The following is a 144,179-nucleotide window of genomic DNA, read 5'->3' as shown; positions in this document are numbered from 1 at the left end:
GTAAGTGCCATTGCTTATGTAGCCAAAATGGCACTGCCGAAGCAACCTAAAGGGTAGGAGGAGGATCCAAAAGCAGCCCAATGGAGACTGAGCATGCTCAGTGGTCATGGAATGTTGACTGACTGTTGGGGGAAGATGGAATGGAGTGACTGTAATCCTGTAAGCATTTTGTTACAGGTACCAATTGTCATGGGAAAAGGTGATAATACAGAAACAGTAACTGGATCAAGCAGTGCAAGGATGCTGCTCAGAGTCAATGGTGTTTGCAAATGCTCCAGAAATAATGAAAAAGTGAAATGTACAGGAAAATTATACTAGAAACAGTAGGTCCAGCTGCACTTGCAGAGGAATTCTCCTAACAGTGCAATCAAGACAGGGCATTTGATTTACATACGTCAATGATTATATTCATTTTCAACATTGGCTTAAAAAGAAGAAAAAGTTATCTGGGGAAAAAAATGAAATAATCCCCAAGCACATGCATTGCCTCTAAAGGTATTGAAGGGCTTGGAATAAAAATCCCAAACAGGTGTTCGATTTTCTTTATAATGTTTCCAGCTCTGCAAATGCTTCTGCCTCCTTGGAACCAACCTAGAATAAAGCGCCGTTGAATGTAAATAAACTGGATGAATGAGGTACCATGTTTTGGAATGTTAAGATCAACTAAAAGAGTCAAGAATGATTACCAGCTCATCTCTGGTTTGACCTCCAAGACCAAATCTTCTTGAAAGCTGGTGCCGCTTAAAGAGGGCCACATGTAAAAAGCTCATATTTTCTTTCTGCATGACCTGATTTTGGCCTCCCAGGCTTTGATCTGCTAACATATTTAATACTAGCTAAGGTGCTTTTATAAAGGTGCTGGCAAGGTTGCTTGTGGCTATCAAGGGAAAAATAGAAAAACATATCTGTCAAACAGTAGAAATAGTGGGATGCATTACCATTTTTTAAAGAACAGAATAGTAACTTCACTGGTGGAAAAACAGGGTGACAACAAACTCAAGCATCATTTAATTTGTGTTTCAAAGGCAATCTTTTTTTTTCCAAGAGGAGGATGAGAGCAAAGCTTGAAAGACATTCCTTAACTCAAAGGAGAGCCACAGTACATTTTAATATGTGGCTATGCACATAATGCATTTAACTGAGATATGGACTTGCATTTACATATGAATACCAGCCATAGTATCATTGGGTATTATTTTGGCTCAGCCTCAGTTTCTCACATGTAGGATTCAAATCATGGTGACCTACCCCAGAGGGTCATTGTTAGGATGATGCAAAATCATCTTCACATGAAAAGGTCTAGGATGACTTTATGCATACAAATAATATGAGTGGTTGTCTTTCTGGAGTTTGTATTTTCTCTGTGGATTAAAAAGTGTGGGTGCTAACTTTCTTGACCACCCCTACACCTTTGTTAGAGTAATCTGTTACTAGATGGCACTACAGTAATGATGATGAAATGCTAGGGGCAAAGTATAAGGGAAGCCATAAATTTCAAATTTTGCCTATGATTTCCCCATGGGTTTCTGGTTTATGAGTTTCTAGCAGCATCTAACTGGTCAATGTTGAGCTATGAGCTTAAATTGCCCCACACGAATGAGAGCAGTATATCTCAATACCAGTTATTGGGAGAGAGCGCAGTTGCACTTAGGTCCTGCTTGGGGTCTTCCTATAGGCGTCTGCTTGATCACTGTAGACTAGATGGGACACTGGCCTGATCCAGCAGGCTCTTTGTATGAGTGAGGTCAATGATATGTGTCCTTCCCACCCAATCATTCCCTCCCTTGCAATCAAAACTGATATGAGAAAGACTCATCTGGTTTATGTGTTTATCCACTGACCACAGTTGTTAGTTTATGACATTTCTATCCCACCTTTCCTTTAATGAGCTCGATAGGAAATGCATGTCCCCCAAATTGTTCCCACAATAACCCCATGAGGTAGGTTTAGCTGATTGTACAGTGATGGGCCAAAAATCACTGAGTGAGCTTAATAGTTGAGTGGATATTTGAGCCTGGGTCTTCCTGGTCTTAGTCCAGCACTCAAACCACTTCACCACACTGATGCATGATGTGATTGTGCAACTGGCATAATAAGATGTCTATTTTTCTTGGCACACTCTTGTCCTTGGTTGCAACAGTTGAAAAACTAGTGGCTTCCACATCACATTCCAATAATTACTGAACTGTTGCAGGCTAGGAAAACAATGGGCCCAGAAAAGTAGAAGTCTTATTTTGCCAGTCATAATCATCATGACTATGATGCAGGATTAAAATGCAACACAGCTACAAATAAGGACCCCAAAAGTTATAACATTCCCTGTCTTGCATTTGCAAAGTATGGCAGACTGAACTTTACCATGTTAGACAGCCAGATTGCAGCAAGAGCTTTTTCCCCACAAAAATGTCAGAGTTCTGTCTTAGCTATAATCAATTACCAAGTAAGCTGCTGAAGCATTCATGGCGGTCCCTCAAAGCACCTCCATGGGCAAGCAGCTTCACTTAATGTTTGGTATAGTGCATTAGGCACTCTCATGATTCATCCGACTAACGTGACTTTAATCATCTTTGTCCTTAAAAGACTAGCGAGTGCTTTCTAATGCACTAGACTATGACTTACCATGACACCTGTGTTTGTGTAAATTACATTTATTGGTAGCTTAAAAGCCAACACAACTGACTTAAGACAATAAACGTGTTCAGCCAGCCTGCTCTTTTTAAGGTTTAATATGGCAATCTCCCTATTCATTTTGACTGTAATTCTTGGAAGGCAGAGGGAGAAGAGCTAGCTGGTAGAGCGACATATGTGTGTCAAGGTGACATATATACTTGGACGGACAAAATGATGCCAGACTAGTTCCAATGGAGGCTGATACATTAGGGCAAACATGGTATGGCCCCACCATCCTCGGTCTGCCTTCAGTCAGCCCCCACCTGCCTGCCTTCTTATTTTTTACAACCAGTCGGGGGGGCTCGGTGTGTCATTGGTTCTGACTCCACCTCCTATTGGTTTGCATGCCTTCTGCCCTACTAGCCCCGATGGGCTCCAGCCCCCACTGACTAGTTTGGTTTTGTAGCAGTAGATGCTCCCAATAAAAGATGGTATCATGGAGTCCTGTGAGATTATAGAAAGGGTTTACCCCATAGTTCAATGGCAGAGCACATGGTTTGTGTGCAGAAAGTCCCAGTCCTTGGCATCTCTTGTGAAAAGGGACAATGCAAATTCTGCTGCTGCTGAATTGAATAAGCAACCCCAATCCACACACACACTTTTATGTTTTTGATAGGTGACAAACTGAATCTCTTGTGATTCAGACATCCATTCAGAAGCTGCAGGTGAGTTCACTCTCAGGGACGGTGTTTTCACACACCTTCTGAATGAGCTGAAATTGTTCTTTGGTGGTAACAAAGTCTTGAAGCTGTCAATTTTTCCATGTTTCCTTTGTTCGCCATACAAACACCAATGCTTGATACCACCAATTCAGTTCAAGGAGAATGCCAACTCTATGTTTACTTACTTCCAAAATGAGAACCACTAGATCATATGAACGAACATGGAAATAGACTTGGCCCTGACACCCTCCCTTTTGTGGGTGTACTTTTATAACTCACCCTGACTTAAAGATCCAAACACAAAATTGAAAACAAGTTGGGTGCTCTCCAAGAGTCACGCCGCAGAGGAAATCACAATATCTAATCTAATGGTAAAGGAACCTCATTAAAACTAGAGGAGAAAGCTAGGAAAGGAGCCATGCCAAATGATTAATGCTCAGCTTATTCTATCACCATGGTCTATAGAACTGAGAAGCAGTAACAGAGAAATGATGCTTGCACATTTTGTGTGTGTGTGTGTGTGTGTGTGCAACTAGCAAAAGGAAAAAATGACAGGTCATGAAATGTTAGCACTGACTTCACTGGGTGGGGGAGAATCTATTTACTAAAGATTCTTATAGTGTGATGTCAGCCAGAATTGGTTGTTCCGGTACTTAACTGGAAGCCTTTCGGTTAGGGTGAGGATGAGTGAAGTAGGCTTCTGTGTAAAAATGGACACCTTTGATTTTAGCCTGTCAGTGGTGTGGTGTAGCATTTAGCTTTTTGGAGTCTGACTGATGAGGGATTCCTGGGTTCAGATCCCTATTTGGCCAGGAAGTTTGCTTGGTGATCTTGGGCTAATCCCTGCCACTTAGCTTACCTACCTCACAGGGTTATTGAGGGGATAAATATAGGGATACCGCCATAAATGTTTTTCCCAAAAAGGGGGAGGGAAGATAAACATGCCATTTGTTTATAATTAAACACCACAGAAGTGCGGTGTAGAGGTGAAAACTGTCAGACTAGGATCTGGGAGACCAGGGTTGATATCCCCACTCAGCCATGAAACTCACTAGGTGACCTTGGGCCAGTCACCAGCTTTCAGCTTAACCCAGTTTACATGGTTCTTGTTGGGATAATATGGAGAGCAGGAGAACCACATGCACCATCTTGAGCTCCTTGTGGGGCACACCTATGAACTGATGCTATTCCATAGTGAGCCTTCCATGCCCACTGGACACATTGTTCCTGGTTGTTTCTGCAGCCTTTTTATCCAAGAGAAGAGACAGATGCAGGAAGACACCTAGGCTATGTTTCTGCTGCGACACAGCAACTTGCTCACAAATGACAGCAAATAGATCAAGGTATTCTCAAAACCTCCAGCTTCCAAATAATATCACTTCCATTTTGCTTGGATTCAGCTTCAGCTTATTAACTGTCCTCTATCTGATCAGTGGAGGCTGGTCCATTTGGGCAAATAGGGGACTGCCCCACCAATCTCAGTCTTTCCTCAGCCAATCCCTACCTGCCTGCCTTTTAATTAAAACCAGTCAGGGGGTAGTTCTGCTTGTTATTGGTTCTAGCTCCACATACTGTTGGTCTACCTGCCTGCCGCCTACCAGTCCCATTGGGTGCCAACTGCCACTGCATCTGATTATGGGCTGAGGGCCAGGACAGCAGCTCCTAGCTGTTCAGTGAGAAAAATATAGAACTCAGTCTCAGCAGCACAATGATGACACCCAACCCCATAGCTGCAGATGATCATTCTCAGCGGTTCCATGCAAATATTAAACTGCATAGATAGCAATATTGACCCTTGTGGAACACTGTAGTCCCCATGGGGGAAAGAAGACATCCTTGATGACATGTGAAATTGCATTATACTGAGTCAATCACTGGCGCACAAGGCCTAGTATATATTGACTTTACTGCATAGCAGAACTTCTCCAGCTTCCCAGGCAGAGGTGTTTCTCAGCCCTGCTCGTTGGAATCCTTTTAAGTGGAGATGTTAGGTCAAGGATGGGGAATCTGTGGCCCTCCAGGTGTTGTTGGACTACAACTCCTATCATCCCTGAAAAATGGCCATGCTAACTGGGGTTGATGGGAGCTGGAATCCAACAACATCTGGAAGGCCCCAAGTTTTGTTTTGTTTGTTACATTAAGATTCCACCTTTCCTTCAAGGTGCTCAAGGTGGAATGATGGCTCTTCCCCTCCCTGTGTGATCCTCACACCAACCCTGAGAAGTAGATTAGGCTAAGAGACAGTGATTGGCCCAAGGTCACCCAATGAGTTTCATGGCTGAGTAGGAATTTGAACCCTGGTCTCCCAGGTCCCAGTCCAAGACTCTTAATGACTATGCCATACTGTTCCCCCATCCCTGTGCTAAGAATTGAACCTCAAACCTTGTGTATGCAAACCCATATGCTCCACTGGAGCTATAGCCCCCCAACCACCTTCTGAAATCACTCCACCAGTCCAATGCCTACTCCTTCACCTCCAACAGATGGTAAAATGCAATGTCTTGTCTTGTGGCATAAAGTGCATCTGAGTGGTCAGAGAGAATCAACAGAGAAGCATTTCCGTTTGTAGATTTTCAGATGGAGAGTGTGCATCAGGGCAGCTAAGGTCATCTTGGACTAATGTAAAGGTTCAGAGCCAAAATAAAATGGGTCAAGAATTATATGTCATCCAGGAAATCCTGGAGTAGCTCTGAATGTGCATGCTCAACCAATTTTTCCCAAAAGGAAAAGGTTAAAACAATAATCTCGAGGCTATGATTTAAAAAAAAAAAAAAAAAAAAAACCCAGGTCACAGAGATGCTCAAAAGATTTTATTCAGTCCAGATTTTTAAATGAACAGACTTGACTCACTTCCTGGACTAATATGCAGGTTATAACACAATAATTGTTGGTGTTTTGTCACAAAAACTGTACCAAAATGCATATTTTAGGTGAAAATGTGTACAAAAATGCAAATTTTCATGTGTGCTTTTTAAAAAATGCATCATCATGCAGAAACAGAATGGAATGGATCAATGAATGAACACTGATATAAACCAGAAAAAAACTGATCCGTTCATTCCTAATCACTAGGCCCTCTCCACCGGTGAACCACTGATTTTCTGTACCAGCAGATGATTCACCTCAGTCCACCCCATTTCCTCTAGAGTCTAGTCATAGGGGGCACAGATCCAGATCACATACAGTTGCTTTGACAACCCCTGGCAGCAACCTGGTGACACTCTCATGAGTAATCATGCTGAAGCAATCCATGCAAACATGACAAGCGGCAGTTTCTGATGCTGTCAGCGTGGACTGTCTCTAATAGCATATCCAGGTCAGAGGGAAGTGGAGCAATTTTGTCAGCCAAGAACCTTACAAAATTATCACAGCTGGCTGTAGATATTCCACTTCTGGGGTTTCCTCCTCAGGACATAATCAGCCTGAAGACATCCAGAACAGCTCTGTGGGAAGTGATTCTACTGATGCAACAGCTAAGGAAAAAATAAATTTTTTGACGCTACTGTCACCAAATAATAGGCTTAAAATGGACTCTGTTGTTCTACATCTTGAATTTTCTGTCATTTACACGCCAGCTGCCCCCCAGTCTTTTTCCATAGTGTTCAAATTGACAGTGAACCAAGGTGTTGGGGACCTCTTCTACCTTGGAGGAACACTCAGACACGTTACCCTTCATTCAACAGCAATATTGTTCAGCAGCGGTGATAGGTGCCCATGGAGACAGGTAGGACAGACGTTAGGCAGGCCAACAGTAGGTGGAGACAGATCCAATGGCAAACAAAGCCACTCCCTGATTGGTTGTAAGAAGGTTGGAAGTAAGAAGTCAGGCAGGTGAGGGGGAGGATGCCTAAGGGAAGGCAAAGATTGGTGGGGCAGTTCCCCAGTTGCCCTAATGAGCCAGCCTTCTGTGTTGTTCATGAAGGATTATACCATTGCCTTTTTGTCTGCACATCTAGGAAGTAGCATCAGGCTATTTGACCACTGAGTCTAGTTCTGTGTACTCTGACTGGCAACAGCTCTGCGGGGTCTCAGTAGCAGTGAGCATCAGCTGCTACCTGACCCTTATAACTGTAGATGTTGGGGATTGAACCTGTGACCTCCTACATGCAAAGGTGTGCTTCATCACTGAGTACTTGGCATCTCCCAGAAGGAGTGAATTGGTTCACCAGACATGTCCTTCACACAGTTCTGGTTTGGCACTCTAGCATAAAGCTATACCACGCAGCGCTACAACAGGGCTGCAGTTCTGGAGAAGAAGGTGGACTCTCTGGACTAGCCTTTCTCAATCTGGTGCCCTCTAGATATTGTTGGGCTACAACTCCCATTGGACCCAGCCAGCATGGACAGTGGTCAGGGTGGATAATGATGCCAGATTATTACTCTTGGATTTTGAGAAGTGTAACCCCTTCAAGTCAAATTAGTTACAGTGCTTCACTTTTAATTTTCTTGATCTTTAGCCACTATACAATGAGAGATTGAAGAAGTCCTGGACAGAGCACTGTCTGACAAGGAATCTATTAACAGGCTAGCTCTGTGAGCAATATTTAACAGGAAAAGGATGAAGCTGCTATACTCTTATTCATTAACACTTGACTTTTATCTCTAGAGGAAGGAACCCTTGTGCCCATCTGCATAGAAATATTGTGATTAGGAACTTGCAAGGATCCTTATAGTTGGGTGGAGAAAATGAGAAATTTGCGCTCTCTCTTTCTCTCTCATTTCATCCCCAACTCCTATCACTTTCTTTCAGTTACTTACCAGCTCTGAACCAGATTTTTGTAATTTGACTTTCGATGCAGACATTGCGCCTTCCAGGAGGCTTTTGCAATTCCCTCCTGAAAGACATTAGAGTGGTCCCATCCTGGGTGACTTTTAGGCAGTCAGTAAAAATGTCTTTATTTTGCCTGTCTTTCATGGTGCTTAATTAGAATAGTGAAGTTTTTATTTCTCCACTTTCTTGGGGTTAAATCCTTGCCCTTAATCTTGGTTTAAATGTTGCTTATAATGCCTCTTTTTTCAGCCCTTTTCTCAGTCATTCTCTCCCTAGGCAATAGTTGCTGATGCACTGCCTTTAGGAAGCTGCCTTATACTGAGCATTGCTCCATCAAGCTCAGTATTGTCTACTCTGGCAGTCGCTCTCCAGAATTTCAGGTAGGGGTCTCTCTCAGCCCTACTGGAGATGCCATGGACTGAACTTGAGACCTTCTGCATGCAAAGCAGACACTCTACCACTGAGCTGTGGCCCTTCGCCTCTTCTCTCTCCTTGGAGAGATCAAAGTCAATCAGGAATCACTTAGTGGGTATGACGATGTCACTGGGAGCAAATGAAGCCATGTTAGAGTGAAGTCAGTGCTTCCTGGACAGGGCGTGTGGATGATCCTAAGCAATCAGAAGAGCATTGCTTCTCTAAGCAGGCAGAGTGCTTGCGAACTGACGAGAGAGGGGGAGAGATTGTGCTGCAGATTGCACTGTGGATTGTGCCTTTCAAGATGACAAAGTATTTTCAAATTGACTAGAGAGACGGGTGGATTACACTGTACATCAGGCTCTTGATCACCTTCTTTAAATTGGTGATTTGCAGAGAAGGCTTCTCTCTAGGCAAATCATTCATTAACTTGAGGGTGAAGGGAGAATGAACAAAATCTGCAGCGAAATCAGACATGCAATCAAAAAACCCTTTTGTGTCAGGCCAGGGGGTGGTAGTTGGGTGGAAGTATCCCTCTGCCCATCACTCTGGCCTCCACCTGTGGAATGACACCAGCATCACTCCATCAGCATGGAGGTCCCAGTTCTACCTGTTGAATATGCAGGTGGGTGGAAGTGCCAGCAGTTGGATCCCTGCCAGTGGCACCCTGCAGAATCCCGAAAACAGGGGTGTTCTAAGGGTGTTTCAGGGACTGGACTGAGCTGCACCAGGATCTTGTGGATACTGAGCTGGTCCTAGTACCACGGCTTCATCATTATGTCTGCATCGAGACCAAAGAATCACAAGGGCTACAGGAACGCACCAGAGCTCTGGAAGATCATGTCTATTTATGGCTGCTTTCAGTACTTTGTAAGGTAGGACTTAGGTTATAGCAATGCTTAGTTAAGCAAAGAGCTCTTTCAGATGACCATGTTGCTGAAGCAAGGCTCGGAAGAAGCAGCCCTTTATACTCTGCCCTGTAAGGATCCATGGCCAGCCTAGGTGGACTGATTCAGTCCAGGATCTGAAGGTACTTCACTGAGCAGGCTCTACCACTTGCAGTTCAGTCTCTCACCACATGGGGCAGCCACCCAGTATTTGCCAGCAGCTCCTGACAATTCCCTAGTACTCAGCTGGGAAGGGAAGTGAACCTGCCCCTACCTACATAGCTCACTCCTTCATCTGCTAAGTACACACCTGGGTTTGGTTAATTGGTTATGCCAAAGTGTGACAAAGAGACCGAAAGCAGCAACTGGCATTTATGTTTATGGTTGCCAAGGGGAAGTGCTTTTCACACTTTGCAAAGTGGAACTTGTGGCGGTGCTTAAGTAAGTGAACAGCTCTGAGCTATTGGATTAATAAGGATGGGGTGACATGCACACCATGCTAATTTGCTTCACTTGAACTTTCATGGGCTTTTTAAACATGCAGATGCAGTACACTTTGGCGACAGCCGAATAACTCACATATTTATCAGTCCTACATATTTAACTCTGCTTTTCTTTAAAACAACGTTGTTGTCTTCCTCCAGTCTGCTGGAATCATATTGTCCCTGCAAGCAGGATAAAAATTGATCTCATTTGTTTGTGTGCAACCAGCTGAATCAAAGTCCATTTGTGTATCTGTTCTAATAAAGGCTAGATATTCAATTCCATTACAGATAAGCACAGTGGCAATCTTCTTCATTTCATTACCAGGGATGTGGATAGAGAGAGACTTGGCAAAGCTGTTGTTTCATCAAACCAACGGAAGGTTTGCTAAAACATGCTGCATCCTCTGAAGGGCTTCTAAAACCAGTCCAGGGAAATCATGGAGATTTCTAGAAAATATGTTTCTTTCTCTACACTGATGTAATTAATTACCACATAAACAAAAAAGAGAAGAGTCAAATTTATAATCCCCAGACTGATAAAATCTCATACACTCAAAGGAACTGTTTCCCTGAACTGAATTCTTTAGTAATGTCTGTGGTTCAGGCGGTTCACATATGCATTTCCTTCACTGGATATACATGGAATGAGTTTGCACTTAGGATCATAGCTGAGTGGTTAGAACACTTTTTTTGCATGTAGAAGGTCCCAGGTTCAGTCCATGGCATCTCCAGTTAAAAAAGGATTAGGTAGTACAGCCGTGGGGAACCTATGGCCCTTCAGATGTTGCTGAACTACAACTCCCATCATTTCTGGCCATTGGCCATGCTGGCTGGGGCTGATGGGACTTACCATTCAGTAACATCTGGAGAACCAAATGCTTCCCACACCTGAGGTAGTAGGTCAGGACTGGGGGACATGTGGCCCTCCAGATGCTGCCTGGCTAGGACATGTTCCTGGCTTGAGAGAGTTTAGTTACAATAGTCCAGGCATTTGTAACCTCTAGATTGGACTACTGCAATCTGCTCTATGTGATACTTCCGTTAAGATTAGTCATGGAGCTGCAGCTAATGTAGAATGCCATAGCAAGGCTATTGAAGAGGATGCTCTATCAACAGTACATAACACCTGTGCTGAAACAGCTGCACCAGCTGCTAATATGCTACTGGGCCACATTTTAGGTCTTTATATTGGCATATAAAGCCCTGAACAATTTAGTAATAATAATAATAATAATAATAATAATAATAATAATAAAATTTTATTTATGAGTCACTTATCTCGCCGAATTAATGGCCACTCTAGGCGACGTACATTAATACAATAAAATACAATATACAATCAATAAGACCATCATTCATCTAACACCACTCTACCAATTAATAACAACATTAATAACTAACCCGCCCCAGAGATCCCATAGGCCTGCCTGAATAGCCAGGTTTTCAAGGCCTGGCGGAAACCTATTAGGGAGGGGGCATGGCGAAGATTGAGAGGAAGGGAATTCCAGAGGGTGGGGGCCACAATCGAAAATGCCCTCTCTCTGGTCCGTACCAGTCTCGCTGGTACTGTATTAAGTCTGGGAGTGCCTGACTTTGTATACCCCTGCTCATCACTTTAATCCTTGGGAGATACATTCTTAGTAGTGCCCTGACTAGTGTCATAATGCTTCTCAAGTTCATATTATGTCCACTGTAATTACAGCCTTTTGTGTGGTGGTACCTGCCCTTTACAATGCACTCCCAATGAACATCAGGCAGGCACCTTCAATACTGGCGTTTGAGCACCTCCTTAAAACTCATCCGTTTTACCCAGGCATTCCAGCTTTGTTGATGTATTAAGCTAATAAAATATTTTGCTATGTATTTTATACTTGCCTGGTGAATGTAATATTATTGTTGATTTTGCATAGTTCACTGCATGATATTTCCCCCTAATTTTGGTGATATGGAAACGTTTGCCAAATACATACAAACAAACATACATACATACATACATATCCATCATCCCTAACTCTTTGTCATACTGATTGCTGCTTGATGGGAATTAGAGTCCCACAACATCTGGAGGGCCAGAGGTTCCCCATCCCAGTAATTGGTGAAGAGAAAGGCTTCCACCTGAAACTTTGGAAAGCTGCTGTCTTTTAATGCCTTCTTAGCTGCCCTGGAGACATTTGGTCAACAGGAGAGGTTTTTCTCCCCCTTTCTATTCATTAAAAATAATAAAATTATGAAAGCTTGGTTGGGTAGAAATGTTTCCCATGTGTTAGTTATCACAGACTCCTTTCCCCATTTCTGTCATTGGCAAGCTATCTTTTTAACTACCATGTTGAGTGGTACCTAAGATTAGGGCAATAATGTGCAGGACTTGTGCTATCTCAACAAGGTTGGCATGGAAGGGAGTTGTATATGGAGATCAGGGGAATCGGCATGTTCACTTTGAATGAGAGTCACCATGTGATGGTGAATGTGTGGTTGACCTATCACCTCTTCATTCTTGATTAGCAATAATGGAGATGTACCTGCAAAGTCAACACCAGGGCTGACTCTAGATTCAAAGGGCCTCAAGGCAAGGTGATCCTTAAAACCATAGAATCATAAAATAGTAGAGTTGGAAGGGCCACAGGGTCTGACCCCATTGAGTCCAACTCCCTATTGAGCGCAGGAATCCAAGTTAAAGCATACCTGACAGATGGCTTTCCAGCTGCCTCTTGAATGCCTCTAGTGTTGGAGAGCCCACCATCTCCCTAGGTAATTGGTGGGCTCTTTCTCTGTTGATGCCCCTCTGACTTACCTGATTCCAGCAGGTGGCAATTGTGCTATAACCAGCACAAGATAGCTGTCTACCTGTATTTTAATTCCCCACGATACCCCAAAGTGATGCTGTCAGGGACATTGTAGAAAATGAATATAGCAGTTAGAGATTCAACTACCCAATGCTGATCAGAGCACTTGGACAGATTTGTTATTTAATAGGGGCGCAGGTCAGGCATCAGCAATGGGCCCTGCTGAGGTCCTGGCAGCTGCCAAAAATGTCAGGTGCTGGCACCAGCTCTGCCCAGCACGCTTTGAAAAGAGAAACCTCATGTATTCAAGGAAGACTTTGAGAAAAAGTTGCATGCTAAAAGACATTATACAATTCAGCTGTTCAGGTTAGATGAGGAAAAGGGCCAGCTGGTTAGGTCTACCCTTTGGGTGCATGGAATGTCTGCCATCTCCACTGCCAAGGACTTTGCTTACAACCCATGCTGTGTAAAGGGTGGATTGTTTTAAGAGGAAAGAGAATGGACAACCTTTCACAACAATGTTTAATGTATTTACCAAAAACTTCCAATAATTTTTTTGGGTGTCTGTTTTCAAGAGGCATTGATCTCATTCTGATGATAGAAATCTATGTTCCCTGGGCCTGGTGTTATGATCCAACAGATGAGACTTGGATTCATTATTGCTTAATCCACTTGGGTCTGAACTTTGACTTTCAGGAAATCCTTTCCCCATTGCCTTGTCTGCTAAAGACCCTCAATATATCTGTTATAGACCCCCATGCACTACAGAAGACAAGTTAAGACTCTCAACAAAGTGGTGGGGGTTCTCTATGCATGTATGCCTCCTTTACATTGACTCTGAATGCACAGCCATTGGGGGGGGATGACTGGTGCACATACCACCTTGCAGGGGGCATGGCTAGTGGGTGTGATCCTGTCAGCCCTTCCCACATTTTGTGTGTACTGCCTTCAAGTCGATTCCGACTTATGGTGACCCTATGAGTAGGGTTTTTATGAGCGTGAGAGGCACTGACTGGCCCAAGGTCACCCAGTGAGCTTCATGGCTATGTGGGGATTCGAACCCTGGTCTCCCAGGTCATAGTCCAACACCTTAACCACTACACCACATGTATACCCATGTGTACTAAAAGCACAGCTTCTGTGGCTGACTTCTAGATTCCTGAGACCCAATCTCAAAGAAGATGACCCAGATCTTAAGACAACTCATTTGCCATCAACATTCTGTACAATCACTGGTGCTTGTCAGGCACTTTTAGATATTTTTTAAAATTCAATTTTCTTTCAGTTCAAACATATGGACATCTGCATACCAAGGGTATTCTCAGAGTATGTAGAAGAAGCCACTGTTTGAGTGGCCTTGTTTCATTTCCTAGCTGTCAGACACTCAACCATCTAAGTTCACTATTAGAAGGAATGATTCTGGAGTGTGTTCTAGTGTGCTGACCACTGCCAAGGCCTATTGGACCTCATCATTGCCCTGTGGTACAACTCAAATGCACTCAGCATGCTATCTTTTTATTGCACTTTATGCGGCCAGATTGGCAGTGATTGGCAAACTATATCTCAGAGAACTTTGTTTGCCAGCTGTGATAAGCTTCCAAGGAACCACAGGCTTCCCTGGAACACAATCTGAAAACTACTGGCTTATAATTTCTGGTGCCTCATGATGTAATACGCAACTTCTGCTCAATTTTCTTTGAGCCATAAAACACTGACGGTTCTCTGGCTATAATGTGGAGTCCACACAATTAGCAGTTTATTGACTGTTAAAGCTTAGACCTTTGCCCTGGAAGCTGTTTCATTACTGGCTGACTAGGTTTTCCTCATTCTCATAATAAATTGTGTACCTGCAAAAGAGAGAGAGAGAGAGAGAGAGAGAGAGAGAGAGAGAGAGATGAAAATTCTACACAGCACTATGAAATGTGAGACTACAGGGCTAGCTGAAGACCAAATGAAGCTTAACAGTGCCGGCTGCCCTGGATGGCGAACCACCGTTTCAATTTCCGATAGTGCTTCTCCCACATAACATTGCTCTGAGGCATTGTAGGGAACTGAAATGATGGTTCCCTGTGGGAGTGTGAGAGCCACCATTTTAATTTCCCACAATGCCTCCTGAGCCAGTGTCACTTTGGGGTATTGTGGGAAATTAAAATGGTGGCTCCTTACCCAGTGTTGATTGTCACTGCTATAAGCAGACAGTGGAGGCTGGTCCATTGGGGAGAATGGGGTGCTACCACACCAACACTCAGTCTGCCCTCAGCCAGCCCTCACCTGCCTGCCTTCTTACTTAAAACTAGTCCAGAGGGTGGCCCTGTCTGTCATCTTCTTCCTCCTTAGTCTCAGTGTTGCCCTTGTAGAACTTGGCAGAGAGGAGGATGAAGATAAAACTATAATGAGTTAGCTCTGCCTCTCATTGGCTTTAACTTCACCTGGTGTTGGACTCTCTGCCTTCTGCCCTTTCACTTCATGATGGGCACCAGCCACCACTGCAATCAGGTAAGTCTTTTGTAGGCCCATTAAAGGGCACTCTGCTGAGAGCTCCATCAAACCTAGAATTTGGTGCTTGTGGAGCTGAGCTGAAATTTCTGAGAAGACATCTTTTGGTAAGAAAATTTCTGAGATGTTTCTTTTTTCTCAAACCCCCTCCCCCCAAAAAGAAGGGTATTTTGTAAATGTCCTACTAATATTCTCCATTATTATTATTTTTAGTGGTGGCCATTATACTCCCTCTCTCCCAACAATACAGTGGTTCAAATTGAATTTATCCTTCATCTCTAGTCCATATGCCATGGAGGGGGTCCTTTAATATGAACAAATGAACAAAAGTCATAGGCCACATCTTCACCTTGCATTTAAAGCGCTATGATACCACTTTCAACAGCCATGTCTTCCCCCAAACAACCCTGGGATATTTATTTACTTATTTATTTAAGCGCTCTCTAAGCAGTGTACAGAAGATAAAAAACAGCAAATATTATACAAATATACAGTAAAGCCACAATCCAAATGCATACATAATACCAATTAACAAATAAATATTAAAACAATTGCCTTGCACTTCTCCACTCAACATCTCTCAACCTCCTGGTTCTCACTCTGGACTCCACCCATCCACCCTGGCTCTCACCCAGGGTCCAACACATACAAATTGCCCCCAAAGTCTCACAAGCTTCCCAGGGGATCCCAAAAATGGTGAACACAAGGATGCGGGGGCAGCTGGAGGCCCAGTCCACCCCTGCCCTGGAAGGCGCCATTGACAAGGACACCATTCTTGCTGAGGCAGCGTAGGTAGACGTGCGGGGCGCGGAAGGCGAGCTGCAGGTGGCGGTACGAGCTGAAGCTGGAGTGGCCCATGTTGAAGTCCACCGAGTCCTGTGAGGAGCTGCGGCGCATCGTCACAGATGCCCGCCGCATCACAAACTCAGGTTGTGGCCCCAAAGATGCGCCAGCACCGGAGGCAGTGCCGACAACGGGCTCGAGGAGGAGCAGGAGTTTGTTTCATTTGTTAGGGATGCTGAGGGTTGGTAAAAATGGAAATGGACTGCCTTCAAGTCGATCCCGACTTACAGCGGCCCTATGTATAGGGTTGTCATGGTAAGTGGTATTCAGAGAGGGTTTACCATTGCTTTCTTCTGAGGCTGAGAGGTCACCCAGTGAGCTCCATGGCTGTGTGGGGATTCGAACCCTGGTCTCCCAGGTTGTAGTCCCCTACACCACACTGTAGGAGACCTCTACTCCCCTTAGAGAGGTAGAATTTCCAGATTGGTTTAACAATCACTTCATCTTCCCGGGGAACTGTTGGAATTGTAGCTTGGGGGGGCAAGGGTCTCCTAACAACACTCAGCACCCTTAACAAGCTACAGTTCCCAGAATTCTTGGGGAATGGTGTGACTGTTAAATTGGTGTAATAGTGCTTTGGATGTTAAGGTGTGTGTGCAACCATACAGTGAGTCAATTTAGTTTGAACAGAAAATCCATAATGGGCTTCATGGCAGAGCATCCATGAACAAGATACCAAGTCTTCCCTGCTCCTAGGCACAAACATTTTACCCAGAAAAAAACATGTCAGTGTTTGGCTCCCATTTATGTCATAGCCCCCTGCAAGGGAAAGTTATGGTTATTTGTTGCCCTTACACAAGCCAAGAATGGAGACCTTTTCTGTGGTAACGCTTATCTCCATGGGAGGGCCTTTGAAATGCTCGTTTTTCTTTTATTTATTTATTTATTTGTTTTTTTAAAAAGCAATCATGTACTTTTGACTTGCCAGGTGTTTCAGAGGCTGCTGTTCAATTCAGTGTGAAAAATACAAGACTTATAATTTGCTATTTGATAAGGAGTAAGAATGGAATCGAAGTACCACTTAATAGAAATGCAAACAAAAATGGCAGAGAATTACCAAGCAGTGCGTGGGAGGGAATGAACGGCATGGAAAGTGAATTAAGGTTCACTGCTGTAAGGGACAAACAGCCGCATTGTGTATATTTATCTGTATCTAGGCACCTGCCAAAATGTATTTTCATTTATGCTTACCAATAGCATGGCATTATGAATGCAGGCTGTATAAATCTGCTCAACTATGAAAATATCACAAATCACAGTGGTTGGCTGTCAAGTAGAGAATCTTGGTGATCTCCAATTTCTTTTCAGCAAACAAACAAACCACCATTGCTATTCAAAGCTCCACACTATAACACCATACTGGCTCTTACAGCCAAGAAAAGGAAAGGACCATAGCTTGATGACAGAGCATCTGCTTTTCATGCAAAATTCAATTCAATTCAATTCAATTCAATCCCTGGCATCTCCAGGTAGGGCTAGAAATGTCCCCTGTTTGGAAACCTGGAGAGCTGCTGCCTGCCAGAGCAGACAATACTGAGCTAGATGGACCAATGGTCAGTATAAGGCAGCTTCTTATGTTCCTAACAGATCAGATTTTTTCGTATATATGAAATTGTGCATGGAGACTAGTCATCTGAATGGGCTCAGCACAGTTCAATGGAGAACTTTTCTAGTGTTGGCTTTGATACCCAAAGTGGCCAGATTTGGGCTTTGTGAGGAATTACCCAGTCTTACTCTACATCTTGATTTCATCTTCTGGCTCAGTTGCTGTTTCCTCCTTAACCCATCATCCTGCAGTGTCCTTGACAGCATCCTGGCAACCTGCCTTAAACCACATGATCCACAGGTGTGTCCCCGACCCAGCTTTGGAAAACATTCGCTGAATCGGCTTGACTGCCAATCAAGGGGTTCCCTAGCAGGTGGAGACTCCCTGTTGCGCAGTGGTATATTGTATTTGTATGCATACATGTATACTTCCATGGCAATTTCACCAGGACAAAAGTCTGAATGACGAGCAACCTCCCTTTCAGTTTCCATGTCCCTTTGCAGTCTTTCTGCTGTATAGCCGCAGATGCAAGTAACAAAGATTTGCTGTGCCTTGGGTTTCATGTCTTTGTTCACCCTCGAACACTGAATTTCAAACTGTATTCTGAGAAGCTATGCTTTTCTGACTCTAATTGTATCCCAGCTCCCAGTCCAAGGCAAGGAACTGGAAAGAATGTGGAATGCTCAGTCATTGGAACAGTTGTGGTGCCCATCTGTACAGTCTGTGCATCACATTTGTGGCACCATAATGCTACTCTTCAGACTTCCGAGAGCTGCTTTCCTCTTCGCTTAAATGTTTCATGGCATCAGCAGGAGAGAACTGAGAAATCCAGGTCAGGGCAGCAGATTTGTTGTTCTGCAGACCAAAGACACAGCAGAGAGAATAGCCGTCATGTCTACCTAGTAAGCTTCCTATCTATTTATTGTTATTTATTATTTATTACATTTGTATACCACCCCATAGCCAAAGCTCTCTGGGTGGTTTACAACAACTAAAAACATTGAAAACAAATATAAAAATTTAAAAACACTTAAAAAAAATTAAAAACACATGCTAAAATGCCTGGGAGAAGAGGAAAGTCTTGACCTGGCGCCAAAAAGATAACAGTGTTGGCACTAGGTGCACCTCATCAGGGAGATCATTCCATAATTTGGGGGCCACCACTGAGAAAGCCCTCTCCCTTGTTGCCATCCTTTGAGCTTCCCTCAGAGTAGGCACCCAGAGGAGGGCCTTTGATGTTGAGTGTAGTGTACGGGTGGGTTTGTGTCGTATCTGTCTGGAAACTACACAAACTGTTAGGAAGTAGCATTACATCAGGGACGAGAAACAGGCCCAGGGGCTGAATGTGAACCTCTAGGTATGTCTATATGGCGTCTGTGTCTCTCCCCAAGCCACACCCACTCTCCAGCCACACCCACTCCCCTCAGGCCATGCCCCTCCATGGCCCTCCTTTGCACCCTCCTTGAGTGTTGTTGTCTGGCTAGAACTTATTTTTGAACTCTGATAATGCTTCATGCTTGCCTTGGTGGAGGTTAGGGAGAAGTGTGTGAATGCATAGAAACAAGCCCACTGTACAAAGGTAAAATTAACATTCATTATTTGACCCATGTTTGCTTTTGGATCCACCCACCACAATCATGTGGTCCCCTGAAGGTTTTTTAGAAGGGAATGTGGCCCTTGGGCTGAAAAAGGTTCCCCAACCCTGCTGGTGATGAATCTAGAAGATGTGGAGAAGATGGAAGCAGTGGTGGTTGGTCCATAAAGGCTAATGGGGGGCCACCCCACCGTCTGACTTCAGCCATTCCCCACCTGCTTGTCTTCTTACTTACATCCAATCCAGGGCATGGCACAGACTGTCATGTTCTCTTTAGCCTCAGTGTTGCCCTTGCAGAACTCAGGATGAAGAAGGATGGGGACAAAACTAGAATTAGTTGGACCTGCCTGTTATTGGCTCTGGTTCCACCTCCTGTTGGCCTCCTTGTTTTGCCCCACCAGTCTCAACAGGCACCAGCCACCACTGGGTGGAAACAGGAGCTGCAAGCAGCAGGATGTTGGGGCCTAAAATGTAATATGCAAAAGGTACTGTTCTGTTGACCAGCCAGGGTCAATATGATTGCTACCAGGCCTGACCAATTCAAAATCTTCAGCCTGCCTTCCTACTTCCCAACTGCACTCATCAATTTTCTTTGGATATCGTATTGTACACATCTGTTTTCTCTGGGCCTGAAAAGGGTTCCAAGGTTTAAGTTTGCACAGACCCATGTAACTCCATAAGCAAGGTCCAAGCGCTGTGACTTGAGGTTCCTCATTCAAGTCCAGCGGTTCCTGATGCATAGAAAGCTGCTGTATACCAGATTATACTGTCCGTCCATGGACCCCACTATTGCCTATTTTGACTAGAAGTGGCTCAGACAGAGGGTTCCCCTCCCCTCATCACTTGCTCTCTGATCCTATGAATCGGAAATTGAACCTAGGACTTTCTGCATTTCAAACACGTGACTGCCACTCAGCTAAGGTCCCTTGTCACATTGTGAGCACTACAGCATTATGGGCTGGGAAAGGAAAAATCCCAACCTATGAAGGCTGTGAAAAGCTCTGCTAGATCAAGGTCCATCTAATTCTCTTCTAAAGCTTTTCAAATTGGTGGTCGCTGCTACATCTTATGGGAGTTAATTCCCTAGTTTAACTATGTGCTGTGTCTGTCCAACATTTAGCTTCATTGAACAGCCCCTGGTTCTATAATCATGAGAGAGGAAGAAATCTTCTCCCTATTCACTTTCTTCACATCATGCATAGTTTTATAGGCCTCTATCATATCCCCCTTTACTCACGTTTTTTCCTAAACTAAAAAGCCCCAAAAGTTGTAATCTTTCTTCACAGAGTTGCTTCAGGCCCTCGATCATTTTGGTTCCTCTTTTCTGAATTTTCCACAGCTCTTTTTGTTCTATTTTATTTCATTCCTGCTCACCCAAGTCTCTCATTTACGTGCCCAAGAGTCAATATGACAATTAATTGTTGAAAGATAAAGTCACTTCTGTGGTGCTCATTTTATTTGTCTAATCTAGATGACCAATGACAATGTTGTTGTCTAAAATAGGACACCATTTGCTGTGGACATCTATAATCAATAAGCATCAAAGCATCTATGTTTACTCTGGTTTCATGCTTTCAACCTGACATCAGATTTCAAGTTTGTTTATTACCCATCACTAAGACTTGCTGAAAAATTATGATAGCACTCATAGAAACTGTGGCTTTCATTCTGGCTTGCAAACATTTCAAAATGTTATTTTGGAGTGCCTTTCCTAACTCGTTAAAAATAAAATAACATGATAGGTCAAGAGCCTTAAGGCGTAACTGATGTCAATACATAAAGGAGCAGAGCTTGGAAAAGTTACTTTTTTGAACTACAACTCCCATCAGCCCCAGCCAGCATGGCCACTGGATTGGGCTGATGGGAGTTGTAGTTCAAAAAAAGTAACTTTTCCAAGCTCTGTAAAGGAGATATTCTTTTATTAAATGGGATGAGTTTCCCACATCATTTTTGCATGAGGGTAATTGTTGAGGCTGAGAGAGAGGCCAACAGCATTCATACCAGGCAGGAACCCAACCTCAGGTGCCTGCTCTTTAACCTAGGATCCATACACTTCGAAGTTGAAACTGAGGGATCTAGCAAGAGCTGGAAATTGAACAGAAGCTGGAGATGGAGGCCAGAATATATAAAAGACAATACAGGCTAAGTTGTGTTGCACTGCAAGTTCTCCTAGAATTTGTACTAGGCCTAGCCAATCCAGACAGTTAATTCCACTTGCCAATTGCAGGGGCAATGTTGCCACTGTTCTCTTATGCAATGAGAGAGAACACAGGGATCTGATTACCCACAGTCTTGAGTAGATTTCTAGACTGAGTCCAAGCCTTCATGGTTTAAGCAATGGATACTCTGACAGGTACATTTTCAATGCACCCTATTTGATTAAAGCTGATATCTTCTATCTCATTAAGATTAGCCATGCTGGCTGGTGACTCTGTGTCAGTGAAATCCACTCCAGGATTTAGACTGAACTTGGGCAGCTCCTTGAAAGTTCAGACTAAACCCCAAAGTGGATTCCACTGTCCCACTGACATGGAGCCACCAGTTGCCACTGAAGACTGGACATCTATCTATCTATCTATCTATCTATCTATCTATCTATCTATCTATCTATCTATCTATCTATCTATCTATCTATCTATCTATCTATCTATCTATCTATCTATCTATCTATCTATCTATCTATCTATCTATCTATCTATCTATCTATCTATCTATCTATCTATCTATCTATCTATCTATCTATCCGTCTGTCTGTCTGTCTGTCTGTCTGTCTAATCCAGTGTTCTTCAGCCTTGGATCCCCAGATGTTGGACTATAACCCCATCATCCACTGCCAGGGTCAAGGATGATGGGAGTTGTAGTTTGACAACATCTGGGGACCAAAGGTTGAAGAACACTGTGCTAAATCTATCTCACACTACATGAGGATTCTATCAGAAGCCTGGATCCTTGTTTACACTGGGGACACTGAGAAGATGGGCTGGTTCAAGCAGTTCCAAAAGCATGTGGGATAAGAAGCAAATGATGTAGTCGTATCAGGCTAGCAGATGAGGTCTGGAGCAAGCAGATCCAAAGGGCCAGAAGCAGAAGCAGAAGATGAGGTCAAGGATGGGAGGCTGGCCAGTTCCAGACTGGGAAGATAGAGATCCATGGATCAGAGGCAGAGGAGGCTAATCCATTGGGGTGAGTTGGGCACTGACCCACCAGCATCAGTCTGCCATCTGTCAGTCTCCACTTACCCATCTATTTTCATACAAAAAATAGTACTAAAGGAAGTGGAACATCAGTGTAGTGACACCTACCCTTTGGAATTCCCTTCCCTTAAATATTTGTCATATTTATTTATTTATTTATTTTATTATTTCAATTTATATACCACCCTTAGCAGAATAGCTCTCAGGGCGGTGAACAAACAAGGTAAAATACAATATATCATGGTAAAAAATCACAAAAACATGTACAAACAAACAACAGAAAGCACAACAAAAACAAATACAACACAAATTAAGAAGGATACATATTAAAAATAGAAAGATTAAGAAAATTAAAAGATTAAAATGCCTGGGAGCATATACCACCTCTGTTATCTTTTTGGCACCCACTGAAGATCTGCCTCTTTCAACAAGCCTTTTAAGAAGAGATCTCATCCCAGTCTGCATCTGTGTTAGAATTGCTTTTTAAGAAGTTTTTAAAGCTTGCTTTAAATAATAAAAAAGATGCTTTGTTCTAATATAGTTTAAAGTATGTTTTTAAGATGTTTTAGAGTGTTTTTTAGTGTTTTCTTTGCCACCCTGGGCTCCTACCAGGAGGAAGGCTGGGATATACATACATATATACATACATACAAGCAGTCCATGGCCCTGGCTTTCAGCTTCTTCCTCCTTAGTCTTAGTGTCGCCTTTAAGAATTCAACAGGGAGGAGGATGGGGGCAAAAGCAGCACCAGCTCTGCCTGTTATTGGCTCTGGCTCCACCTGCTATTGGCCTGTTTTCCACCCTACCAGTCCCAAAGGGCACCAATGGTCAGAATATAAAGTGGGCTGATGCTCAAGTTCTGGAGCAGGAAGACAAGAGGGCGAGGAGCAGTTGTGTTTGCATGTTTCCCCCCGTACAAGTTGCTGCAACTTAAGAACCCTTCCTGGAGTTATGATTAAATATGCTCATTCCTCCGTCCCTTTGGTTCTTCAGGTCAGCTGGCCTGGGTTGGCTGACAAAGCCATAGTACAAAACAGAGCTGGTGACTAAATACAGTCAGCATGTGTCTTTATATTTTAAAGCTTTTCAATTACCAACTTTGGAACACCTCGTGACATCTCAACCAGCTGTGATGAAGTGAGACATTTGCAAAATGTACATTTTTAGAGTGTGTGTGTGTGTGTGGGGGGGGCGTATTTGTTGTTGTTAATTCTCATTCATTAATAATAAAACAAAATTAAATTATGTTTCAAGTGCATCTGAGATGCAACATGACAGGCGTGTGTGTGTGTCACATATAAAATAAATGCATTCTACAGCATCTTTTCATCTATACTTAAGATAGATCTTTAAAAGTAACAGTTTGTATTGTGAAGTGAAGTTTGCCCAAACTGTATAATTATTTAATACCATTCTTCATACATCTTCCAAGTTTCAAAAGAGAAATGTAAAAGGAGGCTATTATAAATCATTTATTATGGTCAACCATACCGTAACAGAGAGAAGGAGGAGGAGGAAGAGGACTCCTTAATGAGGAATTTCATCTAAATATCTTTCCATTTGTCTTGGTAGCGGTGGTGCCTGCCTGACCAGAATACCTAAGAAGCTAATTGCTGCAGAAACTCTGCATTATAACAACTTTAATATTTCTGAGGACTCCAGTAAGGGCAAGTGTCAGACATTTTTTTTATCATCCAAAGTGGCTGAAGTCACTGCAGCGTGTCTTTCTTATATGTTTTTGGATGACCTTTGACTCTTCTGCACCATTACCAGGTACTTTGTATTTCCTTGTTGGCATGAATTTGGTGCGAGTGTGTGTGTGTGCGTGTGTTGAAAGAGCTTAAAGCCCATCATTTCCAGACACTGACTTTAGTTGCTAAGATTCAAAGTAATGAACATTCAAACACAATTTGAACTTTAACTTGTAAAGATTGGGAGTTCATTAATATCATTTCCTTCCCAAAGGCCATGGGCTTTGGCAGGTGCTCTAGTGAAATAAATGCCTTTTTGTAAAAGTTAACAGGGTTCCCCATCATAATCATGCCTGGACACCTCCAGTAATATATGTGTCAAAATTATTTCTAACATTGCTAGATCATTACAAGCTTTGGACCATGAGATCCTTCACTGCCCAGGAGTGGATAACAAATTCCTTCATTTTTAATGCAAACCTCCCTAATTTGCACTTTGCTTTTAATGCCAATGTCCCTAATTCACACTTCAAAACCAAAGCATGAACCAAAATGAAGCTATCCTTTGAAATTTGCACTTCAGGGATTTTTGTAATGCAGTTCTCCAACTAAAACATATCTACTAAAAAGTGTATGTTTGTGGTTCCTTTCAAATGACATTCTTTCCAATGTTTTTAGAGAGAACATCAAACCTTTCAAGTTCAAATGGCTTTCAGTCTCTCCAGTGCCTTCCTGTCTTGCCCTGCCTCTGCATGTGCCGTGGGCATATTTACACATTGATATAATGCTATAAAAAGCAGAAAAGCAATGACTGCATCAAGAACGCAGTCTTTTACTGGGGTACTCATGTAATTATGTGTACAATGGCTTTTGCATGTGGCATGTTTTCCCAGTGTGGGGTTCCTCATAGGAAACATAGAGGGGAAATATGCAAGGGGGTTGCAGATACGGAAAGATGTAACAAACTGCATATGTCACAGTTTTAGAATTAGTTTTAGAAATTCTCCTAGCTAAAGTGGAATTCAGGTCTAGTGGAATGTAGCACAGAGCCAACCCACAGAACGACAAAGGGTTGGCTTTGGGAAATCCACTCATCTCTCACCATCTCTGGAATTCTCTGCCCAGGGAAGTTCACCTCACTTAGTCTAAGTCAGTGGTTCTCAAGCTTTTTTGGTTCGCGGCGCACTGTAAAACATATAAACATTTTCTGGTGCACCATGAACAAAATTAAAAATATATTAATATATTTCTATACAAATGGGTTTCTTCCCATTTTTAAAATATACTTTCATAATATTCGCGGCACACTTAGCCACCTCTTGCGGTGCACCGGAGTGCCGCGGTGCACCGTTTGAGAATCGCTGGTCTAAGTAAATGATAAAATCTTAGCTCTTCAGCAGGATTTGCTTCTCTGGGTGTGGAAGTATAAACAATGTTTCTCTCTTCTTGCACCAGTTGTGTTGCTTTAATGATGGGTTATTTCAAAATGCTTGTATAGTATGGCGTGTTCAGCTTTTTGTGAGCTGCTTGGAGAGCTTTCTACTAGAAAGCAGGCAAATATAATAAATAAGCAAAACTCCCCCTCTCCCACCCTTAAACTCATGCTGTCCTGAAGCCCAGTGCTCCACTTCCGGCCCAGGCCACCAGCAATATGACTGGATTATTTACTGCTAGCCAAGGCCTGTCCTTTGCTGAATATTCCACCATTTGCTTTCCCTGAAGCCCAATAGCTCTGTGGACCCACTGAGGATGGATCCACCACAAGATGGGTCTTGGCATCACTAGAACAATGGGATTCTTGGACTATGAGAAGCAGGTAATTTTTAGCATATTGAGTTGTTGGATGGGGTTGGGGTAAACTAAACACAGAGCATTTGTCTATGGTGCCACTAATAGGAAAAATCTTGGAAACTGGGAAACTGATGAAGAACTTTATCTCTTCCTAGGCAAGAGACAGCAGTATAATAAAAATAAACAAATATTATAGAGGTCTGAGGGTAAGGTTGCCACCACAATTTCATCTCAAGATGAAACAGTTGTGGAATTTCCAGGGAAGCAAACAAACAAACAAACTCTGAGAATTTTCTGGCAAAAGGGGGTGATTTTGCAAAGCAACGAAAACCCCTCTGACTTCTCCCCACCATTTTTTTGTAGCAGCTCCCCCCAACCCCCAGAGGAATGCCAGATCCAAGGCATTGGGGAGGATGTAAAATGGTAGCCAGGCTGCCAACACCGTTGGCAGCAAAAATACCCCCCCAAGGGGAAAAAAACCAATTTCTCCTCCTCCTGGACAACATTCAGCAAAATAGACCCACACAATTTAGCTACCCCTAAATTGGCTGGAGCATCCCAGGAGGCAATTCAGAAAAAAGTAGATCACACTCTTTGCACGCAGAAGGTCCAAGGTACAATCTCCAGCATCTCCAGGTAGACTCGGCTGGGAGAAACTTTAGTCTGAAATCCTGAAGAGCTACTGCCAGTCAGAGTAGACCAATGCTCTTCAACTTTGGGTCTCCAGATGTTGTTGGACTACAACTCCTATCATCTCTGACCATTACTAATTTGACTGAGGATTATGGGAGTCATAGTCCAACAATATCTGGGAGCCTAAGGTTGAAGAACACTGGTGGAGACAATACTGAGCTAGATGGACCAACGGGCTGATTCAGAATCAGGCAGCCTCCCATCGGGGATGTGCTAGAATTCCACCCAATTCAGATTAGGTACCAAATTTTCCATTAATTTGCTTATTCGCTATCATTGGGGATTGGATTTTTATGTAGTGATTTTCCATTGCTATTTTCAGAAACAGCTTTTTAAAAATCTGCATCTAAAATATTGATATGAATACTGATATTTTTATTGATATTTCCTTCAATTTATTGAAATTTCCTTTAAAAATATTGATATTTCCTTAAACAATATCAATATTAATATATCAATATTTTTTTCCGAGGGGGAGAGAAAAACAGATCAATAAAAACAGTGGCTAGCAGGCAAAAAATGAACTTGAATCATCACCAGCCTGATAAGTCAATGGATTGCTCTGAACGGGCACTGGCCAATGGATTCCATCCCTACTTCCTATGCTTAGCTCTACTCTAATCCAGTATCAGTCCACCAGATGCTTCCAGAAACCGATACAGTTCTTGTCTCCACTAACTTGTATCTAGAGACCCACTGCTTCTAAAATAGATGGACCTTTGGCTTGCTTCATCAGTGGGCTGTCTTTATGTTCTAACACTATTAATCTCTGTATGCTTCTATATGCATAAAACACATCCCCAAATAAATTCAGAAACATACATTATCAGACCGTATAGTATTAAAACTTGAAAATCAGTCTAAACAATGCCCCAATGTGCATTGACACGCTTCTTTTCCCATTACTGCAAGGCTTGAAATACACTAAGTAATTTCATTCTTTCAAGCTGCATTGTTTAGATAGGATGATGGCATCAGATATTTTCCCTTGCCTTTTACTGGAATTGCTTGTACAAAAAAGAGGGGCTGAGCTGCCTGCTAAGCAGATGTCTTATAGCTTCCAAACAGAGCTGAAAGAGGGAGAATCTCTCTCTCTCTCTCTCTCTCTCTCTCTCTGTATACAATAGGCATGTTGCCTTGTGATCTTTTGGCTCAATACAGCATCTGCTTAGTTTAATCTTTGACCATGTATTGAACAGAAGAGACATAAAAAGCATCGTATGGAGAGTTTTCTTCCTGACACCTATTAAATTTAGTCTCCTCCTCCTCCTCCTCCTCCTTCTTTTAAAGTCTTCGTTTACTCTGTTGTCCCTTTTTGTAGGAAAGTAGCAGCGGGGTAAACTCATCTCTTTATACTTAGGCACCAAAGAAGTGAAGAATGTGTTAATTCTCTTGACTCTGGATGGTATTCAGTGCCAGTTCTACTCAAAGTAAACCCATTGTGGGGCTTAAATAGTCATGCCCGCCCCACCTACCTCCTGCATCTGTGCACACTACATGCACACGTCTTCCATCACCCAAGATGGCAGTGGGAGTGTCGACCTGTTAGGGATGCTCCTGCTGCCATCTTGGGTGTTGGTAGGCTTGTGTGCATACCATGCTAACGTGCTGACATGGCAGTGGAGGAGGAGGATGGGGCAGGTGGGCTTATTTAAGACTGTGTTACCTGTATAGGGGGTGTTGCCTGAGACCTCCTGCTCTGCTATCCGCAGCAGCATCAGGTCACTGTGTCGCACAACCCAACACTGGTGTGGGTCACAGAGCAGGAATTCCAGCCCCCCAGCTTAAGAAGGGGCTCTTCTGGGCCTCCAGGACCCTCGACCAGGCTGTCCATTGGTGATGGGCCTGCTCATGAATTTTAATGGGTCTACCTTGTGTAGGATTTAATTGAATGCAACCCTCTGTGAGAAGCAATACCATTGCGCTGATTTAAAACAATCACCAAAACTCAAGATTGTTCAGCAAAATAGTAAACTAAGGTTGGGGCAGCTCAGTGGAGGAGCATCTGCCTTGCATGCAGGAGGCCCCGGGTCCAATCCCTGACTTGACTGTTGCCAGTCAATGTGGAAAATACTGAGTGAGGTAGACCAAGGCTCTGACTCAGGATAACGCATTTTCCTATGTTCCTATTCTGCTTGCTTGGCCCAAAGGCATATGAATACAAAAGAAAGATGTAATGAAAATACAATCAATCAAAATGGTATAAAATAGCAAAATAAAAAAAAATACTCTGTGATCACACTGGATCATGTTTATGGGCTTCTTAGATGCTTTTACCACAGAAGCAGCTCCACAGCATTTCCACCTCTCATTTGGAAGCCAGGTTGGTGACTCATATCCCCCCACTATCCACATCTATTATTATTATTATTATTATTATTATTATTATTATTATTATTATTATTATTATTATTATTATTATTATTATTATTATTATTATTATTATTGTTGTTGTTGTTGTTGTTGTTGTTGTTGTTGTTGTTACTATTATTACTATTGATATTATTGTTGTTGTTGTTGTTGTTGTTGTTATTATTAAACAGTAGGAATATCACCTTTAAGCCCTGCTTATGAGTTTTCTGGAAGCATTTTACTGCAACAGGATGCTAGATGAGATGGAACTTTGTTCAGGTCCAGCAGGGCTCTTCTGAGGTTCATTGGGTTGCATCCAAACATGCTTTTGCATCACATAAACAGAAGGGCTCCTTCTGTTCCCAGTAGGGACTGAGCTCCAGAAGAGACTCCCAATGGAAGATGAGGGGCAGGCAATTTTCACAAATTCCCCCTGCATCACCCACAACCACTGCTCATGCTGTTCTGGAAGATACCCTGATTTTCTGGAGCAACTTTTGGAAGGCACACGGGGCTGAAGGAGGAAGAGGGGAAATCAATGAAAATGGTTTCCTCTCCTCTTTTGCAGGCTTTGCCACCCCTAATGCCCTCCAGCTCTTTTGGACTACAAATCCCATCAGCCCCAGCTAGCATGGCCAAAGGCCAGGGATAATGGGAGTTGTACTCCAAATCAACTAGAGAGCACTAGGTTGGCAAAGGCTGCTCTAGTGGACCATCCCATGGACAGGGTTCTGCCTGTAGGTAGTTTGGATCCAACCTATGGATTTTCAGCGTGACTGTTTGATTCTGTAACCAATACAATGTCCTTTGTTTAATTGTAGTAAAAAGTCAATTCACCTTCAAAATGTTTTGCCCATGGCAACAGCCAAAGTCAATGTTTTAATATTTTGATGAAGTCATTGGATGTGACGTTTGTAGTGATTACTTGCTTTTCAGATGCTATTTTATCTACTGGGTGAAATGTTCCTTCCCAGTATGTAATTTTAAATGGAGTAAGACTGGGGGAAGGAAGGGGCAAGAGAGACTGGGGGTAAGGGGAGAGAACATGAAGTAGGATGGAATAAAAAAAAGGCAAATGGAAAAGTTTAAAATCTTAAAGAAACTGTTGACTCTTAAACCATATGCTAATTGCATTGTTTTGACAAGAAAACCCAGATCGGTCTTTTTCAAGCGCTGCATCATGCAAATGAGACCGAAATCTTTCAGCCTCCTCGGCTTTTGGCTAAATAATCAAAGATGCTTTGGAGTGTCACATCTAATCAGCTGCTTGTGGGTTTTATGCACAACTAGCTGCAGTGGTGGTTAGATCAGTGTCACATCTGATCAGGATCCATTGGCCTCTGCCAAAACAAAAAGGGAATATTTATTTACTTTTTTAAACAGTGGCGTCTGGCCCCTATTGGACCTGGTGTGGCAGATAGCAGGGCAGTGAACTGTAGGTGGAGCCAGGAGTCACAGTAGGTGGATTCAACAGTAGGTGGGGCCACTTCCCCTCCACTCTTTCTATTGATCCCACTCTTGAACTTTTAACAGCAGTCTTATATGCAGACATGAAACCAGTCAAGCTATCTATGGCATGGTTATATCAATGGTAGGGGTGGGGGAGAAATTAGATTGAGATTGCATTTAAAGGTGAACCTGCCTAATTCATACTTTCTGAAAAAAATAGTTGAACCAAACACACAGCCATCCATTGAAATTCATACTTCTCTGAAATTTGCAATGTGGTTCTCCAGCCATGTAATGTGTACAAAGTTGCATATACTAAGATAAAGTGTGCATATAAATTCATACACCAGTGGAAATAACACAAAAACATGCATTACGTTAGGGGGGATTGCTTTGCAAAAAGATATACATTAGGCAAAAATACACAGAAAATGTGTATATTTGGAGAAATTTGTGCTAATATTCCAGTGAACTTTCATGAGGACTTTTTTAAAAAAAATTGCAGACTGAAGTGGGAATGTGGGACTCATCCACACAGCAATTTAGTGTGTGTGTGCTGCTACTTGCATCCCCTTGTAATTTGCATGGTTCACATGATGGTTCAGGCAAGCAGAAGCTATCACATAGTTTTACCCTTCAAATCCGTATTAACTCAATCTGCTGATAATGCGAAAAGGAAAGGAAAAACCATATCAGCTGCACAGTACTGCTCCTTCTAGGTGCTTTGCTTTGATGTTTTTTTGTGGGTGGGCTCTCTTACGCCCCATCACCTGATCCTTCTCTCTCTGCTGCCTGTAAAAGCTGTTGCAGCCACTGCCTACTTTGCCTTCTCTGCCTTTCACTCAGGCTTGGATAATGGAGAAAGGGAAGGGGTTCTACTCAATTTCATTTTTTCTTGTCAGTTGCACACTGAGGTGCTCTCCCAGCTTCAGCCTTGAACTGGAGGGAGTAAACATGTAAAATTAGAGGGCGGGGCCACAAGGAAACAGTGACACTGATCCTTTCCAGAGGAATGCTTACTAGTGTGGATGGAAAACACTGGATTTGAAGCTACCAAGTGTGGACCTTGCAAATCTATCATGACAGTAAAAGGAGAGTCTTTAGTATGAAGGTATGCTCCTGTGTGGATAAGCCTGGGGTTAACTGAATGATACATTGAGAAAAACTGAAATTCACAGATTCACCTATCCTTAATCAGGGGTGGGAAAAACTACCACCTGAGTTTCTGCATGTATACTTAGAAGTAAGTCTCTCTGTGATCAAGCAGATTTACTTAGTACATGGGATTGCAGCATTCATTGCCTTATTTTATCAGACTGCTATTAAATTCACAAGAGTTTAAACATTTAAGATGTTTGCATCCTGCCTTTTCTGTACTTGAGGTGGCTCATGACAAATCACTGGAACTAGGAAATATCCTTGCAATACAAATTAGCCCCTGTGCATCAGCTTCAAAATACTTTGCTGAAGAGGTAGGTCTCATCTTAAGGATGGACAGATCAATGTATTTTCAATCCATATCAGCTGGCTGACTGTTCAGGACAGCTGGTACTGCAGTCTAGATGGCACCCTGGCATCACAAAGCTATTTGTAAAAAGGAAACAGACTTTAGGTGGTGCAGGAGCTCAGACAGGGAAACCCGACTTCAAGAACTCCGTCCCAATGTCTTTCAACTAACAAGCTTTGTGTATTCTCATGCACCTCCACAAAGTTTCAACCTTCTCATGCCAAATCATATGCATTCTGCAATATTTTACCCTTCCACACTAAAACATCTGTGTTTTCATGACAGTTGAGGCCACTAATCTATTTATTATTAACTCCCCGATGCAGTGTAATTGCAAGTGAGAAAGGCACGCACAATAATTAACATCACAAACCTTAAAACAGTGGTGGGGAACCTATAACTCTCCAGATGTTGTTGGACTCCAGCTCCCATCAGCCTTAACCGGCATGGCCAATGCTCAGGGATGATGGGAGTTGCATTCCAGCAACATCTGGAGGGCTGCAGCTTTTCCATCCCTGCCTTAAAATGACAGTGCCCAAGATGCAATTCAAACAAAAGTGAAGCACATCAAAGGAAACATTCACACTCTTGCATGGAAGCAAAACAGTATACATTCTAAATCATATCTATATCCTGCCTTTTCTTGAAGGAACTCAAGGTGGCATATATGGTAATTCCCCCATATTATCTTCACAATAATCTTGTGAGGTAGCACAGGAATGTTCCAAGATCACTCAGTGAGCTTTTTGGCAAAATAGGGACCTGAACCTGGGTCTCCCAGCCCTTGCCCACTAAGTATGGATGGGGGAGACAGTGTACTCAGTTTGCATTTTCATGTGAACCTAACTAATTTGCATTCCCCAAACCAATATGTGAACTAAAACACAATCATCCTTTGAAATTCATGCTGTTTTGAATTTTGTATTGCAGTTCTCCAACAACAAAAGTATGCCAAAATGTATATATTAGGGGAAATAGACACAAAAATGTGTGTATTAGTGAAAATTATGTACAAAATGCATTATGATAAAGAAATTTACACTGAAGAAACAGTGCATAACTTAGTCATACAGTGACAGATCAAAATTAAGTGATATGTAAGCTAATACTTTGTATGGAGAGGTGGGAACCCTGTACAAAATGGCAAGACCTGAAAACATCAGGTGATGAATTAGATGGAAAAGCAACAACAGGAGAATGTAGAGGGTAAGGTATAAGGTGGCAACTTTCCCCCCATTCTACCCTGTATTTGTCACATGCTGCACTGTTTCCATTCCACTGCAGTTTGTCTTCCACCAAAACTTACATTATTTGTCTCACTGTCTGCTGCAGAAGAAATACGTCAGTTACAGTGTCATTACTTTATTTCACTCCATCTGAATGCAAAGGAAATGCAGCGCAAATGTGGAGGAAACATAATCAATTTTATATCATTTGTGAACTGAAAGGAACAACTATAGCAATACTGATTGTATTCACTGGATTGATTTCCATTCCAGGCATGGGACTAATAGGCAAACATCTGCAATTTGCATCCCGTTTTTGTCAGTTTTCCAACTTCCCCAGTTAGGGGTAGTGATAAATGAATCAGACTGTTTCTGGTCTGTGTCACTCACATGTGTTTCCTGACAAGTCCATCCCATGCCATTCCTACATTAATCTGCATATTTTTTTAAAAAAAAATCCACATGGAAGGTTGTGTGCAAATACTTATTTAAAATCTATATTTCTAAACGTATTTTTCCCAAAATATATGTTTCTAACCCATGTATTTTCCTCTAAAAATAACATTTTTAAACTTTTTCTGACACTTTTTTTTTAGCTGAGAACTGCATTAGAAGTGCCTCAAAACATGAAGGAAGTCGATGATTAAGCTCTGATGTGCCTAGGAAGTGTGAATCCGGTCACTTTAGATTTGCAGAGCTGAAGTTTGTCAAGCATCCCTTGTCGAGGGTGAACTCTCAGTTCACACTGAGCAAGAGTCAGGCCCTACAGGCAGACCAATGTAGAGCTGTGTCTCAAAATTCTCAAAATTCTCCATACTAATCATGGAGAGAGAAATTGTGTGTGGGGGGGGGAGAGAGAGAACCTTTTCACCAAATTTCTTTGTGTACAAATCTGGTCACCTCATCTCAGAATTGGAAAAGATGCAGAAAAGGGCAGCCCCAATGTTCAAGGGGATGGAACAACTATCTTATAAGGAAAAATTGCAGCATTTGGGGCTTTTTAGTTTAGCTAAAAGGTGAGTGAGAGGTGGCATGAGAGAAATGTATAAATTATGCATGATGTGGAGAGAGTGGATACAGAGAAGTTTTTCTTCCTCTTTCATAGCACTAGAACTCGTGGACATAGAATGAAGCTGGAATGATGGAATATTCAGGACAGACAACTGAAAGGACTTCTTCATGCAGTGCATAGTTAAGTTATGGAATTCACTCCCACAAGAAGCAGTGATAGCCACCAACCTGGTTGGCTTTGAAAAAGGATTAAACAAATCCATGGAAGATAAGGTTATCAATAGCTACTAGCCATGATGGCTATGCTCTGCCTCCAAACACCTTTTGTGGAAACTGCAGGAGGGGAAAGTGCTCTTGCACTCAGGTCCTGCTTGCAGGCTACCCATGGGCATCTGGTTGGCCATTGTGAGAACCAGATGCTGGACTAGATGGGTCACTGGCCTGATCCAGCAGGCTCTTCTTATGTTCTCCAAGGGGAGAGGAAGTTCAACAGTTTCTTAGGGAGTTAGGCTCACCATTAGCAGTGGCAGCATCCCATTCTTTTTTCCCCAGAAGGGTTTTTTTGGGGGGTGCTTCTGGTGCTGCAAGGGGCAACAGTAGCAACTGCTTTGGCAGCCTGGCCATCATTTTGCATCCTCAATAATGCCCCAGACATAGTGTCATTCCAGGGCCTTGTAGCAGCTGGGGGCTGCCACAAGCACACACATAGAGTATACGTAGAGAAAGTTCTGCAAAGTGGCCTCAGTGGTGTGTGAGAAAAAGACAGATCTAAAAAGAATGCAGGGGAAAACCACGTAAATTTTGGCTTGTCTCTACTTAAGTGTTTCATGTGGACTGAGCATGCACTCTAGAACAGCCAGACTGTTTATGGATTTATAAACAATCAAGGTGGTGTACAATAGCATCATAAAACTATACAGTTGTAAAATACAAAAGAAATTCCCAACACTGAATGACATCAACTGCCATCATCCTTGACCATTGGCTAAGGTGGCTGGAGATGATGGGAATTGTAGTCGGGCAACATCTGGGGACCCAAAGTTGAAGAATACTGCTCTAAACTATGCTCCCCAAATTCTGTGCAACATGCAGAGATTCCATGGCAGACAAAATTCCACTTCTAACCTTCTCTTCCACATATATATACTGACTACGTGAAGAGGTAGCAAAATAACATCCATTGGCCATGCCCTGACTCCACACAATCTGCTGAAACCGACAGCAATGTCTGTGTTCTACACATGGTTGTGCACGGATTCTTGGTCACAAGTACAGGCCTTGGTGCATACCAGTTTACACATTCAGTCTCAGTAAAGATGAGTTTACCAAATAGGCAGGCCAATGGATGGATGCACGTGGTTGGGATCTGGTCAGCTGGCACAATCACTCTCCACCTCCACACATGTGCTCTACACTTGGGAAGGAAGACAAGGAGAGGCCTAAAGCAGGGGTGGGGATTCTCAGGCCCAGGGCCCAAATGTGGCCCTCTGGACACCTCTAGCCCTCAGGATTCTACCCAGGTCACACTAATTCCCCAGCCACACTTCTCACTGGCCCTGTTTTGCACTATTCTTGAGTGGGCGGAATGGGTGGAATGTGTCTTTGAACTCTGATAAGACTATCCATTTATTTACTTATTTAAGTATTTATGAGTACATCAAGGTGGCTTCCAACATACAAAGGCATAAAAAGTTCTAAAAACAATAAAGATATCATTAAAAACAAAAATTAAATCATCAATAATATTGTATTGGCTGAGGGGGGAATCATATTACAAGGACTGTCTGAAATGTTTGGGTTTAAAAGACACCTGGAAGAAGGGATGGTTCCTGCTGAACCTCTATTGGTAGGGAGTTCCACAGAGCAGGCCATGCCACGCTAAAGGCTTGATTCCTGGTGGAGGCCAAGTGAACCTCAGAGGCCATGTGGGGAACCATCAAAAGTGTCCTATCAGAAGATCTCAGTGATCTAGATGGATCATATGGAGTCAGGCGGTTCCAATACCATTGCTTGGATGGAGAACAGAGATATTGTGCAAGTATGTGTAGAACCATGCTTACAATACAAAGGTAAAAATTTAGATTTATAGCTCCACCAACCTTTGCTTCTGGGCCCACCTAGAACTTGTATGTGGCCCTAGAAGGGAATGAACCTGTTGGGCTGAAAAAATGTTCTCTCTCTCTCTCTCTCTCTAGTACTTGGTTTGCTTTTTCAAAGATAATTATGGCACTCTGCTTGATTTGTTTCACTGGCTGGAGACAGACTGAATACATAATAATGATATTTGTGCCTTCCCAGTTAATGACCAGAAAGAAGAAAATATATTGGCAGAAGGATAAAACGTATTGTATGGTGGCTGTATAAATAGCTAACTGAAAGCACATACTCTCAAGGGAAGTCTTAAGTAATCCTATGATGAAAAGGAAGTTGCAACCACTTATTAAGAAAAAGGAATGTCTCTTTGTTTGGATTATAAACTTCCGCACTGCCAGAACTTCAGATTCATTATTTTCCAGTCTACAGTTAGTGATTGTATTGCTATCACAGAAATGTGGGTGAAGTAGCAACAACTGGAACGGCCTTTGCCCTAGAAGCTATGGGTGGTGTTCAATGCTAATCCTACTCAGAGAAGATGCATTGAAGCTAATGGACATGACCAACTTAGTTTCAATCAGTCTACTCTGAGTCGGACTTAGTTGAATACAACCTTATAACTCTGAACAGCAGGTGCTGGAGACTGGGAAAGGCCACCATTTACCTGTGCTTCTTGGAAGCTCCCAAGGTATCTGGTTGGCCTCTGCTAGGAACAGAATGCTGAATTAAATGGACCTTGATCTGATCCAGCAAGGCCATCTTTATATTTTTATGCAGACACATTCCTCATGCAAGTACCGTGGTGCCTGCCTCATGGCCCTGTGTCAACCTGAGGATGACTCAGATTTAGATGGCTCACCAATCAACTCACTTAGGGAAGGAGGAGCAGCCCCTTCTAGAGTGCCCCATACTGAGGACACAGCTTTCTCATCAGACTTGGAGGTTGACTCCCCTGTAGGTTCTGTTGCTCCACAGCCTTGCAGGAATATGCAACTGCAGAATCAGCGATGGTGCACTGGAAGGGGACAGAGCCACTGGAAGGGAAGGCCCTGCCAACCAAATCGTCATTCTTGAGTCTTTGGATGTGATAACATCTTCCACAGCTCTCAGCCAGCAAGGTCCACAGGGGGCTGTCCAGGGTCCTGATCTGCCTTACCTGTTCCAAATGAGTCCTACCCTAGCCACATCCAAACTGCTGCTTCTCAGATTTCTTTGCACAAACTTTATGAGGGCAAGCTGTCGACAATTTTATGGAAGACAATGCAACCCCAACTCCAGATACCTTGGGAAAAGCCAGCTTCTCAACAGTGCCCATTCTTCCCTATCATTAAATGGGCAATACTAGAGAACAGGCCACTTTACTTAGTAGGATAGCATGCTTCACAAATAATAATAATAATAATAATAATAATAATAATAAAATTTTATTTTTAGGCCGCCTATCTGGCTGAATGAACGGCCACTCTAGGCGGCATACATAATAAAAATATGGATCGAGCAAACCATCCATCATGGCATGATTTGCTACATCCAATACATCCTCATCAAGTATTTTTCTAAAAACAGAGAAGAGTTCACACCCTTTCTTGGTGTTTTCCAACTATTGCCTAAAATCCTACCAAAATGTGGAGTTTCCTGACACATTTTGTTTAGTCCTTTCTCTACCAGATTTCTGGAAAACAGGTTTCTTTCTTTTTTAGGATAGCCTCTTACCTATTTTAGAACCCGTTTGTTTCCAATCTTACATTATTTGGCCCCAAACTATTGGTTATTTCAAAATGATTATCACTCTCTCCTGTCTTCCTGGCCGCATTACTCAGTAGCCAGGAGGCAGACCATTTGTCATTGGCTCAATAGCCATCCCGTCAAGCGCTTCCCTTTGGAGATGTTTTGTACATATGTACCGACCACTCTGAGCCATTTCCTTCCCTTGTTATGGCTATAAATAGGGTAGAATGGGATTGGCCAATGCATCAAATTACAGGACACTGGAAAGGTCAAAGTAGCGCACTTTACTATCTCTCTTCAGAATATACGAGGCATTAAAATTCTGACACCTCATTCTCTTGAAATAGGCTTTAACAGCCATGGGAAATGGCTCACAAGCAACAGACTGTTCAAACAATCTTTAAAAACAGCAATCTCCCCGTAGCCAGGTGCCCGGCCAAAAGAGAATGTAATACCAAGTGGCTAATGAGCTACAAAAGAAGTTCAGTCAGAAGGGGATGCCTCCAAAGAGAATACTCTGTTACAATGTAATTTGAGGCTCTCTTCTTAATTGCTTAGAAGAGAGTTGTTTGTGACTTCATGAGAGATGTTGCTCAAACTCACCCTTACCTGGTAAGGAATAATGGATTTGTCTCATAAGTAAATCTTGGGAGTAACACAAACTGAATGTTATTTTAGTGATAGATGGACTCCCTCTAGCCAGGCTTGTAAATGAGCTAAAAAACATTGACCGGTTTCCCCAAAACTTGGAAAATAACTCTTTTCTTTTTGAACCCAATGCCAGGCCTGTTTCAAAACCTGATCATTCAAAGAATTCTGTTTATAAGAAACAGTGCCTGGGTTTGATTTTTCCCTCCTCCCTCTCTATCTGTTTTCCTTCTCTATCATGATTTTCAGACTGGAGGCTTGAAATTGTCATTTGTCAGCTGCTCCAGGAGCCTTTATTGGGCTGAAGAGTGGGATAAAAATATTTTGAGTAAATAACCTATCTAATCCCCCCCGAGATATTGCTAGGAGATGACAGGGTCCAATCCCCCTCCCAACCCATGAGCATTCCCCCCACCATGAACATCCAAAATGCTTCACCTGCGCATTCACCTGACTGCCTCTTCTTAAGTCTCTCCCCCCTGTTGTTAATCCAGTGGTGTTGGGGGCAGAGGGGGGGCTCTGTCTTTACCTCTTCCTTCTCATTCCTGACATATAGTTATGCCTGAGTTCCAGACACAAGGAGTGCTGGGAAGTCCACTTTCCCCAACACTACAGACATAGATTGGTAGCACTGAGAACATTATATTACCCCAGCCTTTCCCAGCCAGTGTGCCTCCAGATGTTGTTGGACCACAACTCCCATCAGCCTCCCATTGGCAATGCTGGCTGAGGCTGATGGGAGTTGTGGTCCAACAACATCTGGAGGCACACTGGTTGGGAAAGGCTGCATTACTCAGTGCTCCTTTGCATCCACCACACGGCTATAGCAGTGTGCCAAATATTAGCATGGAGAGGAGAAGAATTCCCAGATATCCTTGGGAAGAGAGCTTAATTGTTAAACCACTCTGAGAATTGTATCTCTGTGAGGGGAACAGGGGTCTCCTAACAACTCTCAGCATGCTTAACAAACCACACTTCCTAGAATTTTTGGGGTGAAGACGTGACAGTTTCAAGTGGTATGATACTGCATCTGCTGATAACATATAGTGCAGATAAGGCCTTGGACTGCACAGCTGGATAAAGCACATCACAAGGCTACCTGCTACTGACCCTCATTCCACCCTACCTCCAAGTCTCATGAATAGTTGTGAGGGGGGGGAGGAGACAGAGAGCTACAGGTCTAGTGTGTGATTGGGATGCCCTTCTATGAGTGGACAGTCCTCAGTCCTCAAGAGCAGCTTTTAAAGAGACCACAGTAGGAGGAAGGGAGGAGAGAAAGCTCTATTATAACCAGTTTCATTGTTTATAAACAGGAGCATATCTAGGACATGTCTGAATGCAGGGTTGGACAAAATTGTCAGCTTCAGTTTCTTCTTTTTCCTATCCTCAGTTCAATTTCTGCATCACTGTGCACATTTTTGTTAAGTCCTCATGAAAATTCATCAGTGTTTTAGTGCACCTTTTTACAAGAAAGTCCCCCACTGTATTATGCATTTTTATTATTTTTACCAGTATATACACACTTTCCCCTAATATACATATTAGAGACAGGTTTTCATTCGAGAACTACTCCGTTATGCAAAGATAACTGTTTTTGGTTCATGCATTGTTTTAGGAAGTAAGAATTAGGTAGATTCACATTAAAATGTGAACCAAATTTCTCCCTCATCGCTATCTGAATGCTAATACCAATCATGCAGAGGAAGTGTCTATTTTATACTTCTTTTGTCATCTAGCTGGCACAATATACATAGCGATCAGTCCTCTTCTACAGAATCTTCCATCACATCAGTGGCACTGGTGTCTCCATGTCAACAGCGCTTCAGCACCTTGGACAGGTCCTTGAAAGTTTGGACTAAAACCCAGAGTGGATTCCACTGCCCTACTGACATGGAGACACCAGCCGCCACTGCATCATATTACTAGCTCCACCTCTTATTGGCTCTGGTTCTTCCCACTTTTGGCCCTAGCTCTGCCCATTGGTTCCAGCTCCTCATGGAGTTTCCCTGTGGGTCAACAGCTCTCTATAGAAAGAAGGTTCCTCTCCTCTGATTTAGCTGTCTGTGAGGTGCTATTTTGTGTGTGTGTGTGTGTGTGTGTGTGAACCACGGTAGTATCTGTTTCAGGTGATGGGGTGGTTTGTACACTCTTTATGGCACCCTTTTCAAGTAGCAGTTGTGTACTCTTCCCTATTCTCAGTGTATGAATGCATAAGGCTATTCCTGAGAAATTAAGAAAGTATCAGGTGTTTGCGATAGCAAAGTATTTATAAAGCTCCTCCACAAACATTGCCTAATTTGTTGCGAATACTGTTTGCCGACAAGCTGCAGATGTGAAATTTTTGTTCTAATATTGCATAATGTGAAAAATGCAATGAACATTTCAATTTTAATATTTGTTATGAGCTGAACTGAAAGCAATTTCCTCCCCCACTCACCTTTTGGAGGGCATAAGCACACTGGCAGATCAATTCATTATCAACAGAATATTTCTCGTAGCTCAGTCCTGGTCAACATTGTCACACAGAATTATGGATTGTGTTAATAATATAATGCAGGATTCCAGTGATGGTAGCTTCCTTTAGAGTTACTACTCTATGGGAAAGGTTCAAATTAGCACAGATGAAGAATGGATTAATTTCTTTTATTGGGTTAAATCAGACAGATTCTAATTAATATAGGCATTGTCTCTCCTCTGAGGAAGATCCATCATATCATGCACTCATAATTAAAAAGGATCGTGCAGAGTGGCTCTAAACTCTGAACTGCTATTTTTTATTATTATTTTGATGCTCAATTGTTCTTTTATTATTATTTTGATGTTCAATTGCTCATCTGCCTTGAGCAATGTCAGAATTCAAAAGAATCATATGGAAAATGTTGGAAATATTTGCAATTATGTCTCTCTGTCTGTTGGCCTACTTTGGCCCTGGAGTTCTGTACTCTGCCACACTGATATACTCTGTGCATGAGAATATTGCAGTAGTCCTGCTATGGCACATTTATGAGTAATAACGGCTGGTGGCTGTATGTCAGCGGAGCTTTGGAATCTGCTCTAGGTTTTAGGCTGAACTTTCAAAGAGCTGTCCAAAGTGCTTTAGTACCTTCAGTACCTTGGACAGCTTCTTGAAAGTTTGGACTAAAATATGGAGCAGATTCTACTGCCCCACTGACATGGAGCCATCAGCTGCCACTGTTTATGGGTAAAGGTATGCCACATCTTATCTCACAGGTTCAAGGCAGTCTACAAGATTTAGAGGTGTATCAGGTCCAGAGCCAATTCCAGGGCTAAAGCACATTACAAAAGTCTAATTAGGATGTTGTCAGAGCATGGACTGAGTTATCCCCATTCAAGACTAGCCAGAGCTGTGCATAGACACCCCTTGCCATTGAGGTCACTATAGTCCTCCACTGATAGATTGAAATCTAGGACTATCCCCAGATTACACACCTGTGCTTTAGGGCAAGGGTGAGGAACATGATTCTTAGGGTGCTGTGCTGGCTGTCAATAAGGTACTGAATGCAATTCAAGTTGTTGGTGCTGGCATATAAAGTCCTGAATGGCTTTGGGTCCAAGTACTTGAAGAATCACCTTCTCCTGTACCAGCCAACCCAGAGAAGACCTGCTTGTGGTACCCTTGATAAATATGATGGAGGGTATTATACAAACCAGGACCTTCTCAGTGTTGGCATCCTGTCTGGAGATCTCCCTTCCAATATAGATTCAACTGTCCCTCACATCATATTCTTCCAGACATCCATTTATTTTTATAGGCCTGTGGAGCATAGTGAAGTGAGCTTGTTTAGCTGTCTAATTTGTGTAAAACTCTTTCTGTTCCAGTGTCTTGGATACGGTCTTGAATACGGTTGCTGTATGCTATTGTGATTGTATTTCATTCTAAACTGTGGTTTTGAGTTTGTTTGTATGCTGTATTTTATTAATGTTGTTAGCTGCCCTGTGCAGGATTCAAGAAATAAAATAATACTAATCTATAATCTCAACAAAATGTCTGGCTTCTATTTCTCCTCCCCTTGGAGCCTGTTCTGGTGCAAATGCTTCCTCCCTCCCAAACCTATCCTCATCAGTCCTCCCCAAGTCCAAAAATTCACTTCTCACTTCACCCATTCCTATTGTCAATGAGTTCTTCCTCCCAAACCTGCTATACTTATTCCATAGCCACAATGGCCTAAGGGCAAATAAAGAGACAGTACCCTTTAGTGCTTCACTTTGGTGACTATAGTTAGCCTTTAAAAATTAAAGAATTTCTGCAGGAGTTAAAGTCACAGAGCCACTCTTTGTTTGAAAATGGCAGGGTTGGTGAGAGGTGACTCACTGCTGCAGAGAGTGGGTTTCTTCTCTTTTTTGTTTCCTTTTTAACCCTTACATAGACTTATGGGTCACTTTTTGGCCCCAGCTACACTTTTTGTTGTGCAATTTACACATAAGTAGGCCTACAGGGGTGTAGTTCTACGACATTGTCACAAATGTTAATCTGTACAACATTTCCACATTTCAGCTAGTTACCACTTACTGTTTCCCTTCTGGAAACAAAAACACTACTAGGGTCCAAAAATACGCTAGCAAGAAGTCATGGGGGTGAATATCTGCCTTTTATTGTGTAATTTACACATGAGTAGACCTACATGGTTGTCATGCTAGGCCATTGTCACAAACTGTAACCTGCACAATGTCCCCAGATTTCAGCCAGTGACCACTTATCATTTTCCTTCTGGAAAAACGACAACACTTCTGGGGGCCAAAAAACAAAACAAGCAAAAAGCCCTGGGGGCAAATTTCTGATTTTTATGGTGTGATTGTCACATGAGTAGACCTATGGGGTTGTTCTTCTGTCTAGGACATTGTCAAAAACTGTACAACGTCTCCAAATTTCAGCCAGTTACCACTTACCATTTTCCTTCTGGAAACAAAAAACCCACTGGGCCCAAAAAATACCCCAGAAATTGTGTTGTTTACTCAAGATGCTCAGAGAAGGGGCCACATATAAGTGAGTTTTTTGGCTCACGGTACTTTGGTAGTGTCAAGCTCACTTGTGGTGACCCCAAAAAAGGGTATCTGGGGGACAAAGTGATCCCCTCCTTTCATTGGAAATCTCATTGGGGTCCAAATATATCCCAAAGTCAGCCACTGTGATTTTTTTTTTTTTTGGCCAGGTCTCTGCATGAGGGTTAAAAAAGCAAACCTCACAGCTTTACACAGTTGTTTAGATCTATGCAAAAACAAAGCCTGGTGAAGCCTCAGAAGCTGCATTTACAATTGAGGTATCTCACCACTTTCATCAAGAAGTGGGAAGAGAGATTATGTTTGTGTGTGTGAGTGTGAGACAGAGACAGATTGTACCTGGAGAAGGTTTCCTCTTGCCACTATTTGTTTTTATCTGAAACTGCATTCAGAAAATGGCCTTAGCGGAAACAGATAAAGCTGACTGAAAACACTGCTCCTTAGTGATGTAAATGAGCATTGGAAGAATTACCCAAGCTAAGGAAAAGAACTAAAAATAGAACATTAATCAGGGAAGCCTCTTGCCTTGCATCTAAGGAAAGATGGATTTCGCTGGTTTCAGGCTGCAGCAAAAGGTGTTCAGAATGCTCCAGTGTTCACAGAGTGCTAGAGTTACAAAACCAATGAAAACTGTACATCCAGTTGGTTTAGGTGCAAGACTTCATTCCACTACTTTTAAAATGTAACACACACAGGATAGGCCCATCTCCAGTGTGCTGATTTTCAAAGTAATCAGATGAGAGCAAACCTCTCTCTTCTTAACATGCATCCATAGAAAAGTCGCTTTGGACACAAATCACAAATTCACTTATCCCAGAGCAGTGTAACTGGGATATTGCAAGTAAAAGGTTTTCTTCTTCTTTCCATACAGACATTTGGCAAACTTTTGCAATCTGAATTTTCAGACTCCACCAAGTGAAAATCACCCCACCAATCTAAAATAGCCAAACTTCCCCCCTTCCAATTTGCTACCCATGAATTGGGGGTGGGCATTTTGACTCAGTCCTAAAACAACCTTATTTCACTAGCTGATGCTGATCCCTCTCTGCACCTGACTATCTGTGCTTATCAGGGTGGATATATGTCCTACTTTACAGTGGACAGTATTTTATTTGATGTGCTGTCAGAAGACAGTCTTCTGTTTGAAGGCATCCTCTGTTTGAAGGGCTGTCCAATCCAAGTCTGGTGTAGAAACATAACTGGAGAGCAGGAGGGGACTTGAAGTTGCCCATCAACAGTGAACACCTGGACAGCAAATTGAGCAGGCACACAGGTCACCCTGGTCCCCGTCTTTCCCACTATGCTGAGATGCATTCTGTTTAAATTATAGTAATTATTTCTAAATATGCGTCTGTACATAAAAATTAGCATGCCATTTTGAATGCAAATCTGTGTCCTCTTTTCTGAGTGATGCATTCCCTCTTTTTCTAGTGATGCATAAGAGGAAGGCAATGGTAAACCACCTCTGAATACCTCTTACCATGAAACTCCTATTCATAAGGTCACCATAAGTCGGAATCGACTTGAAGGCAGTCCATTTCCATTTTCATAAGAGGCCACCCTAGCTCTAAGTGTGATCGACTGCTTCAAGGTATGAAAAGGGAGCAACATGAAAGCTTTCTTGTAGTACAAGGATGGGGAACCTATGGCCCTGCAGATGATGTTAAGACTCCCATTCCCATCAGCCTTATCCAGCATAGCCAGTGATCAAGGATGATGGGAGTTATAGTCCACCAACACCAAGAGGACCTTATATTTCCCATCCCTGCTATAGACTGTTGTCTATTGATTGTGAAGCTTATAGTCTGCTCAGTGTCCTTCACTACCTATTTCCTGCTTATTCTTTCCTTGCCAGTTAGTAGAAGTTCCACTGAAATTTCACCTAAAATAAAAAGGGGGGGGTTATAAACTCCCAAATTTAACCAAATATTCTCCTTATAGTACTTTTGGCCCGGCCTTCATTGCTGTATAGTCAGGGTTGAAAACAAGTTACAGATGCCTAATCAACAAACACAACTCCACAAACTCTGGGGATTCTAGGCCTAAATTCAACATTTTCATCCTATCCCAATAGTGAGGATCTCAAAAAGGAGATTTCATTTTAGAAAAGATCAAACCACAAATCATCATTTAGGTCACAGATCTTGAAACAATTTCAGATTACTGGTAGTTGAACTCACCATTGGATAAGGAAACACAGCCTATTATAAATGGCTTTATTTAACATTGTTTTGAAAAGGCTAATACTTTAATATATGCCCTCCCCCATTTGTATCATGCCATTTTAAGAGACAGAAGGCGAAGAACTCAGCTGTGAATTCTCCAGCAGCCCTCAAATTTCTTGCAGTATATATTAAGCCACTTTCTATTCAGTCTGCGACCTTATTTATTTTGGGAAGTATTACCATAAATTTAATCCTAACGAAAAAGTAGACCAGACAATGCCACTGGCCTTTGCATCTTTGTCCCTTGTAGCTAAATGTTAATTTGTTCCTCTTGACAACTGCACTGCCTTCCTCATAGGAGGAAGCAAGCCATTCACAAAGGAAAACAATATTCTGGTTTTGTTTTTCCAGAGAAGGCACTCTGAGCTGTTGGTTTGCTAAGGAGACAATGGCATAATTAGAGCAGCTTTTGATTCTGTTCCAAGCCCAAGATGAACTCAGCATCCAGATATAAACAAAGGGTATTGCTCAGATGGGCTGAGGGTGTGTCTACTATTTTGTCTTTGTTTTTTCTCCATTGCAGGTTCACAGCTTCAAGCACACAATCTTCAAGTTCAGGGATAGCAATAAAGCACTGGAAGCTTCTGTAGACCTTTAGCATTGTTGGTCTCCTACCCCAGGACAAAAATATGGTGCTGTTTAGCATTGGACACAACTTGGAATCATCAGGTAGGATTAGAAAATGCAATGAAATCCAAGAATGTTAATTTGCAGTTCATGGAATTGTAGCCCTGCCTTCCCCAAACTGGTGCTCTCCAGCCAGCAGTTGTAGGCCTACAAAGTCCCATCATCTCTGTCTGATGGAAGGTGGAGTCCAAAAACATCTGAAGGGTACCACTTTGAAGGAAGCTGCTGTTGCTAGGATGGGAGAGAAATTGGGGTTAGTTCACATTTTAATGTGAACCTACATGATTTGCAGTTCCTGAAACAATACACAAAGACAGCTTTCCTTCAAGAATCGCATTTCTCCAACTTTTGTGATATGGTTCTCCAGTCAAAACATAGGTGTACAAATATGTGCATGTTAGGGGGGAAGTATGCATAACATACATATACTAGTGAGAATAATAACAAAAATACATGCATTACAGGAAATTGCTTGCAAAAATGTGCATATTAGCCAAAATTGCATACGAAATGATGCATTTTCATGCAAACTGATGCAGAAATGTGGACAAACTGAATTTAAGATAGGGGGGAAAATGACAACAGGATTTGATTCAACTGGAATTAGACATTCAAGGGCAGAATCTAATCCTAAACCTTTGTCTGTGAATATCTGGCTGAAAGATTCAACAAGGGGAGATACTGGGGTAGACTCTTGAATTTGGAACTTACAAGGGGAGTGCCATCCTCACATAGCAATCAAGCCTCTGTGCACAGCAAACCAGGAACTCAGTGAAGCCCTGAGAAGGAGCATCAGGCTGAGTCAAGAGACCTTTGCTAAAGTGCAAACATGCAATGAAGCCCCAATGTGTGTTCTTTTTAAAAGAAGAAAATAAAATAAGAGGTAGAGCCTGACACTGATTTTATGATTTTATGATTTTATGCCTTCTGCGTTAAATCTTACCCTTGTAGTCCCCTTTAGTACCACTCCCTATATACATGTATGTGTGTGTGTATATATATAGTATTTTATGTATTTTAATTGCATTTTATGTATTTTAATTTATTCTGTTTTTGTGATTTTATTTTTTACAATTTTATTGTGTACGTGTTTGATTTTATTTTTGTAAGCTGCCCTGAGTGCCCCATTTCTTACCTCCCAGATTAAAAAGCAGAGAAATTCACTCATTGGAAAAAAACCTTGCGGTTTAAGAACTTACCTAAAGCCCACAGATATCAAACTTTAAGAAGCAGGGAAATTGGGCAGCTATAGTGAATGCAAGGGTTTTTTGCCTATGAGTGAATAGAGATCAGGAATACCATGGTCTGAATGATCCTGACTTGAGTGTTCAGTGATACATCTTTGCATTTGAGGACCTTTTCTAGTTCTCGCATAGCTGCCCTCCCCAGTCCCAGCCTTCTTCTGATTCCTTGACTATTGTCTCCATTTTGGTTGACTGTGCCAAGGTATTGATAACCCTTGACAGGTTCAATGGTAGAACATCAGTGGTAGAACACCTGTTTTGAATGTAAAAGGTCCCAGGTTCAATCCCTCACCTTTCCAGGTGGGGGAGAAAAGATCCCTATCTGAAAACCTAGAGAGCCACTGCCAATCAGTGCAGACAATACTGAGCTAGATGAACTAATGGTCTGACTCCAGTATAAAGCAGATCCCAATACAGGTATCTCCTGTGCCTGCAAAGGCCTCCTGCCTGCAGATATTCACATTGTACCCATGAAAACCAGGAAGGGGGACTGCTTATTATGTATGATGTCAGGGGCAGAGCTGCTTGTCAGAGACCTGTTCACGTATTGCTTTTGCATGTGGTTATAACAATTGAATGAGACTAGTGCAATAGACAGAGTTAGTGGCACAATCCTCTGCTCCTCTAACCTGTTGCGCTTGGGTGTATTTTTCAGAATAAATTCTGAACTCTCTAATTAGTTAACATGTCACTACCATTCCATGTTTACTCTAAAACACCTAATTTAGTGCCACTTGGATGCTATTTTCTGCAAATCTAATTATGCCAGGATACATTGTAGCAGTAAATAATTAGATACTAATTTGAGAAGACATCATTTGGTGTGATCGTTTTCCATTTGGGATGAGGCTGCTTCGAAAGCAGTGCTTGAGGGTAACTTTTTTGGTTTGCGTCTCTTCAGCATTCTTGCTCTTCAACACCTTTAACAGGAGGTTTTTGATGCAACTGTGCACATCTCTGAATTTCCTCCCTTCCCCCCCCCAAACCATCCCATGGTGCATTTCTAATTATGTGTTAGTAATTAGGCAACGTACACACAGCCATTTATGGATTATAAAAGAATTTGCCTGCAATAGGAAATCAGATTACTGTGGTTGGAGTGCAATGGTTTGGTTGCAGTATGTTATGTTATGGTTTATCTCTAGGCCTCCTTTTGGCCAAAAAGGCCCCCAAGGTGGCTTACACACAAACAGAAAAACACAAATACAAAATACAAATAAAAACAATACAATTTACAAAACTTCAAGCCAACAAAATCCTAGCATTTCTAAAAACCAACATATTACTCAGTTGTGCTCCTTATGACCAGATATTTAATGAAACTCTAGATGTTACACACATGACCAAATCCTTTGATGACTAAAACAATTTGCTATGGCTGTGAAAGGCAGCTGCCTTGCTCCAACGTCCCTGGAGTGCACGTGGGAAGATCACAAGTTGGCTTTCCTGTACTCACTTCAATGGACAGAGAAACTCAGCACACATCCACACTGCACATGGCAGCATCTGCTGCTGCTTCCTCCACACTTGTGAGAAACTACGGGATCAGGGCAAACAAATCCATATACTGGAAATGGACTCCCATTTAGAAGTTTTCTAAGAAGAAAATTCAGCCTCTCCATAAGATGATGCAGTAAGTACAGCTGTCTTTTGGTGAACTAGATCTGCTAAGCATTCCATCCAACCTCTGAGGCCACCATTTTCTTAGATGCTAACAGCTGGCACACAATGCAGTAACCATGTATCTCTTGATCCCAGGGAACCAAGGGTTCAAGTCACATCTCTCCCATGCCTGGAAGCACCTGATGGATTTGCCATTAAAAGAAAGGCTGTGTCCTGGTTTGGTGCTAGTGCTCATAGGGCAAGACAGGTCAGGAATTTCAGAGCCAAGGAGAACTCTGAGTGAGCAATGTAAGCCTCCAGTCTCTGCCTCCAGTCTCTGCCTCCAGACTATCTTCTTCAGGTCCTTGTGGAGAACTGAGATTCTTAAAGCACCAGCCCTCTGGCCTGAAGATGGACACTCCTCCAATGCTCTGTGGCTTCCCACCTAAGAACATAAGAAGAGCCTGCTGGATCAGGCCAGTGGCCCATCTAGTCCAGCATCCTGTTCTCACAGTGGCCAACCAGGTGCCTGGGGGAAGCCCGCAAGCAGGACCCGAGTGCAAGAACACTCTCCCCTCCTGAGGCTTCCGGCAACTGGTTTTCAGAAGCATGCTGCTTCTGACTAGGGTGGCAGAGCACAGCCATCACAGCTAGTAGCCATTGATAGCCCTGTCCTCCATGAATTTGTCTAATCTTCTTTTAAAGTCATCCAAGCTGGTGGCCATTACTGCATCTTGTGGGAGCAAATTCCATAGTTTAACTATGTGCTGAGTAAAGAAGTACTTCCTTTTGTCTGTCCTGAATCTTCCAACATTCAGCTTCTTTGAATGTCCACGAGTTCTAGTATTATGAGAGAGGGAGAAGAACCTTTCTCTATCCACTTTCTCAATGCCATGCATAATTTTATACACTTCTATCATGTCTCCTCTGACCCGCCTTTTCTCTAAACTAAAAAGCCCCAAATGCTGCAACCTTTCCTGATAAGGGAGTCGCTCCATCCCCTTGATCATTCTGGTTGCCCTCTTCTGAACCTTTTCCAACTCTAGAATATCCTTTTTGAGATGAGGCGACCAGAACTGTACACAGTATTCCAAATGCGGCCGCACCATAGATTTATACAACGGCATTATGATATCGGCTGTTTTATTTTCAATACCTTTCCTAATTATCGCTAGCATGGAATTTGCCTTTTTCACAGCTGCCGCACACTGGCTCGACATTTTCATAGTGCTGTCCACTACAACCCCAAGGTCTCTCTCCTGGTCGGTCACCGCCAGTTCAGACCCTATGAGCGTATATGTGAAATTCAGATTTTTTGCTCCAATATGCATAATTTTACACTTGTTTATATTGAATTGCATTTGCCATTTTTCTGCCCATTCACTCAGTTTGGAGAGGTCTTTTTGGAGCTCTTCGCAATCCCTTTTTGTTTTAACAACCCTGAACAATTTAGTGTCGTCACCAAACTTGGCCACTTCACTGCTCACTCCTGATGTGAGAGGCATTTGGTTCCTCAAACTAAGTCACTTGTGGTGGTCCTGGCTCTGGTTCTACAGGACTTGGTACTATGAGAAGTTGCTCTGTGACCTATCTGTCAGCCTCAGGTTTGGTGGTCTCCTGATCTTCAGCAGCAGGATCAGAGCTCTGGCTGCTTAGCTGAAGACTCTGCAGCCTCTGACGCTGTGTCATGATTGCTGCTGGTCTCTGGGGTCATGATAGCCTGTATCTTACTCATTAGTGTGGATTCTTTTAAAAATAATTCCCTTTTTGGATTTAGAACCTTTAGTTACTTCCTCCTCCCCTTTGCTTGCTTGTTGATAAGTTGGCTTGGATGCTCACGCTTTTGTGCAACAGAAATACACGACAAAGCAAGACTACATTTCAAATGATTGAAATATATGCAGAAAAAAGAGCCTGTGGCTGTATGGCAGAACTCATGTTTTACATGCATAAGGCGTCTGGGTTAAATCCCCAGCATTTCCAGTTTAAACGATCTTGGACAGGAGAAGAAGCACATACCTCTGTCTATCTGAAACCTTGGAAGCTCCTGGACAGTCAGGATAAATATTCATGAGCTAGATCAGCCTCATAAATAAGCCCACATAAAAGTTACTAGACTGCAACAACAACAACAATAGCCTGCTTGTGGACAAAAAAGAACTGCAAATAATTTATACAAAACTAAACCACACATTGTTCATTGAGATGAATCTCTGGGCTGGGGGAGGGGCAACAACCTAATCATCACCAAGACTAGACACAAGAGGAAATAAAAGGATGAGGTGGGTAGCCATGGTTCTGGCAGCTCACATCAAAAAAATATTCTCACCTGAATGCAGCTCCTTGTCACCAGGTGAGTGCTAAAATCAGGGTCAATAAACCTGTGGCCCTCCATATGGTGTTATGTTATAGATCCCATCTTCCCTGATGGTTGGGCACACTGGCTGGGGCTGATGCGAACTGTAATTCAACAACATCTGGAGGGCTAAAGGTTCCTCTTCAATACAAGGATGGGTAGATGATTTGACAGTCTGTGACTGGCTGAAAGGCTGCATGCTGGAGCTTTCTAAAAGGAAACCATTAAAAAAAATAGGTAGAGGTAGCATTGGAGTTCTCAGACCACCTCAGCATGAGATCTGCAGATTCTAACTACAAGTAGACTCATGATCCAAACTGGGTTGAGCCACCCTGATAGAATCAAGCGAGTCTGGTTTAGAATCCAAGTTCTGCAGATTTTTCCTACTTTCTGCACACACATAACCAGCATATCAAGGAGAAGGCTCACCACTACTACTTTAAAACTATAAATCCTTTGTAGTTCTAATAAGCAATTTGCTTAAGCTCCAGCTGTGAAATTTTGTGGCGTATATAAGAAAAAGGGAGTGGGGATTGCAAAGCATAGAGCACTTTCTTGGAGGAGAAGGGATGGGGGCAGAGACCTGGGGCAAGCAGGGCAGGAAGTGGTGGGGTTGGTAGTTTATTCTCTTTTGTTTTGTTGTTTGTTGTTTTGCCCTTCCAATGGGAGGGAATTAACTTGCACCACTTCTAAGGAGCTTTTTGGAGGAGTGCCAGGGAAACAAGTAGCCGTAGTGTCCTGCAGAGCCACAACCTTGTGAGCCGCCTTGAGGGCCTTTTGGCCAAACGGCGGCATAGAAATAGAATTAATAATAATAAAATAAATACAGTCTGAACCACCATAAGAGAACTTCACTTATTTGCTTGTCTATGGATTTATTTAAGGTATTTAAAAATGTAAATGTACTGCCTTCAAGTCGATTCCAACTTATGGTGACCCTATGAATAGGGTTTTCATGAGGCTGAGAGGCAGTGACTGGCCCAAGGTCACCCAGTGAGCTTCATGGCTATGTGGGGATTTGAACCCTGGTCTCCCAGATCGTAGTCCAACACCTTAACCACTACACCACACTGGCTCTCCTTAAGGTATTTACTTGGCCTTTTAGCAAAAAAGGGTCTCAGAGCAGCTTACAAAAATCAGTACTAAGATTATTCTTGTTCATTTGTTCATTCGTTCTTTTTCTTTCTTTCTGCTTCCACTTTAAAAAAAAACACAATAAAGAGTGGTAGTCAAAGAAGTGGGTGTATGCTTCATTTCAAACTGGCCTGGAAAACAAAATCAAAAGGTAGAAAAATCAAATAATTGCACTGTGAAAGGGGGAGGAGGCTATTTCAACTGACTTCAATCTGCATTCCATTTTTGCACTCTGATAACTGTAATTTAAATCCTCAACATCATGTCCCATGAACTAAAAAGACATCTGTCACATTGATCGTGATGAAAGATCTTTGCACTCTGTTGGGGGTGCAGTTGCTTGGCTTGCCACTTTCTCAGCATGGCCTCCTTGCTCTTGGTATCTGGTGCTTCTCTCTGTTTCAAATAATATTTCTGTTGCTGCTTTCAGAATCAAATAAACTCCAATGGCAATCAGTCCATCTATATACAATCTTCAGACTACGAGTGCTAGTGGTTATGTAGACAAAACACCCCCGCGCACACAAACACAAAAGAAGGGGGTATCAGCAGGCTATGGGAACCCTACATTTTTCACAAGTGTAAAAAAAACTTTAGGAAAAAGACCTAAGAAGGAACTCGCTCCCCCTAGAGAAAAACAAAACACAAACAAAACCAGACCAATGAGGAGTGAGTTTGCTCAGTGGCTGCATAATGCTGACCGTCAAAACCGTAGGGGAAGGTGAATAGGATGGAGTGGCTAGAATCCCAAACAGCAGCATTCTATGCAGCATAACTTTGTTGCAGGATTCACTTGTCTTATCCAGAATTCTTTTTACAACGCTGACTAGCCAGATGCTTCTGGGAGGATACGAGAAAGACACAAAAGTGATGGCCACTGAACATTGTTTTTCAACAGCATCTGGCCTTCCTTGGGAGGAAGAGATGGTCAGAAATAATAATAATAATAATAATAATAATAATAAATAAAATAAAAATAATAAAAAATAATGATGTTATATTATTATTATTCCAGTAGGCTTTTAAAAACTGAATTCTCCTTTTACAGTTTTCACTCATTTTTAGTTTCATTGTATTGAGTCTCCGGTACACCACATAGAGATGAGTGCAGTTAAGCGGTTTATAAATTGTCAAAATACAATGTACATATGTACATAGTATACATGCATGCATGCATGCATACATGATGACTCTGAGCATGTGCAGAGTGTCACTTCTCTCATCACAGACTGGCCTTCTAACACTGGAGATTAGGGGCAAGGTTTTTAGGAAAAAGCTCCATCTTCTCAGAAAGGGTGATTTCCAGCATCTCTTCTTTCAGTAATTAACACCAGGCTACTCTTACTGCCTAAGGGTTAACAACTATTAACTCATTATAACCCCACTGTAGCCTCTGTGAATTTGCTTGACTTTTCAAAAGAAGGAAAGAAAGAAAGAAAGAAAGAAAGAAAGAAAGAAAGAAAGAAAGAAAGAAAGAAAGAAAGAAAGAAAGAAAGAAAGAAAGAAAGAAAGAAAGCCTTCTGTGAGCCAAACTACATGATCAGCAGCTTCATGTGAGGTATCTTGTTGTACTATATTTATTTATTTATTTATTTATTTATTATTTGATTTATATCCCACCCTTACTCCCAGTAGGAGCCCAGGGCGGCAAACAAAAGCACTAAAAACACTTTAAAACATCATAAAAACAGACTTTAAAAATATATTAAAATGAAACATCTTTAAAAACATTTCTTTTAAAAAGCTTTCAAGATATCTTAAAAAAGAAAAGAAAAAAGGTTAAAAACATTTTTTTTAAAAAAAGGTTTAAAAACATGTTAAAGAGCAATTCCAACACAGGGACATAAGACTGGGATAAGGTCTCAACTTAAAAGGCTTGTTGAAAGAGGAAGGCCTTCAATAGGTGCCAAAAAGATAACAGAGATGGCGCCTGTCTAATATTTAAGGGGAGGGATACCATATCTTTGCATGCGGGGGGTGGGCATGAGTCAACCTCAAGGATAAGCTTAGGGTGGATTTTTCTCCCTTTTTTAGTAGATGGAAGGTAGATTCCCCCTCTCTGTGTTCTCCCACCTGTAGACAATTTAACCTCCCATCTACACAGTCATAAGAGCACAAGAAGAGGCCTGCTGGATCAGATTGAGGCACAATCTAGCCCAGCATTTTCCTTCCCACAGCGGCCCATCAGATGTTTCCAGGAAGCTCCCAAGAAGGGCAAAAAGGCACTAGCCATCCCCTGCTGTTGACCCAGGTATTGAGTGCTGTACTGTCTCTGCACATGCCTACTCCAGTTGTTAATTGTGGATAATAGAGTTATGGATTTGTTTAATTCCTTGTTAAGGCCATCTAAGCCAGCATTCCCAACCTGATGCCCTCCAAATGTTTTGGCCTGCAATTCCCATTGGTCCAAGTACCCGTGGATAATGGTCAAGGATTATGGGAGTTTTAGCTCAACAACATGTGGAGGGCACCAGTTGGGGCAAGGCCAATCTAAGCTAATGGTCATCACCACCCCAATGGCAATGAATTCCCTATATTCATTATGAGTTGTGTGAAAAATCCTTTTGTCTGCTCTGGATGTACTGTCATTGTCCCCGAGTTCTAGACGGGCCTCCGTTCTAGTGCTATGAGAAAATTACAGTAATAACAGCTCAGCAACCATAACTGCTCTAATTATGTCTTTCAGCTCTAGCTCACTCTTGGAAACCTTTCTAGCTTCTCTCATCTGAAGCAATAGGGGAGAAAGGAAGGGAGGAATATTTCCACAGTTGGATATCCTTGACGGTGAGGATAATATATCAAAACATAAGGCTGAGCCAAAACTGCCTCCCCAATTTGTCACACCATATGAAAGCAGTAAGTCTGCAGAATCGTTTTGGTAATTTTTGGAGAGTGCATGTGCGTGTGTGAAATTTCTTAACAGGTTCCTAGGAGCTTATCTTTCACAGGCAGTAGTTACCAGCCACAGCCTGGATCCCAGACTGAATTGGCTCATTTTCAGCTGATCTAGGCTTCGAATTGATTGGGTTGAGACAGCCACAGATCACCCCAGGTTGGATTGCCCCAGAGGAATCCAGAGCTGGGTGGGAGAAGAGGCTGGCAGCATTTGCAGGGTCTGCTTTGCCAATACTTCCCTGCAGGGAATGTGCTGACACAGCAGCAATCAGCAGGATTGAAGTCTTCACTCACCAGCTAATGAGCAGGGGGTTCAGTCCTGCTCCCTGCAAGGGTCTTCTTTGACAGCATGTCCTCCAGGGTCTCCTTCTTCCCCCCTGCCAGTCCACATGTTTAATTAGGGTTTAAAACCCTGATTAAACATGTGGTGGTGATGGAGATGTAGTATCTACTTCTTCAGCCAACCCCCCTCCCATTGCATGCTTGATTAGGATTTAAAGCCCTAATTAAACACTAGGGCTGGGCATGCAAATCGATTCGGGGACTAGATCCAGGTTGTGTTGGGTCGGTACCAGCCTAAGTCTGATGCAAAGTGCTGGATCTGGGCCCGGATCAGGTTGGGGGGGCATGCACAGCCCTAGTAGTAAGTTTATTTTATTTTAAAATTCATGTTTACTGCCACTGAAGTCCACTTTTGGTGGTTGCCATTTTGTGTGGTGGAAATGGCACCCCTTCCAAGAATCCACCAGAATAATCTAGGGAATTCTGGGTAATAAAATATGATGCCTGGCAGATGCTGAGAAGGCCTTCTAATTATATTTTTGTTTACAAATTAGTTTAAAAATAGAGATCCATTTCTGTCACCAATGACAAACCTCAAGAAATTTCTCCATCCACCCCTAGTTTTGTCCCACTAAATGTCCCCTGCCCCCCAATCCCCCTGATCCTTGAGAACTATCAGCTCAGCTCAGTGTGTAAGCATACCTACTTTTCTTCTGCTATCTTATAATCGTTTTGGCCATCCAATGAACCAAACTAGCTGAATCTTCATAATGATTAAGACAGATTCCTTGAATTTTGAAAAGTGCTGATACAACTAAAAAGAAAAAAAGGAATGAAGAGAATTTGTCTCCCAGATATTAATGGCTAGTATTCCTTCTTAGGCCAGGAGAAACAATTCATCAGCCTGAAAAGAAACAGACAGAGTCTATGGAAAAGAAATTGCTATTATGCAAGCCTACAGAAAAGAAATGTTTAAGAAAATGAAATGAAATAGTTGCAATCCTACAGAAGAAAAATAATGGCTAATGCATTTAATAATTCAGTGTGATCAAAGAATCTACGCTTGCATAAAACATGGTCTGAAAAATATACTTTCCCCTGTATTTCAAGGGAGTCATTTAACTACAAGAGCCAAACTGAATAGAAGGATTTAGATGAAGGGGCATGAAGAACCGTAACTGAGTTCCACTGATGTCTGTGAGTCATAACCTGTATTTTCTTTCATGTCACATATTTGCACCAGAAACTGATGGCTCCTATGTCAGCAGGGCAGTGAATCCATTCCGGGTTTTTAGTCTGAACTTTCAAGGAGCTGTGCAAGGTGCTGAAATCTATTCACCAAATATGATATCTGTGCATTGGTGCTTTCAGACTGTCACTGTAGCTGGCTTTAAAGGAGGGATGGGCAAGCTCAGGCCCTGGGACTAAACATGACCCTCCAGACCTCTTTGTTTTGTTCTTGGGACTCTTGCCCAGGCAATGTCCCTCACTGGACCTGCTCAAGTGCTTTTGTCTGGCTGGAATGTGTCCTTCAAGTGTGATAATTAATCTTCTTTGCCTGAATGGAAAAATGTGGATGATATATGTGGGTGGCATGCCAGTCATATTCAGAATAAACCCACTGAAATTAATGGATGTGACCAAGGCTCCATTTTCACCATACATTTAAGCCACTATTATAGCACTTTAGACTGTCATGGCTTCACCCAAAGAATCCTGGGAACTGTAGTTAAGGGTGCTGTTAGGAGACCCCTGTGCCCCTCACAGATCTACAATTCTCAGAGTTCCCTGAGAAGAAGGATTGATTGTTAAACCAGGTTATCTAACCTGGTGCTCTCCAGATATTTTGGGCTTCAGCTTCCATTGTCCATAACCACTGGTCATGCTAGCTGAGGCTGGTGAGAGTTGGAGTCCAAAAAACATATGGGGGGCTACAGGTCCCTCACCTCTGCTCTTGAATTAAATATAGAAGGCAGTTGTTTTAAAGTTTCGGGTTTTTTTACCCAAAGGCTGAATGAGGAATAACTGGTAATTGGTATTTATACAATAATTTCATATTCATTTTAGCTGAGTTGTTTCCTTGTCCTTGAATTTAATACTAGAAACGGGAAAAAACCCATTAAAAGCTGTGGAGGGATTACAGAAAAAGTAATTTTGTTCTCCATTGATGCAACATAGAACATTTTGATGTTGTTTTTAATATATAAAAAACCACTTAACTAGGGCTGTTAATTAAAAAGTGGAGTCTAACTGCACACCCTTTACAATCGGTAGCAGGGGAACGATACCTCTTCCCTTTTATGCCCTTCTAGAGTCCAGGGAACAGGATGAGCTATCCTAATGACATTGAACAAGTGAAATATTTTGGAGTTAATCAGCTGCGATCATTTACAGTTGCTTCTGCCTTTTAGTATTCTGTAGTTCTTAGTTCTAGAATAAGGGTGTGGGTAGCTACTAGCCATGATGGCTATATCCTTCCTCCATAGTTGGAAGAAGTATGCTTCCAAATACCAGTTGCTGGAAAATGTAGGAGGGAAGAATGCTTTTTGCACTCAGGTGCTGCTTGTGGGCTTCCATGGGCAACTGGTCGGCCACTGTGAGAACAGGATGCTGGACTACATGGGCCATTGGCCTGATCCAGCAGGCTCTTCTTATGTTCTTATGTACTACTGAAGAAGTCCTTAGTTGGGATTCTAACTGTGCGTATGATGGTTGGCTTTTCTCATAATGGATCTGATGATCTGCAGATATAAACATAGGTCAGGAATGGGAAATCTGTGGCCCTCCCGACGTTTTGGATGACAACTCCTATTAGTCCTAGTCAGCATGGCCAATAGTGAGGGATGATGGGCAGGGGGGTGTTGGAAGCCAACAACATCTTGACGTTCCCCATCCTTATTGTATGTGCCACACCCAGTGGGAGAGGGAAGAAGAGACATTGTTACATGCTATGCATGCCAGGATCCTCAAACTCTTGTGTCACAAGTACAAGAGGAACATAGAGAGGCCTTTTCCTGAGTTTGATGCAAGACTCTCAACAAAGGAAGGTGCAGAGGAGCATCTGAGGCAACAGGAAATCTGGCCTTATTAAAGTGACTGTGTACGTGTGTGGGTGTGGGTGGGACACTCTCCATGCTGGCCTGTTCAGGAACAGAGGAATCTGCCTTTTACTGAATCAAACCCATGGGTCCATCTAGCCTAGTATTGTCTACACAGATTAGCAGCAGATTTCCAGGATTTCCGGATAGGGTCTTCTCAGCTCTTCCTGGAAATCTATCTGAAACCCTGGATAGCTGCTGCCAGTTAGTGTATTCAGTATTGAGCTACAGTAGATGGACCAGTGGTCTGACTTGGTATAAGGCAGCTTCCTCTGTCCCTATGTCCTGAATTACATTTCTCCTGAATTCTGTGCAGAGCCTTCATATCTCAGTTTTGCACCATTCTTTGGTGCTACCCGTACTTTTCTCTTGCATTTTGACAAAGTTCTACTTTGTCACATCCATGTCTTATTTCCATTATCTTCTTCCACTTACTTTATGCCTTGGTTCAGATGATTCTGAACCATGGTTTTGAACAGATGAACAACCTGCGGTGAGCCTTGAGGGCTTTGCACATACTGTCCTTCTTTCACCCATGAAAGAAAGAGGAGTGAAGACTTCTGCTTTCAGTTTTGATTGAGCTACAATTTCCTAAACTCAGACAACTGTGGCTTGCCACCACACCAAAGAAGACTCAGGACACATATATGGTATAATGTTATATTTATTAAAATATAACAAATAATAAATCCTATTCAGTTTCAGCCAGTTAACCAAATTTCAATTACTTTGGGCAGGTGAGGCTCAACCTAACTGTTAGGGAGTACTCCCTCAATCCTCAAGGCAAGTTAGTCACCTCGGACTGTAACTCCCCAGTCAAGGATGTGAGAAAACTTATTCCTCCTTGCTACTGGAGTCAGGTATGTGGTTCCAACCTCCTCAGCCTGGCCCCGCCGTACAGGCATTCACCATGATGTGCAAGCCAGTTCCACCAGGACACTCCCTAGCTCCCCACCAGACATTAAGCACTGATGGTTCCCTAGGGAGTGGGCTTTACCAGAATGCTTCAGCCTCCTCATTTTTCCCCCAGTTACCTCACCTGCCCGAATTCCACACCAGCCAAAGCAAGACAACCACAACCCCCCACATAAAGCCAATTGAATCAACCCCAGCAGTATGGAGTAGGCAAAACCAAAGGGATTCTGAAATCAGGATCCCCCCCCCCAAAATTCCTACTCAGCCCCAATTGGCAACTAGCACAGCCCATACTGACAAGGGAGGGACAGTGGGTGCCACAAGGGAATAAGGTGAGTATTAAGGGAGGAGTGGTCTTATATACCCGCTAAACCCTTTCATCTGATTGGTTAGGAGACCTCACCTGACCCACTTTGAAACCTTCGAGAACTTTTCCAAGCCTCCTGGCTGGTAAGTGGGGGTGGGGGCAAACATGTCCCCACGCAAGACAGGAACGCCATTGCTAACAAAGCAGGATCAAGTCATGGCTTTATATCCTGATTTGTTAACTAACTAGAGTTAGAACAAACCATAGTTTCCTGAGTTTGTATGTAAGATGAAACTATGATTTAATCAAAACTGAGAGTGGAAGCTTTAACTTTCCTCTCATGCATGAAGGAAGGAGGGAAGTGATGTGTGCTGTAATACCAAGGCTCACCACAGTCCCTTCAGAATAATCTAAACCAAAATTAGATGATCATCTAAGCCAGGCCTATTTTTTTTCTTTTGTTTTCTTCTGCCATAGAAAATATTTTCTCCCACCAAGCAAATCACTAATGGTAGCAAGATAAATCACTAAAACATTGATGCTTTCTGCTTAAATTCCCAAAATTTATACTGAAGCAGAGAGCAAGTTCAGAAAATTCAAGTTCTATTTTGAATGACCTCATATACTTCTAAAGATGACATTCTCTAATGAAATGTGGGTTAGGTAATGGGAGCTATGTTTTAGCATTTAAAGCACTTTCTTTGTCAGTGCTGCACAGAGAAATAGCTCTACAAAATTATAAAAGCAGGGGGGAGGGAGTCCAAGATTGATGGGATCTCTTTGTGTAAACTGTTACTAAAATGTTTATTCTTACAGGAAAGAAATCTCTATTTTGGTTTACGGCTCTATTTACCTCTTGTGACAGTTGAAAAAACTCACTATGTGTGCCACCCACAATCTCAGCAATAAAACTGAGATAAAACAGCCCACAAATTAAATATTTCTTGTGGTCAATAGCAACAATATATGAAGAATTTCTTCACAGATGCAGCCCCTAAACTCTAACACCATTTTAGAGGTTCCACATGAAGGATTGAATTAATTATGCAGCAAAACACCCAAACATTTTTAGAAACATTGATTATTATTTTTTACCTTGTCTACAATTATGCCAAATTCCACTGAGTGGCATGTTCAAGTGAATTTGTAATAGATGTTGTTGATTAAACTGCTTGAGGACTGGATTAAATCAGTTAATTCATTTTTTTTAATTAAGGCAGATGAAATGCCACGATTGCTTATTCATATCCCCAAATGTATCCATTGATAAGTTCCACCCCAAACTACATAAACGGAACCATCCCTTTCTTTTTATTCACCATGTACACCAAACTGGAACTGAAAAGGTTTTATTGTCCTTTTATATTCCAGGGCTGAACCATATCTTGTAGCCCAGCTTTTTTGGAGGGAAATTCATGGGAGGGGTATATGAAAATATATGCCCCCAGAAATTGAGTATAGGGGAAAAAATAGCAAAATCTGGGGGGCAGATCCCCTTAACAATTCTCAGAAATTTCTCCCACCTCTCCAAAATCAGACAACAGACTCACCCACTTTTGTGAGGAAGGATTTGTATTTGGTATGGCTCTGAGATATTTCTTCAGAGTTGCACAGCTTTTCTGCTACATTAATGGCTTACATTAGTTAATGGCTTACATTACATGACTCAGTTCAGATATTTTGCATTCTCCCATGTGATTGCCTGTGGAACCAGTGGAGAGCTTACAACATTGCAGGGATTGGGGAAGGCACCTACTGGATGAATTGACATTTCTGTGTGGAGGTGATAAATGCAGCCATAGCAAATCAAACTTGCAAGCAAAGAACCTAAAAACACACAAGTGCTTTCGGATCAAGCCAAAGGCCCACTTATTCCTGCATCCTGTTCTCACTGTGGCCATTCTGGGAAGCAGGACCTGAGTGCAACCATGCTCTCCTCACTTGTGATTCCCCAGCAACTGTTATTGTGATGCATACTTTCTCCAATAGTAGAGGTAGCACATAGCCGTCATAGCAAATAGCCATTGATAGCCTTATCCTCCATGAACAGAAACTTAGAGGAGCAGCTTTTAAAGATGCCATTGTAAAAGCTTCATCGTTCAATCCAGTCTCCTGCTTGCATCATTGATGAGGTTGGAGCAGCAAATACTTCAGTAGCAGTGCTGTGGACCATCCTGAAAAGGCATGTTATATTTAGCATCCCTGGTCACCCAAGTCTCCAGAAGCAATTATGCCCCCTAGGTTTTTCTGTGTTGATGGTTTTATAAGCCCCTAAACTTTCAGCGTTGCTTTCCTGCACTATCTGCATTCTCATTAAGGCCTGCTGCTTCTTGAGTCTCAAATCCAGATGTTGTCAAACCAAACTTTAATGTGGCTGCTGTTCTCTTATCCACAGTGCCTAATTGCTTATCTTCACAGTGTCTCCCTAGCAAAATTAAACTGCATCATTTGTATTTTAAATGCATCCTTAAATATTTACTCTAGCATTTGTCATTTTATCACTTTTAATTCCTCCTTTTTTAAAAGGAGAAGCATTGTGCTCTTTTCATTTACAATCTGCTCAGGGATAGCTGAGATTATTTACAACACTAGTCCCTTACGCAGAAGATATTCCCAGTACTGTAGAACAGAGATCATATCAATTAGAGTGATGAGAAATAAGGCATGCTACAAGCAATGGGGGTGATCTAATCAAAACAATAAAGTAATTTCTTTTGTCACTTGCAGCTGCTTGCACAGTAGCTTATACTGCTGCTTCTGGTTGCTAGGGTGGCCATGTGTTTGACTTTACAGCAGACACTCCTCTATTCAAATAGCTGTCAGAGGACAGTCTTCTATTTGAAGGAGACCTCTGTTTGAAGGGTTGTGTCCACTCCAAGTCTGATTGAAAGATGAAGAACCTTAAGAAGGGAAAGCAGTGCCTTTGAAGTTGCCCATCAACTGTTAGACTCTGGGCAGCAGACTGAGCAGGCACACAGGTCACCTGGCCACCCTCTATTGAAATTATGGTACTTATTTCTAAATTTAGAATGTGAGGTGAAAGCTGCTGTTGAAATACTTGGAAGAAACAAATCACCAGGAACAGATGGCATGCCAGTAGAGTTGCTACAAGCTACTGAGACTGATTCTGTCCAAAGTTTAACAAAAAATTGTCAGCGAATATGGAACACTAAACAATGGTCCACAGACTGGAAGCATTCAATATACATCTCAATGCCAAAGAAAGGGGATCCCAGGGAATGCAATAATTATAGAACTATTATAGAACTATTGCCTTAATATCCCATGCAAGTAAAGTAATGCTCAAGATTTTACAACAAAGGCTCTTACCATATATGGAACGAGAAATGCCAGATGTCCAAGATGAATTTAGAAAGGGAAGAGGCACCAGAGATCATATCGCATTTGTTGGATAATGGAAAGGACCAAGGAATTTCAGAAGGAAATCACCCTGTGCTTTATAGATTACAGCAAAGCCTTTGATTGTGTAGATCATGAAAAACTATGTTAGAAGAAATGGGGGTGCCACAGCATCTAATTGTCCTGATGCTCAACCTATACTCTGGACAAGAGGCTCCTGTAAGGACAGAATATGGAGAAAACGATTGGTTCCCATAGGAAAGGGTGTGAGACGGGTGTATTTTATCACCCTACTTGTTTAATCTATACGCAGAACATATCATACGGAAAGCAGGATTGGACCAAGATGAAGGAGGTGTGAAAACTGGAGGGAGAAGTATCAATAATTTAAGATATGCAGACGATACCATACTACTAGCAGAAACCAGTAATGATTTGAAACGAATGCTGATGAAAGTTAGAGGAAATCACAAAAGCAGGACTACAGCTGAACATCAAGAAGACTAAGTAATGACAACAGAAGATTTATGTAACTTTCAAGTTGACAACAAGGACATTGAACTTGTCAAGGATTATCAATACAGTCATTAACCAAAATGGAGATAATAGTCAAGAAATCAGAAGAAGGCTAGGACTGGGGAGGGCAGCTATGAGAGAACTAGAAAAGGTCCTCCAATGCAAAGATGTATCACTGAACACTAAAGTCAGGATCATTCACATCATGGTATTCCAGATCTCTGTGTATGGATGTGAAAGGTGGACAGTGAAAAAGTGGATAAGAGAAAAGTCAACTCATTTCAAATGTGGTGTTGGAGAAGAGTTTTGCGGATACCATGGACTGCAAAAAAGACAAATAATTGGGTGTTAGAACAAATAAAACCAAAACTACCACTAGAAGCTAAAATGATGAAACTGAGGTTATCATACTTTGGACACATAATGAGAAGACATGATTCACTAGAAAAGACAAATGCTGGGAAAAACAGAAGGGAGTAGAAAAAGAGGAAGGCCAAACAAGAGACCTGAACATACAAGATTTGGTGGTTCATGACAGATACTATTGGAAGTTGCTGATTCATAGGGTTGCCATAAGTCGTAATCAACTTGAAGGCACATAACAACAACAACAATTTGTAATTTAGCATCCATACATCTACATTAGCACATGGACAATTCATACAGATAGGTGTCCTCTTTTTACCCTTTTTTTAAAGTGATTCATTTCCTCTTTTTAGTTGATGTACAAGCGGCCACCCTCCTCGATGCCACTTCTAATCAGCAGCAACCAAAGAAGGATAGCCAGGCCCAGTTGTCATCTGCCTCTTCTTGTTCTTCATCACTTCTGGTAAGCACACAAACATCTAGAACGATGAGGTCTGCAAGCTAGGATCAGGGGTGTTATCAGAGCAGGACCTTGGTACAGCTGTTGAGGGCCCCACTCAATGGAATGAGTAAGAGGTTCCCCAAAACACAGCAGGGCTGGCATGTCACATTTTAAAGCAAAGAGCCCCTTCTCTACCTACATGTAATCAGTGTGGTGTAGCAGTTAGAGTGCTGGACTAGTATCTGGGAGACCAGATGTGAAATCCCCACTCGGCGATGAAACTCACTGTGTGAGCTTGGGCCAGTCACCTTTCAGCCTAACCTACCTCCTAGGCTTGTTGTGAAGATAAAACGAGGCAGGGAAGAACCATGTATGCCTTAAGCCCCTTGGAGGAAATGTGGGTTAAAATGCAAAAATAAATGAATAAATCCAGTGTCTAAAATTTCCTAACTGCATCATTGGCTGGGAATATAAAATGAAAGATCTGTGATTCAAATTCCACCTCAGTCATGAACTCAAGCAAGTGTCAGGGATTCTGGGGTTTGAAATAACACTGAGCCAAAACTTCAAAAAGTCAAACTTATGGCTGAATAAACCTGCCAGGAGAGAAAGTGAATTTCCCACTGAAAGACTGGCATCAATTAACTTATAAAATTGCATTTTGTGTGTGCATTTCTGACAGAATTGTAGAAACAGCAAGCCTCCACAATTTATGACCCATCAATAAGCCAAGCGTGCACCATCAAACCTACGTTGTGATCTAGATGCTTAAGTCTTCTCCATGCTTGATTACTGAATCTCTGGATTACTGAACAAATGGTGGTCAATCATGTAAAGCCAGATGGCTATTTTGGCTTGGGGGGGGGTAGGCATGGTCTACATCAGTCGCATTGTCTGACTGCTGAAATCTATTATTGTCCTATTTGGTCTATGATATACACTGGGAGCAACTAACCTTTTTGGGCTCAAGGGCATATTTGCAAATTGGAGAAACTGCCATGGAGGGACGATACACATACACACATACTGCAACCAAGAATACACCACAACCTATTCTATTACTACAATAGAATGGTTCTTTCAAGCCTAATGTCAGTGAAGGGATTCTGTAGGAACCAGGGAAGTTCTCTGTGGGTGCATGCATGCCTGTGGGCACCATGTTGGTGACCAAATTATCTGAGTGCCAATCCTTGTGAAGTCCAAATGGCACTATCCACACACAAGAGAAAGGTGTCAGAAGGCTTGGGGGAACCCAAAATTTGCAAAAGTACAACAAAGAGGGGGGAAAACCTAATGGAACAGGGAACTACAAAAACAGCCCAGTGAGAAATGATCATAATGGCTATGGAATGACAGTTGGAGAGGATGATGAAAAATGGGTGGTGATAAAAGGTAGTATCCTGGGAGAGGGCAAGGCTGGCTGGCTGGCTGGCTGACCAGAACCCTGAACAGGAGCACTGTATAGTACAATATATTGTTGCAGGCCATAACCGAACTGAGTTACTAGTACTACTGGATTAGTAGAGCATATCTAGCCTAATCTTTAATCCAGCCTGTCTCTTGGGAGAGGCCCCTCCCTGCTCTTGAAATTGACAAGGAGGACAGACTCTTGGAAACCAATAAACAAAAATGAAGAGCACTGATTGATACTTTTGGTCCTGAGCCATCTGAAGTCTGTTACTCTTGGAAGAGCTATAGTGTCAGCTCATAAATAGGTTTTCTAAACACAGATAATGCACATCAAAAACATTTGGATTTTTCCCTCTCCTCTTGAGAAACTGCCAGGGCACACTTTTATCTTCCTTTATAATGTGAATTTTAATACTCCGAAAGAACATGGACTTGAACTCTTCTTCCATTTGAGTAATTACATCATACGTTAAGAGCACTCCACAGGTAGTGCTGGTGTGCTTTGTCTTTTTCTCTTGGATTACAGAATGGAACTATTTTCTTTTCACTTGTGATATGGCTTTCTTTTAAAGCTGTGCCAAAGCATGTCCTCCAATTTCTGGAATGTTTTCTTCCCCTATGAAAGAGGCTTGTTTTTCTGCATTTTTCAGAGGATCCTTTGAATTACTAAAAATAATTTCTTTATAGTTTTGGTGGTTGCAGGGTTGAGCTTACCTGACTGTTGCCATTAAACATTTCTCCACCACTCTGCAGCCTCCCCAGCTGCCTGCACATTCTGATCTGAAAAAGCCACATGGGAGGAGCGATCTCATACTGTCTTTCCCAAAACTTTACCTGAAGTGAAGAAGGCTGGTTAAAGGAAAAGGTCATTTAAGTTCGCATTTCAGGGAAACTCACAAAAAAATCCACTTCCTGAAACAATATAAGAATTGAAACACAGATATTCTTCAAAATTTGCACATCTTTGGATTTTGCAAAGCAGTTCCCCGGCCAAGTAATGTGTACAAAAATGACTCTACTAGAGTAAATTTCCTAGAGTAAATTTGGAGCTTTTTAGCTTAGAGAAAAGGTGAGTCAGAAGCGACATGATGGAAGTGTATAAAATTATGCATGACATGGAAAAAATGGCTAGGGAACAATTTCTCTCCCTGTCTCGTAACAATAGAACTCATGGACATTCAATGAAGCTGAACGTTGGAAGATTCAGGACAGACAAAAGAAAGTAATTCTTCACTATGGAGTTTGCTCCTACAAGAGGCAGTGATGGCCCTCAACTTGAATGGCTTTAAAAGAAAATTAGACAAATTTTATCCTATGGAGAATAAGGCTACCAGTGGCTATTAGCCGTGATGGCTATGTTCTGCCACCATAGTTAGATGCAGTATGCTTCTGAAAACCAGTTGCCAGAAGTGGAAGGAGGGGAGAGTGCTCTTGTGTGTAGGTCCTGCTCGTGGGCTTCCCACAGGCATCTGGTTGACCACTGTGAGAAATGTGTTTGCCACCCTGGGCTCCTGCTGGGAGGAAGGGCAGGATATATATTTCTATAAAATAGTAGAAATTCACACTAAAATGCTGATGAACTTTCATAAGGATTTTTTAAAATAAAATTGCAAATCACTGCAGAAATGTAGAGAAGTAAATTCAAGATTGGAAAAATGATAAACGGAGAGAACCATAACTGACAGATCCATCCATCCCTAGCTGGCTACCAAGCTCCTGGGATAGGTGCTCCAACTGGTTTTGTGTTTAAGGGAAGTTCTTCCTTTTTCCTCTTAAAAAAACATTCCTTGTTCATTTCTTTAAGAGTAAAAAAAGGCTTTATATTAAAAAGAGGCAATGAACAGCTATCAGGCACATATCAGGCAGCCTTCCTGGCTTCCTCTGTGCTTATGGGCAAGCTGTGCCAGCTAACCTCCTTGGAATCAGACCTGGGATTACTGACATGTTTTTCTCTGTTACCTTTAATGCAAAACCTAACACTCGAGCAGTACAGAGGTCAGTCTACAGATTGCACAGGTCTCTGGGTCTCTACAACGCATTTCTAAGCAAGGCTACTCAAGCAAAGATGTTGTAGAAACAATTTGACATGCCCCCTGGTAACCTTTAAGTAGGATCAGGGTGGGCAAACTTCTTGCCCGGGAACTGTCTCTCGGATCAAGACTGGGCTAGCAAACAGGCACTCCTGTGAGTAGGCCTGCACAAGTAGGGTCATGTCCTTGGTGATGGGGCAGACATGCCTTGACCAGTTCATCCCTGGGCTCCTCCTCTGTGTGCTTCCCAGCTGCCTCTGATGCCAGGGGTGGAGTGGTCAGAGAATGGTCTGGAGTTGGGGTGATGGGATGTTCATCTGAGATGACTCTCACGTCTGCAGCAGGCCACTCCTCAGGGCAGGGCCATCACTCAGCAGACTACTGTGGTCTTCACTGGTTTCCTCTCTGCCCTCCCCCCTGCAGACCATTGGGCACCTTCCCTGGATCCCAGTCCTCTTCTGCCTCTTCTGACCACTTTGCCAGGAATTCTCCATGGGGCTCATGACACAAGCCCAGCTAACAACATCATGGAGCTTTCAGGAAGTGTGGGCACTGGGAAAGGGTGCACAGTGTAGCCCACTAGAGATATGGCCATCTTGAAAGTAACCCAAGCCCTACAAACCACCCATGGGAATGTCACAGAACCTTTCTCTCTCCTTTGATATTTTTTGTATGCAATTTCTTTTCTCATTAATTGATGGACAGTCATTGAAGTAAACACCCAGAAGAAATTTTCAGCAAAGCACTGGCTTCTTAAAAAAAAAAAAAAATCAAGCAGGACCCATTTCAATTACCATCTAACTCTGTTGCTTGAACCAGGGCCTTTTCATCTGTGGCTCCAAAACAATGGAACAAACACATTTGTTCTTTGTCTTGTGTTTTTAATTGTCTTCCGGGTGTATTTTTCTTTCTTTTTTCCTCTACTATCTTGTTGCCACTTTGAACACATGTTGGAAAACTGGTTTATAGATGAAATAAATACATGCACATATGCAATTTCCATTAACACAGAAACTACTCTTTCAATTTGCTTTGGACCCATTAACGGGAAATAGCCAGCTTGGGTGTGAGCTAAAGGTCTTTTTTCTCTCTCTGTGAGGTTTTCCTGTGTATGCAGAAAGCTTAATTTTGTTTCTGTTTGGTAATGGATATATCAGTTTGGTGGTTCAAGAGCAGATACATTTTTCTACCTGTCCAAGGTTAGAAGACTGTTGCAGTGGGATCCTAGCTTGATGTCTCTTTGTTCTGTTGTACTCCTTTTACCACACACATATGGAGTGCTCACAATTATCTGAGTGTGGATCCTAAAACAGTCAAAACATCACCATCCACATCCTAGAGAGAGGCATCAGCAGGCTTGATGAAACCTTAAAGTTTGCAGAAGTGCTAAAAGTTTTTAGGGGGGGGGAACTGTTTCTTGACTGGATGCAGGATGGATAATGGTGGGTATAGCAACTTTTTACTTTTGCATTGGCTACATTTTAGCCTATTGCACAGAGACAAGAATCACATCCAAAGCTTCACCCACTTCTGGCCCCACCCATCACTGGCATGCAACTTCTGGAAGGTTGCCCATGAGGGAATGCCGCTCTCTGGCTGGAGAAGATTCCGAGTCCCTGCTGTAAGGGATAGCAAAAGGGCAGGTGTGGAGCCCATTAAACTTGAGAAAACAGGAGCCAGGAGTGCACAGTGAAGAAAGGAAAGCCAATAAATGAAAGAATAATAGAACATTGATCAACCCTTTATCTCTGTAGGGTAACTTAGTCGGCTGCCGCCGAACATGTCATTGCTGAGCCATTTGATTAAATACAAGAAATAGACTGGGATGGATAGAAGTGTTTAGCTCCTGTCAGCAACTGTGGACAAAGGGAGATAAGGAAACCTCCTGAAATTGAAAGAGGCTGGTAAAAAAAGAGACCAAAGGTCCCATCTGCACTATACATTTAAAGAGGTATGCCACTTTAACAGTCACAGCTTCCCCCCTCACAAGGCTGCTATTCCCAGAGTGATTTCATAATCAATCCTTCTTCCCAGGTAACTCTGGGAACTATAGTTCTGTGAGGGGAAGAGGGGTCTCCTAACAACTCTCAGCACCCTTAATAAATTACACTTCCCAGGATTCTTTGGAGGAACCCATGACTGTTCAAAGTGGTTATCTAATAGTGATTTAAATATCTAGTGCAGATGGGGTCCAGGTTTAACATCCTCCTCATTCCATTTTTTTGCATGAATTTGCATGCAGTTTCCCATCCCTGCAGTTGCCTTCCATATTAATGGGGCACCTTAGTGTGTGTGTGTGTGTGTGTGTGTGTGTGTGAGAGAGAGAGAGAGAGAGAGAGAGAGAGAGAGAGAGAGCCATGTCCTAGCTCAGGAGATGAGCCAGGATGTGGAGCAACCACTGGAGGTAGGGTAAGTGGATGGGTTAACAATTCAGCCCCTTCATCTATGCCAGCTGACACTCCAGGGAAGGGTTTTCAACAGGCAGATCACTTGTCCCTTCCTGGCATCCTCATCCATCACTCCCAGACGACAGGGACCCTCCTCTGGATCCCAGGCCTCCTCCTACTCAGACCGCTCCTGCCAAGAGTTCTCCATGGGACTCACAACAGCTTCTCACTCTGGTCCAGACAACGGTGGTGGTGAGAAGCAGCAGCAGATGCCCCTGCCTGCTTCCTCATTGGATCTCTACCTGGCAAGCAAACAGGTGGTAGCAACTGATGAGGAAGAAGACCATTAGGTGATGATGGCAGGGAGGAGGTAGACTCACTGATGGAGGGAGCAGGGGCCCCATGGTGGGTGTCTTGCTCATGGGCCTTCCAAACATTGCAGCCAACACTGATTTAAATACATGTTTTATCTCAATGTGTGCATTTCTAAACACACTTTATCCTAAAACACACCTTTTGTAATACCTTTTGAGACTTTTGTGGTCAATTTTGGAGAAGTGTTGTCTGTGAGGAAGGAATCAGGTCAGTTTGTACTGGAAATCACAGAAATCAAATTTCTCCAAAATCAATAGTTTGGAATGCATTAGGTCTATGGGTTGTATTCAACTAAGTCCTAATCAAAGCAGACCCATTGACATTAAGGACCTAAGATGGTCATGTTTATTAACTTCAGATCTATTCTGAATAGGACTAGCATTGAATACCTCCCTAGATCTCTTAATCTCGCATCAGACATCATGGAATAAATTAGCATGTACACCATTGTTCTAATGTGTTGTAATTTGGGGAACTGGAGAGCTTGTTCTCTCATAGGGGGGATCCTCAGCTCTACTGTACTATCTGAGTGTCCAGGAGATGTGCTTTGCCCTGTGACATTCTGCTGATTCTTCTTGCAAGCATCATTTACCCCAACTAAGGGCCAAACTTCACAACCCTCTATTCCTCTGAATACCTGTTGCTGGTAATCACAAGTGGGCAGAGCGCTATTGCACTCAGGTCCTGCTTGTGGGCTTCCCATGGGCATCTGGTAGGCCAGTGTGAGAACAGGATGCTGGACTTAGTGGGTCCTTGGACTGATCTGCAGGGCTTTTCATTTGTTCTTATGATGCTTAAAGGGGTCTGCGCTGCCATCTTACCTCAGTTATAGACCCTGTCCAATGACTCCAGTAAGTAGGGTTACTTAGACGACAGTTTGGTTTCAGTTAAGGGCAAACACTAAGGAGTTTACCCAAGGATTTCACTGAAAATGTGGGTTTTAGCAGGGGTTGGAAGGAAGAGAGAGCACACTATAGATGCCATGGGAGGAAGTTCCAGGCATAAGAGGCAGCAAAAGATAATGGGTATAGGCCATTGCTGTTATGATCCTTATATGCCACCTAGGAGAGGCTGAACCTTGGGTTTTGCCTAATATGAGATTACACAGAAACACAGGGCCTAGATCCTAAAATATCTATGGCTTCAGTTCTCAGCTAACTTGACGATGATACAATGAAGAGGAGTTTACCTTTGATACAGCCTCCTCCATGACCTTGCTGTAAGTTCTCACCATGGTCCTGCTCACATTGCTGCTCTCTTTCAAAAAAGACCAGGGACTGTTCATCAAGTAGCTATTAAGGCAAATTTGTTTTCCTTTATTTGAACAGCTGCTATGTAATAAAATCCATTACACTTCGTTGAGTCTCTCTCTCTCTCTCTTTCTCTCTCTCTCTCTTTCTCTCTAAGTGCTCTGTTTAGAGAGTTGCAATGCACACATGGGGGTGGGGGAAAGTGTTAATATGCCTGCCTCCCACATGCTGGGGATGTACTTCTGTCTGGAGCTGGTTGCAGGGCATGGGAAATACAGAGCCAATTAAATGGAGTATTGAGTAGCTATGTACAAGGTTCCCATTTGGTTTCCAGTTGCTGATACTGAATGCATTGTAAACGCACACACAGAGAGACGGTGACATCACATTGCTGGGTTGAGCAACTGCCCTGGGTGTTTGCAGGGACAAACAAGCCCAGCCCAAGAGTGCACATGATCATTACTGCCTCCTTCTTCTTGTACTTTTCATGCTTATAAGAATAGCAGGAAGGGTGCATATATGTGGTTCAGTTGGGGTGGTGGTGGTGGTAATCTCTGCAGTAAAGTGATTTTATGGTAGGAACCTCCAGTCACCACTGCAGAGTGATTGAAAGGAGAAAGCAAATTCCCAGTCTTACCAAGCTAGCACCCATCGGAAGTCCTCAGTAACCACTAAGCAAGACCGTGTTTGCTGATTGGGTAGTCACCCTCGCTGATGTCAGCAACTTGTGCTAGAGTAGTTAACCAGTAGGAACCACCAGCCACCACTGTGTGGTGATCAAGAGGGAAACCTAATTCCCAGCTTTATCAAGTCAGCAACATTCAGGAGACAGCAGTGAAGGAAGGGGTGCTTCTGTCAACACAATGCCAGCATGTGGTCACTGACTGGCTATCCTCTCTCATTAATATCAAGAACCTGTGTTGGAGTTGTCCAGTGCTGGCTGATACAACCCCTCCTTCCGCTGCTGCCCCCCACTGGTTACTGTTAAACAAGCATTCACCTCCTATCATGATCATCCCCACAGCAGTGGCTGTCAATTCCTGGTACCATGCTGATTCACCAGCCACTAGAGAGAAGAACTCACTACTTGGACACAATGCTCCAATCCAAGAACACTCTGCTTTATTACTTTTTTATTCCAGTACAAACACCAATTCTACCCCCTCCGCACCAAAAAACAAAACAAAACTAGCTTACGTTTCACTCTCCAGTGGATAGGCATAAAATCTGCCCTTCTCTTTAGATGTAGAGGAGGAAAAGTGGATTTATAACTATAGCCTGATCCATGGAACAGGAAGAGGACATGTGCCCATAAAAACTGGTGTTTTTCTTTTAAGGTGCCTTTGCTTAAGCATATAGGAAAAGTTCCATAACTTCAGTGGAAAGATATAACCCTTTCTAGTTTTCAGCTATAGGGGACAGGAAAAAGCCAGTTCTAACAGAAATGAAAGATGGAGTCACTCAACTTTATTGTCACCTGGATAGCATGCATTTAAATGCCATATTTAGCAGATAATGACAAGATTTTAGGCCAACAACATCTCAGTTCCCCCTTTGCCTTTTGAAGGGCGTAATACAATAAAATGAAAAATAGATTTATCTCTCACATTGGAAACAACCTAAGCACCCAGCTGCCTCACTTAAGCATTCAAGCATTTGTACAATCCTTGGGGTGGGGTGGGGTGGGGTGGGAGAACTTTAAAAAAAATGCATTTCTTTCAGAGTGGTTAGGACCAATATTTAATTATTTGCCACCTGGAATGGAGTTGTAATGTGAACACATGATGACTGTCTGAGATTGATTAGTTGGTCTGAACAGCTTGTAGCTTTTGTTCAGCATTCATCTAAACTGCAAGGAAATCAATTGAAGGGACCTGTCCCAGATTTTGGAGCAAGATATGAACCTTTCTTTAGAATGCTTTAATTTCAAAGGGATGTCAGCAAGATAGGTTTTACTGTAGACTTATAAAGCCCCGAACAGCTTGGGATCAGGTTATCTGAATGAATGCCATTCTGACCTGCCTGTTTGTTGAGATCTTTGGATGAGGCCCTCCTACTTGTGCCACAGCCTGCCGAGATCCATCCTCTGACAACCTGAGCGAGGAGCTTTTCTGTGATGGCACCCAGTTAATGGAATTTTCTCCACTGTGAAACAAGGGAAGCACCAACTCTGATGAGTTTTTGGCAATGGCTAAGATTGATTCAGACTTTTGCTGGTCAAGCTTTGATAGTAATTTCTGGCTTACTGTGGAGGTCGATGCATTTATTGTATTTCAGAGTACTGGTTTTACTGAGAATGTATTTATATTGTTGTGAATCACCCTGGTGTTATTAATAACGGGCAGCATAGAAATAACTTAAATATAAAACAGAATACATAGGAAATAGGGATGTTGGACAATTCTGTCAGAAATTGCCACCATTCACATGCTCGTCCAAGGTCAGGAATGGAAATCACACAAGCAAATATGAGCAGTATTTGCTGTAGCTGTTTTTTAAATCCACAAATATTAAGTAAATCATTATGTTATTTTCTGCATTTTTTTGTTTCCCTTCCATGGAAATGCATTGAAATTGATGATGTAATTGATGATGTTAGTTCCAGCCATAGTGGATAGCAAAACACATAACATAGGTTTTAGTGGAACTTTAACTGTAGCAGAATGGACACAGTGCTGATTGCAGGGAATACAATAAAGGACAAAAATTGCTGCCTCCTTACATCCCCAACAGGAAGTTCCCTGATATCAGGCCCCAAACGGTTAGCCCATCTAGCCCAATATTGTCTACTCTGACTGGCAGTGGCTCTCCACGGTCTTGGACAGTGGTCTTTCCCATCACCTGCTACCTTATCCTTCTAAGGGAAGATGCCAAGGATTGCACTGGAATCTTCTGGGCACAAATCATGTGCTCTACCACTGAACTGTGATCGCAAAATGGGACTTGGAAGGTGTCACTCAGTGGAATGAGCAGGAGGGTCCTCAAACAAAGCAGAGCTGGCTTATCACATTTTGAACTGAGTGATGTCATACACATTATCATCTAAAGAGTAGTGGGGCATAAGACAATTAAATGCACAGTCTAAGAAGTCACATTACCATGTTACAGAGTGTGGTCTCCGTAAGACTCAGGGCTGACCCAAGGCATTTTGCTGTCTGAGGTTAAGGACAAGGTAGGACCCCCATATTCCACATACATAAACTGACTAGATGGGCAGTTGACTCTTCCTTCAATATCTGAGAGCAGCAGCCAGATTGGGGGATACAGTTCAGGCCATGTAGTAGATGGACACAATTCTCCATCTCACTGTTGCTCCCTGCCTCTCAGCATTTGCTGTCTGAGGTGTCTGTCTCACTTTGTCTAATGCTAGGGCCAACCCTGGCAAGATCATTAATTCCAAAGTTGAAGAAATATGTGAAATAACACAGATTGCCATCTAAAGATGGCAGCCTCCTCTAGAATACAAAGTCCAGAGCCTAAAATGACCTAAGGATACCACTGAACATGCTGCTGGAGGAAGCACAAATCACTTATGCTCCCTATTTCCTGCTACGTGACTGTTGTTCCTCTACTCCAGATCCTCACCACCTTTCCCACCATGGTGGCTTGTGCTTTTGACAGTCCATAGACCAGGATATCTGACAAGTTTGCCTAGTGTGCCAATATACCTGAGGCTGGTCCTGAAGTGAACAGATGCAAAAGAGTTAAATTCTGACCTATTCACTCTTCCCTTGTTAGCAAGTGCTTATATTCCAAAATGAGATGCAATGTGAGAAGGAGAATGTATAATTTAACTACTTTTGCTATACTCCATCGCAAAGCAATTACATAAAGATTAATTAGCAAGCTCCCCAAACAGTAGTAAGCTGCAAAGTAGTTTAATTAAATACCATTATCTCTAGAATCAGCAAGTTAATAACACAGTTGCCAGTACAGTAAGAAACAATGCGGCAACCAAACATGAAATAAGGCAACAGAAAAAGTCCTTTTGTCGTGCAATTTTTTGTTTTGCTAAGCCCTTGCACCTCCCAGGACTGCTTAGTTATCTTCTAGCACTCTTTGCCCAAATGTAGAATGGGAAGTGTAGGGGTTGGGAGGGGATTCCCTGGGCTCATCTAGTTTGATGTCCCTGACATCTCCAAGTTGGGAGAAAATCCTGTCTGAAATCCTGGAGACCCTGTGTCAATGGGTCAGTGGAATCCACAAGCTTTAGTCCAAACTTTTCAATGAGCTGCCCAAGGTGGTGAGCCTGTTTTGGAAACAGGTGTCAGCACCTTGGACAGCTCATTGAAAGTTCAGACTAAAACCCAGAATGGATTCCACTGCCTATTGACATGGAGCCACCAGCCACCCCTGCATGTGGACAATCCTGAGCCATATGGATCAATAGCCTGACACAGTATGTCAGTTTCCAAAGTTCTTATACTCTATCTTTCCACAGAGCACTGTCAAAAGGGGGAAGCACCATAGCTCCGTGGTAAAACAACTGTTTTGTATGCAGAATGTCCCAGGTTCAATCCTCAGTATCTTCAGGTAGCGGTCTCCATCTGAAATCCCAGAAAGCCTCTGCTGGTCAATGTAAACAATATTGAGCTATATGGATCTATGTATAAATCAAACAGATATTCTGGGATATGGCAAACTCCTCTGTATACTCTGACTACATATCCTGTTAGACCTGGTAATAACAATGCAAATGAATGGCTTCTTAACCGAGAGTGAGACTTATAAATATCAGTGCTATATATACCCATAATTTCACTCACTCAATAAAGGATTCTTATGGCAATTTAATAACATATCTTCCCACATTTCACAGAAACTCTTGAGTACTTGGAATACCCTGCTTGCTGTTTTTTCTGGAAAAGCCTCTCCTTCATTGCTTTCAAAGCAAATGAGAGATTTCTTTATTTCTTAGGGTTAAATATATTTTAGGAAACATTATGGTACTACACTTCCATGTTCAAAATGAGCCTCACCAGCCATAGTGTGTATGCTGCTTGGTGTCTTCATAAAAATCAGATACTACAAGGAACCTTTGAAATCCCTATTATAAACTTTACTCAGCTTGATAATGTGACCTACAGCCCAATCCTAAAAACCTGAGTCCTCACCTGCTAACTCAGCCAGAATTGATCCCTCCCAGAGGCTCCTAAACACAGTCTGAAATAAGGGCAATTTACCCCTAAGTTAACACTGGGCTCCTATAGTTAGGATTGCTCTGCAAGCTTCTTATATTCATGCAGCCCCATAGTTTGCAATAACCATCATTTGTTCATTGACATAATAGCATATTATATTTGCCATGAATCCGGAAATAAGGGAGAGAATTGCAGAGATGAAGAAAAACATGTATGAACTATTAAACCATGATTTTCCCTGGACATCTGAACCAGCCTATTGCCTGATTCTCATTGTAGATTGTAAAATAATATTTCCTAACAAGAATGCATCGAAAATTATAGTGGCTTCTGGACTAACACATCACTCCACACAGGGCCCAGTCTTTTATCCTCCCCTTAACATCTGTTATTCTTCCTCTTTTGTCCCCTAATGTTTACAGAGTCCCATCATTTCCTCCCCATCTGTGGACAACTAAGAACCCATCTGCACTATACATTTAAAGCAAAATTATACCCAGAGTTCCCTGGGAAGAGAACTGATTGTTGAACCAACTCTGGGAATTATAGCTCTGTGAGGGGTATAGGTGCCTCCTAACAACTTTCAGCACCCTTAACAAACTACAGTTCTCAATATTCTTTGGGGAAAGCGATGACTTTTTCAAGTTACATATTATTGCTTTAAATGTGAAGTGCAGATGGGGTCTAAGTTATACTCAGAGTAAACCCATTAAAAATTAATGAGTTGTAGACTACTAAGTCCTAAGAGTAGATCCACTGAAGTTAATAGACATGACTAACTTAGGTTCATTAATTTCAGTGGGTCTACTCTGAACATGACTAACATTGGATACACTTTACATATTTCCTGTGACATCCTTTTAGACAGGGGCATTGACAGACTATTGTTTGCAGAAATAAAGTTGCCTTGCAGTAATTTGCAGTCTGCAAAGAGAAACAAGCTCATAGATACTTTGTATATTTGGAGGTGATTAATCAACACACTTGCCTTTTTGTCTCTTTAATGGCAGTGATAATAATGGCAGAAAGGAGGCCTGGTTTTAGTAAACCACTGTTGGCAATCATTTCAAATGAAGGCTCACAGGCCTAACAGCCAATTTAAACATAATGAAAATATATTATTTCTTTCTAACGAAGTCAGAGGACTACCCTAAAGGGAAGAAAAGGAAAGGGGGGGGTGACTCAAAAGAGTCTATTTGCAACATAATCCAGGCTTGGTAGAAGCACTTTAAATATCAGTGTCTTTTGACAAATTCCATTTCAGTTTGACATACTGATTCCACACTTCTTAAAGGTGACCTGCAGTTGTATGAAGAACTAGTAACAAGGGCTGTACACCAGATCTGCCCAAAATCCATATCCCAAACTGAATTGGGCCAATTCAGGTTTGGTTGGATCGGGTTGAGGCAATCCCTAATTGTATTAATAAAGGTGTTTATTAAGCTTCCAAACTCCATTCCCAGGTTGTGAACTAGGAGTGTGGCCTTCCACCTGTTACAGCAAGGTCTGTATGAGATCATGAGTCCAAGGACTCAGGCAGCCTATGAAGCACCTTGTATCAAGGCAGACTGTTTTCCAAAGCACCAAACTGGGATCTGAACCAAATCTTGTGGTCAGTACACAACCTTAGTAACTAGCCTCTGTTTGTGTATTTTCTGCACTTTCTGACTTCCTCTATGCTAATCTGTAAGGAACACAAAAAGGCCCAGTATCACCTCACTCACTTTCAAGAGCAAAGAGAATGCACCAGTTGCTCTGATGCCTAGCTGATACCATCACTCTTGCTCTGGAACAAGTCTTGAAGCTGCGCTCTCAAGCATTCCCCTTCCAATAACCATTTGTCCAGATCCCTGCTATGAAAGAGGGGCCAACCAGATCTATCAGATCACAAGAAGTGGAGACAGGGGTTCTGGAAATTGACCCAGGTCCCAGTATCATGACCAGGTCTTAGCCAGTGCCCAATACCATCAGATTGGGGTTCCTGGAACTACATACCCTGAACCATTGCGGGACCAGTCAGGAAAAGACAGAAAACAGTTCTTTCATAGGCAGTGGAGACTGGTGGCTTGGATGTCAGTGAAGCAATGAATCCGCTCCAGGTTTTAGTGTGATATTTAAAGGAGCTGTCCAAGGTGCCAAGACCTATTTTCAATATAGGTTCAGCACCTTGGACAGTTCTTTGAACCCATATTGAAAATAGATTTTGGCACCTTGGACAGCTCAGAGTGAACCCTGGAGCAGATTCACACTGCCCCACTGACATTGAAACCACCAGTCTCCACTGTATCGGTACTTTCAGTGCAGACTGGAAATGTTTAAATATAAGAGACTATTTAACACATGACAAGGCTTCTCCACATGCAAGGCAAAAGGATCAAAAGGATCTGAAGACGAGTTTTTCATTTCATTCCAAGGGGTTCCCATGCTCACATTATCTGACTTCATTTTTTAAATTCCAGACAGAAGCCCTTGGCTGCTACATTTTTAAATAAATTATATCCACAAAAGCAAATTTCCTCCCTGGGAATGTGGAAATAAAAATTTATAATAATCAGTGTGGTCAGTAATCGGGGCATATTTTAATATCTTTCTGAAATATGATGGTCCACCAAAGTGTAATATTCCACACATGGCAAAGTGATTTGCTAATGGTCATCAGATCATTGGGACAGAGAGAGCGAGAGCGAGAGAGAGCAACTTGAGATGAATACATAAGTGAAAATTTGGAGCTGAAGTAAGCCAGTTTGACACCAATATGTAAACCTCCCTTTTGACTTTTACTAGGGATCTCCTCTAAATAAATTAACATGAACCTCAGTGGGTTATTAACCTCAGTGCTGTGTGAGACAGAAATCAGCCATCTATCTAGCTCAGCATTGTCTACACTGACTGGCAGTGGCTCTCCAGGGTTTCAGGCAGGGATCTTTCCTAGTCCTACCTGGAAATGCTGGTGATTGAACCTGGGACCTTCTGCCTGCAAAGCATGAGCTGTCTTCATGCTTAATTTGCATGCATGGATCTGATCAGAGACACCGACACACACATTAGGTGTTGAATAGGCACCAATCTTGTACATTTTCCCATTAATAATTTTAAAAAAATAAATGTTAAATTGCCCATATAAGGCAGTGCTGCCAGGTTTACAAGCAGAGATGAACTGTTTGTACATTTCAGCTATTGAAAAGATAGCTGAGTAGGGAGCCCATGACAGGTGTCTCCCAAGCTTGGGGAGCCTGCCTCTAAATCTGCCTCTCCTATATTCAAGGTAGGTTTTGAAAGGTGCTGATGTTGCCCATTTGCTTGGTTTAATATTTCACTTTGGAATTAAGCCTGCCAGCCAGAGGGAGAAATTGTATGCAATTTCAGATGAACCACAATTTGATCTGTAGACCAGAAGATGGATTGATCTGCTGAACCAAGAAGTTAGGTGAACCAAGGACATGAATTTCTCCAATATGAGTCATTTGTTGTGAGTCATAAAGCAATGTTGTAAACCTCTGGCTACATTCCTCTTGGTTTCTATATGCCTGTCCTGCCTCCCTAGCATACTTGTCCTTGAACATGGGGCTCAATAGAAGTTTGAGGGCTGTCAGTCAGTCACATAGCAATATGATGGGGCTAGAGTTGCAGAACCCTGGATAGCTCCAAGCGGAGAGCTTGCTCCAGCAAAAACCCTATGGGGACTAAGAATGGGCAAGAATTCAGTTCGCATTTCAAGTCGAGTCTATCAAATTTGCACAAACAATGAGAACCAAAACATAGCCATCCTTCGAAATTTGCACTTATTCAAATTTTGAAATGCAGTTCGCCAACCAGTGTTTCCAAAAATGCATATATTAGGGGAAAGTGTGCATAAAAATGGAAACAACATGCAAAAGTGCATTATAGGATGAGACATCAATTGCAAAAATTGGTACATTAGTCAAAACTGCTGACAAAAATGTGTTTATTAGGAGAAATTTGCACTAAGATGCTGGAGAATTTTCATGTGGCTTTTTAAAAAAACCAACAACCTCAAATTGCTACAGAAATGTGAAGAACTGAATTTAAGACTGGAAAAATACGACACTGAGAGAACCAAAACTGACAGATCTGTCCATCCCTAATTGGGGCATTCTCTTGACATGATCTTAATCATTTGAAGGAGAATGGAGCTGTGCCTGCCCTCACCATTGCCTCCATGCATTTGGGGAACATCTGTAAAGGGGAACCTGTTGTTTGTCACTAAGCTTTCCCCACTCCCCCTTGGCTGAGTTGGAAAAATCTCTTAATTTGAGGGTAAGAATACACATTTCATTGTACACGCAAAACCATCTCATCACACCTTATCTTCTGTGGATGGTAGAAGGGAGAAATGTGGATTCCTCCACACTCAAAGCACCTAGGACATGGGGTGACCTTTATGCAGTCCTCCACGAACTAAAGAGAAGGGCAGACAAGCAGCAGTTAAGGCGGCTAATACCTGCTTTTCTCAGCAGCCTGAAGGAGTTAAGCAATGGACAATTGAATCAGCTCTTCTATGGCTTTCTGTTAAGAAATGCAAAGGTAACGGCATCTGACAGGTGCTGTATTACGCCAAACCTTTAAAAGGCAGATCACTCTTTTCACATTCACTTTAGCTTCTGCCAGGAAGCAGCCATCCAGTCACACATCACTGTCACCAATCTGGATGGGAAAAGCAACCAGAGAGAGAGAGAGAGTAGATACAAGTTTACATCCTGATAGAACAATTATTATGTGGGGTAAAACTGTTATTGTCTGATTTGTATGCTTACTTATTTATCTATACAGCACTATCAAGGTACATGGGTGCTATCCAGAGTTACACAGGGGAAAGCAACAGTTCCCAGACCCAAATCACCTACAAATTAAATGCCTGCAATATGGTGAGTGAATAGCATAAAGGGAAGGAAGGGCGGAGGGTAATAAGCACTAGAGAGAAGGGAAGAATAGGAGACGCAATGGTAGCAACAAGGGATAAATGTGAACAACTCCTGTTGTACATACTTTCACTTTATTTCAGTTAGGGATAATGGAGAATGAGTTTGTACAACATGATGACATCTATTGTTATTATTTAAGTCACTTATTTACAGCATAGTAACACAAACAACATAATGCAAATACAGAACTTAATAGCCGTACTATCATCTATCTATCTATCTATCTATCTATCTATCTATCTATCTATCTATCTATCTATCTATCTATCTATCTATCTATCTATCTATCTATCTATCTATCTATCTATCTATCTATCTATCTAATCATCTGTCTGTCTGTCTGTCATCATACACAATTCATAATAATGCCTAATACTAAAATAATACATAATAGTACATAACACATGATACATAATAAGCAGCAGTGTCAAATTATTCACAATGTCAACCCAACAGTAAACTCCATAACTCAACCCTTGTGAATTACAAACATTTCATAACCTAAGTTATTATCTACTCATAAAAAATAAGGAACTATGATAAAGGTTGAGCATCCCTTTTTAACAGGTGATAACTTTGAGCCTTGGTTGATATGTTTAGGAATGAGTTGATTTCTTCTCTTCTGTTTATTTATTATCAATCAATCAATCTCTATTGTGGCCAAAGGCCCATATAACAGGATTAATTACAAAAAGAAGGGTTATAAAATACATATTTGGAATTCCGACATACTAGGACCTTAAAAATCTTCAAGATTAAAATGCATAACAAACGTGAAGTTATGTCTTGCATAGTACTTTTCCCGCTGGCTATATTTCATAATCATATGGAGAAAGGGGGTCCTTCATCATGATAAATGTGGGATTAGGGCTAAACCCAGGGCTGGGTTAAATAATAAGCTGTTTGTTTTAGTGGTTATGTCTAAGAGGAATCATAACGTGGAGTGATGATATGAATTATTGGAGTTAATGTACTAACATTGGAGGATACTCCAGTAGCTTGTATTGAACCTGGGGAAGGATTTAATTTTATCGTTTGGCTTTTAGTTGGGGAACCCAATTCTTCAGGATATAGATAATGCATCGCGAGCCTAGAGGCACTGGTTGTTTGCTTAGCTGTACCCGGAATCGGGTCGTAATTTTGGGGTCAAAGTAGCTCGCTTTCCTTAGCATCAGTTATAGACCTGTTTTTATTACATGGGAGGGGGTCAGCTCTGTTCGGATCAGAACAGCGCTTTGTTAGGAGGGGGAGGGGGAGGTCTTCGTAGTCTGGAGCCTCCGACCCGCAAGACTGAAATTGGGCTTGGGCCAGGGGGTTAGTAGGGGTGGAGTATTTCTGGTTACTCTTTCTACGGGTGTATGACTGAGATCGAAATCTATCTTTCTTTGAATATGAAGAGGGATGATTAAGGGACGAATTAGAAGAGGCCTTATTTACTTGAGTACTCTGTCTAGCGGGGGATAGCTGAGACCGGGATGTTTCTTTCCTTAATTGTGAAAAGGAATGGTTAAAAAGTGAATTAGGGGAAGCCTTATTTACAAAATAGTGTTGTATCCAGATACCATGAGTGTAAAAGTCTTCCCTGATTTTGTAAATCCACTCAGCAATGTGTGTCGATTGAAAGGTAATGATGGTGCGTCTTTCCGGAAAATGCGAATAGAAGTGAGACACATGCTTGACGCAGTTGTTAGATGAGATGTTCGGGAGATAAAGTTTAAGGTAAGATTCAAAAAGTTGTTTTATCGATGTAGTTGACCTCTGCTCCAATGACGAAGTTAGAAAGGTTACTGCTAGTTTGTCTCTTGTGAGTTGTAAATTCCAATTTGAAACGTTACAGTGGTTGTCCGAAAGTCTGTGAGCGCCTTGGGGTTTGTTAATATCCGGGCTCCTGATTCCATATTTGGACTTTTCAGAACAAGGCTCTCTTAGAAAATTTGCATTCCCCAGTAAGGGGCTAGACTTATTTAAATGGAGAGAAGTATTTTTTGTAACTGTTTTTGTTTTACAATCTTGCAGAAGGGAATGCTGAGATTTAGTTGAAGCGTCTAGTAGCTTATATAAGGGGTTAAAATTCATTTTCTTTGTTAGGGCAGGCTTTAAGTTCTTTATGTTCTTTGTTTTCTTCATTTTGTTAACTCTCCGAGCAGTCTGGTGTGATGAGTTAATGTTTTTAACTTTCGATTTTGGTTTCCTTATCAAGGAGTTTTGAGAATCATGGGTGACTGAGGTGGAGTTGGGGGAGATTTGTTTCTCCGTCAGGAATAGTCCCATAGATTTAGTCAGAGTGGTAAGTAGACTGTTCGTTTCGGTTATGTACGCTTTTATCAAATTAAGTTCTTCTGTTACAACTATTCCCCATCCTAACGACAGCAAGTTCAAGCCTTCCAGGCTCTGCTGTGTTGAAGGATTAATTTTGGGGTAGTTCTCTGAAGAGGCAGTCCTGGAATCTTGTGGCACATTAGTGTCATCTATAGTTAAAATTTCAGAGGGAAGCTCTTCGTCCTTCTGTGTTGGGATGCAGCCAAAGCCTGCATCCTGAAGTTCTTCAGCGAGGCTTTTAGTGCCGATATCCTCCTTAAGTGGGTTGATGGTTAATTGGTGGTCTAATGACCAGTCATGAAGGTTAGTCGGCTGTGGATGGTCATTTGAGTTATTTATTGATATATCCGGAGGGTAAGGAGAAGTAGAATTTGGTAGGCAAGGTTGGATTATTTTGGGTTGAGCTGGTTCAGGGTGGATTTTCCCTTCCCCCAAGGAGATGCCTAACTCCTGGCATTTTTTCCTGGTAAAGATCATTGTGTAATCATCAGCATAAGCCTTAAAATGGACGGCAGTAGCATGGTTCGGTCCGTTTGGATGGCGGGACCGGAACCGGATACCCCCCTCCTGTTTATTTATTATTATGTGGGTTCATTCAACCATTTGTGCCACTCCTGAATTCTAGGATTCTATACTACCCTGAACACACCCAATCTTATCTGATCTTGGAAGCTAAGCAGGGTCAGGCCTTGTTAGTACTTGGATGGGAGACCGCCTGGGAATACCGGGTGCCGTAGGCTTAAAGGAAGGCAATGGTAAACCACCTCTGAATACCTCTTATCATGAAAACCCCATGAATATATCCAAAAAAAAAAGATTCATAGTGTTGCCATAAGTCGTAGTTGACTTGAAGGCATGTAACAACAACAAATAATTCTAGAACTTCAGGATGCTAATATTCTAGAGTTCTAGGGTTTAAAATTACATGATTCACTGGGATTTGCAGTTTCCCATAGCTTCTAGTTCATTCTTCCCTTCTTTCTGCGCTACCATATGTGCATTTTGATAAAATACTGTCAAAAAACAATCTTGATGTGATTAGATGTGATTAATTCGAGATGATTCATGTGTAGTATTTTTTCTGACAGATGCATACTCTCTTCTGCACCAGTATAACACCACATGAAAAGAACCTTGAATCCCTGAGATGTGCAGTCACATTGAGATTGCTTTGGTGGCAGTGTTGTGTCAGTGTGAACTTGCATGTCAGTAATGTGAGGGGGTGGGCAGGCACAAATGAAGTGAAGGAATCAAAAGCTACGATAAACCACACATGCACAGCAAGGTCTGAAAATAAAAAAATTAAATCACTGAGGTTTTCTTAATGCATCAGTTTTACTTCATAAACCAGGCAATTTGGAACTCTAAAATCTGGAAGAGAAATGCATACGAGGAAGATTTTGGAAGCAGCCTCTGGTGCTTGAAATACTTTTTCAAATTGCTTTTTGTGGGTACATCTACAAATAAGAATAAAGATTAAAAAGATAATAAACCAGTTAAATACTGTTCTAGTTTGGGGAAAATCAGAAAGTTCATGCTTGGCTCTTATTATGGTCTAGTGTCTGAAACTGAAACATGAGCAAAGAATTATTTGGAAACGAATAGCTCCACACACTCTTCAGGTGTGCAGGTGAAAATGCAAGGACTAAACCTTGTTCCTGGAGGAATGTTAAGTATTTATAACTTGTTTTGGTGATCTCTACTCACCAAGTAGAGGTGCAAAACTAGAAGCTGGCCTCTAACTAGACGCTTGATCAGTAGCTTTGGAAAGTGTGGCAAATAGCACTCATGGAAAAATTAACAAAACAGCTAAAAGCAAAGAAGAACACAGAATTTGATGATTTTGTTAAACAGTGGCACTACTTTATTCATTAGATTAGAAACAGTGAAAGAAGAACATCCCACCAGCAGCACATGGACAATTATGGGTGGATCTGTTAAGATAAATATCAGATGAGATATGTTATGCTATGTGAACATCCAAACAAATATGACATTTATACTTGAAGCAGATAATAAGAAATCTGAACTCTTAAGGACAGAAGAGGAGGGAGAGATTGGAAGGAAGGGCAGTAGAGGCTGCCCTATTGGGGCAAATGTGGCAGTGCCCTACCAACCTCAGCCTGCCCCCATGTGCCTGCCTTCCTACTTAATAACCAGCCCAGGGGATAGCAGTACCTGTCAACTTCCTTAAGCTCAGTATTACCATTTTAGGACTCAGCAGGGCTCCTAAGGAAGGAGCAGGATATTAATTAAATAAAATATATATAAATAGCATGAGGCAAAACTAGAATTATGTGTCTCTGTCTTTCATTGGCTCTGGCTCCACCTACTGTTTGGGCTCCCTGCCTTCTGCACTACCAATCACAATGAGCACTAGCCACTGCTGTGGAAGGGTGTGCCAGTTTAATTCTTGTTTCTTTATTATACAGCCATGAGAGTGGCTGTATACTATAGCCAGCATGGATTTTTCACGTTCCACAATGTTAAATTGAAAATACCCCCCGTGCCATTCTAGTTGCATGTTCCCACATCCCTTCACAGTTTGAGCCCTCATAAGTTCACTCCAACGTTTAGCAAAAAAAACCAAACCACACAATTTGAAAGATTACCTTTAGGAGGGCTATTCACATGTTGACTGATTTACCATTAAAAGAGGCCAAGTGGAATGCCAGCTTTGCCATCATGCCACATTCAGCATAACTCCTCTAGTGAATCTGTAGTGCTCACACTGATCTCTACTGAGTGTTTAGTCCTTGTTATGGAAGATTGCTATATTCAAGAGTGCCAGAATCCTGGTCCTGATCATTTCTAAAGCACCTTGACATCATCCCAGCTTTCAGCTGGTTTGTAGTTTATGGAGATGTCTAAACATTCACCCATATGTCACCAACAATGGCAAAGGAGTAGATTTATTTCAATTAACATAAATGTTCACAAGCACAAGACTCCCTCTGGGAGAATAAATAATGACTTCATGATGGTATTTAGTACAAGGGAAAGGAAACGCCAAAGATGAGTAATGCACTTGGGTGCTGGTCTCATTTGTTTTTGGTGTGTGTTTTTTTTGCTTGCATTATCTCTCCCTTTTCACTGCACGTTCTGCAATAGCTAGAAGGCTGTACACACATCGTCCAAAGTACTTGCAACAATTTATCAGTTTTAGATCTCATTTTCAAATCATGCCTAGAGACAATATCTGTGATGGTGGGGTCTTAGATGCTGGAGACTCTGGGTGCAAATCCTCCATTTGATCATGAAATATACTGTCCCTAAGCCCAACCTTCCCTTTTTAAGATATGATTCTTATCCTGTCTTATGGCCCATGATGCACTGAAAAGTCTTTTAACAGATATGGTGAGTTATGCCAACTTTGCAAGTGAGATTAGAGCTCTCTAGTAGAGAATTCTCACAGCCTTCGCCAAATTCCAGCACCCAAGATGCTTTGTGGGGAAGCCATGAGAGAGTTAAACTAACATTAAACTAATTTAGCTTTGGGTTTAGAAATGCCCATAGACTTGGATCATCTGACTACGTTTTCCATTGCCCCAACTATTGGCCATGCTGACTGTGGCTGATGAGAATTGTAGTCCCCAAACATCTGCTGTAGGCAGACTTGTTGAACTGGAGTTCAGGGGAAACTACGTTTAAAACAAAAACAAAAAAAAGAACATAAGAAGCTGCCTTATACCAAACCAGACCATTGGTCCTTCTAGCTCAGTATTGTCTACCTTGACTGGCGGTGGCTCTCTAGAGTCTTCTGCGTGCAAAGCAGATGATGTACCACTGAGCTACGTCCCTTCCCCAAATGTATAGAACTTAACACAACTTTGAGGTTGAACTGAAGGTGAAAGGCTGCAGGAGAGTGTAAACGTCATCCCGACAATTTCCCATCATGTGGGGTAAGGCAGCAGATTTATTTTTTAGGTAGATAAAACCACCATCCCTTGCTTTATGATGTCATATCGGAAGCTTTGTGATTATGATGTCATGCTTAAAGCAATTCTAGATCAAATTGAAAAAAGGAGACTCCACACATTTGGTCATAACTCTGAAAATGAGAACGGTACTGAAGACAAAGAATAATGTTAGGAGGCGCTTCCAGCTGTCTGTGCTTCCTTGCACGTCTCCACACACGATGGTTATTGTTGCAGTTCTCATTTACATGCATATCTCTGCAAGCTATTTACTGAATCAGTGGGTTGCTTTTTTCCCCATCCCTTGAGGTCTGCTGTCTGTTGAATAAAGATAAAACCGTCTCTAAATTACCAGACTGTCAAGAAATCTATCCTTTGGAGAGAGAGCTGAAGAGCAGAGCTAAGCATCAGGTACCCTGGGGATTATAAAATGGTTAGTATTCCACATTGCAATCCTACCAACTTTATTATTACCTTCTTAGGTGCATTTTAAAATTTTTTTTAAAGGGTTTAAGGGACAATTCCCAATGCAGGATGGAGGCCTGCTGTGTAAACTGAGAATGCATCCTTAAGCATGCACATCGCCCAAGTAGCTGCCCTCCCTCTAAAGGCACAAGAATCAGAATTTGCTGACACAACCAAGCAAAACTAATATCTGCCATCTACTATTTCTCATTGCTGAGGCTTTACTTCGGGTAACGTGTAAGGCTTTGTCAAAAGCATTCTACAGGTCTTCTTTCATGTTCACATGAGAAATTTAGAGAATCAAGGGACACACCATAGGGGGAGGCAAAACCTCCCAAGGATCACTAGCTAATTTGAAAGGGAGGAAAACAGCATTGAGAGGTCTGCTACCCACTGATGGCTTGCCAGGGCTTGATCATTAGTAACAGGAAGGGCCATAGCTCAGTGGTAGAGCATCTGCTTTTCAAGCAGAAGGTCCGAGTTTCAGTCCCCTGGCATCTTAATGTAGGGCTGGGAGAGACCTTTGTCTGAATCCCTGGGGAACTGCTGCCCGTAGAAGAGGGTGGGGAGGAGTGAGTGGCAGAACTTACCTGTCCTTCTGGCAGGTGGGTCACTGCTGCTTACTGAGAGGGAGGGGAAAGGCGGCAGGGAGGTTAGTGTTGTGCAAACACACTGGCAGGAGTGCTCTATTGGCTCCACAGGTGTATTTGCAGAGCACTGACCTCCCCACTGCCTTGCCCCTCCCACTCTCCCTCCCGGTAAGCAGCAGCAACCCATCTGTTGGGAGGAGAGTTAAGCGCTGCCATCTAACCCATTGCCCGCTACTGAGTGCTGTCAGTTAGTGTGGGTAATACTAAGCTAGATGGACCAATGGTACAATGTAGCTTCTTACGTTCCTAATAGATCTGAATAGGTAATATTCAGATTCTCTCTTTGCCTGAGATGCAATAGAGTCATGCTCACCTATAGGGTGATAAGGGAGCTGACAGTTTTCTTTGCTTCTAAAGAGGATGTGCCAGAAGATAAGCAGTTTTGGGGATTCCAAGATGGCTATATTGCTTTGGAGTCTGTCACTGCTTGCCTGTTTCCTTGTTTTTGTGCCCATATAGCGTATACTTAACATGTAAATTTATAAGTCTGCTACTAACTTTATAAAATCTGCCCTAGATGTCAACACCTTTTCCAAACCCAAACATGATAATCACCAAACCCCTGATCAATTTTTTTTAATAAAACAACTATCCACCAGATCTCATCAAAGGTCATTTAACCGAGACTTGCCTCCAGTGCTGGTGGCCATCCCAGATGCCCCAAAGGAAGGGTAGAATTTGCTCAGATTTGATCCAAACAAAACAGGTTCAAATTACAGGAAAGGGGATTTGGACAAAACGATAGGAAGAACTTCCTGATAGTGTGAGCTGTTTGACACAGGAGAGTCTGCCTGAGAAGGTGACAGACAACCCTTCAGTTCTCAGAGTGGTTTAACAATCAATCCCTCTTCCTGGGGAACTCTGGGAATTGTAGCTTTATGAGAGGAATTGGGGTCTCCTCTCAGCACCCTTCACAAACTACCCTTCCCAGGATTCCTTTGGGAAAGACGTGACTGTTTAAAGTGGTATGCTGCTGCTTGAAATTTATAGTGCAGATGGGCCTAAGAGAAGAAGAATAGATCACAGACATAATAGCCCTACTCTATTCTGTGCTAGTCTGTCTACATCTGGAGCACTGTGTCCAGTTCTTGAAGCCACCTTTAAAGGAGGACATTGACCAACAGAATAACCAGGACGATGAGTTATCTGGAGACCAAATCCTATGAAGGAGGATTGAAAGAGCTCAGCACGTTGAAGAATAGACCATATAAGTGACTGGAGTCTTCAAATATCTGAAGGGTCATTACGCAGAAGATGGTGCTGACTTGTTCTCTGTTCAGCTAAATGTTAGGAGAACCTAACAGTACAAATGTTCAACAGTGGAACAGACTTGCCGCGTTCAGACAGCAGTTTATTCCAGTTTTGAGATGCTTCCTTACCTGATAATTTCCACATTTTATTTGATCTTTCATATGATGTAAGAGCCACTTGTGGAAATCTAGTGGAATCTAGTGTACATTCAGTGTTCATTTTTGTTTGTTACCCCATTAATCCATACAATTGCAGAAGTAAAGTGATGAAATTTAGGGCAGCATACCAGCATGCAGTTCTTCCTGCCATTTTCATGGGTGAGTCATGGGGGAACAGAAGTGCGCATGTGCAGAAAAGATGGGGAAATAGCAACATGTCCAATGATGTTCATTGCTGTGTTACTTCATGCCCACTGATGAGATGAAACTATTGGTCTTTCTGACCAATATACCGCCATATCACACTGACACAGTTCCATAAGGCAACAGGTACTGCAATGTGAAAGGAATGTTAGAAATTGGGACAGAAGGACTACCATTATAATCAGTAAAACTAACACAATTAACCCCGTGTCTGAATGCAGCTACTGTCTCAGGAGATAGTAAGTCTCTTTCGCTTGAATCTTGGATGGCCATCTGTCTGAGATGATGTAATTATAAGAATCCTGCTTTGAACAGGGAGTTGGTCTACAAGACCTTCATAATCCACTTTCAACTCTAACATTCTATGGGTTGCATCCAATGTTTGTCCTACTTAGAGTAGACCCATTGAAACTAATGGGCATGGCTACCATTGGTTCATTAATTTCAGTGGGTCTACTCTGAGTATGATTAGCATTGGATATCACCCTATGATTCTATAAAATATCAAATTCTGTTTTGAATCCCATGGGACTTTCCCACCCCATACCTTTTTGAAAAAGACATTATCTAAGGATTTTACATCTTCCCCCTAAAATATAAAATTTATACAATTATATAAGCAATCCAAATTACATTTGAAGCTTCTAACTTTATAATGGCTACCATGCTGGGTCCTGGCATCAAATGCATTTCATTAACTTCTCCAAATGCTGGCTGGAAGCAGAGCTGTCAAACTGGATAACTGTATGAGGCATGCAGCCATCCTCTGCAGCAATTAACAACATTTTTTGTAAAAACCATTAAAGTCATCACAAAGTGAGCCTGAACAGGATCTCATCACATGCAGCTAAAGGGACCAGCCCATCAGCATGTTGACTCTGAAACTGACTAGGGGGAATAGCTCCTTTTTCACTATACGTGAAGCTGTGCTTGCTGAAAGCCAGGCGGATATTTGGTGCCAAGTTTACCCACTTGCTCTCCCTTCCTGTTGGTATACTGCACCATCCCAAGCCTCTGAGTAGCTTCATTTAAAAAAAAGGTAAGAGAAGCCCCCCTCCAATAATTTTCTGCCTAAATATTTCATGTGCCCCTCCAAAACAGACATTGCCCTACAGCAGTGACTCTGAGAAAAAGTTGCAGTTGCTAGGGGTGCTGTTTGGTGTGACTGTGAGCATCTCCCAGCAAACTTTCTTCTTCAGGCCTGTGATTCTGCTGAGATTGTTCATCTCTACACTTCTACTGTTGCACAGCGGTTGGTCACTGTAGTGGGTTATGTTCTGGAGACAGGGGAAGCAAGCTCCCAGCAGTCACTGATCACTGCTTGGAATCCCGTTCCGTGCCCGGTACCTGCCGGGCAAAAGGGGCGTGTTTGCGGCTGCTGCCGAAGCCAGGCCGCCATCAAGGGTGTGTGCGTGCGCACGTGGCGCGCCAGCGCGCCGTCGTGACGCACAGTAAGGAGGCGGGGCAGCTGAAGGCCATTTAAGGCCACTCCACCAGCCTCCCGCCCTCCTTTGAATTTTGGCGGCGGAGGCCTTGTGGCGGCGGCTGCTGCGCGCCGCGGGGAGCCTTCCGGCCGCGGCGGGCCCTTTGGTGCGCCGGCCTAGCGGGGGCAGCGGCGGCAGCGGGACGCGAGGGGCCTTGGGGCCGCGGCGAGGCTCGGGAGGCCTTCCGGCCACGGCGAGGCCTTTGATGGGCCGGCCTCGCGGCTGCGACGAGGCACATGGGGACTTCCAGCGGCGGCGAGGCACGGGAGGACTTTCAGCCGCGGTGAGGCCTCTGATGGGCCGGCCTTGCGGCTGCGACGAGACGCGTGAGGACTTTCAGCCGCAGCGGGGCACGGGTGGCTTTCCAGTTACGGTTTCAGTTTCAGTTACCCCTGAGGAAGAATCTTTATTCAGAACATGTCAGGCCTAAACAAACTGCACTGCTATGGGGGCACCTTTGATGCTCTTCTGCTCTCTCCTGTTTCTTTCCTTCAAACTATCACCTTCTGATTCCATCATTTATCATAGAAATAATGTTTGGGATTAAGGGAAACACAACAACCTACTTCTAGTTAAATAGTACCCTAGACTTTCTATCATAAACCTGGAATATGTGGAGTAGGGGGAGAGACAATGTTTAAAATTTAATTCTATGCTGATAGTAAAAGAGAGATTGAAAAGGCCAAATATGTCTTGCAACCCAGGGCATGTGTGTCTGTGTTTTAAGTATGCAGAGAGAAATGTTTACTTTAGCTGAAGGTGAATTACAGTCAGCATTTTTATGGATTAAATATAATTTGAAAAGAACAGTAGGGGAAAAGGTTATTTTAAGGATTTTCTATTTAAACTAAACAAAATATTTATGCAGGCAGGCTTCTGTGCAGAACATAGAGGCAAGTATTCATGGAGAGCTCCTGTCTGTTTCTCTAAGCATAGTAATGCAGCAGGTAAAGGGATGATGCATAGACGAAGAGCTGTCTCTCTCCTCTCCTATGTATTTAGGTCCAGTTCCACACCTTATGTGGCAATTGACATTGCCACTTGCTCACTACATGTCTCTCACAATGCTGTAATGGGTGGCAAACCTCCAGTTAGGGCCAGGAGATACTTCTATTGGGGTCCCCTGCCCATTACAGAAAGCAAAATAGGAATAGACTCCTTTTCTTGATACTGAAGTGTATTTTTAGTTTAAACTAAATGTTACTTTTCAGTTACCAATTACCTAGAGAGGTAGTGGGCTATCTGACACTGGGGGCATTCCAGGGGCAGCTGGAGAGGGGATGCTTTTATTAAGGGATGTACTGAGAAGGCCATCCCACTTCCTCACTGTTTTGCAAACCAGGAAAGTTCAGAGAAGGGGTTAGTCAATTAGGGAGAACTTGAGATGAGAGCCCCCCCCCCAAAAAAAAAATTGCCTGCACTCCCACACCCTTCTGCTGCCTGTGGCCGCCACTTCTTTTGCAGAATAACCTAGAAAGATGCTCTGTCATAACGTAGCGGCCATTTGGATTGGAGCAATGCAATGTAATTACAAAGAGCAGAGGCTTTCTGATGAGGGTGGGGGGCAGCTGGAGACAGAAAGGAGGCTGCAGGAGCCAGTAGGGACCCCCAGTTAGTGCTGCAACCTCACCTCCAAAACTACTTCAACTCCAAATGCAAAGGGAACTCATCCCCCCTTTTTTCACTGTCAAGCTTCTCCCCCCCCCAAATACGTTCTTCAAAACCCAGGTAAAAATATATGAACCTTTCCATCAGTTAAGTCCCATAAACCTCTGTCCTAAGACCCATTTAATCTGTGGTATTCTGAGTAAACACACATAGGATTCTGCTGTATGTGTGCAATCACATGCACCCTTCCAGGGGAAGAAGTAACGATACACTCGGGGATTTTCTCATAAGTAAGTATGCATAGAATTGGTCCAATTCATATTTCTCTGAGTAAATTATTTAAACATAATGGAATTAATCACGTGCAGGCTGCACATTTGCTTGCATCTTCTCTTTAGCTAGTTTACAAACTGGTCTGTAGATAAGGTGCCCACCTTTTTTACAGGCCTCTAGTCCTGTGCTTTTAAGAGTCATCTGATCTGCAGACATTAGAAGATGACATTGCTTAACTCCATGCCATCTAATAACTGCTGAATACGAACCTGCTATTAAAGGCACAACAACAAGCCAGAAGGATATGTGGGGCCAGGGCCCCCCAAAGGAGTGGGAAGCAGCCCCCAGCAGAGGCTGCTTGAGAAAAGTGTCCCTTCCCAGCTACGCTCGAGGGCTATGGACCTTGCTTGCAGACTGCCCAGTTATGGGGAGACTCATTTTATGATGTGGTTTTTCTTTATTATGCGGTTTTCCGGATCCTATGGACGCACTGGTCCAGGGGACAATTGATGAAGACACACAGTTGGGCAGGGTTATTGGCCCCTTCCCATCATCCCCTACCTCTGCTCTCTCAGTGCCCCCCCTGTATAGTGCCCAAAGTGGCAGTGGGCAAAGTCTACCTGATTCACCATCCGTCATACAAGTGGGGTCAGTCAGTGATGGCTTCATACCAGATAGTCTATGCACAGTGCACTACACTTCATTCAATATAGTGCGCACCTGTGGCAGAGATGCCTTATGGGCAAGTGTGGCAGCTAATCTGCCTGCGTTGCCAGCTGTTACACATGGTGGATTTTGAGCTGCTGAGTTTTGCCTTTTAGGTCAACTATGCAGCAGAGCATTACCTATGGGCTGCTGTATTCTTGCATGGAGCACTTCAGCCCCTTCTGGGAAGGGACAGCCAGGAGACGAGAGGCCCCAGAAGCGGTGGGGCACTATTTTCATGATGTCCAGTTCTCGGGTAGGGCAGACTTTGGGTGCATGTTAGCGCTTGATGGCACAGTTTATAGCGTAGCTATGAACTGGGGAGTTCTTTTGGCAGCTGGGAAAGTGGAGGATCCTGCCCCAGTGTTCACCTTCCAGGGTATTAAAATCGACTTTTGGACCCAGGGCTGCAGGCTGCCTGGAAAAAGCTTGAATTGTTGCAGATCAAGATCCTGAAGTTTTCAGGGGCTGGGAAAGTGTTTGCTTTCTGCCCTTCAGGTATTGGGGGCCTTCTGTGGTGGGGTTTATAGTGCCATAACAGGGATTTCACAGCCTCACCACAGGTTCAGGGTTTTGGCTGCCTTATGCGCCAACCTGCGGTGTGGCCCCCTCCGTTCCTGCAGTGCGTCAATGGTGTTCCAGTTAGAGGAAGGACCGACTCTGCTAGTCCCATACCGCATACTGGGAGATGGGGGAGGGGAGTCAGAGATGGTCAGGGCAGGAGGGGACTCCTGGGAGTTGGGGGGATGGCAGGGGCTATGCAAAGCGTGGCCTATTCCTAGGAATCTCGTCCTGGAATTCATCACAGATGGTAGGAGTAAAGCTTGTCTGCCAGTGTGTCGCAAGGTAGGCTTGCAGGGGGCCTTTAGGACCATTCACATGTCTTGGGATATGTCATGTGCTGGCCAGCTGGCCCATGCACACCCCCATACCCCTTATCCTCACCCTCCATGTTCACCTGACCCGCCAGGGATTGTTGATCAGGGAGGTGCCCTGTGACCATCATGCTTCAAAGCTCAGCGGTTACATGTAGCACCCCTCACACTTAATTTTGGAGCCTTCCGGATGGGGGGTGGGGGTGTTTGGGGCCAGGTCAGACTTCCCTTCGAGCCATCCTGGGGTCCAAGGTTTGTTTCCAGGCAGACCAGGGGTACAAGAGTCATTCCACATTATTTTACCCTCCCCTGGACTGGACACTTCCCCATGACGGCGACATAGTGTTTTTGGCCGGAAGCTATAGGCCTGGCTGCCTGATATTCAGGGGGAGGGATCTTCCCTCATAAAGTTTCGGTCTAGTGTCGCGATGCCTGGGAGCGGACCCATGGGGGTTTGAGGGCCATGCCCCTCCGGAATTGGGGTTGCCTACCCGGCAGTGGAATTGCCTACCTGGGACGGTCTATTTGGTTTTTGTATATGCAGGTGCAGGCCGCTAGGAGGTGGAAGTAGGGGGCGCATGGAATACATTCACCCCAGGGGCGAGTCTGAAGGTCTGGGACCCAACTGTTCACGATTGTTTCTGTTTTTGGCAGGTTGCTGGACGGGGATGGAGCAGATGCGCAGTCTACTCTGCAGCCATGGCATGAGCTCATAGGCTGGCCTTGGGGCCGCAAACGCACATTGGTTCACAGCTGGGCCTCTGATGGTGGGCCATGGTTTGGTGACTGGGTCGACAGAGTATGCGCTGGAATGGTCTCCTACCCATGTCGTTCCAGCAGGGTTCAGGGCAGAAGGTTACTGAAGGGCAAGACATGTGAGAACATGCAGTTGAGGCCACAATAGCCTCTGGTCGTCTGCTATGGTCAGACAGGAAGGGCAAGGCCCTCAGTGGCAGGCATGTGAGGACATGCAGCTGAGGCCTTGGTAGCCTCGGGTCGTCTGCTGTGGTCAGACATGGAGGGCAAGGCCCTCAGTGGCAGGCATGTGAGGACATGCAGTTGAGGCCACGGTAGCCTTGGGTCGTCTGCTGTGGTCAGACATGGAGGGCAAGGCCCTCAGTGGCAGGCATGTGAGGACATGCAGTCGAGGCCTCGGTAGCCTTGGGTTGTCTGCTGTGGTCGGACATGGAGGGCAAGGCCCTCAGTGGCAGACATGCTTGGACATGCAGTTCGGGAGGCAACGATGCCATCCTCCTGATGGACCTGCAGAGGGGTCTGCATGAGATTCTTATCGGGTGTGGGGTAAAGGGAGACTAAGCAGAGGCTTGTCCCCCTTTTGTGGCAAAGAAGTGCGGGAAAAGGTTTAAAGGGAAAGGGCAGCTAGGTGACACCTTTAGGCACCTTTGGGGGCGATTGGCGGTCCGGGGGCCTGCAGCTCAGGGCTATACGGCCCGGGGGGCAGAACACGGGCCGCCTTTGGGGCCAACGTGCCTCATCCGCTCGGAGTTTCACGGCTCCGGGGGGCGGTGATGCGGGTTGGACCCCCTACACATCTTCAGGGTGTGGCTTGAGCTGGGGTCTGGCATAGGGCAGCCCCAGGCTCAGGCAAGGTTTAGTCGCCCTATGGCTGCAAGCAGGCTTTGCCTGGATCATCAGAATGCTCCCGCACTTGATTTCCCCTCTGCAGGTTCATTATTCTAATTGATTCCGTTTAATAAAGTGGCCCATGATTTAACCCAATGAATGGTGTTTGTGTTTTATTTCGGCAATAGGCCGCAATCCCGTTCCGTGCCCGGTACCTGCCGGGCAAAAGGGGCGTGTTTGCGGCTGCTGCCGAAGCCAGGCCGCCATCAAGGGTGTGTGCGTGCGCACGTGGCGCGCCAGCGCGCCGTCGTGACGCACAGTAAGGAGGCGGGGCAGCTGAAGGCCATTTAAGGCCACTCCACCAGCCTCCCGCCCTCCTTTGAATTTTGGCGGCGCCCGCCCGACCCTCCCTCTACTGCAGTGTGATTCATTTGGTCGCTACGGGGCCGACTAGGAATTTTTGGCCTGCCTGCCTCGCTTTGCTGGCAGGTTTCTTTTGCCTACTCCACACTGTGGTTGGGGGGACGGGTCAAGGGTTAGCACGGGTGCCTTTGGGGTTAATAGGCTGATTGGTGTGTTTTTAGCTTCAATATGTCAACGGTCACTTGTGGCAAAGAAGTGCGGGAAAAGGTTTAAAGGGAAAGGGCAGCTAGGTGACACCTTTAGGCACCTTTGGGGGCGATTGGCGGTCCGGGGGCCTGCAGCTCAGGGCTATACGGCCCGGGGGGCAGAACACGGGCCGCCTTTGGGGCCAACGTGCCTCATCCGCTCGGAGTTTCACGGCTCCGGGGGGCGGTGATGCGGGTTGGACCCCCTACACATCTTCAGGGTGTGGCTTGAGCTGGGGTCTGGCATAGGGCAGCCCCAGGCTCAGGCAAGGTTTAGTCGCCCTATGGCTGCAAGCAGGCTTTGCCTGGATCATCAGAATGCTCCCGCACTTGATTTCCCCTCTGCAGGTTCATTATTCTAATTGATTCCGTTTAATAAAGTGGCCCATGATTTAACCCAATGAATGGTGTTTGTGTTTTATTTCGGCAATAGGCCGCAAAGGGCCATAGCTCAGTGATAGAACATTGGCTTTGCATGCAGAAGGTCCCAGTTTCAATTCCTGGCACCTCCAGGTAGGACGGATGAGCCCTGCCTGAAACTCTGATGAGGCTCTGCCAGCCAGTGTAGGTAATGTTGAGCTACACTGACCAATGGTTTGACTCAGTATAAGGCAGCCTTCTATGCTCCTGTGCTCCTGGTCAACAGCCGAGGTGAGACTTATTTTCCCCTTGCTAATATTCTTGTGGAGTGAGCAGCATGTGCAAACCCCAAGCAGTGCTTGGTTCCTCTGGTCAGAGCCTGGAGATAGATTGCCCTTCCACTGGACTCTGCAGTCATGGGAGGGGAAAGTCATTTGAAGGGGGACATGACAGTAGCATCCAAATAGCTGAAGGTCAGTTCACTTTCTCCTGTCCTAAAGGACTAGATCTGATGGGTTTAAGTCAGTGGAAGCTGGTCCAAGAGGGCACATGAGGCACTGTCCCACCAAACTCAGCCTGCCCTCAGCCAGTCTCCACATGCCTGCTTTCTTACTTACAACCAGTCCAGGGAGTGGCTCTGGCCATCAGCTTCCTCCTCCTTAGCATCAGTGTCAAGATAGGGACAAAATTAGAATTAGTTTGGCTCCACCTGTCATTGACTCTGGGTCCACCTTCCATTGGTCTCTCGGTCCACCTATCATGGGTCTCTCTTCCTTCTGCCCTATGAGTCTCAATGGGCATTCGTCACCACTGGCTTAGCTTTTGGTTTGCTTGTGGCTTCCCATGGGATTTGGGTTGGCCACTGTGAGAACAGGATGCAGGGCTAGATGGACTACTGGCCTGATTCAGCAGGCTCATCTTATGTTCTTACGTTCTTATGTTTGTTTAAAAAGATTTCTTATAGACTCTTCAATACAAGGCTCCAGGGCAGGCTATCACTACAGATGTGCTAGAATTCCACCCAATTTGGATTTGGTACTGAATTTTCCATTAATCCACTTATTCTCTGTCATTGTGGATTAATATCAATATTTTGAGGGAAGGGGGAAAAACAGATCAGTAAAAGCAGCAGCTGGTGGACAAAGAACAAATTCAAATCGATACCAGCCTGTTAGGTCGATGGAATGCTTTCTAACCGGCACCAACCAATGGATCCCATTGCTAGCTATAACCATATAATCAAGCAATAATTAAATCCAATAAAACAATTTAAAACAAAACAAAGAATGTTTATCAGACAGCAGAGGTGGTCTCACAAAAATCACACAACACTTAACTGTCAAAGATTAGGGTAAAGAGGTACATCGTCAACAAGTGACAAACTATATTATACGGGGTTGGTGAACCTGAGGTCTGGGGGTCAAATGATGCCCTTCAGGCCTCTCTGCTTGGCTCTCAGAACCCTCCCTAAGCCACATCCTCTGTCCTCAGGCCACACCCCTCACTGGTCGTGCTTCACACCCCAAGTGTTTTTGCTTGACTGTAATGTATAAACTGAACTCTACTGATGTTTTTTGCTTGTCTGTATTAGAAGCTAAAATGGTGAAACTGATGTTAAGACACTTTGGACACACAATGAGCAGACATGATTCACTAGAAAAGACAATAATGCCAGGAAAAACAGAAGGGAGTAGAAAAAGAGGAAGGCCAAACAAGAGATGGATTGATTCCATAAAGGAAGCCACAGACCTGAACTTACACGATCGGAACAGGGTGGTTTATAACCGATGCTGTTGGAGGTCGCTGATTCATAGGGTCGCCAGAAGTCATAAGCGACTTGAAGGCACATAACAAACAACAAATGGAGGATAGAGTGTGTGAGTGTGTTGAGAAACTAGTTTACTGTACAAAGATAAAAAATTGTTGGCTCTAATGGCTGGTAGACCAGGGTATTAGTAAATTAGCAGAATTTAGATTAAGAAAAGTCTACTTTATTAATAGAAATATGTGCTGGATAGGAAAGATGCTGCTTCTATGTAGCATCATTGGATTTCCTGCATCATGCAGAGGGTTTGACTAGATGACTCACAAGACCCCCCAACCTAATGATTCTATTCAGCAACTGGACTGAGCCATTAGCTGGTAATCTGCCTAACATAAGATGCCATCAGGCCCACATTCCTAACAATATGATTTGATAATCATTAGGGGATTGCAACCAGCCACTCTCTCAATGGCTTGAAACGGAATCTTATAGCATGACTGTATTTCAAGCTAACCACCTTCTCCCTTCATTCCCCTGATGGCAGCTGGGAGATCCAGTGTAGAATTGTGTGAGCAACTGGCTGTCATGTGGGTAGAGATGGAGGGATCTGTCTAGGGATGGGTGAAAATTCCACCCACTTCAGATTTGTAAACTGGAGTTTTTCAAAATTTGTGTGCTTGCTCTGTGTGCGGAGAGAGCATGCTTGCTGTGAACTCAGTGGCTTTTCTGTGACACTGGATTTGCTCCACAGGATGGTGTGAGCCCTGTGTACAGCTACTGCTCTCTCCCCTGCACCACCAGGTACGCTTCCCTGCCCCTCCCCTGCCTGGGCCCACTAGATGCTGGGTCAGCTAGAGCCTGCAGTGGCAGATTCCTACCAATGTCTCAGACTGTAATCCTATGCATGCTTACTCCCAGGTATGTCCCACTGAACACAGTGGGGACTTACTTCAATGTAGCTATGAGCAGGCAGTCAGCTAAAGGGCCCACTCCAGGCTTTCAGTGCATTGTTTATAATACTGCTGGGAGCCTGGGATCTAGCCCAGCTTGGAGGACCCACTGCCACCACTCTTTCCTACCAGCCTGGGGGGCACATCCTCTCCTGCCTCCTCCTCCCCTTCCTGCTTTTAATGGTGAAGTGAGTTACAAAACTTAAATGGTTAATACCAGAGATTAAAAGGGAAGTCTAAAGAGTCTTGCCAATGTTAAGGCAAGTCTCTCTAGGCTTCCCTGTTAGTCTCTAATATTAACACTTTAAATGACCTTTCATTTAAAGGTTCTATTTTTGTCACTTGAAGTATCAAACTGGATGAGAGCTGAAGTTGGCTGAAACAAATGAAGACAGGTTGGAACTGCATTCCAGATTGACGGACTAGCAAGCAGACCCCAGCGCTAGATCTGTTAATTTTAGTTCTCGGTTTCTCATTTTTCCAAGCTTAATGTTCTCCACATTTCTGCAGCAATTTGCATTTTTAAAAGAAAAACTCATGAAAATCCTTCAACATTTTAGTGCAAATTTCTCATAATAAACACATTTTTGTATGCTGTTTGGATTAATGTACAAAGTTTTGCAAGCAATTTCTCCTTATATAGTGCATTTTGTATGCTATTATCACTAATATATTCATTTTTATACACACTTTCCCCTTATACATGCATATTTGTAAACATTGGTTGAAGAACTGCATTGCAAAATTCAGGTAAGTGCAAATTTTGAAGGATGGCTGTGTTTCGGTTCTCATACTGTTTTGGAAAATGCAAATCCGATAGATCCAGCTTTAAATGCAAACTGAATTGAATTTCTTCCCCATCTCAAATAGGCAGTAGTGTAATGGGGTGGTATGGGGGAAAGCATCTCTTTTTTTCCAAAGCAGGAGCATTGACCTCAACTGCTGGAGCACCAGTGTAATTGAAGGTCCCTACTTGTCCTAGGAAGCAAATGAAGTGATAATAAAGCTTTTGGAAAGTATGGATTTGATAGATTTGTCTTTAAATGGGAACTGAATTGAATTTCTCCCACATCCCAGTATGTCAGATTGAACCTGTGATGCTTTCTGGTTCTTCTGAGTACTTAAGAAAGTCAGTTTGCCCAGCAGCTGCAAGAAAAATTAAAAACAGAGAAACAAAGGTCATATGGACGCACTTGGAGATACTCAGAGCGCCAAATGGCATTTAATTCCTTTCCAAATGGTATTTAATTCCATAACTAGCCCAAGTTACACACTTCGGGACTAGCTACAGTTGTTTTCAATCAACCTGACATCATTTTAGCAGACAAATGATGTGAATGGTATGCTAATGATCCTCTAGAGTAAAACTTAAATGAAGCCTCTGGTTAAGTTGATGCTTAAATAAAAAAGCTTTCATTGCTGATGGTTATCCCAACAGGGACAGTATTTTTAGCTCCGATTGCTGAGTAAACCAAAGGAAAGTATGTTCAGTGTGTAATGTTTAATTCCTACAGTGCTCCAGGGTGGAATTTGTGATGATGGAACAGGAGATTCAGGGCCAAACTAAACCTGACACCATTCACACACTTAGCAATTGCATGAATGTTTTTTAAAAAGTTTAAGTAGCAGCAGGCATGGGGGGGATCCAAGTCAGGACAAAGCCCCTTCCAGCTCCCATCTGTTCCCAATCTGCATGAGAGGCCCCTGCTAACCATTTACTGGTTTTAAACCTGCATGTAACATTTAGTTTGGACCCAAGCAATGGTCACTCAAAGGTGATTTGATATTAACAAACACTCTCACGCAGTAGTGACGTAATCCACCAGTAGGTTCTTCTGCATAACTGCACAGCCCCCATTCAATTCAATGGAACTTCCCCAGAAGAACTGTCCAAGAGCTGTGCTTGATCATAACAGAAAATTGACAGTATAATCTTACTTTATTTAATTTACAGTCATAGACCCAATCAAGCATATAGTATAAAAACACTACTATACATACTGTGCATACAAATACATGGTTAAGGTGAAAATTAAAATAAGATAAAATCATCAGTGTTGGAGATGTTGAACTTGTCTTTTTCGCAGAGATTGGGCTATATAAAAGAATTTAGCAACTAGTTCAGTTGTGGTTTTATCTTTATCAGACAAGAGGTAAAGAACTATCCATTCTGGATGTTTATCAGAGAACCCTAGAATAAGTGGTGAAATAACTTTAGCTCTTACATCTTTATATAGCTCACATTTAAGAAGGACATGATCTAGGGTTTCAGGGGTATTTGCGTTACAGATACAATAACGATTTACATAAGGGGTGCCTTGATATCGACCCATTAAAAGAGCGGAAGGTAAACAATTAAATCTCGCTCTGGAGAACAGAAACCTATATTGTGGGAAGGTTAACTTTTCTAGATAGGTCATATGGAATGGAAAACAAAAATTCAGACCAAAATGAAGAGGGGAACAGGATGTTGATGCCTTGGAGAATAGGTACTGTCGATCAAGGTCTTTTATTCGTTGGCTGATAACTGATTTGGCCATTTCAGAGCTCCAGGATGACAGGAGTTCTAAGGATAAACCTAGGTGATTTAGCTTCTCGTTAAAGATTTTAGTCCAGGAGCTTTTGAATGGATCTTTCCATATGAGATGTACGAGCCCTAATGAGGGCCCCGAGTAGGCTATCTTGAGCCAAAAATTGAAAGCTTGCAACCAGGCTGTACATTCTAGCGAATTGAATCCTGTATCTAAGCAGAGACCAGCTGAAGAGGCACAATTTGGCAGACCAAAAATGGACAGAAGAAAACTTGAGAGTACTGATTCAATTTTTTTATTAAAATGGGTAACCCAAATCGGGATACCATAAAGAAGCTGTGATATTATTTTAATTTTGAAAATTTTAGAGGCAGCAGGGATAAAGCAGCCACCTTTAGTATAGAAAAACCTAATTAAGGCTTTAGAAGTGTTACGAGCTACTTGAATTGCAGCCTGAATATGAGGAGTCCAGGAAAGTGAAGAACAGAATATAATGCCTAGGTATTTAAATTTCCTAACCTTTTCAAACAATTTGCCTTCTATTTTCCAGAGTTGTTTCGACCTATTTTTAGTAAAAGTCATTATTTTGGATTTTGTATAGTTAATAGTAAGAAAATTTTGATCACAATAATAAATAAAAATCCGGAGGAGGCGTTTAAGGCCGATTTCTGAAAAAGACATCAAAACCGTGTCATCTGCATAAAGTAGCAGAGGACAACTCATCCCTGCGATACTGGGGGAATGTAGATTTTCGTTGGAGCATTTGGTGCTTAGATCGTTAAGGAAAAGGTTAAACAAAGCAGGGGCCAAGACACATCCTTGTCGAACTCCAATATTTACAGGGATAGATCTGGTCAAATTTCCATCTATCCCATATCTCACTCTAAGCGAAGTGCATTGATAGAGCTGGCTGATCCAAAATAGTAGCCGCTTATCTATTGTGGTCATATTTAATTTTGCCCACAGTAGATCTCTTGGGACTGAATCAAAGGCTGTTTTAAGATCTATATATGCAACAAAAAGGCCTCTGTTTGTATCGCTCATATATTTTTCCGCCAAGAATCTCAATATTAGGCAGTGGTCAATAGTGGATCTGTGCTTGCGAAAACCTGCTTGCTCTTGTCCCAAGATGTTTTCCTCCTCTATCCAGGATTGGAGTCTAACATTTAAGAGACTCGCATATACCTTACCCACTATAGAGAGAAGGCTAATGGGCCTGTAATTTGCAGGATCATCCCTATCTCCTTTTTTGTGTAGTGGGATGATCACCGCTTCAAGCCAAGATGAAGGAATTTTCCCATGCATGTTTATCTGATTAAAAAGGGATGTGAGTAGTGGAGCCCACCAATGGATATTGTTTTTTAGCATTTCTGGAAGAATTGTTTCTATTCCTGGGGCTTTTCCGTTGTTAAGGTTTTTAATCTGGTTGACTACCTCTTCTTGCTCTATCGGAGGCCAATCAGGTAGGTTATTTATGCTATTCAAATGTGAGGGCCAACTTGAATTATCCCTATATTTTGAAAATTGAAGAGAGAAGTAGTGTTCCCAGATTTCAGGTTGAATATTGCAATGCAGAGGGGCATATGATCCTAGGGCATTTGTAACTAATGCCCAAAATAATTTGGGTTCATTATTTAAGGAAGCATTTATTAAGGTCTTCCAGCTTTCCTGTTGGGGACAGTATAATCCTGTACATGACTTCTCTAAAGGAGGTCTCAATGAGTCCAAAGGGGCCAATGCTTAGGTACATGGGTACAGGATTGCAGCCTTCACTATTTAAAATGACTAATCCTAACCTTTGGCTGAGAAGAGGCATGCTGACAGGGTTTGGATGGAGTAGAGTGTTTCTCTGCCCAGATCTGCCCAGTTGAGCTGGACTCCAGACTCAGCCACTGCAGAGCTACCAATTGCACCCACCTCTATCATGGACAGCGGGAAGCTATATCCCCAAAATGGGGCATTTCCTGGGTAGGGAGGGGCTGGAGCTATTCTGGGCCTCTCTGCTATGCCAAACTGGAGCTGGCACAGCAAAAATAGATCCCCCCCCTTTCTCCCTCACATACACACCTTTGGCTTTGGCCAGCATGAGCAGCAGGACTCCAGATTTTGCTTTAGGGAAAAGGTGAGTGAGAGGTGACATGACAGAAGCGTATAAAATTATACATGGCATAGAAAAGTGGAGAGAGATAAGTTTTTCTCCCTTACTCATAACACTAGAATTCATGGACATCCAATGAATCTGAATGCTGGAATATTCAGGACAGATAAATGAAAGTACTTCTTCATGCAGCACATAGTTAAGCTGTGGTGCTTGCTCCCAGATGGAGGAGCTTTAAAAGAGGGGTAGACAAATTCATGGAGGATAAGGGTATCAAATGATACTAGCCACAGAGGCTATGCTCTGCCTCCACAGTTGGAGCCAGTATGCTTTTGAATACCAGTTGCTGGAAACCACAGGAGGGGAAAGTGCTCTTGTGCTCAAGACCTGCTTGCAGGTTTCACACAGGCTCTGGATTGGCCACTGTGAGAACAGGATGCTGGGCTAGATGGGCCATTGGCCTGATCCAGCAGGCTATTCTTATGTTCTTAAGCAATGGTGGTTCTGCTGGTCTCTAAGACCTGCTGTTGCCTGCCAGAAGTTTGGATTGCTTCCTTAATATGTATGTATGCATACCTCTAGGATTTCATAGGAACACCATGCAACATCAGTGCAATATCTACCCGGTGCCAATCATGTTACTGAGGCACCAAAGAACCTCTGCTGCCTTGGCTCTCAATAGGAGCTTTATACTCTAACTCTTTGTCTATTTAAAATACATTTAACCCATCCTTCCTCACAAGGCAATACCAAAGCAGGATTAATAAAAAATAAAAAATATGACCAACCAATACAATTGTAAACAGAAAAATAAAAGGAGCAAATAAAATCACAGCATTATTGAGAAAAGAGATGGAAAAATGCTGTCAGTTTTGGTTCTCTCAGTTTGACATTTTTCCAATCTTAAATTCAGTTCTCCACATTTCTGCAGCCATTTGCATTTTTTTAAAAAATCCTCATGAATGTTCTCCAGCATTTTAGTGAATTTCTCCTAATAAACACAGTTTTGTAGGCAGTTTTGACTATTGCATACATTTTTGCAAGCCATTTCTCATCATATAATGCATCTTTGTATATTATTTTCACTCATATTCATTTTTATGCACACTATCCCCTAATTTATGCACTTTTATAAACATTGTTTGGCGAACTTCATTGCAAAATTCAGATAAGTGTGAATTTCAAAGGACGGCTGTGTTTCAATTCTCGTATTGTTTCAGAAAGTGCAAATTTGATTGTTTCAGCTTGAAATGCATTCTGAATCAAATTTTTCACCCATCCCTAATTGAGAATAATCAAAATATGGCCAGGTGGTCAAAGACACACAAACACATACAACACAAAGGTCTGATGAGATAGGTGGATTTTGACGTGGAATGGTCACAAACCTTGATAATCTTATATTCCAGCTGGATCCTTGAGATCATCTAGATGAGCTCTGTTAGTTCCCCCCCATGTTTCAGAAGCCTGACTAGCTTCAATTAGAAGTTGGGCATTGTCACCGGTTCCATCTTATGAAAGATTCTTCCAGCAGAGATTTGGCAGGCATCTTTGCTATTGGCTTTCAGGCATTACTTGAAGAACCTTTTTATGCCAACATACCTTATTCAGTTGTTTAAACCTCTTAAAGATGAACCAGTCATTTTTAATGACCATCTTTATTGTTTTATGGTATTTTAAAATCTGTGCACTTTTACATTTTGTTGTATTTTATATGAGGGGTGATCTATAAATAGTTTTACAAACATTAAGTAAATCTTTATTGAACATCTCTGATGCCACAAGCCCCCCCCCATGCATTATTACGTAGGTATCAATGTTTCTGTAGGGATTAAATTCTTACACAAGCCCATACACATATAAACAAGTAGTCCAGCAATATTCTTAGCCATGATCTGAATGAACCCAAAGGAAGTAGTTTTAAATAGGAACATACCATATATCTCCAAATGCCAAGGTGCAATGGGACACAGTCTTCATGGTTTTGGAAAACTAAGTTCTGTTAATTATTTACAACAGCACATATGGCTTATTTGCTGCTACATTGTACATTGCATTCTTTGCTGTTTCACTAACAAATCTAAACATTGTTATCATCATCTCTAGGTGTGAATGCTAACATATTTCCTTTTAAAAAAAATAGTAGCAGGTAATTATTTTTATAGAGAGAGAGAGTGAAGAGAAAAAAACTGATATCCCACAGGGGAGAAAAAAAGATAGAAATGTGTAAGATGTCTTTTACAGAGGAAAGTCAGAACATGAAGGTCAATCGGTCATTTGGAAAGAATAGCATATTGATTTGTTATGGGTGCAGGAAAAATAATTTAATATTGTATATGACTTGGAAGCTTAAATACAACTTTAAAAGGATTTGTGGCATCCGTCATAGCTTAGATGGCTATCAAATAGGATTAGACAGATACATGGAGGAACATAGGAAGCTGCCTTATACCTAGTCAGACCATTAGTCCATCTAGATCAGTATTCTCTACACTGACTGGCAGCAGCTCTCCTGGATTTCAGACAGGGGTCTCTTCCAGCCCTACCTAGAGATGCCGGGGATTATACTTGGGACCTTCTGCATGTAAAACAGATATTGTACCACTGAGCCACAGTGCCTATCAGATCAGTGGCTACTAGTTATGATGGCTACATGCAACCTCTCAGTACCATTTGCTGGAAATCAACAGCCTTTATTTATTGCTGTGGGATTTCCAATAGCAACTGGTTGGCCAGTGTGGGAAGCACAATGCTTGGGTCTGATCCAGCAGAGCACTTCTTATGCTCACACAACTTTACAATGTTTATTACCATATCATTGTGATGATGGGGCCATAATACTTATGTGTGCAAGTTGTTTCCCAACTGCAGCAGTATTGATAGCCAAGCTAGGTCAGGGGCAACCAGTTAGATGGCTGGAGATACTGGAAACATTCCTGAGCATTGAAGTCAGTACCATTGGTTTCTACAACCATAACTGGTGCATAGACCTCTGACTCCAGCAATGATGGACTGAAATGATGGCTGAGACAAAATGCTTCCCCATTTCACCACCCCAGTTTGCTGGGTTTGTAGCTTTAGGTGATTTCACATGGGCTGTGAAATGGGACAAAGCCAGTGGTGAACTCAACACTAGCAGAATGACATTTCTGGGCCTCCTCACCCATTCTTCCTAGAGTGGGAGCAGGAAGCATTACTGTCATTCTGATTGGCTTCAGAAAAATGCTACATGATGATCTCATCACCTAGCATCATTAAGAATGCAATCAGACTAAGGACAATCAGACTTGCCCTCATTATAGGATGGGGTGAGCAACTTTTTATGTAGAGAGTCATATTTCCTCTGTTGGGAATTGCATATCAGCAGTGAGAAGGCCCAGAGTAACAAATGGGAAGATGCACGGTCAAACATGCGTGGGTCCAGAGTAAAAGGTGGGTAGGGCCACCTCCCTCTCTTTACCTTCTCCCATTTTTCCTACTTTGCCACCCATTGAATTAGTACTGGAGCCACAGATTGCCCGTAAGTGCTATAGGAGGAATATGGGTGGAGAGAAAATGGCAGCCACTAGGACCTCTCACCTGTCAATCATGTCATAATATCAGGTGACTGACAGGTAAGTGGTCCCACCCACCTGGCCCATGGGAATGGGGGGGAGAGATGGAGACACAGTGACTTAACTGGATTGAACTCTCTACCCATCAGCTCATGAGCAAGGAGTTCAGCCCTGCTTACCACATGGTTCAGCTGTTCAAGCAAATGATCCAAACAAATCTCTACCTGCCTCACACCTGACATCAGGTATGATGTCAGGTATGGGATAGATGGACATGGTTTGAGGAAAATTTCCTGGCAGGCCAAATTTGGCCCATAGGCTAAGGGTTGCCCACCCCTGCTGTAGAGCAGTTGCCTTCAACTGGTGGTTGAGATCCAGTGCCAGGTCATGGCTTGATTCAAAGTGGGTTGCAAGAGCCATGCTACCACCATACAAATATATGGAAAGAAAGAAAGAAAGAAAGAAAGAAAGAAAGAAAGAAAGAAAGAAAGAAAGAAAGAAAGAAAGAAAGAAAGAAAGAAAGAAAGAAAGAAAGAAAGAAAGAAAGAAAGAAAGAAAGAAAGAGGTTCCCAAATACATGTTTTAGTTAAATCTGGGTCCTGGGCAGTGGAGCTGGTGCCCATTGGCTAGTGGGGCAGCATGCAGGCAACCCAAACAGGCAGAGCCAACTCATTTCAGTTTTGTCCCTATCCTCCTCCCTGTTGAGTCCTATAAGGAGCAACACTGAGACTAAGGAGGAGGAAGCTGACAGCCAGGGCCACCCTGCCTGCACTGGTTGTACGAAAGAAGGCAGGCAGGTGGGGGCTGGGTGAGGGCAGCCTGAGTTTGGTGGGGCAGTGCCCCGGTTGCCCTAATGGACCAGCCTCCACTGGTCCCGGGTCTGAAAAAAGTGATGACTACTTTTGTAGAGGACTGGCATTTTGCCAAAGTTTAGCATTAATCCTAACACAGTGCAGTATACATTGCTTATGTGCAGCGGAGTCCACGGAAATTATGATAAACCTTTTCTACCAGAATCTTGACTTCTGCAGTTTCCCTCCTCAGAAATGCTAATTTGTTTCACCATGCACAAGAGCCAGATAATTTAAACATCTCACTTGTGTAAACACAGCGGAGGGAGAGTCACAGATCTGCTGCTGGTGCCACGTCTGATGTCATAATTGCACCCTTGAGACACAGCAATACATTAATAGGCATTTTTAAAAGCTTTCCTATTTACCTGTGGAGGGGGGGAAGTGCCGTTTAAGTTATTGACATTTCAACACCTTTCCCCAGCGAAAGCAGACATTAGCCCTGTTTGCTTTGGTGAAAAGACAATTATTCCATATTAAAGATAATGTGATTGTTAAGGACACTAATTGAGCTTAAGTAAGTATGTAAGTGATTTAATTGTCAAGCAAGCAACTAGTGAAAGGAAAGTTTGAGGAAGGATTAAAACGATTGTATGGGTGCATTGCTCCACTATCAAGTCTGTTCTTGTTATGCTATTCTGAGAGAAATAATGTACATTTGGGGACAGGAAAATGTATTATCACATAAGCAACTCCAGGCAGATGCATCTTAAGGGGATGAAACAGGGAATGACATTAACAAGACACAAGAGTTCCTGCTCCTGTTGTTTTTGCTTTATTTTTAGCAAAACAAACTCCCACGTGTGAAATTTTCTTTACAAATACGGTTATTAAGAGCAAATTTTCTTATGGGTTCCATTAGAACCTTTTGTAGGAGTTTTCAAGAAATTTTGACACCTAAATGCAGACTGGAATGAGACATTGCAAAGGGTTGCCAGTTCCATGATTGCTACCTGTTGGGTTGCATTCAATGAAGTCATACTCAGAGTGGACCCACTGAAGTTAATGAGCCTAAGTTAATCATGTCTGTTAACTTCAGTGGGTTTACTCTAAGTTGGAATAGCATTTAATATCAGCCTGTATCTTTTTGTGTATACTGCTGAGAGACTATGGTTTTAAGCGGTGTATCAATTTTAGCCCTAGAGTTTAAGGCTACAATCCTAAACCTGTTTTCCTGGGAGCAAGCCCCATTGAACAGAATAAGACTTACTTCTGAGTAGACATGGTCAGGATTGTGCTGCAAGTATATAAAATGTCATGTGGATTAGAACCATCATTATAAAGAATGCCACAGGGAATCCTTTCTTATTCTCCCACAATTTCTATTGAAGAGAGAGCATTTTATAGGATGCCAGACTTGCATAACATTACATCATTTCCTGCATGGGTGTGCCCTTTCTTGGGCTCTTCCATTAGAAATGCCCATTGACCAGTTACCCAATAGAACTGGAGGTAGATAATCCAGACTCTGCTTCACTACAATGGCTTATTCAGTATTCTACAAAATGTACCATTTGATTTCACAGAAATGTTGGTAAATTGCTAGTGACTTGTGTAAACCACTTCTCACTTAATTGTTGCTTGATTCCTGACAGCTCATGCTAGAATGATCCTGATGGGCCATCTTGGATTAAGACTTTGGTGAGTAATTGTTTTCCCCTCCTCTTAATGCATGAATACATCAGTAGACATCACAGCCAATGCCTGACATTATTGCCTCACCAGTTTCATTCTTGCTGTAGCCCAATCCTGGGAATGTAGAAGGCTGGGTCTGTTTCACTGTCATTGGTTAAATGGCTCACCAACTATTGTGAAAAATAATGGATCTGATGCCTTTATCTTGTAGTTTCAGTAATTTAGCATGATATTGTGCTGCATGCTGTACACAATGTCAGTAGGGAAGTTGGAGAATTCAGATGTAAATGGAAACGGGAGTGGAAATTGCCAATGTTTGCTTATTCACAGAATCATAGAATAGTAGAGTAGAGTTGGAAGGGGCCTATGAGGCCATCAAGTCCAACCCCCTGCTCAGTGCAGGAATCCAACCTAAAGCATCCCTGACAGATGGCTGTCCAGCTGCCTCTTGAATGCCTCCAGTGTTGGCGAGCCCATCACCTCCCTAGGTCATTGATTCCATTTGTCATACTGCTTTAACAGTTAGGAAGTTTTTCTTTATGTTCAGACGAAATCTGGCTTCCTGCAACTTGAGCCCATTATTCTGTGTCCTGCACTTTGGGATGATCGAGAAGAGATCCTGGTCCTCCTCTGTGTGGCAACCTTTCATGTACTTGAAGAGTGCGATCATATCAGTCTTCCCATCTCAGGGCAAACATGCCCAGTTCTTTCAGTCTCTTTCAGTATTCATCTGATGTCTGGAACAAAAATCAATCCAGTGAATATGATCAGCATTTGCTGTTATTTCTGCTTTTAGTCTGCAAAGAATACACCATTGAGTACATTTCCCTGTGTGTTTCCTTTATTTATTTAATTACATTTCTACCCTGCCTTTCTTTTCATAATTGAAACCCAACCCTTTGCACTGAAGGGAATCGAATGGAGTGATGCAATGACAGTGTGATTTACATAATGTATGTCATTTACATAGTTACATCAGTTATGTAATTTTGCCACAGAGGACAGTGAGAAAAATAATGTAGCTTTGGGCAGAAGGTGACCTGCAATAGGATGGAAACAGTGCTGCATGTGATGAAATTGAGGGTTGAGGATGTCAGCAATCAAAAGATACAGACGTTATGAAGGGAAGCATTTGCATCAATAAAGACATCAAGGACAGTCAAACATCCATGCTTTAGTGCAGTTATTATTCAAGGGTACAACCCTTTGCAAGGCATAAGTGTGCATCATCTAGTTGTACAGTTCTGGCCCCATGCCCTGTCCTTCATCACTGTGCCTATTTCATTCTGTTTGCACCACTGTTCTTTTTACACTGCCGTTCCTATTGCAGAACCACTCCTTTCTCCTGACTCTGGGATTCTTCTTTGGCAAAACAGAAACCTAAAATAAATGATGTAGATCCATTGCAGGCGAGCCTCCTCTAGCAGACCATTCTTCATAAAGTCGTTTATTGCTCGATTGGCCAGATATTATCATGGGCCACATTTTAATTACACTCTCCTAGATTCATTTCTTCTCTGGACATCTGACAAAATGTAAGATGAGCTACAGGCAGCCGAGTAATTTTTTTTCATTTGCGCTGGCAGTTAGATAGGACCCAGAGGGAGCCAGAGCTGTCTCCTGACCTCTTGGTAGGTGGCCAGAGAGGAAAGAGGGCTCCCAATAAAAGCCTAGCAAGTTACAGTTGCTACTTTCTTTTGCGTGGCATGCAGAAAGTGGAGGAGACAGGACTTTTCTCTTTCCCTGCCCCCACCAGCGCATCATTCCTTTTAAGAGCAAATTCAGGTGTTGAATGCTAACAGGACTGGAACCAAAAGGAGGCTGTTAAGAAACAGGAAGTAGATATTGTCATGTTCAGGTGAACGTCAAAGTACAACAAAGTACAAAAAATTAAGAGGTGTGTGTGTTTGAGTGAGTGATTGAGTGATTGTGTGTGTGTGAGAGACAGACACAGAGAGAGAGAGAGAACACAACCTGAAATCTAATGAGCATGAACAGTGGTCTGCAGGAGCTATGATATGTTGAGTGTGTTGGCAAAGAAATACTGGAATTCAGTATTGGATGAGAGTGAATTGGCATGCTTTAGCCCTTTGCACCTTATAGTATCCTGCTGGTGGATACTATACCCTGAACCAAAGCACTTGTGTAAAATGGTTAAGATACACTGCAAGTTTTCTTGCAGGTTGCTCCTCCAACGCTAGAATTTAGAATCACTCAATGAAATTGATTAGCAGTAGATTCAGTGCAGAGAGGAGATACTTCTTTACACCTTATAATGTAAAGCAAGAGGCACAGATTTCCAGATGTTCAAACCATTTTTCACTGAATTGTTGCTTGCTTCAAGACAGCTTGTGCTAGAATGATCCTGCTGGACCATCTTGGAATAAGACTTTGGTAATCCCTTCCAGATGTTGTTTGACTCTAACTTGCAGCAGCCCTGGTCCGCATGACCAGCTGCCAGGAATGATGGGAGCTGTAATTAGGCAACATCTGGAGGGCAAGAGGACCCCCACTCCTGTAGTAAAGGCTATATATCCAGCACAAGAAGCTAACATTTACTAGTCCTGGTTTTAGTCTGTCCTTTCACATGTAGACACAGAAGACTAGCAGCCTCATACTTAGCCTTGCTTGAGAATTTTAAGAAACAAAAAAATCAATGCAGATTTGAAATAAGTGGCTAAAGTCAATGCAGTATTGAAAGGTTCAGTCTGCCATCTTGATTCAAAAATCTGTATCCAAAACTCTTGACTCAAAATCTGTATCTGTATCCGACTGTATCCAAAGAAAGATGGAAACCTGCTCTTTGATCTCAGGAGCCATCATATGAAATTTGATTATGATAACATAAGAGGTGTACAAATACATAGCAAACAAGACAAATAACTTTCCAAAATAGAACAATAGAGAGTTCAAGAAAAAAGAAAGAAATCTGGTATGTACTAAGCTTATTCTCTACAAATCATTTGCTTAATTAGTTGCACTAAGCAAAGTAAGCTTTGGCAATATTAACAAATGCAATCAATTATGAGAAACAATGAGGAACATAATTAAAGCAATGACCTTTGTCTCCTGCAAAGATGTTAAGCTGGGCCAAAGTATGTTCTTCTTCCTGCTTAAATCAACACTGATCAATGAACAAACAGGGATATACAGAACAAATGTGGAGTCCTTCCCAATCTCTGGAGAAAACACAACTGGTTTCTTAAATTGCTATTAGCATGGAGACCCAAGGTGAACTTGATCAGTTTCCAGAAAACAAGGAGAGATTATGGCCATCGAGTGTGGGGAAACTAAAAGTAGCAGCAGGTATGTTTATGCTAGCTTGCAAACCCAAGACCGACAAAACCAGTTTCACACGATCCCTCCGTGGGTAAATGCATAGGGGGAGTGAGATTAAGAACAAGACAGAAATCTACCTAATTTGCACTTTCCCCAGGCCCAGGTTATTTTTTGGACACAATCCTTGCCATCTACTTATGCTTCTCAGAGCACATAGTCACTGAGTGATTCCATTGCAATCTCATGTGCAGGTCCCTAGATTCCTTTGGGATCCTTCTCTAGAATCATCCTGAAAAAATTAGGTGCCCAATAACCTGTAACTTTCTAGGTACCTGGCTCCTGATGGGATCATTTCCAAAAGTCACCACAGGAGCTGGAAGCAACTGAGCCCATTACCCTGCTGCCCTTCTTCCCCTCTGTGCCAGCATGCGTTGGGCCTTCTGTCACACTTTAAAACGCATCATATCAAATATTTGAACCATTTGGGGCAAGGGGGGCAATTGGAGGGGGCTTGCTCATTTTCACAGAGTGCTTCACGCATGTCAGAAGGTAATAGATTTTCAGACCTTTATAATAATAATAATACATTTTATTTCTAGGCCGCCTATCTGGCCGCACAAGCGGCCACTCTAGGCGGCGTACAAGATAATGTAAAATACAACATACAAACTACATAAAAACCCAAGAACTACAATATAAAACAAAATCGAACCCACCCATAGCTAAAACCAATGGCACCCAAAAGAAAAAGAAAAGAAAAAAAGCAGCAAAACAAAACAAAAGACAAAAACCCAGGCCACCTCAGCCAGCCGGCTTATGTATCCCTCCAAAGAGGGACAGGTGATGGAAATTAGTCACAGCTGGCTGGGTACCTGGGACCTGGTCCTGCAGGAGGCACGTCTGCCAGGCAGCAGTCCCACTGGGAAGGGTGGTGGAGGTGGTGTTCCAACAGCAGCAGCAACAGCAGGCTCTCCTTCCCTGGGTGGCGATGTTCTCCTTCTTTCTGCAGGCACTGGGTCTCCCAGGCCACCTCAGCCAGCCGGCTTATGTATCCCTCCAAAGAGGGACAGGTGATGGAAATTAGTCACAGCTGGCTGGGTACCTGGGACCTGGTCCTGCAGGAGGCACGTCTGCCAGGCCGCAGTCCCACTGGGAAGGGTGGTGGAGGTGGTGTTCCAACAGCAGCAGCAACAGCAGGCTCTCCTTCCCTGGGTGGCGATGTTCTCCTTCTTTCTGCAGGCACTGGGTCTCCCAGGCCACCTCAGCCAGCCGGCTTATGTATCCCTCCAAAGAGGGACAGGTGATGGAAATTAGTCACAGCTGGCTGGGTACCTGGGACCTGGTCCTGCAGGAGGCACGTCTGCCAGGCCGCAGTCCCACTGGGAAGGGTGGTGGAGGTGGTGTTCCAACAGCAACAGCAGCAGCAACAGCAGGCTCTCCTTCCCTGGGTGGCGATGTTCTCCTTCTTCCTGCAGGCACTGGGTCTCCCAGGCCACCTCAGCCAGCCGGCTTATGTATCCCTCCAAAGAGGGACAGGTGATGGAAATTAGTCACAGCTGGCTGGGTACCTGGGACCTGGTCCTGCAGGAGGCACGTCTGCCAGGCAGCAGTCCCACTGGGAAGGGTGGTGGAGGTGGTGTTCCAACAGCAGCAGCAACAGCAGGCTCTCCTTCCCTGGGTGGCGATGTTCTCCTTCTTCCTGCAGGCACTGGGTCTCCTTTAGTTCTACATGCGGAGATTGGAGCAGAGCACAGCAACTACCAGTGGTTGTCATAGCTCTCCTCTCTCCGTATATTTAGGTGTGGAAGGAATTGGCGGGAAAAAGCTGAAATTATGATGAAATGAATAAAGGGAATGGAGGGGGGCTTGATTGCAGAAGCCCCACATTCTGTGGTCTATGCTCTCCCTTTTGCTACTGAGTTCTCTCTCACACAAGTATTGTTTACACATGGCAGTATATCCTTACCAAATCAGCCTCCAAGAGGTCTTCTGTATCTTTAAAAGTTGTGCAGGCGGAAGGGAGAATTCCACCTTGTGGTTTTTCCCATTACACTGTTGCAAGAACACCTGCACTTGGCTGACTTTCTCTTCTCCTAAAGATACAGGATCAGTCTCAGGCCCTGAGCCTGGCAACCCTATACAGAACACAGTAAAAGAACTTGAACTTGGTAGTGCTGGCATGAATCGTTCTGCCATAAAATATTATTTCGGAGGGGGGGGGAACCAGCAAAACACAACATACTCCACCTCTGACTCTGCTATGGTCCTACCCAGGGTGCCAGAATTAAAAAAAAATGGCAACCTTGGCAATCCATTTTCAAAAGCTCTGTGGTGACACGCATTCCGGCCATGCACAGTCTAGATTCACTGAGCCTGCATCTTGGTTGTCTGAATCAGCTTTTTTATTGTTGTTGTTGCCTTTTGTCTCCTGTCCAAAGATTTACCCGGGCCATCCAATGAAACGGAAAGTTGGAAGATTTGGAGCAGACAAGCACTGAAGCACTTCTTCACATAGCCTATAATTAATCTATTTGAAATTTGCTGCCACAAGATGTAGAGATGGCCACCGACTTGGATAGCTTTAAAAGGGGGTTAGACAAATTCAGGCGGATAATGTTATCATTAGCTACTAACCATAATATCTTGGATTTACCTTTCAATCATCTGGCTCTCAACAACAGCATATTACCTCCAGTCTGTTAAACGCTAGGCGTACAACAAAGACCCTATTATCCTTTTTCCATACTAAAGGGGGTCAACTTGTCTCCCCGGCCAGAAAAATTTTTGTTACTAAAATCATTCCCCAACTTCTATACGGCACTCAAATTAGCACTTTCACGAACTATGCAAAGCTGGAAACTATCCAAAATTCCTTCTTAAGATCTATATTAGGAGTGCCCACATGTGTCCCTAACCATATTCTGCGATTAGAATGTGGACTCCAATCTATTGAATCATGTGTTTGGAAGCTGAGAATACTACTATGGTTGAAACTGATTTTTAACCCCATTGGGCTGGCTCCACATGTTCTTATAGATAATTATCACTCTTCATGGAAAAAACTGATTCTTGATAAAATATCAAGTTTAGGTCTATCTGTATCCTATATTTTACAACTGGGCTTTGAATCTGCTCGTAAATTAGTTATAAAACGGCTTAGGGATATTGATTTCCAACATCATTTACTACTTGTCAGGAACCAAATACACAATCCCAAGTTCTGTACCTTAATGTCTTATCTTTCAACCTTGGAACTTCCTAATTACCGTAGAGCCTTTACGTTAATGAGGCTAAATATATTACCTTCTGCTGTCCTTTATGGCAGATATAATAAAATCCCATACTCCGAACGACTCTGTCCATGTGCTGAGGGTGAAGTAGAATCCAATGAGCATGTCCTTCTCCGCTGCCCCTACTATCGTGACCTAAGAAACAAACTAATCCTACCTATTTTATCATCTTTTCCAGGCAGAACCCAATCATTCTACTTAGATTATCTATTAGGTGACCATCTATCGGATGTGACCTTTGCAGTTGCTAAATATACCACAGCTGCCATTCATTATAGGAAAACAATTAAAACCATCCCAGAGGCAACATAATTTATCAATAGATGTTAACGGTTTTAACTATTTTATTGACAGGGCTCAATATCAGATTGTTTGGTATTACCCGACTAAATTTTATATGTATAGTACTGTATTGTATTGTCTAATGTTTGAGAGGTCTATCGACCGTAACAATAAATTCATTCATTCATAATGGTTGTGTTCTGCCTCCACTGTCAGAAGCAGTATGGCTCTGAATACCAGTTGGTGGGAATCACAAGTGGAGAGAGCACTATTGCACTCAGGTCCTGCTTGCAGGCTTCCCATAGGCATCTAGTTGGCCACTGTGAGACCAGGATGATGGACTAGATTAGCCTTTGACCTAACCCAGCAGAGCTCTTATGTTTTTAAGCTATTATAAATTACTATAACACCCAGATCCGTTTGTGTTTGTAAGATTCCTTTGCGGTGGCACACATTCTGGGCGATATTTCCACCTTCATTTGCAGCTTGTTCTGAGTAGCTTTCTTGCTGAGCTGGGTGACTGCCTCCTCTCTTCCTCAGTGTCTCCAGATGCTCTGTGGGATTTCCTGTTTTGTCAACATGTGAAATTTAGAAACAGGACTGTGTCTCAGCAAAAAAATAAAATGCTAGCTTTCCTATTTAGAAGTGTGTGTGTGGGGTGGGGGGTGGGGGTGGGTGGGTGGGTGGAGAGGGAGAGAGAGAGAGGGAGGGAGGCCTTAATCCTTCAGATGTATAGGTGAACATCATCACCTTCCAAATTTCTGCATCTGCCAAGGAAATTAGGGCCCATTCTACTTAACAAGTTTTACAGGTTTTCCCTAGACTCCAAAAAGGGGTAATGCAAAGCCCTTTGGTTGTTTAGGCTGGCCTACATATACTTCTTGGATCAAGTGAGCCTTCTTTCTGCAAATTGGCTGCCTTGGGATCAGAATTGTTTGGCCCTCTTACCATCATCATTTTTTCTATCATTTCACCTGTGCTTCTTTCCTGTCCAGACTTTATACTTGCTTACTTCTTAGAACACAATATACGGTTCCTGGAATTGGCAGTGTATTAGATGAGGTCTAACAAACAAACTCACTACAGAGACTGTGGGGGTATTTGTACGGTGCCTACATTTTTGTCATTTAGACCACAATCTTATATACATGTACCTGGGAGTGTGGCCCCATCTGCACTATACATTAAAGCAGTATCATACCACTTTAAACAGTCATTGCTCCCCAAAGCATCTTGGGAAGTATAGTTTGTTAAGGCTACTAAGAGTTCTTAACAGACCCCTCACAGCTATTCAATTCCAGGGTTGTCTGGCAAGAGGGGTTGATTGTTAACCCAGTCAAGGAATCGTAGCTCTATGACTGGAATAGGGATGTCAGCACCCTTTACAAACTACAGCTCCTAGGATACTTTGGGGGAAACTATGCCTGTTTAAAGTGGTGTGATACTGCTTTGTATGTGTAGTGCAAATGGGGCCTACTGAACTCAATGGGACTTCCTTCTGACTAAACATGCATAGGTTTCCACTGTAAGGCATAAGGTTAACAGTGCAATGCTATGCATATATTCTCTGAAGTAAGTCCCATTGAGTTTAATGGGACTTATGTCCAGGTAAGTGTGTGTATATATAATTTATTGCAGCCAAAGGCTTTTCTATTCACAAAGGCCTTTAATAGCTCTTGCCTACTGCTTTGCTGAGTTTTTGTTGTTGTTGTTTGGATTTGTTTTTGTGGTAGTTTTTATTTATGAACCTTAGTGTTTTTCATCCACTAAAGGAGAAAGCCCACCTTCTGTCCATCATTTAATTGTAGGGAGCTTGTGTGTATGTGTGGTGGTGGTGGGTTAATATAAGCTTCTCAGATTCATCAAGGATGAGAGAAAACTTTTTAAATACTACATAGACGATACCTTCTTTATAGCCCTAGTAGAATCTCAACTAATAATAGTTGATTAAGCTGGAAGGGCATAGGGGTCAGGAATCTTTCTTCATATGTGGTGGTCCTGTGCCAAGATATAAGAATTCCAGGGAAAGGGTTTTGTTTTTTTTAAATGGCACTTATCATGGGGCAGACATTGAACTTTGACCCAAAGATGGCGTTCTTATCTCTATTTGATTATGAAAGTTTATAGGTTATAGATCAAGACTTGATAAAACTGTTATTGTCAGCAGCATGTTTAATGATGACAGGTAGAAGATGGAAAGCCTGGGGGGACAACCTGACATCTGGATGGTAGCAGCAAATATGGACCATGGCCCTGATAGAGAAATTAACACAAAAAGTAAAGGGCAGGAACAATTTTTTAAAAGACAGAAGAGAAATTTCAGGCAACATAGTTTAATTTTATGAAGTATGTAGTACAAAAAGAATGCAACTGGCAACCACCATTGACACATGGACTCCTGTGGAATTGTTGTATAAGATGATGCTGTGAAGGTAAAGAAAATAATTCTTAAATAATAGTACACAAACTAATACAATTTAATACATTTACACACCCAATACTCTTCTTCACTTGTTAAAATGTACTGTGTTTTGCATTGTTTTGTTTTCTGTTTGCATGTTTTATAAAAGCAATATAAAAATAATTACATAAAAAGGGGGCTTTTGCTGTTACCTAAAAAACCTCTGAACTGTTTTTGTTTAAAGCTGGTCGACAATGTGCAGGATACCCCTTGGCTGATCTACAACATGAAATGCAACATAGATCTCACTTGCACCCCTTTGGATTCTGTTCTGAATAAGAGAACTGGGGGAATTTATAGTGTCTATAAGCAATTAGAATAAATCAAATAGATTCTTCTTTTGCATTGGTTTAGATTACTTTATAATTAACAAATGTGCTACACTGAAACTGGTTTTATGTTAACCTAATGGCTACATAATGAGATCCCAAACTTAATGACTACGTAACCACAGGGAATGTTAATGAACTTTGAGAACGGCCTGCTTTGCCTTGGGCTGAAAAATGGTGGTGATTCACATACCGCAAGTTGCTGAAGTGTTAATTAATAAAGGTTCTACATAAATATTGAACAAGCATGCAAAGGAAATGGAAGATGTAAATAGCTTGAAATGCCTACAAATAAATATTTTCATGCTGTAATATAAACGTCAGTCATGAAGTACTGCTTTGGATTATCTTGATGCTGCAAAGCCCTGCAATTCATCTCTATTCAGCAGAGCACTTTAGAATAGCTTAAGTGCTCCTCCAGCCATCACTTCCAGAGAAGTCAATGCTAGTGGTGGGTAAGGTCAGTCTCCAGAATTCCATAGGAAAATCTTCCCATGGAAAAATTCTGCTGGTGGAACAGCCTTCCTTAACCTGGTGCCCGCCATAATGTTGTTGGGCTACAGTTCCCATCAGCCCCAGAACACATGGTCAATGGTCAGAGATGATGGAATTGCAGTCCAGCTATTTGCAAATATGTTCCAATTGCTTTAGGTCTGGGTGGGGGAGAGGAAGGGCTGTACCTCAGTGGTGGGACATCTGCCTTGCATGCAGCCCTGGCGTCTCCACCTAGTGGCAGTAGAGACCGCTGTCTGAAACCCTGGAGTTCTACTGCTAGTCAGTGTAGACTGTACTGAGCTAGATGCACTAATGGCCTGAGTCAGTATAAAGCACTTTTTAATGTTCCTAACCTAAGTCTGGGGAAGAGCCGTGACTCACTGTGATGACACGTCTGCTTGGCATGCAAGAGATCCCAGGTTCAGTCCCTAGCATCTCCAGGTAAGGCTTGGAGAGAACCCTGCCTGAAATCCTGGAGAGCTGCTGCCAGTCAGTGTAGACAACATTGAGACAGATGGACCAATGGTCTAACTCAGTATAAGGCAGCATTGTATGTTCTGTATCCTCTGATGGTGCCTTTAAATGCTGTTGGACTTCACCATATCAGCCCTAGCCAGTATCTGCAGGACACTTGGATGCGGAAAGCTGTGGTAGAGAATGATCCTGAGAAGGTAATGATTTCTGACAGATATTAATTCCTATTTCCTATATATCATTAGCGCACTCAGCTTCAGACATATGAAGTAGCTGTGTGATACCACAGCCTACGGTATAATGGTAGGTTCTGGGAAATTCCCAAGCAACAGGAACCCTGCACTTCTGTATCTAGTCTCAAAACTGAATTTGGAAATGTTGCTAGATTCAACAGAAACAGCACTGTTGTTGCTTAAATGCAGTGGCAGTCACCTCTGGATGTTTCCTTTAAAGGGATTTCCATTCATGTTCACAGTGTATGGTGTTCACATCATGTGCATGCTCACCATGCTACAAATTTACTTCTTTACTTCATTATAGGGTTGCCAGGCTCAGCGCCTGAGACTGATCCTGTATCTTTAGGAAAAGAGAAAGTCAGCCAAGTGCAGGTGTTCTTGCAACAGTGTAATGGGAAAAACCACAAGGCGGAATTCTCCCTTCCCCCTGCACAACTTTGAAAGATACAGAAGACCTCTTGGAGTTCGGGCCTGGCAACCAAGAGGTCTTCTGTATCTTTAAAAGTTGGGCAGGGGGGAAGGAGAATTCCACCTTGTGGTTTTTCCCATTACAATGTTGCAAGAACACCTGCACTTGGCTGACTTTCTCTTCTCCCAAACATACAGGACCAGTCTCAGGCCCTTAACCTGGCAACCCTACTTCATCACTACAATTTAATTTAATATCACTTTTTTCCAGCAAAGCTCCCGAGGTACTTTATAGTTTAAAGTGACAGATTTCAATCTAAGAGACATGAAACAGGCAGGCAGGCAAATAGGAACAGCTATTTCATGCTATTATACAATGAAGTCACAGAAACCAGGCGTAATGGTCCCTGCATGGAACAGCTCTGGAGAAAAAGAGACAAAAGGCAATTGACTCCATGAGAGGCACAGTGCAGGCTGATCCATTAGGGCAAATGATTGATTGATTGGGTTTATTGGCACTGCCCCACCAACCTCAGTCTGTTATCAGTAGCTTCCACTAGCTGCTCTTTTCCTTACAACCAGTCCAGTGGGTGACTCTGCCTGTCATTGCCTCTGATTCCACCTACTGTTGGCCTCCCTGCCCACCTCCTTATCAATGGCCACCAGCCACCACTGGCAGCAGGGCCCACTTTACCATGTCTCCTTCAGATGCAGCTGGTCTGAACGGCTGCTGGTGGAGACAGTTCTGGGGTGCAAGGAGCCAAATAGCAGTAGAACATATGAAGAGCCCTGATGGATCAGGCCAATAGTCCACCTACTCCAGCGTCCAGTCCTAATAGGGGCCAACCAGATGCCTATGGGAAGCCTGCAAGCAGGACCTGAGTGCAACAGCACACTCTGCTTCTGCAGTTTCCAGTAAATGATATTCAGAAGCATACTGCCCCTGACCTTGGAGGCATCTAGGCCATCAGTGTGGGCCTAGCTAACTGACCTCTCCCTCTGATGTAACCAAACCAAACACATCTCTCACACAGACAGACAGCATTAGCAGCTTATCTATAGAGCTGCTTCACTCTGTTCTTTCTGACTTGCATCCTCTGATTCTGGCAATAGGCAAGTTGACTCACCAAAATTCTGAGTGATCTGACAACCAGAGGACTCACAGGTTTAGATTTTGCCACCTTCTACATTCCCCATCCGGAAACAAATTGGGGGCAGAATTCTGAGCTCGCTCACTCTCCCTCTCTCTTGGATATCCAGTTAGCATTAGCACTATCTACATCTGGTTAAACAACTCACAAAATGTAAACGTTAAAGAGATTTTTGCTTTAGGGTAAAAATTGTCCTTCAATAATTAACTTTCACTAATGATCTAAAATGTCTCCTGTGATATATCTTTTCTTCACTTTCCAGAATAATTTATTTATATACAAGTAATTGCATTTTCTGAACCATCCGTCCAGTGAACAGACCATAGTGTGGTGTTGTCCCTGTGTCCTTAATTAATTAATTATAATTAATCATCTAAGACATTGCAGCTTGTTGTTTATTGTGATGCAGCAAGCAGAGGTCGCTGAAAGCGTTAGACCTCTCACTTGCAATGTGATTGTTCTAAATATACTGCATTTTGTTGTATCTTTTTCTCTCCACCACCACCCTTTCTAAAATGGGAACTTGGCAGCCATGCCTTTAAGACTGTCTCTTCTGGAGATAGATGGTTTTGTTGTGGCAGATGGTAACAGTGAAACTGTTTTAGGAACAGCTTTGGTATTGTTCAACATTTCCAGCAATATTTACTGCAACAAAATGCTTCCTTTTTCAGTCCGACCACAACTGCAATTTGTTCCTCTTGGCAAGTCCAGTGTTGCGGATTATAATATTAAATGTATTGTAATTAACTACTGATTAGGAAAATGCCCATCACTGTGATGGGTGGATATACGAGAAAGAGGGAAGACTGCACAGATCCCTTCAAGGTTCAGTGGGTTGTATTCAGAGGAGATCCATTGATGCCAGTGTGGTGTAATGGTTAGAGTGTCAGACTGGGACCTAGAAGACCAGGGTTCAAATCCCCACTCGGATATAAAGCTCTCTAGGTGATCTTGGGCCAATCACTGTCTCTCAACCTAAACTACCTCACAGGGTTGTTGTGAGGATAAAATTGGTCAGGTAAGAACCATGTCTGTACACCACCTTGAGCTCCTTGGACGAAAGGTGGGATATAAATGTAATAATATTTTTAATATTTTTTTTAAAAAAATAAAAACAATAAAAACAATAGACATTACTAATTTAGGTTTTTAATTTCAGTGGGTCTATCCTGAGTAGGACTTAGTTGAATACAACCCAATGTGTCTCTATATCCTCTGCACAGAGAAACTTTGTATCCTTCTAGGAATGGAAGAGATCAATTCAATTTAATTCAGAATTTAATGCAAAGTACCTAATTAGCACTTTCCAAAACAATATGCAGACCAAAACACAACTATCCTTCTTCATCTCCATTTATTTTCATGCAGCCTTTCCATAATAAACCATGCTCAGGGTAGCTCACAGCATCAACATGTTTTACATAATTCCTTCTAAATTTGCACTTCTCTGAATATTGTGATGCCGTTCTCCAAACAAATAATGTTGTACTACATCTTAATATATTCTTATGAACATGTGGATTATAAATATGCAAATAACTAAATAATGTGTACAAAATGTGTATATTAGGGGAATGTGTACATACAAATTCATATATTGGTAAAATAACATAAAATTCATTATATCAGGGAAAATGCTTGCAAAATGTGGATATCAGGCAAAATAGTATACAAAAATATATGTTACAAATTTGCTCTGAAATGATTTCTGATACACAGATATGGAGAACTGATCTTAAGGAAAAATGAGAAACCAAAAGTGCCAGATTTGTCCATCCCTAAGCTCCACCCCTCCATGAGATTCCTATAAGTGAGGGCTGGGCCATTGCAAACGGCAAGTGTTGCCCAGAAGGTATCAATGTCCACAAGTGAAGGCCATTATTTGCCCCCTCTTTTAATGCCCTCCAAAGCCTTAAACCAACACTGGATAGGAAGTAGGTTAGAGTACAATGGCACAGTTTTGTCATTGCTGAACTTATGCTGTGATGGGTACAAAACCTTTTCAGGTGTCAATATATCACCACCGTCACCATCAAATTTTCATCATCGTTCCCTATATTTCTGAGGATCAGGCTACGAGTGCCATTACTTACATAGCCATGCACAAGAGGGGGTATTGGTAGGACTGGGGGAATGTCAAGATCTGCAGAAATCACAAACAAATCTTTAGTGTGTGTGTGTGGGGGGGAGGGCTAATTTTGAGGGAGCTGGGGCAGAGGGCCAAAGGAACCTAAGGAGCAGGGCCGGCACTAGCCTGTCCTGGGCTTGCGGTGCAGTAGCCCAACCCCCCCCATACAGGTGGCAGGGAGCTAATAAGCCTGCCAGCATGTCCCATCTACCTCTCCCATCTCTGTGAATGATGTGTGCACTGCGTACACGTCTGCTATCAACAAAGATGGCAGCGGGGGCGTCACCCCTTAGGGAAGCCTCCACCGCCATCTTGGTTGATGGAAGGCATGAGGTGCAGCATGCATGTCATTCTACCAAGAGAAGAAGGTGGGATGTGCTGTCAGGCTTATTGAATCCCACATTGACTGCATGTGACTGCGCTGACTGTATGTGGGTGTGCCTGGGAGCTCCCTCTCTGCTGCCGCGGATCATGGAACAGGAGCGTTACCCTCCCACCCTAGGCAGGGGCCCTCAGCCAGGGCCTGACCTGGATGCCCTTTGTTCTGGCCCTGCTAATGAGGACTGAGCATACTCAGTGGCCATGGAAGGCTGACTGATTGCTGGGAGGAAAATCAGCGGGAGGAGGGATGGGATGCAGGGGCTAGAATCCTGAGCAGCAGCATACTATACCACAACATTTTGTGGCAGACCTCTCTTGCTGTTATTATTAGGTCACAGAGCTGTGCATCGGATTCGGTCAAGTTCTGAGCCAGACTGGGCCCATTCAGATGTTTTAGGCCTTGGCCAAGTGTGTTCAGACAGCCATGCATTGCTGTGGGTTGAACTGGATGACTCAGGGCAACCTGGGACTCTCGGGGGGCAGGGCATCAAGCAAGAAGAAGAGGCAGCATGGCTCTCCTTCCTGACTGAGTGGATGACTCACAGGATCACTGCTTTTGCTCATCAGCTGACGAACAGGGACAGCGATCCTGCAGGGATGGAGCATTGAGGTGTGTGTGTGCAAGCGCCAGGATATTGGCCCTTTCCTTGTGAGCGTTCCACCTGTTAATGAGGAAACATGGTTGGGAGAGAAAGGGGAGCGCACCCACCTCCCCTCACCTGCCTTGCAGTTCCCAACCCAGGTGGCAGCTGCTGTGAGCAGGAGGAGGCAGAAAAGTGCTCAGCACCATGATAAAAGCCCCCATGCCAAGCACCCATCACCGCTACCTTTGCATGCCCTGTACATTGCACCCTCCTCAAGTTTCGCAGCACCAGAGCTTCAAGGAGGAAGGTTTGGTGTGTGCCTCTAGTAACACCCGCATAATTTATTCCTCAGATCAATAGCTGCACAGCTGTTGCAGAACACCTGTTCTTGCGCAGAATTGACCCCACTCTCAGTCAGCTCCTGGCCATATGTTTAATTAGTTTAATAACTCTAACTAAACATTACCCCAGCCCTTAAGACATATTTGGTAATGGCTCCAAGCCATGGTGGGTGGTCCCCTGGTCGACTCATGGTGGGTAGGCCTGATCCTCCTTGTATTGAAGCCAGAGGGCAGATTGGGGAGTCTGTGCCTAGCCCTAATAGGTAAACCGTGGTTTGCATAAGCCAGTGTTATGTCTGGCACAACCTTGGAAACTGTACAAAGCCACTTAGAAAGGTCAGTGCTGGATAACGTAACAGGGACACATTTTCTCTTCACTTAGTATGTGCTGCAGTCTCCACTCCCTTCTGCAGCTATTAATGGGTTTTTGCATGTGAGTGGAGAGACTGTGCATGCCAATAATGGGCCAGCAAGCAACTTGAGTTGTAAAGATAACATAGTGCACATCAGGCTTGCCATTAAATCTCCCTTTCCCCCTCCCCAAATCTTTCACTTGACCTCAGATCTCAGAGTGCCTTTAAATGATATGTTCGGTTGTTGTTTTAAAAAGCTTGTATCATGTTAAGTGTTTCAAAGAGTGTATCATAATCCCTTTATTAGCCAGTGGGGGAAGAGCTGATACAGATTCCATGTTGAAACTCTCTACCACAAGATAAATTGTTGTACCTCTTAAAAACAGACACTAAATCCTTAGAGAGAGCAGCAGGAGCAAACTCAAACCTCAGAAGGAAGTACTAGGAGGAGCAATCCTGTTTTATTACTGCATAAAGCTCTGCAGAGTTGGATCTCCACTCTGATTTACTGATGGACTTGATTTTTTTAGAGAAATGATCTTTCTTCTTTCTTGTTTGGGATGAACATAGTGCACCAAGTAGTTGTGATGTGCAGGGATGGGCGAATTGGTCAATTTCTGTTTCATTTCAATTCTCATTTGTCCAGTCTTCAGTTCTCCACATTTCCACATCAGTTCGTGATGCATTTAAAAAGACTCATGGAAATCCATCAGAACTGCAAACCAGTTCTGGTTTTAATGTACAAAGCCCTATACAGCTTGGGACCAGGATACCTAAAAGATCATCTTACCCCTTATATACCCAGTCAATCATTACGCTCTTCAGGTGAGGGCCTCTTGCAGATCCCATCTTATCAGGAGGTCTGTTCAGCACAATATAGGAAGCAGACCTTTAGTGTAGTGGCACCTTCCTTTTGGAATTCCCTCCCCTTAAATATTAGACAGGCGCCATCTCTATCTTTTTGCCACCTACTGAAGACCTTACTCTTTCAACAAGCCTTTTAAGTAAAGACCTATCCCAGTAAAGACCTTATCCCAACAAGCAAACATCTTGCTTTTTAAGAGGTTTTTAAAGTTTTTTTTTGTAATAATTTTTATTATTCAAGTTTTTATAAAACAGACACAAAAAATCAAACAACAAAAACAATACAGCAAAAATAAAAAGAAAAAACTTGACTTCCGATTTGTTACAGATCAGCTATAGGTACATAATATATATCAAACTTGACCCCTAAAACATACAAAGTTTACTTTTTTCCATAGTCTATCTTGATTAATCATCAAATCCCATTATCATCATTTCATTTTTTTCTTTCAACAAAAAGTCCAAAAGAGGCTTCCATTCCTTAAGAAATGTATCTGTCGTTTTTTCTCTGAGAAGGCATGTCAATTTGTCCATCTCGACTAAGTCCATTAGTTTCAATAGCCATTCTTCCATTGTTGGTATTAATTCCATTTTCCACTTTTGTGCATATAATAATCTTGCTGCCGTGATCATATATAATATTATTCTTCCATATTTCTTTTCTTTTTGTTTACCCATAAAGCCCAATAGAAAAAATTCTGGCTTTGACTGAATATTTATCTTCAAGATTTTTTGCATCATCCTAACTATCTGTGCCCAGAATGATTTTGCCTGTTTACACGACCGCCACATGTTACAAAGATGTTTGTAAAGATGTTTTGTTATAATATATTTTAATGACTGTTTTAATGATGTTTTGTAGTGTTTTTGTTTGCCTCCCTGGGCTCCTACTGGGAGGAAAGGTGGGATATAAATAATAATGACAATAATAATAATATTCTAATGCAAATATTTTCTAACACAATTTTATGAAATTGTACTCAATTTTGCCTAACATACACAATTTTTGCAAGCAATTTATTATGCATTTTTATGCTACTTTCACTAATACATGCATTTTTATGCACACTTTACCCAAACATGCATTTTTGTGCACTTTACTTAGCTGGAGAACTACATTTCAAAATTCAGAGAAGCACAAATTTCAATTGTTTCCAAAAGTGCAGATCAGATAGGTTCACCTTTAAATGCAAACTGAAATGACTTTCTCCCCCTTCCCTAGTGGTGTTTCCCAGTTCAGATATTACTTTAGCCAAGAACTCACTGGGTAGCCTCAACTGTGGAAGAGAAAGACAGAAAATATACGGAGGGGTGATCTATTTTTCCTGTTGAACAAAGGGTTGTCCACAAGGGAGTCTGGCCCAACTGGGGCTCTGCCCCACCAACCTCAGTCTGCCCTCAGTCAATCCTCACCTGCCTGCCTCCTTGTTTACAACCCAGAGGGTGGCACTACGGGCTTATCCAAATGGGAGCATACCTTTATACTAAAGATCCTGCTTTTACCATCATGATCAAGGTCCACATTTGGTAGCTTCAAATCTGCTGTTTTCCATTCATACTAGTAGACATTCCTCTATGAAGGGTCAGTGTCACTGTTTCCTTGTGGCACCGCCTTCTAATTTTACATGTTTACTCCCTCAGGTTCAAGGCTGAAGCCAGAGAGCACCTGAGCATGAAACTGACAAGAAAAAATGAAACTGACAAAAAAAACCTTCTCCATTGTCCCAGACTAGATGGACGAGTGTGTGGGGGGAGTGAGTGAAAAGACTAAGTAGGCAGCGGCTGTCGCAGCTTTTGTGGGCGGCAGAGAGAGAGAGGGCAATGGGGCATTAAAAGAGAGCCTGCCCACTAAAAAAGATCAAAGCATATTGCCTACAAGGAGGAGCACTGTGTAGCTGAGACAGTTTTTCCTTTCCTTTTCACATCATAATTAGATTGGGTTCATATGGATTTAAAGGGGAAAACTGCATTATAGCTTCTTCTTGCCTGCAACATCATGTGAACCATGTGAATTACAAGGGAATGCAAGTAGCACCAGACACACTAAATCACCATGTGGATGAGCCCTGCCTGTCAGCTTCCTTCTCCTTAGTCTCACTGTTGCCATTATAGAACTCAGCAGGGAGGAGGCTGGGAATGTAGCTAGAGTCAGTTGACTTTCCTTGCTCTTGGCTCTGGCTCCACTGACTGTTGGGCTCCCTGCCTTCCGTCCTACCAGTCTCAATGGGCACCAGCCACCACTGGTTGTTCAGCAATCTAAATTGAGATCATGCTTGCACCTTCAGTCTGACTACTCCATCTATCCCTTTTCCCATCCTTTCTCTGTGCCTAATCTGCTATGGAGCAATTCTTTTTGCTGGCCATATGCAGAAGAGAGTAAGCAAAAGGACCTGAGAAGCAGCAAGTGAACAAAGGACAAGGATTTATCCCCTCGTAATACTTCTGCATGCTGTCTTGATTTACAGCTGGCAACCTTAGCAAAAAACCTCTCTGCATAAACTTAAGAGCCGGTATGGCGTAGCAGTTACCAACACAGGTTAGAACCAAGAAGTCTAGGCTTCAAATACCCAACTCATCCTTGACATTTATTGTGTGGCCCCAACCTACCTAAGCAGGGTTGTTGTAATGATAAAAGGGGAAGGAGGGGGCAATGTATAGCCCTGGGTTCCTTGGAGAAAGGGTGGAATCAAAATGCCAAATAAATATTTTGCTTCTAGTCGACCCCTCCTCCGTAAACAGCTTCATCCAGCAAGCAGCTACACTACAGGTGGTGGAGCCAGCTTCACTATCTAACACAGCCTTTCCCAACCAGTGTGCCTCCAGATGCTGTTGGACCACAACTCCCACCAGCCTCAGCCAGCATTGCCAATGGTCAGGAAAGATGGGAATTGTGGTCCAACAACATCTGGAGGCACACTGGTTGGGAAAGGCTGGTCTAACACATTAGGACAGTGACATTCCAATTCATCTTAAGGAACTGTGTTTTTCTTTCCCCTCTCATAATACTAGCACCTGGGGGCATTCAATGAAGCTGAATGATACGAGTTTCAAGACAGACAGAAGGAAGTACTTCTTCACACAGGGCATAGATAAACTACAGAATTTGCTATTACAAGATGGAATGATGGCCAGCAACTTGGACGGCTCTGAAATGGAATCAAGAGGCTGAAGGAAAAGTTGCAACATTTGGGGCTTTTTATTTTAGAAAAAAAGGTAACTAAAGGGGGGGCATACTCATGGTGTGGAGCAAGTGGATAGAAAGAAGATTTTCCTCCCTTTCTCCCAATAGTAGGGCCAGGAGTCACCCAATTAAGTTGAATGTCGGAAGAGTCAGGATACACAAAAAGAACTTCTTCATGCAGTGGTGGCCACCAACTCAGATGGCTTTAAAAGGTGATTAGACAAATTCATGGAGGATAAAACTATCAATGGCTACTAGCCATGAAGGCATTTTCCCAACAAGGATCAGAGGCAACATGCCTCTGAATACCAGTTACTGGAAAACGAGAGCAGGAAAGAGCTACTGTACTCAGGTCCTGCTTGCAGGCTTCCCGTAGGTATCTGGCTGACCAACGTGAGAAACAGGATGCAGGATTAGATGGTCTGATCCTGCTCCAGCGAGGCTCTTCTTATGTTCTCCTAACTGCATCCTCCACTACCAACTGCTGGATTGTTCTTTACCCAAAATAAACTTCCCATTATGAAATGAAGCAATTTTGTGGGGGTAACAAACAGGCAGCCCTAATGAGTTAGATATGCAAGGATTAAATGGGAATACAGGCATCATTCAGTGTGTTTAGCTCATCTGGCACAGAAGGTTAATAAAGCACAGTGGAAGACTGGCAGCTTGTATTTTTGGAAGGTGCTTCATGCAGCAAATTGTTAGGCTGTAAGTAATCATAGCCCTCAGGAAGTTTTAAATTATAAGTTTGCACTTTTAGCTTAAATATTTGGCTTTTTGTTTTATGTTTATCTAAATAAGCACGGACTCCATTTCTGAGGCCTTGCACATGCCACAGAACTGAACTAACAGAGGAGTCTCCCAACAGGCCAGTTTTCCCAAGGCATAAAAAGCAGTCAACATGGCGGAAAGATGGTTGGGTAGCGGCTGTCATGCCTGGCAGGGCGGCATGGTTGCTCTCCTGCACTGCTCACCTGCATTGCTCACCTGGCTTCCCTACACCATGGGTCACTGCTGATTACCAAGAGGAGGAGGGGCAAAGCAGCATGGAGCTTGGCATGGTGAGGTGCAGTGGCAGAGTCAACATGAGGCTCCCAATTGTGTCCACACTGTGCTGTGCTTTCCACTGCCTTGCCCCTCCCCCTCATGGTAACCAGCAGCAGTGGGTGGTACTGGGAAGCCAGGAGAGCAATGCAGCCCAAACAGCCATGACTGGGTAGCAGATGGGTGGGATTTTTTCAGAGTTTAGCCATTTGCCTGCCAAACAACTTCTATGTGTTAGGGCTGAACCTTATGTAGCAGTCAAGGGAGAGCCAGCTTGGGGGCCAGGGAGTGCACACAAACACACACCATAGCCAGAAGCATTGTTGTTGCTCAGGCAAAGTCCAAACAGGAAAACTTCCTGTCTAGGAATGCCCAACAGCCAGCCAGGGTGTGTGAGACAGGAGCCAGGGCCAGCCCATCCATCAGGCAGAATGAGGCCAGTGCTGGGAGTGCTGAATTATCACCCCTGGACACTCACTCGCTTGCCTCACCTGCTCCTCCTCTCTCCCCTTCCTTTACTCTTAACAGTTTTCTGCTGCTAACATGGTGATATCATGCCTCTCCTTCCATTCCCCCTCCAGTCTGTCTCAGGCTACATCTACACCAGACATTTATTCCACTTTGAACAGTCATGGCTTCCCCCAGAGAATCCCGGGAAGTGTAGTTTATGAAGGATGCTGAGAATTGTTAGGAGACCCCCTCTTCCTCTGACAGAGCTCCTGTGGTCAGAGTGATGTAACATTCAGCCTCTTCCCAGAGAATTCTAGGAATTGGAGCTCTGTGAGGGGAATAGGGCATCTCCTAACAACTCTCAGCACCCTTCATTAACTACACTTCCCAGGATTCTTTGGGGGAAGCCATGGCTGTTTAAAGTGGAATAAATGTCTGGTGTTTATCTTATCTAAACCAGGAAATGGCTCTTTCTTCAGAGTGAGACACTCTTAAGAGGTGACCCAGGAGAGTGCCTGTGCTGCCATTATTCCAGGGCAACTAGACATCCCCTTTTAAAATTATTTAAAAGTTTGAAGTCACTTTAAACACATAAGTAATTGTAAAATATCAAATAAAATCTGTAGTCACTTTGGGAAAGTGACAGCAACACCGGCACTCTCCTGGACTGCCTGTCCAAGAATTCTTTGCTCTGAGGAAGGGCCCAGTTCCCTTCCTCATATTGAGGAAGAAAGAAGGAGGCAACACTCTGCCACTGTGCTAGCAGGAAGAAAACATTGAAAATGAGGAAACAGGAAGAGAAGGACGAGGACAGAGGGAGAACAGGGGCAGCAGTGCTTGTATTGGCTCAGGCAGTACCAGTCCAGAGCCTGAGAGTGTTTCGCAGCCAGGAAGAAACTCCAAGCTGAAGTTCTAGTAGCTTACCATATGGGGTAGCTGCACAGAGAGCTGAAGGTTCCTGTCCCATTAGCCCACAATGCCTCATTGCTCAAGTACTTTTCACACATCCCGAGCTGGTGCTAGAAGTCTTTGTTGGAAGGCAACGACAGCTTAACACTTTCAGCAAAGTTGATTCTCATGTAGTTGAGGAATCCGTCATGAAATGCTATCAGCCCTCAGCTCTTGGCAGTGATGCTCAAGTGACTGCAGGACTGGTGGTGGTGGGGGAGATGCCATGGAACTCCAAAAACTGCTAGTCCGATGTTTGTGTTATTGCCCAGAAACGGTCAGTCAAAAACAGTTATACGCTGCCCAAAGCTGAAATTGAGGTATCTGGCCCAACGGTATTGGGAGTCGGCAGACAGACAGGGAAACTAGCGAGCTGATGAAAGAGGATAGTTAGTCTACTAGATCTGAAGACAATGCATATTTCCATATAATTTGCATGTACTATATGCACAGATACACATTTAGAAATAATTACTATAATTTATATAGAAACACAGTGGAACTCATCATAGTGGTGAGGCTGTGACCAGATGACTTGTATGCCTACAGAAAGTGCTGTCCAGGTGCTAACTGCTGACTGGTAGCTTCAAGGTCATTCTCTCCATTCTTGGGTCTCTTTATCTTTACACCAGATGTTTAAAGACAGAACTTATTCAAATAGAGGACTGTTTTCTTTAAAGTAGGATACATTATTATTATTATTATTATTATTTATTTATTTAATTTGTATCCCGCCCTTCCTCCCAGCAGGAGCCCAGGGCGGCAAACAAAGCACTAAAACACTTTAAAACATCATAAAAACAGATCTTAAAATACATTAACACAAAACAGCATTAAAAACATTTAAAAAACAACCTTAAAAGGGGTTAAACCACATAACCATTGTGTAACTGGATCACAGGCTGTTTTGAATATCTAACCTTGGGTGCTAGTTAATGCTAAGCCTACACAGAGTAGACTTAGTGAAGTTAATGGGTATGACTTAGATTCATTAATTTTAATGGGTCTACTCTGGGTAGGACTTAGTCAGATATCATGCCATGCCTCATTGGACTCAGGGATCATTTTATGTAAACCACTTTTACAGTTAAGCAGTATAGAAATTCCCATTGATAGATTTTTCTACTCCCATGCAATGTAATATTGAGCAAGATGGGCTAATTGTCTGGCTCAGTACAAGGCAGCTTACTATGTTAGATTGGCCAGGGTTGGGATAAATAAATCTTGACTTCTGTCCCAACTTGGTACACAGAGGATCTTCCATACAAATATTTCATAATAATTCATAAGCATTAAATAATAAAAAAGGTGGTTAAAATCACATTTTAGCAGGGATCCATTTAATTTCTAAGAAAATCCAAAACACCACCCCCAACATGCTGCTTGCTGGAATGCCTGAAAGAAATCTGGAGGGCCTGAAATAATCTGTTGTAATGTTTTCTTTGAATCTGCATTCAAATCTTTTACACTTAAGGAAGAGTTCAGATGTGACTGGCTAACAAGGTCTGGGCGGAAACCAGTCTATCTCTTATTCCAACGAGTTGGTTCATCCTATGTTCCAATATCAAGGAAGAAATAGAGTGTATGGGGAGTCTTAAAAACGAATGGGTTAGAGATTAATCATCTATAACTAACTGTTTGAACAGTACAAGCTGTTAAATTGTTCTCTTGCTTAGGGTTAAGTCAAATAAAAGTTACAAAATGAAACCATAATTGAAGCCGTAGGAAGGAAGGGTGAAAATTTAAGTTACTGGAAACTTTTAAAATTAGATTTGGCAAGTAAAAGACTGAGACAGAACTAAGGTACAGAAGAGTGACAGATAATTTCAAAGTCAGATCTTGAATATAAGAATGGAATAAAAGTGATGTGTAGATTTGTATAATTCAAAAGGAGGCTAAGCACAATCCTTCACCATCCTGTGGGTGCTCAAGGACTATGCAAACCTACTTAACCAAGGCAATTAAAGATCTTTCTTTAAGGGAAAATATAGTTCTTTCAGGGTACTGTATGAATTCCTTTAAAAGTTACAAAAAAATAAAATAAATGGGAGTTTGTAGATGTTACATTTAGCTGTTTTAGTGCTGTAGCCCTTTGCAATTTTTGTTGCATATTTGGATTTTATTTGTATTCTTTTGGAGCATGTGGCTAGATCAATAGATAATATGACCATAGGTTGCAACAATATAAAACAAAAATAATACAAAATCTGTGGTTTTGTTTGGTGGTGCTCCTGGATCCATCTTTGTCACTGGAGGCTCAAGTAGAATCAGTGGCTAGGAGTGCCGTTTAAGAACTATGGCTGGTACACCAACTACAGCTGTTCTTAGACAGGAATAGTATGGCCATCATGATTCATGCATCAGTAACCTCAAGACTTAATTATTGCGATGCACCCTGTGTGAGGCTGCCCTCAGGCCTGATTTAAAGGCTTCAACTGGTACAAAATGTTGTGGCTAGAATGTTGATGAGGACAGACTATCGCCAGTACATACCTCTGGTGCATAAAAGTTTGTACTGGCTGCCCATATGCTACCAGGTCAGGTTCAAGGTTCTTGAATTAATTTATAAGGCCCTTAATAAATTGGGTCTTGGATACCATAAGGACTACCTGACTCATAATATCCCTGCCCAATCACTGAGGTCTTCGGAGGAGTTACTGTTAGTGGTTCCGCAAGGCTCAGATGCATAGCATGTATCTAGCAGGAGCCGTGCATTCTGTGTTGTGAGCTCAATTTTATGAGACCCCCTTCCAGCTGAGGTCAGATAGGCTCCCTCCCTTTTGAATGCTGAGTCCTTACTAAAGCATTATTTTTAAGTTCAGCAGGCATTCTAACTGAATTCTGATTTTATAGGTTTAACTTATTTTTATCTTTATCTTCAGCTGCTGCCTGAAACCTCAGAGAGCCACTGCCAGTCAGCGCAGACAATAATGAACAAGATGGACTAATGGTCTGACTCAGTATAAGGCAGCTTCCTATGTTAGCTTGGCCAGGGCTGGTATAAATAAAAGAAATCTTGACTTCTGTCCCAACCTGGTCCGCATAGAAACATCTTCTTCCTCTCTCTCACACACACACTTGCTCCCTTACAATGTATTTCATTATGTCTTGTACGACTTTCCAAATTATAAATGCTGTGTACCTATTGGGTATATCATAGCCTCCTTTCAGGCACTCCTCAGCAAAAACAACTCTGGCTGATAAAACAAAGACATTTGGCTTCCACATTCTCTTCCCTTACACTTTGGTGCTATTCACCACATTCTCTTGAATCAGAGCATTAAGCTTATTGACGGAATTCTCCTTTACTGCTTTTGACAAGGCTTAATGACAAATGCTGGCTTAGTCTCTTTAGATTAAATAGATTTATAGCCTCTCGCTTTTTTCCCAGGCATACAAAAAGGAGCAATAGCCAGGAAATAAATAAATAAATAAATAAAAGGACGAGTGAGCAAGGAAGCTGAAATGATCTGCCAGGCTATTCAGAATGGCAACCTCTGAGCCATGTGAACTTTCGAGAGTGAATAGGACGCATGTATCTATTTCATTCACCTCTACTACCTTCTGCATTGTATTAGCCATTTACAGAGCTTTTTCAATTTGCAGTCAGGATCAAAGAATCAAACAGCTTTCATAACAAACTCATGGGGAAAGAGGAGGAGGTTGATATAGGCAGGGATGGCGTGAAATATCTGGGTTTATAAAGGGATAACATTTCTGTGGATTATTCTCTCTTGGTAGGGCATTCTGTTTCAGAGGCAGCTAACATAGTGTCCTCCAGATTGTTTGGGTTGCAACTCCCGTCAGCCCCTTCCAGCATAGTCAAGGGTCAGGCATGATGGGGGCTGTAGCCCACAACATCTGGAGGGCGCTCCATTGATTACCCATGCTCTAATTCATCTCACAGAAGAATATTTCAGAATTCCTTAGGAGAAAAAGGTTGCCAACCTGACACCCTCTAGATTTTGATGGATTAGGTCATGCTGGCTGGGGCTAATGGGAGCTGAACCAACAATGTCTGGAGGGCATTAGTTTGGCTACCCCTGGTTGATAGTGTCTGGCTTGCATCCACTGGACCATAGCCAGAGGAGGTCTTTTTGGTGTCAGCACCCAATATGGACCAGCGTGCTTCAAGAGCTCAGATTATCTTCCTCCATACCTATGTTGGTTTACCATTGCCTTCCTGAATGGTCTATTGACTGTAATAAATCAAATCAATCAATCAATCATACCATTGCCTTCCTCTGAGGCTGAGAGGCAGTGACTGGCCCAACATCACCCACTGAGCTTCATGGCTGTGTGGGGATTCAAACCCTGATCTCTCAGGTCGTAGTCCAACACTCTAACTCAGCCTTTCCCAACCAGTGTGCCTCCAGATGTTGTTGGACCACAACTCCCATCAGCCTCAGCCAGCATTGCCAATGGTCAGGAAAGATGGGAGTTGTGGTCCAACAACATCTGGAGGCACACTGGTTGGGAAAGGCTGCTCTAATGACTACACCACACTGGCTTTCTCAACACATTATACCTTGTTTCAAACTTCTGCCAAAATAGTTATCTCCTGTTCCGCTGAGTAATCTCTCTCTCACTCTCATCTGATAACACCCCCTTAAAAAAAACACAGTTTAAAATTATAATGGGAGCATTAAATAGATTCCAGTTCCATTGGTTACAGTTACAATTTCTGCTGAACACATTTTCCTTGGTCCTGCTATGCTGGATTGCCTGCAAGGCTTGATTCTGCATCTGGGCCTTTAGCCAAAAAAGAGCCACAAGAGATAAAAGAGCTTACTATTAGAGTATATTGAACTACTAGACTACAAAGCTGTATTTTGCCTGAAAGCATAGCATAGGGATAGAAAACATATTTTTGTGCAGAAGGGAAAGCTGGACTGCATTAGAAAAAAGGTATTGTCTGTCAGGCTGATCTAACCACTTTTCCAATCTGACAGATTTAGGGGAAAACATGTCTGCTGTGAACTGAAGGTTGCATCCAATATAGTGCAAAGTTAAATTCACTTTGCATTAGACTTGTTCGCTGGAGAAATATTTTGCACCAGTGAAACATCATTGTGCAAGAGAATGCCTAAGCAGGTTGGTAGCAGCTTTGTTGGCCAATAGTTTGTACAATCTGTTGTGCAGCAAGTTTCTACTATGACAACTGTTGCATTGGATTCCTCTGTTGTGCAACATTAAAACTCACCCTTGCAGTTAAGGATAGAGAATGCTGGATGCAGCCCAGCATTCATTGGACTTACTCTCAGGTATGTGCAGATAAGATTGCAGCCTCCAGTGCTTAGGATACATGAATGTCATCCAACACTTAGCTCTGTGGTTAGATAATAGTTACCCAGATTCATCATAAGATAACTGCCTTCTGCAAGTGGATTCCTTGGGACGTATCTATAGCCATCCCATTGCAGTCTTGATGAACATTTGGATATGCATCTGCATTCTGACGTGCATTGGGATATGACACATCCCATAAACCTCCAGTTCATACAACAGAGTATGTGTGAATGTGTATGTTCACCCACATTGTAATGGGGAAGGGATTGCACATTCCCAATCATTGTGTTGGCTTCCTATACATAGTTGTGTCCCTCTCTATCTCAGTTGTTGCCTCTGTATTTAAAAATGGTGGCCCACCGGATCTCGCTGGACTACAACTCCCATCATACTTGGCCACGGGCCATGATGACTAGGATTCATGCGAATTGGAATCTAGCAACATCTCAGGTTCTCCACCCCTTTTCTAGAGCATCCCTGACAAATGTATGCCCAACCTTTTCTTGAAAACTTTAGTAAAGCATACCAATCACATGTTTCTCTTTCTTTCTCATGGCACTATGTATGTTCATGATGGAATAATTATCCAAAGTAAATCTAGGAGCAAATGCTCCAATTCTTCCTGCCACTACAATCCACATGGGATGGAAGCAAAACTGACCTTGCTATGTCTGAAGAGATGAATCTCATGGATGTTCACAGACAAAAAAAAGTCTATTTGGGGTCACCAGAACCACACCAACATGGGTAAAAAAGATCACAAGGAATATGAAATCAAACGGAACCCAGTTAATCTTGCCATGGCTTGATGATTGTCGGCCTGAGGTGACACAGAGGTGGGCCTTTTCACTGGTGGTAGCATTGCTATGGAAAACGTTCCCTGCTGAAATATGAGAGGCTCCATCTGCATTAGCATTTTTTCAAGATGTGCCTGTTTACACCAGTGTTCCTTTGATCTGTCAACACAGGTTTTCTGTTTTAATTGCTATATTGTTTTAATGGGATTGTGTTATTGCATATTTTAATAATGAATGCTTATTTTTTAATTTTAATGGAGTTGTCTTGTGTATTTTAATGATGGCTGTTTATATTTTCAAGTTTGCATAATTAGTTTTCATACTTTGTAAAGTGCTTAGAAGCCTATTTTGGTGTTAAGCAGAATATTAATTAATTAAATAGTAGTAGTAGTAGTTTTAGTAACCAATAGCAATGAAATCACTTGAATGGCCAGTAACGTATGCTATAAATAGTTTGGCTGTATCAAATCTGCTACTTTCAGATGAAAAATATATATATATTTATTTATTATTTGATTTATATCCTGCCCTTCCTCCCAGCAGGAGCCCAGGGTGGCAAATAATAAAAAATATAAAAATTAGGGATGCTTGGTATCACTGTAATTTATTTGTCAAGTTGCAACAAACCAGAATCTTCCTTTAAGTCTCCAAAACTCCCCAAACCCAATTTTATCTATTACTTTTCTCTTTTCCTCCTTCACCTCTCCTTAATCGGCTGCCAAATGAAAAATCTCTCATCAGTCTCTCAGCGCTGACTTTCTTTTTTTCTGCCTGGTATATCTGCCTTTGTAACTGATATATATATATATATATATATATATATATATATATTCTCACACACATACACACAGCAATCACTTCAACAAACTAACATGCTCCTCTCCATGAAGGTGTGACATTAATCTGCCGTGTTAAGAATATTATATTTATTAACATGGCTGAGGGGCATTTAACATGGAGAAAGGGAGAAATAAACTGCAGATAGCTTGCTGAACTGCATATCTGCCATAGAGTGACAACAACAGCAACAAAAAGACTTAGGAAATTCCACAGTGGTGTGTTCCATCTCATCCAACTAATAGAACTTTAGCACAAGCATCTGCAGCTTTTAACAGATTACATCCATCAACCACATTCACATACATTTAAAACACTATGATATCACTTTAACAGTCATGGTTTCCCCCAAAGAATATTGGGAACTGCTGTTTGTCAAATGTGCTGAGAGATGTAAGGAGACCCTCTGTTCCGTTCACATAGTTACAATTCCCAGAGTTCCCTAAGATTAGGGATACAGTAGATTGTTTCTGGATCAAATTTGCAAGCAAGCATATTTGCCCCACCCCCACAAAGAAGACTCTTAGACTAGCAGGCCAGAATAAGGTTATGTTTATTAAAATGTAACAACTTGGAGGAACTGTAAACCAAACTAGCCAAATTAACCAAATTCAGACGTCTGGGCAGGTTAAGATTTTAGCTACTCTTAGTAGAGAAGCATGCTGGGGAAGAAATTACTCCCTTCTTGCTAGGTGATCCCTGCACATGAATCCAACATGCACCCCCTGGCCCTGCATTCACCCAAAATGCATGTGGCAGGCCTAAAGGACATCCCCAAGTGTTACTACACTGCTAAATCCCTAAAGGGTGCCCTTAACCCAATCATACCTCAGTCTACCTATGATTGTCTCCTCAACTTATTCACCTGCCCCAAGCCAGTGGTCTAAAGAGCAGCCAAGCCACTCCCCACCCCAACAGCCAATCCAATTTATCCTCAGCAGTGTAAAGCAGGCAAAAAAGGAAGGAGCCCTGTCAAGGAATTCCTCCCTCCCACCCCCAAAAAAGTGCTGCATAGTCTCTTCAGCAGGTGACTAGCAGAGACCACACAGCACAGCAAGACAGCAAAATTGCAAGGAGGAAGAGCTGGGGGAGGAGTAAACTTTTAAAGCCAGGATCCTAACTCCTTCTGATTGGCCAGTCGGCCCACCCTGTAACACTCCCCACAACTCCTCCCTTTGGGGGTGAACCTCCGGAGTCCTCTTTGAGGAATGCAAACATGCCCCTGCTAGAAACCTGGAAATGATAATGTTTAGAATGTATTTTGCTATTATAGAGATTTAACCCATCTTTTAAAAAAATGTTAAAAAGGAAAAAGAATGGCAGGCCCAGCTGAATGTAAGGTGCTGACGTCCTGCTGATTTTAATGGGAAGAAACTACCAGTGCAATCCTAGGTATGCCTACTCTGAAGTAAACACCATTAAATTTAATGGACTTAGGCTGCAATTCAATACACACTTACCTGGGAGTAAGTTCCATTGAACTCAATGAAACTTACTTCTTAGTAAACATGTCTTGGATTGCAACCTTATTCTCACGCAGGGGATCATGGTGGCTCCGATGTCAGTGGGGCAGTGAATCTGCTCCAGGTTTTAGTCTGAACTTTCAAGGCGTTGTCCAAGCTGGGGAAATCTATCCCCAAAATAGATTCAGCACCTTGAATAGCTCCTTGAAAGTTCAGGCTAAAGCCTGGAGCCCCACTGACATTGAAGCTGCCAGTGTCCACTGGCTCCCAGGTTGTGGGTATAGCAGGTGTGGGAAACCTTTTCAGGATTCAGGACCACATTCTCTCCCCACCACCACCACCATCATCACACACATGCTTTCTCTTTTTCCATCATTCATTCATTCTCTCTTTTGGGGTGTGTGGGAGGTGCACCAAAGGATGTGGTGGGGCTGTAGGTTAGGGTGCATAAGACTGCAGCCTAAAGCATGTACTGGAATCTCTTCCACTGAAGTCAAAGGCATGAATGGTGACAAAAATCTCAAAATGGGTGGATAAGGCCTAAAAATCTAACACCCCTCCCCAAGACCCTTTGAAACAGAGCCCAGACCTCTGCAGACATCAGCTCCAATTTTAAAGGGCACTTGATTCTTTACTTCTGCCTCTCCCTTGGCTTTCTCAAGAGGTAATGAGAATCGTTAATTGATTAGTTACTCTTCTGGATCATTGGCAGTGCTGGAGGATCTACCTTCCCTTGTTCCTTATCCAATCCAATCAAATTTTATTACAGTCAACAGACCATTGAATCATCAGATAAAACAAGACAATATT

At 42.7% G+C, this 144,179-nt stretch overlaps 1 pseudogene; it reads left to right on the top strand.

Annotated features, from left to right (window-relative positions):
- Positions 1-85,397: 85,397 nt before the first annotated feature.
- On the top strand, positions 85,398-85,518 carry LOC133369505 (5S ribosomal RNA; annotated as a pseudogene).
- Positions 85,519-144,179: the final 58,661 nt, after the last annotated feature.

This window comes from Rhineura floridana, chromosome 13 (genome assembly GCF_030035675.1).
Source record: "Rhineura floridana isolate rRhiFlo1 chromosome 13, rRhiFlo1.hap2, whole genome shotgun sequence".
NCBI lineage: Eukaryota > Metazoa > Chordata > Lepidosauria > Squamata > Rhineuridae > Rhineura > Rhineura floridana.
The sequence above is the reverse complement of the archived record's forward strand: the minus strand, read 5'-3'. Positions and strand labels throughout refer to the sequence as shown.